The 116,473-nt window shown below is 38.8% G+C and overlaps 1 protein-coding gene across 1 annotated transcript; it reads left to right on the forward strand.

The window, feature by feature from the left end:
* Positions 1-22,598: 22,598 nt before the first annotated feature.
* Positions 22,599-111,162, forward strand: PPP1R21 (protein phosphatase 1 regulatory subunit 21). The gene is made up of 27 exons (XM_063077769.1): positions 22,599-22,622; positions 30,321-30,476; positions 30,836-31,009; positions 32,317-32,424; positions 36,953-37,085; positions 49,634-50,199; positions 61,359-61,427; positions 64,127-64,273; positions 66,437-66,535; positions 67,718-67,882; positions 68,051-68,109; positions 69,120-69,214; positions 72,960-73,012; positions 73,506-73,655; positions 76,967-77,068; positions 77,158-77,246; positions 79,371-79,507; positions 84,544-84,636; positions 88,413-88,540; positions 91,110-91,262; positions 93,646-93,738; positions 96,143-96,385; positions 103,588-103,620; positions 104,944-105,060; positions 107,236-107,334; positions 108,361-108,489; positions 110,827-111,162. The coding sequence occupies exons 1-27, from the start codon at positions 22,599-22,601 to the stop codon at positions 110,854-110,856; spliced, it is 3,444 nt and encodes a 1,147-aa protein (XP_062933839.1). The 3' UTR covers positions 110,857-111,162.
* Positions 111,163-116,473: the final 5,311 nt, after the last annotated feature.

Here is a 116,473-nt window from a genome sequence, read left to right on the forward strand (position 1 = left end):
AATAACCTACAGGTTCAATGCAATCCTGATCAAAATACCAATGACATTGATTACAGAAGTAGAAAATACAATCCTAACATTCATATGGAACAACAAAAGACCCTGAATAGCCAAAGCAATCCTGAGCACACACACACAAAAAAGCCAGATGCATAATACTACCTTACTTCAAACTATACTATAAAGCTATAGTAACCAAAACAGCATGGTGCTGGCATGAAAACAAACCAATGGAACAGAATAGAGAACCCAGAAATCAACTCACTTACAGCCAACTGATCTTTGACAAAGGCAACAAGAACATACACTGGGGAGAAGACTGCTTCTTCAATAAATGGTGCTGGAAAAACTGGAAATCCATATGTAGAAAAATGAAACGACCCATACCTCTCACCATATTCCAAAATCAATTCAAAATGGGCAAAGACTTAAATTAAGACCTGAAACTATAAATATCCTAAAAGAAAATACAGGGTAAACACTTCAGGATATAGGACTGGGCAAAGACTTTATGAATATGACTCAAAAAGCACAGGCAACAAAAGAGAAAATAAACAAATGGGATTATTTTAAACTAAAAAGCTGCACAGCAAAAGAAACAATTAACAGAATGAAAAGACAACCTACAGAATGGGAGAAAATATTTGCAAACTATGCATCTGACAAGGGATTAAACATCCAGAATATAAAAAGAACTCAACAGTAAGAAAATAAGTAACCCACTTAAAAAATAGGCAAAAGAGCTGAACAGACATTTCTTATGTGAAGATATACAAATGGCCAACAGACACATGAAAAAATGCTCAACATCACTCAGCATCGGGGAAATGAAAATCAAAACCACACTGAGATACCATCTGACCCCTGTTAAATGGGCTGTTATCAAAAAGACCATAACAAATGCTGGTGAGGATGTGGAGAAAGAGGAACCCTCCCACACTGTTGGTGGGACTGTAAATTAGTGGAGCCTTTATGGAAAACAGTATGGAGGTTCCTCAAACAACTACAGATAGAACTGCCATTGTATATACCCAAAGGAATGGAAATCATCATGTTGAAGGAATACCTGCCCTCCCATGTTTGTTGCAGCCCTATTTACAATAGCCAAGAGTTGGAATCACCCTAAATGCCGTTGACAGATGACTGGATAAGGAAAACATGGTATATATATATACTCGATGGAATAATACTGTGCCATAAAAAAGAATGAAATTCTGCCACTCACAGCAACATGGATGAACTTAGAGAAAATTATGTTAAGTGAAATAAGCCAGGCACAGAAAGAGAAGGAAGGAAGCAAGGTAGGAAGGAGAGAGAAACAATCACAATAATATATTAACTTAAAAAAAAAAAAAAAGAAACCAGAACTACAGTTATTAGAGATTAGATGTGGGATAGGGGGACAGTGAGGGGGGTTACTGAGAAAATGGTTAAGGGTCACAAAGATTGATTACGTTTTGTAAACATGAGTATACTAATTGTCCTGATTTGATCACATTTTGTACAGATGTATTGATATTCAATTTTGTACCCCACAAATATATAATCAATTATCTTTTGATAAAAAAGCTGTCCCCCCCCCAAAAAATAAATGTACAGCCAAGCTGACAGCTCAAACTGCTCCTCATCTGTAAAGTGCGGAAAAAACAACCTGCTTTAAAGTGTGATATGGGGCTGGCCCATGGCTCACTCGGAAGAGTGTAGTGCTGATAACACCAAGGCCATGGGTTCGGATCCCATATAGGGATGGCTAGTTTGCTCACTTGGGAGAGTGTGGTGCTGACAACACCAAGTCAAGGGTTAAGATCCCCTTACAGGTCATCTTTTTAAAAAATTTTAAAAATTAAAAAAAATGAGGTGTGATATGAAGACAAATTAAAATAATATAAAATATGACTAAATGAAATAATATGAATAAATAAAATAATAAACAAAAATAATTGGGGTATTCATTATAAAATGTAGTAATCTACAAGCAACGTTTTGATCTTAAGTTCCCAACCCCCTTGAAGTTCTTTTTCTTTTTTTTTTTTTTTTTTAATTTTATTATGTCGATATACATTGTGGCTGATTATTGTTGCCCATCACCAAAACCTCCCTCCCTCCTCCCTCCCCCCCCAACAATGTCCTTTCTGTTTGCTTGTCGTATCAACTTCAAGTAATTGTGGTTGTTATATCTTCTTCCCCCCCCTCTTTTTTTTGTGTGTGTGTGTGTGAATTATATATTAATTTTTAGCTCCCACAAATAAGCGAGAACATGTGGTATTTCTCTTTCTGTGCCTGACTTGTTTCACTTAATATAATTCTCTCAAGGTCCATCCATGTTGTTGCAAATGGCAGTATTTCATTCGTTTTTATAGCTGAGTAGTATTCCATTGTGTAGATGTACCACATTTTCTGTATCCACTCATCTGATGATGGACATTTGGGCTAGTTCCAACTCTTGGCTATTGTAAAGAGTGCTGCGATGAACATTGGGGAACAGGTATACCTTCGACTTGATGATTTCCATTCCTCTGGGTATATTCCCAACAGTGGGATAGCTGGGTCGTATGGTAGATCTATCTGCAATTGTTTGAGGAACCTCCATACCATTTTCCATAGAGGCTGCACCATTTTGCAGTCCCACCAACAATGTATGAGAGTTCCTTTTTCTCCGCAACCTCACCAGCATTTATCATTCAGGGTCTTTTGGATTTTAGCCATCCTAACTGGGGTTAGATGGTATCTTAGTGTGGTTTTGATTTGCATTTCCCGGATGCTGAGTGATGTTGAGCATTTTTTCATGTGTCTGTTGGCCATTTGTATGTCTTCCTTAGAGAAATGCCTACTTAGCTCTTTTGCCCATTTTTTAATTGGGTTGCTTGTTTTCTTCTTGTACAGTTTTTTGAGTTCCTTATGTATTCTGGATATTAATCCGTTGTCAGTTGTATATTTTGCAAATATTTTCTCCCACTCTGTTGGTTGTCTTTTAACTCTGTTAATTGTTTCTTTTGCTGTGCAGAAGCTTTTTAGTTTGATATAATCCCATTTGTTTATTTTTCCTTTGGTTGTCCGTGCTTTTGGGGTCGTATTCATGAAGTCTGTGTCCAGTCCTATTTCCTGAAGTGTTTCTCCTATATTTTCTTTAAGAAGTTTTATTGTTTCAGGGTGTATATTTAAATCCTTAATCCATTTTGAGTTGATTTTAGTGTACGGTGAGAGGTATGGATCTAGTTTCATTCTACTGCATATGGATATCCAGTTATCCCAGCACCATTTGCTGAAGAGGCAGTCCCTTCCCCAGTGAATAGGCTTGGTGCCTTTGTCAAAGATCAGATGGCAGTAAGTGTGTGGGTTGATTTCTGGATTCTCTATTCTATTCCATTGGTCAGTGTGTCTGTTTTTATGCCAGTACCATACTGTTTTGGTTATTATAGCTTTGTAGTATAGCTTAAAGTCAGGTAGTGTTATGCCTCCAGCTTTATTTTTTTTTGCTCAGCATTGCTTTGGCTATACATGGTCTTTTATTGTTCCATATAAATGTCTGGATAGTTTTTTCCAGTTCTGAGAAAAATGTCTTTGGAATTTTGATGGGGATTGCATTGAATTTGTATATCACTTTGGGTAGTATGGACATTTTCACTATGTTGATTCTTCCAATCCAAGAGCATGGGATATCTTTCCATCTTCTTGTATCCTCTCTAATTTCTCTCAGCAGTGGTTTGTAGTTCTCATTATAGAGATTTTTCACCTCCTTGGTTAACTCAATTCCTAAGTATTTTATTTTTTTGGTGGCTATTGTAAATGGGCAGGCTTTCCTGATTTCTCGTTCTGCATGTTCACTATTGGAGAAAAGAAATGCTACTGATTTTTGTGTGTTCATTTTGTATCCTGCTACTGTGCTGAAATCATTTATCAATTCCAAGAGTTTTTTTGTAGAGGTTTTAGGCTGTTCGATATATAGGATCATGTCATCTGCAAACAGGGACAGTTTGACTTCATCTTTTCCAATCTGGATGCCCTTTATTTCCTTCTCTTCTCTGATTGCTCTGGCTAGTACTTCCAACACTATGTTGAATAGGAGTGGTGAGAGTGGGCATCCTTGTCTAGTTCCTGTTCTTAAAGGAAAAGCTTTCAGCTTTTCCCCATTCAGGATGATACTGGCAGTGGGTTTGGCATATATGGCTTTAATTATGTTGAGATACTTTCCCTCTATACCTAACTTATAGAGGGTCTTTGTCATGAATGAGTGCTGAACTTTATCAAATGCTTTTTCAGCATCTATAGAGATGATCATATGGTCCTTGTGTTTGAGTTTATTAATATGGTGTATCACATTTATTGATTTGCGTATGTTGAACCAACCTTGCATCCCTGGGATGAATCCCACTTGATCGTGATGAATAATTTTTCGTATGTGTTGCTGTATTCTGTTTGCTAGTATTTTAGTGAGGATTTTTGCATCTATATTCATCAAGGATATCGGCCTGTAGTTTTCTTTTTTGGTTATATCTTTACCTGGTTTTGGTATCAGGATGATGTTTGCTTCATAGAATGAGTTTGGGAGATTTGCGTCTGCTTCAATCTTTTGGAATAGTTTGTAAAGAATCGGTGTCAATTCCTCTTTGAATGTTTGGTAAAATTCTGCTGTGAATCCATCTGGTCCTGGGCTTTTCTTTGTTGGGAGCCTTCTGATAACAGCTTCAATCTCCTTTATTGTTATTGGTCTGTTCAAATTTTCTACGTCTTCATGGTTCAGTTTTGGGAGCTTGTGTATGTCCAGAAATTTATCCATTTCCTCCAGATTTTCAGATTTGTTGGCGTATAGTTGTTTATAGTAGTCTCAAATGATTCCTTGTATTTCAGATGAATCAGTTGTAATATCGCCTTTTTCATTTCTAATTTTTGTTATTTGAGTCTTCTCTCTTCTTTTTTTTGTTAGCCATGCTAATGGTTTGTCAATTTTACTTATCTTTTCAAAAAACCAACTTTTTGATTCATTGATCTTTTGAATTGTTTTTTGGGTTTCAATTTTATTCAGTTCTGCTCTGATCTTCATGATTTCTTTCCGTCTGCTAACTTTAGGTTTGGATTGTTCTTGTTTTTCTAGTTCTTTAAGGTGGAGTGTTAGGTTGTTCACTTGCCATCTTTCCATTCTTCTGAGGTGAGCATTTAATGCAATAAATTTCCTCCTTAATACTGCTTTTGCAGTATCCCACAGGTTTTGGTATGATGTATCATTATTTTCATTAGTTTCAATACATTTTTTGATTTCCTGCTTGATTTCTTCATGGACCCATATGTCATTAAGTAGAGTGCTGTTTAATTTCCATGTGTTTGTATAGTTTCCAGAGTTTCGTTTGTTATTAATTTCTAGTTTTAATCCATTGTGGTCTGAGAAAATACATGGCATAATTCCAATTTTTTTGAATTTATTGAGACTTGATTTATGACCTAATATGTGATCTATCCTGGAGAATGATCCATGTGCTGATGAGAAGAATGAGTATTCTGAGGTTGTTGGATGGAATATTCTGTAGATATCTGCCAATTCCAATTGGTCTAGAGTATTGTTTAGATCTTGTGTTTCTCTGCTGATTCTTTGCCTAGATGATCTGTCCAATATTGACAGTGGGGTGTTCAGGTCCCCTGCTATTATGGTATTAGTGTCTATTTCCTTCTTTAGGTCTACTAGAGTTTTTTTTATAAATCTGGCTGCTCCAACATTGGGTGCGTACATATTTGTGATTGTTATGTCTTCTTGATGGATCAGTCCTTTTATTATTAAGTAGTGTCCCTCATTGTCTCTTTTTATGGTTTTTAGTTTAAAGTCTATTTTGTCAGATATAAGAATAGCTACTCCAGCTCGTTTTTCTTTTCTGTTTGCATGGTAAATCTTTTTCCATCCTTTCACTCTTAGTCTATGTGAATCTTTATGGGTGAGGTGGGTCTCTTGTAGGCAGCATATAGTTGGGTCCTCCTTTTTGATCCAGTCAGCCAGTCCGTGTCTTTTAATTGGGGAATTTAAGCCTTTTACATTAAGAGTTGTTATTGAAAGGTGTTGATTTATTCCTAGCATTTTATTGGTTGTTTGGTTGTCTTAGGTGTCTTTTGTTCCTTGCTTTCTGATTTACTGTTTGGTTTCTGTGTTTGTTGGTTCCTTAGGTTGTAGATAGTGTTTTTGTTTGATTGTTTTCTCTTCATGAATGCCATTTTTATTATACTAGTGGGTTTTGATTTTTCTTGGGTTTTTATGGCAATGGTAGTTATTTTTCAGGAACCAAACCCAGTACTCCCTTGAGGATTTCTTGTACGGGTGGTCGTGTGGTAGTGAACTCCCGCAGTTTTTGTTTGTCTGAGAAATATACTATTTGCCCTTGATTTCGGAAGGATAGCCTTGCAGGGTAAAGTATTCTTGGCTGGCAATCTTTGTCTTTTAGTCTTTTGAATATATCATCCCATTCCTTCCTAGCTTTTAGGGTTTGTGATGAAAAGTCTGATGTTAGCCTGATTGGGGCTCCCTTATAGGTTATTTGATGCTTCTCTCTTGCAGCTTTTAAGATTCTCACTTTGTCTCTGAGTTTTGCCAGTTTGACTATAACATGTCTTGGAGAAGGCTTTTTTGGGTTGAATACGTTTGGAGATTGTTGAGCTTCCTGGATCTGAAGATCTGTGATTTTTCCTATACCTGGAAAGTTTTCTGCCACTATTTTGTTGAATATGTTTTCAATGGAATCTCCATTTTCCTCCCCTTCTGGAATACCCATTAGTCGGATATCTGAGCGCTTAAGTTTGTCTGATATCTCTCTCAGAATTTCTTCAATGTCTTTGATTCTTTTTTCTTTCTTTTTTTCTGCTTGTGTTATTTCAAACAGCCCATCTTCAAGTTCAGAGGTTCTCTCTTCAACTTCGACAAGCCTGCTGGTTAAACTCTCCATTGTGTTTTTTATTTCGCTGAATAACTTCTTCAGTTCAGCAAGTTCTGCTACATTTTTTTTTCAGGACATTGATTTCCTTGTACATTTCCTCTTTCAGGTCCTGTATACTTTTCCTCATTTCATCATGATGTCTAGCTGACTTTTCTTGTATCTCATTCTATTTCCTTAGAATTATCACTCAAAATTCCTTGTCAGTCATTTCAAGGGCTTCTTGTTCTATAGGATCTAGAGTTTGAGATTTATTAACTTTTGGTGGTGTACTTTCTTGATTTTTTGTATTTCTGGTATCTTTTTTTTTATGTTTATTCATTGTGGCAGGGGGTTTCACAGTCCACAGGTTTGAGACTATTGACTAACTAAGATGTTGCTGTGGTTGCCAATTTGGTATGGCTACCTCCGTGACTGCTCAGTTGGCCTCTAGTGCCTTGTGTGTATGGTTGCCTCGGGTGTTGGGCCTCTCCGGGGAGCCACCTTTCTGGTCAGCTTGGACTCTGCTGGGCTGCTGGATCACGTACCACAGGGTGTGTGATCTCTGTTGAGCTTTCACTTCCCGTGCAGGACTTCTCCCTGTTCCGTGTGCTCTGGCCCGGGCTGTTGGATCGTGCAGTGGCGACCCCACAGGGTGTGTGGTTTCTGTCGGGTCTCCGCCTCCCTGGCCGCACGTCTCCCTGCTCTGTGTGCACTGGGCTGGGCTGGGACGTGTCTTCTGCAACCCTCGTCTATCAGCTGGGCCTTGGCGCTCTACCATGCCCTAGGTCATAGTTCTCATCTTGCAGTCAGGCTGGATCTTGAGCATGATCATGTTCCAGCTTGCAGGACATGGAAGGGAGGTAAGACCCCCCCTTGAAGTTCTGCACTGGTAATTTAAATAGTATTTTCTACATTGAGCTATTTATTTAAATGAGTCAAATGAAATAGCCGTATTAATTTCAAACTACCTCCACCTTTTCTGCCCTCTGCCTTCCAAGGCATCCCTTTGAAATACAGTATCTTTTTTTTTTTAAAGATGACCAGTAAGGGTATCTTAACCCTTGACTTGGTGTTGTCAGTACCACGCTCTCCCAAGTGAGCTAACCGGCCATCCCTATATAGGGATCCGAACCCGTGGCCTTGGTGTTATCAGCACCACACTCTCCCAAGTGAGCCACAGGCCGGCCCTGAAATACAGTATCATTTAAAAATCATAGCCATTTGGGGACCATGTGTTTGTTTCTTAAGAATTTTATTCTCCCTGTTCACCATTTTCTAGATCATACTAGTTCTGAGAGGAAAAAATATTTATATGTATTTTTAGATAAATAACTTTATTATAAAACCATGGGTTAAAAACACAGTTTAGTCTTTTCCTCAAGAATCTCATGACTTACTAATTTGATAGTTAATTTTTTTTTTCTTTGGTGGCTGGCCGGTATGGGGATCCAAACCCTTGACTTTGGTGTCACAAGGCTGCGCTCTAACCAGCTGAGCTAACTGGCCAGCCTGATAGTTAATTTTTTAAAACATGGAAATAAAGCTATTATGAAGTATACAAAAACTTAGATTTAAAATCGTTGAAAATCCTTAAGAATGAAAACAGTGTTTAATCTTAAAAATAGTATTATGTTCCATGAAATTTTAAACAGAGGAATGTTCAGCAACTGTCAATTGAAAATTAAAATAACTGTATGCTACACAGAGAATATAACTCATATTTAAGGACAGTTTGTGTACAGATCTGTTGAAAAAGGAGCATTTTTTAATGAACTTCAAGGAGAGCTACAAAAGCTTGTTTAGTTCCTAATGTAGTGGATAAGCAACAATCCCTTAACTGAAAGTGATTCTTCCACAAAATTTTTGTATAAGTAGATTTACTTTCATTGTAGACTTTCCTCAACCTTGATGATCTTTATTAATTAACTTATTTTTTGGTGGCTGACTGGTACGGGCTCCAAACCCGTGACCTGACCTTGGTGCTATAAGGCTGCGCTCTAACAAACGGAGCTGACCGGTCAACCCTCTCAATCTTGAAATGTTGGTTCAAGTACAGCCATGCTTCACTTGATGGGAATACATCCTGAGAAATGTGTCATTAGCTGATCTCACCATCGTGCGAAAGTGTAATATGAAAGGAAATAGCAATGAATTTTTCTATTATCTACACTGGCCACTTTGCATGGGTGTGGGCCTTCTAATAGTGTTGCTAAACCCCTCTGTGCCTCACTTTCCTCATCTGTTAAATGGGGATTAGAATAATACCACTTCCACAAATTATGAAAATTAACTTACAGGTAGGGATTGTCCTGGCACTCAGCAAGCATTTAGTAGTGAGTGTTAGCTGTTATTAGCAGTTATTTTGCTATGGGGATGGGTGAGAATCATTTAAAAATGCAAGAATTCTAAAGAGGACAACAGTCCTTTCAGTTGGGGTCAGACCTAATGTGTCAAAGGCTTGGCTTTCTACCTTAAAGGTCTGAATTACCTTTGTGAAGGTTGCCTCATTGGTAAGATAGGCACTCTTCCTTAACATATTTTGTAGTAGGTTTGTGTTTTAGTCCGTTTTGTGTTGCTATGACAGAAATACCTGAGGCTGGGTAATTTATAAGGAAAAGAAGTTTATTTGGCTTACGATTCTGGGACAGCTGAGCTAACTGGCCAGTCTGGCATGGGCCTCAGGCTGCTTCTACTCATGGCGGAAAGTGGCAGGCAGCTGGTGGGTACAGGCAGATCACATGGCGACAGGAAGCAAGAGAGGAAGCAAGAGAGAGAGAGAAGGTTCCAGGGTCTTTTTAAGTAATGAGCTCTCACGGAACTAATAGAGCAAGAACTCACTCATTAATCCCCCCTCCCCCAGGGAGAGCATTAATCCACTCATGAGGGATCCGCCCCCATGACTCAATCAGTTTCCAACACTGCCACATTGGGGATCAAATTTCCACATGAGTTTTGGAAGGGACAACACATCCAAACTCCATCAGTTTGTTTACACCAACATCACCAGAAACATGTGAGTACTGTTACACTACAATGTTACTATGACTATGATATCACTAGGCGATAGAAATTTTTCAACTCCATTATAGTCTTATGGGACCACCATTGTACATTCAGTACGTCTTTGACAAGAACACTGTTGTGCAGTGCAGGACTGTGAATATTTACAAGTCAATCTTGTTGGGAAAATTTAATAAAAGAGGAAGGAAATTTTGACACATGCTACAACATAGATGAAATTTAAGGACACTATGCTACGTGAAATAAGCCAGTCACAAAAAGACAAACACTGTATGATTCCATTTATATGAGGTACCTACAGTAGTCAGACGGATAGAGACCAAAAGTAGAAGAGTGGTTGCCAGGGGCTGGGGGGAGGGGGAAATGGGGAGTTGTTTAATGGGCATGGAGTTTGAGTTTTGCAGGATGAAAAGAGTTCTAGAGATTGCATGCACAGCAATGTGAATGTACTTAACAGTACTGAACTGTACACTTAAAAATGGTTAGGTGAGTAAATTTCGTGTGTATTTCACCACAATTTTAAAAAAAGAAATGAGCCATCAAGCAATGAAAAGACATGGAGGAGACTAAAATGCATGTTACTAAGTGAAAGAAGTCAATCTAAAAAGGCTACATACTGTGATTTCAACTATATGACATTCTGGAAAAAGCAAAACTATGGAGACAGTAAAAAGAGCAGTAGTTGCCAGGGGTTCAGTGTGGGGGATGGAGGGAGAGATGACTATGTTGGAGCATAGGGGATTTTCAGGGCAGTGAAACTACTCTGTATGATACTGTAATGGTGGATACATGTCATACATTTACCAAAACCCATAGAATGTACCACGCAAAGAGTGAACCCTAATGTAAACTATGGATTTTAGTTAATAATAATGCATTAATATTGGCTCATCAATTGTAACACTAACACAAGGGTGGGAGGCAGGAAGGGTGTATATGGGAACTGTTGTACTTTCCATTCAATTTTTCTTCAAATCTAAAACTGCTCTAAAAAATAGTCTACTAATTTAAAAACAAAATAAAACCAAAAAACCCTGCCAACGGCCAACTGAAAGAGCTCCCAATGGCCTAAGCTGGAACAACTTGAGCACCAAAATAAATAAATTAGTATTGAATTTTATCCCAGTGTATAAAATAAGTATTCATGAGTTCATGTAGATAAAAATACATGATCAAATAAATAAATGGGGGAGAAGAGACAAATCTCCCATGCAGAAAAATTCCAAATAAATCATGCAGCTATTTACCCTAAAGGAGGGGAGGCAAAGCTTCCCATTTCTTAAGTGGGAGCTGTGCATAAACTCCGAAGAGTTTATTATGGAAGGGAGGGGTGGGGGTGAGTACCTTTACAGTGAAGAAACCTGACGAACACTCTTCAGCCATCATAAATCATGCAACATCAACACCAGCCATCGTAAATCATGTTGATAGTATGTACCCTTGATATGATATAAAAATAGACTTTACCTCTGTGATCTTTCTCCCCAAACCCATAGTCTAATCTTGAAAAAAAAAAAAAGACAAATTCTAATAATTTGTCATCCTATATTATGCCTGATCAGTAGTCCTCAAAACTGTCAATGTCATCTAAAACAATGAAAGTCTGAGAGACTTTCACAGCCAAGGGGAGCCTAAAGAGACATGACAACTAAAGGTGGTGTGTCCTGAACGGGGTCCTGGAACAGAAAAAGGACATTAGGTAAAAAACTAAGAATATCTGAATACAGTATGAACTTTTGTTAATGATAATGTATTAATAGCAGTTCATTAATTGTAAGAAATGCACCATACTAATGTAAGAGGTTAGTAATAGGGAAACAGTGTTCAAGGCAGAGGGTATATGGGAAATATCTGCACCATTTGCTTAATTTTTCTGTAAATCTAAAATAGTTCTAAAAAAATAAGGTATATTTTTAAGAAACAAAAACAAACTTTATTTATTTATTTATTTTTAAAGATGACCAGTAAGGGGATCTTAACCTTTGACTTGGCATTGTCAGCACCACGCTCTCCCAAGTGAGCTAACTGGCCATCCCTATATAGGGATCTGAACCTGTGGCCTTGGGGTCATCAGCACCACACTCTCCCAAGTGAGCCACGGGCCGGCCCCTCAAAAACAAACTCCAAGCCCAGAAAGAAAAACTCCAAGCCTACATGGCTTCACTGGTGAATTATGTTAATTATCTAAGGAAGAAATATAACCATTCTTACCCAAACTCCTTAAAAAACAAAAAAGAGGACAAGGGGAAATTTTGCAACTCATTCTATGAGGCTAGCATTAACCCAAAACTAAACCCAGGTAAAGACATTACAAGAAAAAACAACAGAACAATACCTCTCATGAATACAGACACAAAAATTCTTAACGAGGGCCGGCCCGTGGCTCACTCGGGAGAGTGCGGTGCTGATAACACCAAGGCCACGCATTCGGATCTTACATAGGGATGGCCGGTTTGCTCACTGGGTGAGCTTGGTGTTGACAGCACCAAGTCAAGGGTTGAGATCCCCTTACTGGTCATCTTAAAAAGAAAAAAATTATTAACAAAATATAATCAAATCAAATTCAGTAATATACATCATGACCAATGAAGAATGCAACGTTGGTTCAACATTTGAAAATCAATCAATATATTTTCACCATCTCAACAGATGCAAGAAGAAAAAAACATATGACCACTTCGATAAATGCAGAAAAGCATTAACAAAGTTCAATACATTTCATGATAAAAATTTTAAGCAAACTAGGAATTAGGAAGGTTCTTTGATGGAAGACAATTCTCTAAGGATGTCTTACTCTTTTTTTTTTTTTGGCAATTTTTTCTATTGTGGTAAAATATACCTAACATGAAATTTACCATTTTTAAGCGTACAGTTCAGTGGCATTAGGTACATTCACAATGTCATGCAACCATCACCACCATCCATTTCCAGAACTTTTTTGTCATCCCAAACAGAAACTCTGTATTCATTAAGCTATAACTCCCCTTTCCCCCTTTCCTCAGCTCCTGGTAACCTCTATTCTACTGTCTATCTGCCTGAATTTGCCTATTCTGTGTACCTCATGTAAGTGAATCACACAGTAATCTTCCTTTTGTGTCTGGCTCGTTTTCATGTAGTAGCATCATGTTTTCAAGTTTCATTTACATTATGTTTTAGAATTTCATTCCTTTTTAAGGCTCAATAATATTCCATTGTATGTATATACCATATTTTGTTTATCCATTCATCTGTCGACGAACATTTGGGTTGTTTTCACCTTTTTGGGCTCATGTGAATAATGCTGTCGTGAACATTAGTGTACAAGTATCTGTCTGAGTCTCTGCTTTAAATTCTTTTGAAAGTATACCTAGATGTAGAATTGCTGAATCATATGATAATTCTATATTTAACTTTCTGAGGAACTGTCAAACTCTTTTCCACAGTGGCTGCACCCTTTATATTACCACCAGCAATGCATAAGTGTTCCACTTTTTCCATATCCTCTCCAATACTTACTTTCTGGGTTTTTTTTTTTTTCATAATAAACATCCTAATGGGTGTGAAGTAGGGTGTCTCACATTTTTGCATGTTTTGCAAGCACAGGCACTGACAGTCATATGTTCCAGACTATCTTTTTAAGAATGTTTGTACAGTAAACAGCCATGGAAGATAGAGATAGTGCCTACCTCCAGAGCAAATGGCAGATGTGTTTGCTGTCCAATATAATAAAGATAATGGCTCTCTCTGAGGCAAAGGTCAGACAGGTTTGCTTGCACCTTTTATAAAATATTTGGTTTTCCTAAGCAGCATCTACCTGGGCTGCTCTGCGTAGCTCCACGGCAGTAATGAAGGCCAAAGTGACCACGAAGCTCATATTGCTTGTGTGCTGCAAGTAATAAATGCCTTTGTCTTTGACCCAGGAGTCTCATGTCTTTTGTCAACATCCATGAAACTGTAGCAGGCTAGCTGTTTAGCTTGAAAGTAGTGTAAAAGCTCACCCCTCCTTCACAGTTCTTGACATTCTTCTGCCTGATAAAAGCTATCTATGAAAAATGTGCAACTAACATCATACTGAATGGTGAGAGACTGACTGCTTCTCCCTCTAATAATGAATAAGCCAAAGATGTCCACCTCACCACTTTTATTCAATATTGTGCTTGGAGTCCTAGCCAGTGCAATCAGGTGAAGAACTAAAAATGGAGGAGGAGGAGGAGGAGGAGGGGAAATAAAGGGCATACAGTTTGGAAAGAAAGAAATAAAACCAACTTTATTTACAGACAACATGACTGTGTATGTAAAAAATCCTAAGGAATCTACAGAAGGCTACTAGAACTAAACTAAAGCTAGCAATGTCACAGGATAGAAGGACAATATTTTAAAAATCAATTGTACTTCTATATATTAGCAAACTTCGGGAAAATTAAATTTTTAAAAAAATACTATTTATAGTAGTATACAAAAAATGAAATACAAAGAGACAAATTTAACAAAATATGTGCAAGACCCATACAATGAAAACCATAAAACATTGCTGAGAGAAATTAAGATCTAAATAAATAGACAGATACACTGTGTTCATGTAAAGACAAATATTAAGATGTTAATTCCTTACAAATTAATCTATAGATTCAATATAATCCCTATCAAAATCCTACCAGGCTTTTTTGAGGAAATTGACAAGCTGATTCTAAAATTTGTATGGAAATGGAAATGACTTAAATAACCAAAATAATTTTGAATAAGAAAAGAAAACCACGGGCCGAGCCCGTGGCACACTCGGGAAAGTGTGGCGCTGGGAGCGCAGCAATGCTCCCGCTGCGGGTTCGGATCCTATATAGGAATGGCCGCTGCACTCACTGGCTGAGTGCCGGTCACGAACAAGACAAAAAAGAAAAAAAAGAAAGAAAGAAAAGAAAACCACAAAATTGAATTACTTAACCTGACTTTAAAATTTACTATACAACGGCCGGCCCGTGGCTCACTTGGGAGAGTGTGGTGCTGATAACACCAAGGCTATGAGTTTGGATCCCTGTATAGGGATGGCCTGTTAGCTCACTTGGGAGAGCGTGGTGCTGACAACACAAAGTCAAGGGTTGAGATCCCCTTACTGGTCATCTATGAAAAAAAAAAAAAAAAATCTACTATACAGCTACAATAATTAAACAGTATGGTATTGGCATAAGCTTAAATATATAGATCAATGAAACAGAATAGTCCAGAAAGAAACTCACACATATTTGAGCAATTAATTTTTGGAAAATGCCAAGATAACTCAGAAGATTAAGGATAATTTTTTCAACAAATGGTTCTGGAACAGTTGGATATACATGTGGAAGATGAACCTTGACCACTATCTCTCACTATACACAAAAAATTTATTTAAAATTAATCATAGACCTAAATGTAAAAGCTAACAGTGTAAATCTTGCAGGAGAAATCATAGGAAAAAATCTTTCTGACCTTGGGCAGGCAAAGATTTCTTAGGACACAAAAAACACAAATCTTAAGAGGAAAAATTTATAAACTGATATTTATCAAAATTAAAAATGTTTTCTTTCCCAAAGATACCATTAAGAAGATGAAAAGGCAAACAACATACTGGAAGAAAACATTCATAGTACTTATATCTGACAAAGGATTGTATTCATAAATATATAGAGAACTCCTACAACTCACTATTAAGGAGACGTAAACCCAATAAAGAAACATGTAAAAGATTTGAACAAACTGTTAAACAAAGAAGATATATGAATAGCCAATAAGACCATGGAAAGTTGCTCAACATCATTAGTCATCTGGAAAATGCGTATTAAAACTGTGATGAGATAGCACTATGCACCCAATTAGAATGTCTACAATTAAAAAGATTGACAATATTGTTTTTTAAAATGTGGAGCAATTGAAAATCTCATATGTTGCTAATGGAAATGTAAAATGGCACAACCACTTTGGAAAACAGTTTAGCAGTTTCTTATGAAGTTAAGCATACACTTTTTATATGACCTAGTATATTGTTTGCTAGGGCTGCCATACAAAATACCACAGACGGGGTGGCTTAAACAACAGATTTATTTTCTCACAGTTCTAGAGGCTGCAAAGTCCAAGATCAGGTGTCATTGTGTTTTAGTTTCTTCTGAGGCCTCTCTATGTGACTTGCAGAGCCTTCTTGCTGTGTCCACACATGGTCTTTCCTCTGTATGCACACATCCCTGGTGCCTCTTTTTTGTGTCCAAATTCCCTCTTCTTATAATAACACCAGTTAGATTGGATTAGGGCCCACCTTAACGGCCTCATTTTAACTTAATCACCTCTACAAAGGTCCTATCTCCAAAAACAGTCACATTCTGAGGTACTGGGAGTTAGGGCTTCAACATATGAATTTGGGGTGGGAAGGACATGAGCAAGTCTGTAACATCCAGCAATTTTACTATCAGGTCTTTACCCAAAAGAAATGAAAGAGTGGTATATGAATGCTCATAGAAACAAATGTTTACAGCAGTCTTATTCATAACAGCCCCAAACTGGAAACAATCTAAGTGTCCATCAACAGGAGAATAAACACATGATGCTAAATTCCTTCCATTCTTACTTGGAAACAAAAAGAAACAAACCCCTTTTACTTCTAACAATGTACATGAAACCAACCTCAAAAGAATACACATATGTGATTCCATTCACATGGAATTTTTAAAAAGAAGAACCTAATCCTCTCCATGGGACAGGAAGCAGATCAGTGACTGCCTAGGGCCAGAGCTTGGGAAGGAGTCGGGAGAGTTAAGAACCATACACACACAGAGGGAGAAAAGCTTCTGGTATTCTAATTTATTTTTCACAAAACAAAAATAATTTGTCCTATTTGAATTGCAGAGTAAGGGACATAAAAATTTGTTGTGAGCAACAGATGAGAAATTGAAATAAATTGGACAGTTTCTGTTACTTTTAGAGCTGATAGTTGTATAAAAAAAACCTTCAGGTCACACTGATAGCTCCCATGTAGACTATGAGATAGATTTGAGAGAAAGAAATATTGAAAGGTCTTTGAGGAGGGTTGGGGGGTTTGGGGAACCCATTGCTAGAAGTTCAATGGCTTTCTTTCTTTCTTTCTTTCTTTCTTTCTTTCTTTCTTTCTTTCTTTCTTTCTTTCTTTCTTTCTTTCTTTCTTTCTTTCTTTCTTTCTTTCTTTCTTTCTTTCTTTCTTTCTTTCTTTCTTTCTTTCTTTCTTTCTTTCTTTCTTTCTTTCTTTCTTTCTTTCTTTCTTTCTTTCTCTTTCTTTTCCCTTCCCTTCCCTTCCTTTCTCTTCCTTTCCCTTCCCTTCCCTTCCTTCTTTCTTTCTTTCTTTTTTACTTAAATTAATAACTACCTGAATCTGATTTAGTAACCTGTGATGGGTATTATCTGGAATGTTATATCTACTACTTACTGAGTGTTTTCTTCTTGGCAGGCATGGCATGCACTAAGCAAAGCATTTATACGTTATCCGTTATTTCATTTAATCCTCACACCAACTCTATGAAGACAATGAGGTAAATGTTATAATTTATAGATGAAGAAACCCAGACTCAAGGAGCTTAAATTGGTCATGGTTACACTAGCCAGTAAATGATTAAAAAACCAAGTCTGATTCCTAAATTTGTGCCTTAATTAACAGGTTTTACTGCCTCTGGGCTGTAGGAATATCCAGGCACAAGAACATGCTTGGTCATTTCTTCATTTGAACAACAAATCTTCACTAAGCACTTATTAAATGCCTACCACTGTGTTGGGCCCTGGAAGTTTGGCCATGAACAAAAGAGATGAATGTCTCTGCCCTCATGGAGCTTATATTCTAGTGGAAGGAGATTGACAAAATAAAAATTGAAGTAAAATATCAGAAGTAATAAATGCTATGAAGGAAAATAAGGTGAGGCAGAGGAAGTGGAATAAAGGTGACAGGTGCTATTTTAGATAGGGTGGATAGAGAAACACTCAGCAAGGGTGGCCCTGAACAGGGATTGGAGTGATGTGCAGGAGTGATGTCTACGTGTATGTAGAAAAAGAGCCTTCTAGGCAGGTGTAGTGGATTGAATTATGTCCCCTCAAAACTCCCTGATGCTTGAATTGTGTCCTCCAAGTTTTATGTATTAGAATCTTAGCCCCCACTGTGACTGTTAGGCAGGTGGGAAATCCTGTTATGGTAATTGAAAGGTGGAGCCTTGAAGAGGTGACTGGATTGTAGCACCATGTAGTAGTGAATGGATTAAAAATGGTGATCAGGAGTGTGGTTCTGAGGGCTTTAAAATAAGAGGAGAGTCTGTCTGTCTCTCTCTCTGCTCTCTCTCCTTCCTCCATCTTGCGATGTGAGACCCCTGGGTCACTGTCACCACCACCAGATGACTTTGGACTTCCCAGCCCCAGAAACTGTAAATAATAAATGATATTTTTCTTTATAAATCACCCAGTTTCAGGTATTTTGTTATAAGTAACAAAAATGGACTAATAAAATTGGAACCAGAGAAGTGGGATGTTGCTTATAACAGATACTTGAAAATGTGGAAATGGCTTTGGAACTGGGTGTTGAGGAGATGTTGGAGGAGTTTGTAGGACTCAGAAGAAGATAAGAAAACCAGGGAAAGTTTGGATTGTTTTAGAGACTGGTTAAATTGTGGTGACCAGAGTGCTCATGGAAATACGTACTGTAAAGAGGTGTCCAATAGAAATAAGAAGGAATTCTTTGGAAACTGGGGCAAATATCACCTTTGCTATGAACTGGCAGGAACTTGGCTGCATTGTGTCTAAACCCTAGGACTTTGTGGAAGTTGGAACTTAGAAGTTGTGAACCAGAGTATTTAGCAGAAGAAATTTCTAAGCAGCAAAGCATTAAGGAAGCTGCGTGGCTACTTGTAACAGCATACTCTTAGTTACGGCGGCAAAGGCATGACATAAAGCCAGAATTTAAAAGGGAAACAGAGTGTAAAGATTTAGAAAATTTGCAGCCTGGCCATGTGGTAGAGAAGCAGAGAGCATGCAATGGTGCAGCCCAGAGACCATTAGCTAAGAAGATTAGTAGAAAGAAAGGGGATTATCAAGAGAAGGAGAAAAAGGCCCTGAAGGCATTGCAGAGGCCTCTGGGGTCAACTCTTCCATTTCTGGCCCAAAGACCTAGCGAAACAGAATAGTCTTGGGGAACAGGCTTGAGGAGCCCTCCGTAGGCTCACTGCCCAGGACCACCTTGGGAAGCTGCTTCCAGCACCAGCACCCCAGCTGCTCTGGCTGATCCACTGTGGCTAAATTGGCCCCAGGTGTGGCTGGACATGCAGCTTTGGAAAATACAAGCAGGAAGGCTTGGCTGCATCCACGTGGTGTTAGGTCTGCAGGCTTGCAGAATGCTAGAGCTGTGGAGGCTTGGGAGCCTCCACCCTGATTTCAGAAGATGTACGGAAAAGTCTGGGGGCCCAGGAAGAAATCTGTCGCAGGGGCGGAGTCACCGTAGACAACCTTGACTAGAGCAATGCCGAGCAGAAATGTGGGGTCAGAGTTGCAGTAGAGAAACCCCATCAGCACCATGTCTAGTGGTGCCGTGAGAGTGGGACCACCATGGAGACCCCAGACCTGTGGAGCTACCAGAGTGGAACACCAGCCTGGAAGAGCTGAAGCATCACCTAAGACCAGGAAAGCCATAGGAGAAGAGCTGCCAAAGGACTTGGGGACCCAACCCTCACACCAGTGTGCAGAGGACATTGAACATGGAGTCAAAGTACATGATTCACCAGCTTTGAGATTTAATGCCTGCCCTGCTGGGTTTTGGACTTGTTTGGGCCTGTTACCCCTTTCTTTTGGCCTATTTATCCCTTTGGAATGGGAATATGTACCCTATGTTTGTCCAACCATTGTGTCTTGGAAGTAGATAACTTGTATTGATTTCACAGATGGGACTTTGAACTTTGGACTCTTGAGTTGAAACAAGTTAAGACTTTGGGGATGAAATGAATGCATTTGCATGTGAAAGCGACATGAGTTTGGGGGGCTCAGGGGAGGAATGTAATGGATTGAGTTATGTTCCCCCCAAACTCCCTGAAGCTTGAATTGTGTTGCCCAAGTTTTCTGTATTAGAAAATTGGCCTGCACTGTGACTGTTAAGAGGGTGGGAAATCCCACTATGGTAATTGAAAGGTGGAGCCTTGGATTTCCCAGCCCCAGAAACTGTAAGCAATAAATGTTGTTTTTCTTTATAAATCACCCAGTTTCAGATATTTTGTTGTAAGCAACAAAAACTGACTAATACAGTAGGGAACAACGAGGTTAAGGCAGCAGCAAGACAGAGGTAGAGGCTGCAGACCTTTGATGTTTTTACAGGAAAAGAATAGCTACTGTGCCCAGAGCAGTGTGCGCAGAGGAAAGACTGGTAGGAGATGAGACCTGAGAAACATTCAGGGTCCAGGGTCCAGGGGTCATGTCATGTTATGCACAGCTCCGTGGACACCATGGTAAGAACTTATAACCCAAGGTTGGGGGATGACAGAACCAAATTTCCATTTTCAAAGAATCACTATCGCACCTTGAGGTTTGGAGATTGCTCATAGCAAATCTTAAATACAAATTCTTAACCAAATAACAAAACCATATATCCTGTATACTATAACCTGTTACAGTTACCCTTCAAGCCAAAATAACTCCTAAACCAAGAAATGTATAATCTAGCAAGTTAAGAAAGAAGGAGTTGTTTCTCTATACTTGTACACGTTATTACTATATCTTATTAACAAGTTGTTTTATAGGGTAAAGTCTTTTCTATTCTCATTTGTACAAAGGTCAACCTTTGTACAATAGTATATATTGAAAAGTCTATTAAAATGCATACTTACTACTTTTAAATGTAATTGGAACTAAGCCATCCAAATTTTTCAGGGCATTATGGGAATAGAGAATAATTTAATTTAATTTAATTTAATTTATTTATTTATTTATTTATTTTTTAAAAGATGACCGGTAAGGGGATCTTAACCCTTGACTTGGTGTTGTCAGCACCACGCTCTACCGAGTGAGCCACAGGCCGGCCAAGAATAATTTTATAATTAGCCTATCTGACAGATTTCATTATGTAATTCAAACATTCTCTTAATATCTTGCTTACAGTATTGAACCTCTTAAATAGAGTAAAATTTAAACAAACTGAATGTTGATCAAATTATAGTAATATCAATTCTCCAACACCATAATTTGGCTCACCCACTTACTGATCCTTCAAGTAACTGCCAATAAGCAAAAACCCACATGTTATCTTTCTAGTGAACCCACATGTTAGCTTTCCAGTGAAATAAGCAAGAACCACATCAGCAGGAGAGCTTTCCCCTCACATCATATTAAGGTTTCATTTAACAGAACTCCCACTTTCTGCCTTCACTTGCACACCAATCCAAATTCTTAAAGGAAATCATATTATATATAAAATTGGTTTTTCCTGAATTAGAGTATTTGGTGATAATTTTGAGAATGAGTGTTTCCTTTTAACTTGATTCTGTGTAAATACAAGAATTTACCTTTCCTTCTTTTAGATGAATTTTCCCCAGGAAACGTATGGTCAGCTTTAATTCACTTAAGAACAATGTTGATTATTCAGATGAGAAATTACTCACAGCCAGCTTTTGGAAGAGGCAGTACTGTACTTACACATTTCAGCTGACACACTATATGTTCTTTATCAGTGGAGGTAAAAGCAGGTCATATATAATTTACTAGTACTCTCTCTCTCTCTCTCATTGCTTTCCAGTAGAACTGCAGAAAGGAATTCTCTTTCGCTCTTCTGTTTCCCATGGGGTTTGTCTTTGTTACAGCTCAACTATTAGCTTTCTATGCAGTGCAGCTTTTGAAACAGAGAATTAATTGGAAGCAATTATCCAATTATACCAGCTGTGACTATGCTGTATACTGAATATTTACCAAGAAAAGAAAGTATTTAACAGATGATTAATATAGCAGCCTGGCATAATGAATCTGCAACTGACACTACAATCATATAGCTAACGTTTTCAGCGGCTGAAATATTCAAGAGTACATGGTGTAAGTCAAAAAATAAAGACTATCAGGTTTGATTTTCAAAGAAGTGCAAACATGTAGGATGTCAACTTCAAAGTAATCAGAGCTTATTTTTTTTATTATCTAAAATGTGTGAGATTTCTCCAAATGCATGATTTTAAAAGTAGATAGGCTCTCAAGTTTAGTCGATTTTTAAAAAAAACTCTTTTGATGCCTCATGTATGTACCCTGAAATGGAGATTGATGCTTTGGAACCACTTTAGGTACTTCTTAGATAAGCACCAAGAAGAACCTGCCTTGTGTGAAATTCCACTCTGCGACCAGTGGTGTGGTAATCAGCGGCAGAGTAGTCGTTTTCTGCCTGTAATCTATTCAGCTTCTCAAGTGCTGACCAAGTGTTTGGTGGGGAAAGGCTGGACTAGCATTGATTAAATGGACGTGAAGATCATCCCTATGCTGTCAAGGAATATTTTTATGGGCAAAAATCCATTACTAACACTTGCGATGTTGGCTCTGCAAGAAATGGAAAAAATGTTTCCTCAACTGTTAGCTCTATGTTAAAAAGACAAAATAAAGGAATCAAAACACTTTGCCACCAACTCTTGAGTCATCTTATTGGTGCTGTCTTGACAAAGAGATGCCATTTCTTTCTGTGCTATGATGTCACCTTTGTCCAATCATAACCTTCCTCACGAGATGGAGGATAACCCTGGAGACAAGGTGAGTGACAGCCCCGAGCTGGGCCGCAGTCACTAGGCAACAAGATCCAGGCTTCCGTGGAAGAGAATTTTAAAACATTTAACCCTCCCTGCTGTCTGGGCTTCTTGTTGCTGAAGTGGCAGTCATCTCTGGACAAAGGCCTGATGTGAATAATGCAACTTGTTTTTAAGGCAATACGAAGAAACTTCCCTCCAAGACTAAGAACATTACTCGGTTTGAAAAGGTTGGTGAAGTCAGAAATGTTTAATGCCTCTGTTTCACAAGGGTCACCATTTAAGCCACGTGCGTATCTCCTCACTATGTTTAGAACTGTTATCCAGTTGCCAGGCTGCTGCAGAGATGTGTAGTCTGTGCCCTGCGCAAAGTCACACTATAGAGCGGGTGGAGCTGGGATCAGCCTGTGCTCCCTCGCCAAGTCACACCCTTCTTAGGGCAGTCTGCAGAAAGGTGACTTTATCTCATCGGTTTCCCTGATGAGGCACTGCTTTGTAACTTTTCTGCCTGGGGGGGGGGGCGGTCCTTTTTCCTAATTTGCGCAAAGCTGCTGTGTGAGCTTTTGGGTGGGAGGCCCTGCAAGTACATCTTATTTCCCAGCTACTTAAAAGTTCTGAAAGACTGTCCGTCCTCTTTAACTTGCCTCTGCTATAGAATTTCTCACAGGACTGAACAGACCCAGGTGTGCACTGGTGGCGGTGTGTCCAAACTGGATTTCCAGAATCACTTTGTTCAGATTGTTTTGGTTTGTTTCCAGGAAAGAAAAAGTCTTTAAGACTTTCTCTCATGAAGCTAATTTACTGTTAATTTGAGAAAGCTAATAGTGTGACTTAATTTTCTGCTCCTAAATAGTTACACATGATTACCTTAAGAAGATAAATCTTTACTGTTTTTAGCCAGATCATAAGTTTATTAGCAGATACATTAAGTGAGCTCCTTGAGGACAGCGGGTAGCATGTTTTCTTTACCAGTGCCTGGCACAGAGTAAGTGCATGTATTTTTTTGCATGGATGAATTAATTGGTTAATTAATTAATTAATGTTATTCACTTGGAAGGATCCAACAGGAGAGTTATATGACTATAATACATTAGAACTGTCAGAAACTTTACAAGTTATCTAGTACTACACTCATTTTGCAATTGAGGAAACTGAGTCCCAAATAACTAACCAATTCATACATCTAGTTAAAAGAATAGTCAGGCTTCCCTGTAATCTGGCCAATGTGGAGACTAATTTTCATTGTACAGTAATCATGTGGAGAACAAAGATCATTTCCATTGACCTTGCTGTATGCCTTATCTAGTATCATTAAATCTGTCTGCAGTGTTGATGTTAACATATTTCGTGACCATAGTGAGGCTGAAAAAGTAAAACTCAGATCCAGTTCAGAAATAAACAGGCTGTGCTTAGCTCATCAGGGCTACTTTTCTTCTGGAAAATATATCTCATACTATAGTGATTTTTGCTTTGCAAAGTAAATTTTTTTCTGTCATTGAAGGTTTCTATAATCTAGTTGAGGAGACAGGACTAACATAAGATAAATTAGACAAATAACACAGCCAAAGGTTTACTAAGCCAGGCATTTTATGTGTTTTATTTAATCCTTACAAGGGGAAATCTCCACACAGGAATTTAAAATGGAATGGAAACACAGTGACAACATTGAATATGAACGTATTAAACTCCCTATTAAAGTCTTTAAATGATTTCTTTAAAGAGCAAAATTAGGTGTTGTTAATAAGACACACTTAAGCAAAAATAAAAACACTACAAATAAAGGGCTGAGCAAAGTAGCACACAAAACAAAACAAAACAAAACAAACCCCAAAAAACAAAAAGGTGAGATGGTAAAATTAATATCGGACAAGATAGAACCTGAGGTAAAAAGTTAGAATGAAGAGGAATATTTTATTTTGACAAAAGTACAGTCCACAGAGAAGATGTTATAATAGATGTGAGTATTTATGGGCAAAATAAGTAAAGCAAAAGTTATTAGAAATATGTGGAGAATTTGACAAAATCACAATTAGAATGGAATTGTAATAAATCTCCCTCTGAATTTACAGAATACACAGAATAACTAAGATAAAGAAAGCTTGAACTACGTATACTTAATAATCTTGAATTAATAAACGTGTAGTACTTTGTATCCAATAAAAATATATATTCTTGTCAAATAAAAATTTGAAAAGGTAAAAATTATGTCAAATTCTCAGGCCACAGTGAAATATAACAAGAAATAAGAAAAGGCAAATTTCCTCCTGACAAATTGAATTACTTAGAAATATTCATACAAACTTAAGTCAAAGAGGAAATCAAACGTGAAATTATAGATAATTTAGACACTAACAAATGAAAATACACAGTAAAAGATGCATTTAGGGGAAAATTTGTAAAGTTAAATGCTTTTATTAATAAACATGAGATGTTGAAATAAACAAAAAGGTAGAAAGAACAAAATAGTATGGAGGAGAAATCAAGAATTAATGGAAGGATTATAGCAGAATCTAATTTATTAGAAAAATGAAAATAGGCTTAATATACATAGCCTTGAGCCGTTAGTTTGAAAGACTGTGAAATAGAGAAACTTCTCAGAAATCTGGTTATAAAACCAAGAGAGAAACCACAAATACACAATGGGAGAAGTGGAAAAGGGGTGTAATGACAGGTACAACAATTTTCTAACAGGAATATATATTGTTGCATGCTGGTAAATCCGAACATTTCACTAAAATGAGTAATTTAATAGAAAAATTGAAAATCCAAATACACAATTACCATACATAAATGGAAAAATTTGTCAAACACCTACATACCCCATTCCCAACCAAAACACCAGTCCAATGGTTTAATGGGTGAATTCTACCAGTCTTTCCAGGAGCAGATATTTTCTCTCTCACTTCAACTGTTTCAAAGGATCGGGGGAGGAAGGAAAGAGAGTGTCTTAGTCTATTTTACAAGGTCATAAACCCCTGATACCCAAATCAACAAAACATCACAAAAGTGCTACAAATTAATCTCCAGAATAGTTCTTTTTTCATCTGTAATCTGGCAAATATTTACAAGGCTGATGTAACTTGATGTTGGCTCGGTGTTAGTGGGTATACACAGCGGTACAACCTTTTCGGAGGGCTGTCAATACAATTTTTTGAGTGTTCACATTTAACCTAGATATTCAATTTTAAGAAATTTATCCCAAGTAAATAATAGAATTACTGTCTGTCTGAAGGTGGATCAAAGGCAGATTGTCCACCTAACTGAAAAATTATCTCAAGGCTGGACAATGGAATAGGCCATTCCATGCAATAAAGCACAGAACTTTATTACAGAGAAACTCAGGCTGAGGGAGAACTGGAAGCTTCCAGCAGGAGGAGAGACAGCATCCTCGACTGAGGGTCTTGGGAACAACTCGCAAAAGCATCTGCCAGAGGAAGAGCCTGCAAAGGTGCATCTGCTGTCCCCACAGGAAGCAACCGTGGCTCAGCCCTGTGCCTGCCAGGGAAGACTGTGCCCTTGCCTCAGTCCCCAACCCCCGGGGACCCAATCTAGAGGGGTCAGAAACTGAAGGGAAGAGAAGGAGCTGTGACAAGAACGATGGCAACCTCTAACCCTAATCTCCCCTCTTCTTCAGTCTTGCAAGCTCAAAGCAGGTTGGCCTGGAGGCGGAGAATCCCTTTCAGTGGAAAGAAGCTCAGGTTGAGCTGGACATTCTAATTATTGAAATAAGATGGTCCAGTGGATTGAAAAGGACCAAAAAACTTTGAGATCTGCTTGAGATTTCACCCAAGGCCAGAAAAAGGGCAAATCCAGAGAGTGGATTTGAAGTAAATGTGGGAGAAAGAAAATGGTTGCTTTATTATTGCTCTTGTGCTCATCTTGTTCAATAAAATAGTAACAAATGTAAGAAATATTTTTAAACAAGTATTGGATCATACTGGGTTCTTATATAAATCAAATGACAGTACACGGAAAACACCTAGCATGATGTCTGGCACATAATAAATGCTCTGTATTACTGATTATTATTATTATTTTATTATTATTATTATATTATTATTATTATTATTATCATCATCATCATCACTACTACTGTTTTAAAACCTGCCTTTCTTCCATTAACAATATGTCCTAAATATATTTTCATGTCAATAAGTACAATTATGGCATAAAGCTAGAATATGAGTCCCACATTGTTTTATTTTTGCATTTTTATATATATATATCTTTAATTATTTTCTTGGTATAAGTTCTTGGAAGAGGAATTGCTGGGTCAAAGAGTAGGAATGTTTTATTAAAACTTTGAAAATTGTTGCCAAATTGCCCTCTGGAGGGATTTTGAGACTAAGGAAGAAATGGAAATTTCCTAGTACAGAGGTTATTTTTATTATCTTTGCATATCTTTGGATATTTCCCAGTTCCAAGAGTTTGGCATGGCTTCAGTCTGAAATGGATTTCTACAAGGCTGAAAATAAAAACATATTTCAAGAACTTTTTCTAGAGTGAAGTTGACTGAATGAAATGGAATGGAAAACAGAGCATTTGGCACTAGAAGCAGCTGTGAGTAACTCCTCAGCCCAAGAAAACTCAGCTCAGAAAAGGACGGATTCCTCTCCGAGCACTGCAGAGAAGAATCACAAGTCAAAACAAAACTATTCATTGAGTACCTTCTAGGTATGACACTGTGCTGGCACTCATGGGCAGAAAATGACCAGCACATCCCTTCCCACTGCACTGATCACTTCGGAGAGCAGTGGCCTTTCTCTGTCACCCCTCCCTCCCCTGCCCCCATTCCCAGACTGTAAGCTCTCCAGGGAAGGGACCTTGTTGGTTTCATCTTGCATTCCTGGCACACAGCACGAGAACAAGAAACGCAGTAGCTGCAATAGATGTTTGTGAAACTGAACAGAACTCCCCTAGAAGAGCTCCAGAGGGGCTGGCAAAAATTCTGGAAAACATACACGCTTATATACATTTGAAAGACTAATGTCAAATGTGAGAAGCTAGACCACTGTCGTCTTGATTTCTCATACTAGAGACTCAGGCAATTTTGGGGGGTTTTGAGCCCCTTACCCTGAGATGGGTCTGCTGTCCCCAGATTTGTTTAAAATTTGATCTAATAGGAATAGATCATTGTGATGAGGCTTGCTTCTGCTCTCTTGCATGAAATAGCAGCCAAAAAATTGAAGCCCACTTAAACTTGAGCCACTGAGCCAAGTGACCCAAAAGATTGCCTACCTCTCTTAGGACCTGTGTGTTGAATCTGCATTTGGGGACATTGCTGGTGGGTGAAACAATGTGGTAGAGATGGGTAGCTGCCTACCAGATATCCCTCCACCCCTGCTTCTTCACTGTGGAACCCATTATTATTATTATTATTAATTAATTTATTTTTTGGTGGCTGGTACTGGGATCCAGACCCGTGACAGACTAAAGGCTGAACTCTAACCAACTGAGCCAACCAGCCAGCCCAGAACCCAATATAATTAGAGATAGCAATGCAACTGTGATGGTTAATTCTAGGCGCCAACTCGATTAGATTAAGGAATATTGAGAAACCTGGCAAAGCTATCTTTTTAGGTGTGTCCAGGAGGGTGTTTCCAGAAGATATTAACATGTGGGCCTGAATGGACTGGGTGGAAAAGATCTGCCCTTAATACAACATTAAATATCCAATCTGCTAGGGCCCCAGAGAGAACAAAAATGGAGAAAAAAGGCCAATCACTCTCTCTGTCCACTGGAGCTGGGATACACTCTGCTCTCCTGTCCATGGACATCAGAACTCAAGACTCAGCTTTTGGGTTCCAGGACTTTTATCAACTGCACCATCAGCTTCCCTGGTTCTGAGGCCTTTGGACTTGGACTGAGCTATGCTACCAGCATCCAGTTTGCAGATGGTCTATTGTTGGACTCCTCAGCTTTCATAATTGATTGAGCCAATTCCCTAATAAATCCCTCTCATATAATTATATACATATCCTATTGGTTCTGCCTTTCCGGACAACCCTGACTAATACAGCACCTAACTAAAAAAGTACATTTCCAGGCCTGCTTTGAGGACAGGGATAGCCAACGAGATATAGAGTTGCTGGGTGGGACTCCCAGGGAACCTCCCTTAGGAGGCTTATTAATCTCCTGGGTGGCTTCACTCTTCTTGCCTTCCTCCTTTTTTTTTCTTCCTACTAGATCATGGACACAATGGCTGGAGCTGCAGCAACAACTCTGTGACTGTGAACTTGAGGTTGGAAATCAATGCTAGGGATGTTAGAGCAGAAAAGATAGGAGGTTTGGGTGAACCAGTCCAAGACTGCCTACTTCCAGATTTATTTTATATGTGACAAAAACAAATACCTGTCTTGTTTCAGCTATTGTTATTTGAGGACTCTGTTAGTAGTGGCCAAAAGTAATTGCTGATAAAATACCTTTCTGTGGGGTGAAGGGCATAGTATGAAGGATATTTTGGAAATTTTTTCTGGGGGGGAGGGGTCTTGCATTAGTTTGTTGTCACAATGAATGGAAATACTACTCGTATTTAGTAGATGGGAGCCTTGAATGTCCTGTCCCAGATGTTCACGTGGATTTAAAATGACAGCAAAATGTTTATAATCACCTATGCCTTGAACCTAACTATATTTTACATATAAACACAATGTATTTTTTGCATGGAGTTAGACATACCTAATTTTCCAGAAATTCAATTGCCATGTAAAATGAAGAAACCTTGCTTTTTGGAACTTTACTAGGATTTGTTCATCATTCACAAAGTTACATCATCGCTGACAACATTAGTTGTACCCGATATAACATACCTGTATTAATCTACAATTATAGTTGTCCCATTCATAATGAATGTGTGAATAAGTACAGAATTTTGCTTCATCATATCTCCTAGTATAGTTGGGCCCCGGCATTTCCATATTGAAATACTGTACATATTACTTTATTATAAATTACCTCCCCTTTATTTCTCCTATGCATCTCCCTAGGCAAGGTATTATGCTGATTCTATTTTTCTAAAGGTATGTGCAGGTAGGTTAAATTAGCTATAAATTTCATCTCAGGATCCTAATGTTTGCTCTATAAATTTGGGGGGGAACAGGGCATTGGTTTTGACAGTGCCTCTTGTCCTACTTGATACAGACTAATACACACTCAGCCCCTTGTTTGCCTTCTTTGCTTTAGTGCTAACAGGCAGAAAAGACTGACAATGCAGAGCTGTGTTTGGGGTCTGTACTTCAGAGCAAAACAGGCATGATTTTTACATTGATCTGTGATAAGTTTGGCTTTGGGCATAAATGAAGAAGATGCCCCATATGCAATGTCATTTGAGAGCTAATTCTCTCTGAGGGAGTTAAGTATTAATCCACAACCTACCACTAACAACTCTGTACACATTAGTTATTCTGAGGACACAGATTGGGACAAAACTCTCTGTCAATATGGGGCGGAGGCAGGGCCAAGACACAGCTCTGGAACTCTAGGGACTGAGAAAGGGAAGCTGGGGGAGGTGAAGAAACTGCATGGGCCATCTGGGGGTAGGCAAAGAGTGCCAGGGAAGACAGCATGCACGGGGCCCCTGAGAGGACCTGCAGCCAGCACTGCCAGCCTCCCCATTTGCTTGGTCAACCCAGTGGAGTGGCTGAATTAACCACATCTCACTCTCCTTAACTGGAGCAGATAATTGGCGAGTTGGCTTTGTGCACAGGAAATGTGTTCAGATAGATTTGGCGGAGTGGAACGGAAGAATGGGGACCACCTGATTTCATCTTGTGCCAAGGAGGGCAACACAAAGCAGCAGTGTCTCCTATGGAGCCTGGCCCAGGCGGGGCACGGGGACGGAGAACCCTGTGCAAACCCACAGGCGAGTGCTCCCGTCAGGAACCTCAGCCGGCTGCCCTGGGAAGACAGCTGGAGCCCTGAACCCTGGGCTGGGCTCTGTGGTTAAAGTGCTTTGTGACTTTGGGCATGCAAATTAACCTCCCTGTGTAAGATTCTTCATCTGTAAAACAACTGAGAAAAAAATAATGTTATGACCCCCCCTTTAAATCCTGTTATTCCATTCTATCCAATCCACAAATGTTGCCTGAATGTCTACTCTGTGGGTACAGCAGAGGCTATGCCTATATCCTGTTGAACCTTAAAGAGTACAGACTACAAAACAAACAAATATAAACAATACACAACCTCTGCAGGGCATTTCAATCTTCACCTTCTCCCCAGATCGTTCTCTATCGCTTCCACTTCACACTGGGAAATACAGTCAAAACTCCTGCCGCAGCCCTTTGCCCAACTTCTTTCAGAGGTGTCCTGGGACAGGGACCGTTTGGAGATGGCTGTTGCCAGGACAACAGAAACCAAATACCAGGCAGAAGTGTCACTGTTTCTGAGGATGTGGTGAGTGAAGTAAAGCCTGACGACCAACCCCATGACTGTCAGAGGTTCTTTTCTAGTTATTTTTTGGAATCTTCATTCTTAGAAAACCCTTTGTTGTGCAATGTGCTAAGGCCAGAAAGGAAGTGAGGGTCAGTGAGCAGCTCCCTGCCAGCGCGCACACACATGCAAGCAAGCGCGCATGCGCGCGCTCACAAACACGAGCTGTGGGATAGCATCTCGTTTTGAAAGATTCGTCATTCACTCCTGGCTCAGAGTCGGTTTATGACGGCTGTTTCCTGGGGATTTCCACCTGAACTGCACAGTGTCCTGGCCCCAGCTTGCACTCACATGAGGACAGAGACAGCTGTATTTCTTGTGTGACTTTGTGTGGCAAGAGATAGACAAAGGGAGCCAAGAGACCAAGCTTGCATGACCCCTGGACAAGTCTCTTTACTTCCCTAAGTATCAACATAGCAACGAAGGTATTTTGTAACTTGTGTTCTTAAGGGAAAGTTTAGGACAAATTACCAAAGCACACAGAATACACATTTGTAACTGACATTATAGTTTTTTTTTAATTTTTCTTTTAGCTCAAGATTTATTCTTCATGATCTAGCAGTAATTCAAATGAACATTTTATTTTGTAAAATCATTTGGCTTAGAGCTGACTATCTAGTAATATTACCATTCATTACAAGTGTTTAAATGCAGAAATGCATTTGTATTTTTCTGGGCTGGTCTGTGGCTCACTTGGGAGAGCATGGTGCTGACAACACCAAATCAAGGGTTAAGATCCTCTTACCGGTCATCTTTTGAAAAAAAGAAAGAAATACATTTGTATTTTTCTTATTAAGTTTGATCATCATGCATAGCTTAGTCTGAGTTACAAACACTGTAATCTCATAAAAGCTATAAGTGTATTAAATTTGTAAAATTTATTTTGTAAATAAATAAAAGCAATAAATATCATTAAATATCTCCAAAGATAAAGTGAATCAGGGAGTCACATGTCATTCTCATGACCAGCAAGTAACTGATGTATTAATCAGAGATTCCGTAATTACATTCCTCACTGGGCTGTTGTGAGGCTTCTATTAGAATATTAAGTTCTTGGTACTTAATAGGCATCTAACAAGTAAGAGTAGTTATTAATAAGTTTATACCTTCAAAACACACCTACAAAGACACACACCTATGCACTTGTGCACACACACACACACTCACACATGCTCTTCTAGTCCTTTACAGAGTCCAATTCTGGTGGAGATGGATGCACATTCTCTTCAGAGTCTAAGCATACAAGTTGGACATTTACTTATTGCTTTTAGGAGCGTGGGTCAACTGAGTACAATAAAGATCCCAGAAAGCCTCTGCGAGTCCAGCCCTGTCCAGGTCAGCCCCTGAACCCACATTTTCAGGCTGAGGAAGCAAAACTTGTAAGTATGAAAAACCACCCAAGACTGTATTTGAGTGAGTTAGCTATATTCTGTGGTATTCTGCGGTTTGGACTCCCTGATCCATCTAGAATAGTCTATGGGTCTATGACTGCAAGTGTTGTGCAGAAAGACTTTGTGGAAGAGATTATTTCTCCTCCTGGCCTTGGAAGACAAGAGAAGGCATTCACATTGCTTCCTACTCTGTGGAGTAGGAAGCAATGTGAAGGACAGGAAAAGTCAGCTTCTCCAGGATAGGACCAGGGGGCTGATGACAAGGGTTTTATGGTGCTATAAAAAATGGCGTTTGGGGTTTATCCTGCACAGCTTTGGTAAGAGACAACTTTGGGCTCCATGTGTCTTGTGTTGTCATGCCAGCCACCAAGTTCCAATACTTCTTTTCCCTCCCATCCTGCACACTGTAACTAAGGTGTTACTTAAATTGGAAGATTTGGATGTTGCCGGTAACCCCGGCAACAAGAATTTTCAATAGCAAACAAGTGGGTAGAGCTTATAGTCTGTCATGCTGTCTATGCCCCCTTTCCTCCCTCAACCCTAGTCCACTACTCCCGGTCTCTTATCCATCGTGGAAACGAGTGTTTGGTCTAAGGAAGGGCTCTGTCTTCTGTCATTTACATGGTAGAATGAATCATGGCCAGGCAATACTGTATACTGCCTTTCTAGGAGTTAAAACAGGTGACCAGTAGGGTACATGAATCTGACTTGTATGGCTTGAATCTTTACACATGTGCACCCACGCAACCACCCCCTAGACTGAGTGAGAACTCTTCCAGCTCCCTCACAGGGGAACATGCATTTAAATCATATTTCTATACAATAAATTTATTTGTCCTCCAGAAAAGATATAAGTGGGAGGTTGGGAGGAGGTCTGTAAGGATAAGACTTACGTCGAGGAGCTGATTTGTCAATTTATTTAACAAACTTGTATGGCGCGTCCACCGTGTTCCCTGCAAGGTCGGCCCTGGGACTGGTACCAAGACCTTTGGGCTCCCCTTTTTCTCTTCTCTTCTCTCCAGCCTCACCACCACTGTCCAGACAAGACTCTTGCTCTGTCTCCTGGTTGAAGCTGCAGCTTCCTAACTGGTCTCACTCCCTCCAGTTTCTCCAGTTATTTTTTAATATTATGAACATAATAGCATACTCTGCAAAATCCCCGTATTACGGCCTGAGTCCTGGCTCCTCTCTGTGGTGCTCCTGGACAGGACCCTCTTCTGCAGCTCTGTTTCACATAACTGGTTCACCAGCCACACCCCCTCGTTGCTTTTTCCAAAATATAATGTGTGCTTACATACATGGCTTTTCACATTCCGTTCCCTGTGCCCGGGATACCTGTTCTGTTATTCCCCTCAAAACTTCCAGTAAACCTGGACCCACCCTGAACTGCTCTCCTCTCATACCCCACATCCAGTCTGCCAAAAGATCCAGTGGATTTCTATATACCTCCTCTGGAATACACCCAGAATCTGCCCACATCTCACTGCCTCCACTATAGCTACTCTCAGACCATTGTCTCTCACCTGGATCACTGCAAGAGCTTCATAAATGACTCCTGCTTCTGTCCCAGTCCTCCACTTCCACCCCCCAGCATCTGCTCTCAACAGAGTAGCCAGAATGACCTTTTTGAAACAAAAGTCAGGCCTTATCATACCTCTGCTCAAAACCCTCCAAAGTAGTGGCAGCTGCTGTGGCCTTGAAACAGGCCATGGTGGGAGTATTTACACCACAGAAATTGGCAAATGCTACACAGTAGGGCTTTTTTTTTTTTTTTTTTTTTTTTTTTTGAGATCTAGTTTACCAGTGCACCACTGCTCCAATGGTGACCCGTTTCTCTCATAGTAAGAGCTGAAGACTTTATAACTGCCTGCAAGGTCCTCTGCAACCTGACCTCATCTTCTACTACCCTCTCCTCCAGCTGCACTGGCCTCTTTGCTGTTCCCCAAACATGCCAGCCACCCTCTCACCTCAGGGATTTTTGCCCTGGCTGGCTGCTCCCTGTGTCTGGAACACTTCCCCGAGATAACCACACCCAGGCTCTGCTTATTCATTCTCTTCCAGTAAGTCCTTGCTCAAATGTCACCTTGTCAATGACGCTTACCTGACCACCTCACCATAAATTCTAACACTGTCCCAACTCTCCTGACCTCCTTACACTGTTCTGTTTCCCCCGGCATTCTAATCCACTCTAGAATGTGCTTATTTATTGTATTTATTATTTATTCTCTGTGTCTCTCCACTAGAATGCTACCTCCACAAGGGCAGAGATTTTGGGCTGTTTTATTCACTGATGCATCCCAGTGCCTAGAACAGTGCCTGACACACAGACACTCAGTAAGCATTTCTTGATTGACTGGTGGCCTGAATCTTCAAACGCCCACTTCCTCTATAAACCTTCTTGTCTTAGTCCATTTTTTTTGTTGTTGTTGCTTGTAACAGAATACCTAAAACTAGGTAATTTATAAAGAAACAAAATGTATTTCTTACAGTCTGGAGGCTGGGATGTCCAAGAGCATGGTGCTGACATCTGGTCAGCTTCTAGTAAGGGCTTTGTTGCTGGTGAGGACTCTCTGCAGAGTCCCGAGGTGGCAGAGGGCACGAGGGGGCTGAGTGTGCTAGCTCAGGTCTCTCTTCCTCTTCTTATAAAGCCACCAGTCTACTCCCATGATAATCCATTAATCCATTAATTCATTTTCTATGAATGAATTAATCCATTAACTACCTCTTAAAGGCTCCACCTTAATCCCACATTGGGGATTAAGTTCAATATGAATTTTGGAGGGGCAAACATTCAAACCACAGCACCTCCCTAAACTTGCACTTTCCTCCTCTCCATCCACAAAAGGTCCAAGGTCCAGATTCTTGTTTCTCTATGTTAGCACATGGTCCTCTTTGTACATGCAGCTGCTAAAGTACTTCCGTGGTATCATAATGGTTTTCTTGCTGTCTGCCTTCCCCACCAGATGGCTTTTTGTAAGCTCTTCAATGGCATCTCCAACACCTATCCCAGTGCCTGGCACATATGACACCCCATTGATATGTGTTCAATGAACACATGAATGTATAAATGAATGGTAGCCAGAATTTAATTTTCACATTGATTCCTTTTCTCATCTGGAGGCTCCCTCTGGCAATGGCTCTGCTAGGGAGGCCTGAGGCAGGGAGGAATTGGGAGTTATCTCAGAGGAAGCAGCAGCATGGAGTGTGAGGAGCAAAAGGGGTCCTCTGCACTGAGGGCTCAGAGCAGGCTGGCTCTTATTTATTCCTATATGGTCCTCCCAGCCATCGCTCCTGCCTTTCATAAGCTCGGATCTCCCTCAATCCCAGCCTAGGGTCAGCTCTACACACAGAAAGAGAAGGGGCTTTGGGAAGGTTTCTTGTTCTCAAATTCTTTCTTTACCCTGGTGCCGTTTTCTTCGGGGTCTTCTCACAAAGCCTCAGATACCTGAGGTCATGATGGATGTTTTGAAATATTTTCAATTTTCTAAAATGTTTTATGGAAATTGTTTCTTTGTTGCTTAGAGTCTAGTCAGGGAGTCGGAAGCATGGGATTATGGCTTGTGGCAGAAGTTTTGAAGGAAAAGCTCAGGATTCAAGAATAAGAGGAGAGTGTTTCAGGCAGAGCCAACAGAATCTTGGTGAGCAGAGGGCAGTCCAGGAACTGAGGCCATGCTGACTGGATTGCAGGGAGCATGGAGGACAGTGGTCAGGATGAGACTGAGGACCCAGGAAGGGGCTGATTGTGCAGGCCTTGTGGCTAGGACAGGGATTCTGCTCCTTCCCCTAAAGGCCATCAGAAGGTTCCCCCTCTGAAGGTTTGCTTGAGCAGGGAGTAGTAGGATCAAATCTGCAGTTGAGAGAGAGTCCTCCGTTTCCCATCCGCTCTCTCCAGCCTCATGTCCTCTGAAGCCCGCGCTCATGGAGCAGGAATGTGGCCTGGAACCCAGCAGGTACTCAATACATGGCTAGAAGGAAACTGAGGGCCCAGGGATGTGCTGGAGGGCGGGCTCCAGGGTCTGCAGAGCACATGTCAGTTTGGAGCACTCTCTTACCACCTTGGAGTCTATCCCACCACAGAGGCTTCTGAAGGTCAGAGCCAGAGAGGCCCCTCATCTGTCCCCAATGAAGCCCCTGTCCACATAGGCCGGATCTGCTCTGCTCTGCCCGCCCAGCCTACGCAGGACAAAGAAGGGGCTGTGTCCTCCGGAGGGGGTGACTTGTCTCCTTTCCCAGCCATTAAATGAGGCAGAAGGGTCCACACCCTAACTCTAAGCCTCAAGGCGATGCAGGATGTCCCAACTCGTTCTCTAGAACGACTTAGTAATTTTCCTGTTACTAATTTACCTTACCTGTTCTGTTCAAACAGGCTGTTTCCTCAAAACGACTCAGGTTTAGTGGGATGAGGTCACCAGAGACGTGCCTAAACAACGACAGACAAACACTGGTCATGGGCGCGTCAAAAGGCTGGTAACCAGTTCCTGCTCAGACTGTGGGGCTGATCTTATCTTTCCCGAAGCAGCGCGGATCAAACTCGGTGAGGGCGCGCCCCCTGGTGGCAAAAAGAACCGTTGTGGGCAGCGACTCCTCTGGAGAGAATGGAACTGAGCGGAGGTGTGGTTTAGGGGCCTTCTCAGCGGTACATATTCGTGGTTAGTTTTCAACAAATATGTGTTGATTGAAATATGATATAGAAGTGGTTAGTGGAATCCACTTGTGATGATGGTCTTGGAATATGTAAATTTTAATAAAAAGTGAAGTCAGCCAAGGTAGAAAAAAAGCAGGGAGATTTGGACTTTGGTCTAATCAGAAAAGTGAACATAACTTTGAGAGCTTCCGTTATACTTTCTGTTTTGACATTGTGGGTTATATTCTCTTCTTGTTTACCTAAAGCAATTAATTTTTCAAACATACACAAAAACTGAACAAAAAGAACTATATCCTACATACCCACCACCCAGATTTTGGAGTACTAAGTTTTTGTCACTCTTGCTTTATATATCCCTTTTAATTATTTTAAATTTGGTTTTATTTTCCCTTAAGCATTGTAACCCAGACATCATGTCACTTTATCCCAAATGCTGCAATATGCATTTCTAAACACTGGGCATTTTCTTACATAGCCACATATGCCATTATTACATCTAAAAATTCATAATTCCTTGGAGTCATCCAAATGCACGTAGAGTATACATTTTGGTTTTCTTGAAGACTGTCTTTTCACAGTTTATGGATCCCAGAAGTCCACATATTTATTTTAATTGTTATGTCTCTTAAGTCAGTCTCTCTCTCTCTTTCTCTCCCTTCCTCTTTCTTCTTTCCTTCTCAATTGACTTATCCTTACATACAGTGACATGTACAGGTATTAAACGTACAGTTGGATGAGTTTTGACAAATGCATACAGCTGGTAATTCACACCTTTATGAAGCCATGGCTAAGTATTGCCTGTTCTAGAATTGCCTGTAAAATGGCAACTTACAGTGTGTACTGTTTCGGTGTATGGCTCTTTGTGCTCAGCATGATATTGTCGAGGTTCATCCACGTCGTTGCCTGTTCCTTTTTATTGCTGAGTTGAATTCCATCGTAGACACAGGCCACAATTTGCTTATGCATACTCCTGTTGCTGGACATATGGATTGTTTCCAATTTGGGTTATTATGAATAAAGCTGCTGTGAATATTTTTGCATAAATCTTTTTGTGGACATATGTTTTCATTTCCCTTGGGTAAACACTCCAGAGCAGAATAATTGGTCATAGCGTATGTGTATATTTAACCTTGCAAGAAAATTTTGTCTCTTCGTATCAAAAGCATTCCTTGCTCTTCCACTTTTTCAGTTCAACATTCTGCACATGTCCACCAGCTTTCTTGTGGTGTCACTGAACCTGCCCTTCCTATTCCTAGGTTTCTTATAAACTGGAAGTTAGATCTAAAATCTGGATGAAATTCAGGTTAAGTCCTCTGGCAAGAATGACTCAGAAGTGGTGCTATGCAGTTCATCCTGCATCTCATCAGAAAACACATAGGTGGCAAGGTCGCCCCACTCTCTATTAAGACACTAAGACTGACCCATAGATCCAGGGGGTGGCAGCCTGATTCTGCCAGTGTAAACTCCCCATCAACCCCTCATTCAATGTTTTCAGGTGATAGTTGCCTTGAATCAATTATTTTGTTAGAAATTGCAGTAAGATGGTTTTAAAAATTCTATCATCCCTCCACATTTAATACTTTACAGAAATACTTTAGAAGAACATTAAGGTATAAATGAACTTGGATTGATTGTGGGATAAATAGAAATAATTGTAATGATAACAATTACTAACATTTAGGAAATATTTCCTATTGACTTAAATTAACTAATAATTAAATTGGAATAACTTTTATGATAACTTTGCAGTTATAGAGAAAATAAAAGTGCTAGTCATTGTACACTCCAAAGGGCCTTAGTCAAGTTAGGTTTAACTTTCCCCCTTTAGGAAACCATGGATTTCTTTCTTTATTCACTTGAGATAGATTATTTACTGAGCACTTACTCTGCTGGGAAAACAAAGATAAATTAGACTCCGAGCCTTGTGAGGCCTCAGAGGGCCTAGCGTGTGAATTTTGTCTCAGTGGTTCCTGGGGCTTGCTTTGCACAAATGTTTATGGTCTTTGTTGTGGGGTATACTAAACATACACTGAAGTTGTCGGCAACATCCCAAGTTCAGATATCACCTGCCGTATATGCAGGTAGCAAATGCATAACCCGCTATGGGATGGGATGAGGAGAAGCCCTTGTTTATAGCATTTGCCTATTTCCAGGTGCAAGTACTTGCATTATGGCCCATTTCAAGCTACTAACATGATGTCACTGAGTTACAAAGATACACTGATGTCACTGCAGAGTTGCAAAGATATGCCTAGCACATCATTATGTAGTATTTCCACACAGATACAATAAATGTAAATAACTTCAAGAGCATAGATAATGATTAAATGTAGTAAGTAGAGTAAAATAAAGAAGTGATGAGTTTTGAGTATTTATTTTCTTTGTTATATAACTTATCTAATTGTAAGTTTATGTAATTTAATTTTAAATGATGGCTGTGTTTAACAAGTGGCTTGCACATTCCTGAAAATATAACAGTTGGATCTCGTGAGCCAGTATGATCCTGCTCCAGCACACCGCTGTTCACGCCCATTGCAATACTGCAGTGTTGCCATTGCAATACACAGCATGCAACTGGGGACTTGAAATAATGTGGCTGGCATGAAACTCTGAGCCAGGAATGGTCAATGGCCTTAGGACAGAGTAGAAGAGAGAAGCTGGGTGTAGTATTATGAGTTATTTCCTTACCTCACCTGGGGGGGGGGGTTACTTAGTTTCCTATTACTGGTGTGACTAATTACCCCAAACTCAGTGATTTAAAACAACACAAACTTATTAACAGTTCTGGAGATCAGAAGTCAGAAAGGTATGGGGCTAAAATGAATGTGTCAGCAGGGCTATGTTCTTTCTGCAGGCTCTAGAGGAGAATCCTTTTCCTTACATTTACCATCTTCTAGAGGCCACCCATATTCCTTGGTTTATAGTCTCCTTCCTCCATCTTCAAAGTTAGCATTGTTGGGCTGAGTCTTTTTCATGCTACCATCTCTTTGGTTCTCTCTTTGGAGAGCTGATTAGCAACCTTAATTCCATGTGTAACCTTAATTCCATGTGTAACCTTAATTCCCCTTTGCTATGTAACCTAACATATTGCTAGACTTCATGGACTAGAACATGGATAACTTTGGGAGGCCATTATTCTTCCTAACATGAGGGTGCTGACAGATATCTGCAGCTGGCTCTGCACAGACTGTGACTTGGGAGGCCTTCTGGAGAAAGTGCTTAGAGCCCTAGAATGTAAGATACAATGAGGAGCCCACGAAAGCTGCTGACTTGCCTCTGGTAATCAGCAGGTAGAAATTAGTGTTATGAAGAAAATAAACAATAGGGGAGAGAGAGGAAAGGAAGGGAGGTATTTTAGTAGATGGCCATGGAAGGTCTCTCTGAAGTAGTGATGTATGGGCTAATCCCTGAATGGTGAGAAGAAAACAGCCATGCCAAGATCTGGGCCAGGCCAGGCCAAGTATATTGAGCAGTAGCACCAAGGAAGAGCTGATTGGGATTGGGGTTTAACCCCTTAAACCATCCTAAATGAGTAAAAACAGTGTGTTCACTATGCAAACTCCACTTTAAGAGCAAATTCCTACCTAGTTTTCTCTTCCAACCAGATCTATCCTCCTAAATCCCTCCTATACAGAAACTGTGGAGTGCCACTGGGGAAAAACAAGAGCACAGTTTCTGCAGATTGGCATGTTTGAGGAACAGTAAGAAAAGCGGTGGAGGAGTGGTAGGTGGTTATCATAATGGACTCCAGAGAATCATGCTTCTCTATGTCTATGCCACTTTGCAATTGGTGTTGCTTTTTTCCATCAAGAGGTATTATCTATTTTCCACCCTCTTGAATCTGGGCTGGCCTTGTGACTTGCTTGATCAATAGAAAATGGCAGACATGATGTGGTACAAGCTCCAGAGCCTAGACCTTAAGAGCTTTGGGGCTTTGCTGTCATCACCCTCTTAGAACTCCATCACACTGTGAGGAAGCTCAGTCTAGCTTTCTTGAGGGGAAGTGGCCACAGGAAGAACTGAGAATCCCAGCCACTGCCAGCACCGACTGCCTGACACATAAGTGAGGCTATTTCAACCTTCCAGCCACAGAGGTAGCATCAGGAGACTGTAGCTATATGAATCTTAGGTGAGAACAGCAGAAAAACTTGTAGAATTGTGAGAAATAATGAAGCATTGCTGTTTTAAGTCACTGCGTTTTGGGGTAGTTTGTGATGCAGCAACAGATAACTGTTACACCAAGTGGGGAGCTGGTAGGGACCAGATCATGTAAAGGGTTATTGGCCATGGTAAGGAATTTGGATTTTATTCTAAGTGCTCTGAGGAATCATGAGGGTTTTAAGAAGAGTGCTATGCTTTCAAAAATCTCTCTGGGTGCTATGTGGAGAAGGGATTGTAGGTGGGCAAGAACGGAAGCAGGGACACCAGTTGGGAGGCTTTTTCAGGCATCCAAACCAGAGATGATGGCCGTGGAGATTGAGAATAGTGGACAGATTTAGGTCCTGCTAATGGATTGGCTTGGGAAGCAAATAGTGAATAACAACCTTCTTCCTTGAAATTCAGGGCTATATAAATACATGTACTATTTATATAGTACAAGTATATAGTATATAGTGGCAAGTCAGATTTTTTTTTTTTCTTTACCACGGTCTGTCCTTCTCTTGGTGGAGAGGTTGGTTCTTGACAAGTGAAAGCAAAGAGACAAAGACTTGGTAGCCCAACCAGCACTGGAGTTATGTTTTGAGATGCAGTCAACATTAACAAAAGTAAAAACTAAACTAATTTAAAAATCAGTTGCCTTGTAAGTGTTTTGCTCTGAAGGATCTGAGAGGTGAAAGATTCCACCAGCTTAAGGAAAGGATTGCTGCCTCCATGGGGGGGCCTCCAGGATGGAACCAAGGGCCTTGGGAGAAGGGAAGGAGTGGGAGGGGAAGGGGCAATGGAGGGAGGAGATGAGGGGAAGAGAGACCACAGGGAGAGGGCAGAACTGTAAGCCCACCCAAGATGACCTCTAAATGGGCAGAAATGTAGTGGGCAGAGCGACAGAACACTCAGTTTGTGGCAGTGTGATGTGACTGCTTTCTTTCTGATGATGAACTGCCCGGCATACCCCTCCAGATGCTGCAGACACAAGTGGGGGCTTGCCTGGAAGTACGTGTGTGCCCAGGCATCATTGAATACAAAGGGCTGAATAAGATGCAGTCCTCACGCTAAGGTTTTTGCAGTTTCATTGAGGGCACGGGACTCAACAGGGTGTAATAAGCAATTAACAGTTTAAGAGAATAAGTGTCAATACGGTCCAGATTTTAAAATGTTAAAGAACATCCGAGAAAGACAACTGGGAGAAAGGGGAGGAGGTAATGTTTGAGAAGGATTTGTGCAGGTGGTGGGGAGCAGGGAAGGCGTTTAGAGCAAGTGAGAGGATGTGCACAAAGACACGGGTGTTGGAGAAGCTGCCCAGAAATCAGAACGACTGAAGTGGAGTGTGGGAAAGTGGGGCGGGGCCCAGGAATTTGGGTATTTTTCTATGAGAATAGGAAGCTGTTTTTAATCCATGAAGCAACTAATCTGTGGCAAGAAGGAGGGAGGACCAGAGTCAGGGAGGTCAGTTAGTAGACCAGTAGCCTCAGGTGAGGCGTCATGACTGATACTATTGGAACAGCTATGGAGAAAGGTGGTAAGAGCCTGTCTTCAAAGGGCGACCGATAGAGTTAGAGAGACCTGTGCCCTTACTCTGCTTCTTCTTGATATTGGCAAGGAATAAGATAGTACAATTTGCAGTAGAGTAAAAAAATAAACAATGAGCAATGGCAAAGCATCTTTAAAAACTGACGATGCCAATAAGCACATGAAAAGATTTCAAAGATTTCAACATTACTCATCATTAGGGAAATACAAATCAGAACCACAATGAGATACCACTTTGCAGCCATTTGGACAGCTATTATTAAAAAAATAAGAAATAACAAGTGTTAGTGAGGATGTGGAGAAATTAGAGCCTTTGTACATTCTTAGTAGGACTGCAGCTCCTGTGGAAAACAGTATGACCGTTCCTCAAAAAAATTAAACATAAAGTTATCCTATGTTCCAGCAATTCCTCTTCTGGGTATATCCCCCAAAGAATTGAAAACTTGAACAGATATTTGTACATCCATGTTCATAGCAGCACTAGTCACAATAGCCAAAGGTAGCAACAACCCGAATGTTCATCAGTGGATGAATGGACAGACATTATGTGGTGCATACATATGATGGAATATTACTCAGCCTTAAAAAGTAATAAAATGTTGACATGCTACCACATGGATGAACCTTGAAGACGTGATGCTAAGTGAAATAAGCCAGATACAAAAGGACCAATGTTACTTGATACCGCTTATATGAGGTCCTAGAGTAGTCAAATTCATAGAGACAAGAAAGTAGAAGAGTGGTGGCCAGGGGCTAGGGTTGGGGGAATGGGAGTTAGTGTGTAAGGGGTATGGAGTTTCAGTTTGGGAAGATGAAAAGTTGTGGATGGTTGACACCTTGCCTCTGTGGTCTTCCTCCCCAAAACTCATAACCCCAGTCCAATCATGAGAAAATGTTACACAAATCCCTGTTGAGGCACACTGTGCAAAATACCTGACCAGTACTCCTCAGAACTGTCCAGGTCATCAAAAACAAAGAAAGTCTGAAAATCTCACAGCCAAGAAGAACAGAAAAAGGACATTAGGTAAAAACGAAGGGAATATGAATGAAGTATACGTTTTAGTTGAAATAATGTTAAAAAAAAAAAAACGAGTCCTTTCTCTTAGAGATATGTTCTGAAATGTGTAAGCATAAAATGATGTTATGTCTGGGATTAATTTCAAATTAATCAAGTGGGGTAGAAGCACATGGTTGGAGTTACAGCCCAGAGTTGAGAATTGTTGAAGCTGGGTGACGGGCACATGGGGTTCATTATACTATTATTTCCACTTTTTGTACATGTTTTTAAAACTGTCTGTAATAAAAAGTAATAAATTTTAAAAATCTAATGGATTATTTTATTTGGGTGCTATAAGTGGACATTTTCTGCCATTAAGACAGGGAGGCAGGGCTGGCTCGCTCAGTTGGTTAGAGGGCGGTGTTATAATGCCAGGGTCAAGGGTTCAGATCCCATACTGGCCAGCTGCCTGAAACAAAAAAAGACAGGGAGGCAGAAAAAGCCAGTTTAGGGAGAAAAGAAAAAGTAACAATGAAGCAAGGATATAGAGGGAAGCAGGGTTGAGAGATAAGGCATGAGCTGTGACATGCTTCCCACTGGCTCCTGAGACCCTGCCCTTGGATTATGTGACAACCCCTGTATACTTAGCCCTGCCCCTTTCCCCTCTAAACAACTCCAAAGATATCTATTTCATGAAGTATCAAACAAGTACTGGGAAGTATGAGGGTCCTTCAAAAAGTTCATGAAAAGATTTGTATTCTCTTTCAATTCTATTTTTCAAAGAACTTTTTGAAGGACCTGTGTATAATGCATGCTTTAGCACCCTCACCCCTAAGTGAGGACTCATTTACTTCTGACCTTTTAAGTTAAATAGTAAACGGTTTTCCACATGTGATACTAAACCTGACTTAGAGAAAGCAAAATCTGCAGTAGAGTTGGAGGTCCAGGTTCTTGTTTTGGCTCTGCCAGCATTTGCCACGTGACTTCACACAAGCTTCGTCCGGGCTCTGTGCTAGTTCCCTGTCTTCTATCTTGCTGTGACTGAGATAGGCAAAGCTTTAGGGCACAGCCAAAGGAAGGTGTTGCAAAACTTCAAAGTACAGAATTCCTATTTTTAGTAGGACTCCTCAAAGTTGCAAATCATCAGATTCTGTTCAGATTTTTGCCTCACTGAGCACTCCTTACTAAACCTCAACTTTGGAGCTAGCTGCTCAAGAAAGAATCATATAAAGGAAAGTTCTTTTCTTCCTGGCCCCCATCCCTCCCCCGCCTTTCATTTCATTGTAAAATGAGATGCATTCTGTCACTGGATTAAAAATAAAAGTAACAACAAAGACAGTCTGTTATAATAAAAGGCCCACCAGTTGCCTTCCTTAATTCTTCCCCTATATCCGCCCACATAAACACTCTTTGTTTTTATTTTTATTTATTTATTTACTTATTTTTGTCTTTTTCGTGACCGGTACTCAGCCAGTGAGTGCACCGGCCAGTCCTATATAGGATCTGAACCTGCGGTGGGAGCGTCGCTGCCCTCCCAGGGCCGCACTCTCCCGAGTGTGCCACGGGCTCGGCCCAACACTCTTTGTTGTCTATTAACACAGTAATCAAGTATGTTGACCAACCATGGGAATCATAAAACCAGGCCAGAAAAATCTTTGCTTAGTTATCTTAGACAGTGTGGGGAGTTGCTGGTGGGGTAGCTGGTCTTCCAATGTCACTATAGTAGCTGCTGCATACAGCAAGTTACTATGAAGTAGATTGTATGATTTAAAGGGCATGGAGAGAGCTTTGAAGCTTGAAAGCAGCTCTCGATCTTCAGATGTGTGTAAACGTGGGAAACATCCCACAGCCAAGACAGCAAACATGTGACTCTGCTATACCATGAAATTACGTTCACTCAGAGACTGATGGCATAATTGGTCATTGTCTGTAGGGCAAAGGGAAGCTCCGCACTGTTCTTGATCTATATAGTTGATTCTTACTACTTACAGTAGTTATGCTCTATAAATTGCCACAAACGCTGAATGAGCAAATAACATTACTCCTAGGGAAAATACAGGATTAAGTTTCTCCTGGCCTCTGGTCCCAACATTTCCATCAATTATCAGTACAAGACCTCATTTTATGTGTGTTTCTGTTTAAAGACCCCTTATTTAATATATGTTGTTAATTTGTTAACATTGAACTGGTGGTCAACAGCACTCATGCCTGAACAGAGCTTATCATACATCTGTATCTTCTCCATAAAGCAATCACAGTCTTCTTGCACTTAGTGTCTTGATGCTGTTTTCTGGCCCTCCCTGGCCTCTGTGGTGGTTGTCTCTTGTTTACCCTGGTGGCATCTGCCATAGAAGTCTTCTTTTGGGGAAAGAGTAATCTAGTCTCTCTTGGCTTGGTCAGAGCCTTGGAGTTCTCCCAGCTGCCCTACTTATCCTATGTAACTACGACCTCATGCCAGAGCTGACTGTCCCGGGGAGGGCACCTGACCCAAGTGGGGCCAGATATCTTCCTTGGGATTTTTCAAACTGGAACTAAGCAACCTACTTCCTCTCTGGATGCAGTGGAGGCAGAGCTGTGAGATGGTAGGCTCAGGACCTGTGGGCCACTATGCTTATATCTCAGAGAAGTAGAAGTAGACCTACAGGAAGAGGCAGACAGAGAGTGTGGGAGTTGCAGAAGCCTTCACATCCCTGGTCTGAGTTGTGCCAGAGGTCCTGCAGCTCCTCTTTTCTTCCTGTTATTCTGTGAACTATATACATGTCCTTCCAGTAAATTTCCCCTTTGGGTCCAAGCTAATTTGAGTTCAGTTTCTGATACTTGCAACTGAAGAAAAAAAAAAAAAAAACCAAAACCCAAACAGTATGCTCCTAAATACTTTAATGAGCATCACAGGACTTGCCTATTTACAATAATTCCAAATGATCTTCATTTACACCATTTCCCATAAGTATACTATGTTTATAGGTTGAGAACTATTGCTGGCAAATATTATAAAACAACTGAGATTTTTAATAATTTTGTTATTGTGAAATGTAACAGCCATACAAAGAAGTGCACAAAACAAAAATGTACCTTACAAGGAATTATCACAAAGTTAACACCTGTGTAAGTATCACACAGGTAAGAAATAGAACATTGCCAAAATGCCCAAGTCCATCTCATACCATATCTCTCCCAATAGTTACCATTCCCTCCTCTCCAAAAAGTAATCATGCTCCTGACTGTTCTGATCATCACTCTCTTACTTTTCTTTCTAGTTTTATTACCCAAAAGCATGCATCCCTCAACCTTTAGTTGAGTTCTGCCATTTTTTGAACATTACATAAATGAAATTATATGATGTATTAGTCTGTTTCTGTTGCTTATTTAGCAGAATACCTGAAACTGAGTAATTTATAAAGAAATAACATTTATTTCTTACAACTTTGGAGGCTGGTCCAAGCTTCAGGGAATACATCTGGTGAGGGCCTTCTTTTACAGTGACACAGAGTATCCCATGGCGAGAATGGGCTGAGCAAGAGACAGCTAATATTCTCACTTGCTCTCCTTTTAAAGCCATCCCCCTTACTCCATGAATGGATCAATCCATTCACAAGGGTACAGTCTTCACAATCTAATCACCTCTTAAAGGCCCCATCTTTCAAATACCATAATTGCATCTCCCAACCTCTTAATACTTACAGTGGAGGTCATTTCCAATACATGAACTTTTGGGGGACACATTTAACTCATAGCATACAATACATTTATCCAGTTCTGGCTTCTTTTGCTGTGGATTATTTTTTTGAGATTTATCCAAAAACTACTGTAGCTGTAGTTCACTCTTTTTCTTTGTTGTTTAGTATCCCATAATGTGAATATACAATCATTACCTATCCATTCTGTGGATAGACATTTTGAAGGTTTTTCTTGCTTTTGTTTTTGCTATTATGGATCATACTGCTATGAATATTCCTGGTGAATACATGCACACATTTTTACGGGCTATATAAACAGGAGTAGAATTGCTAGATCACGAGTATGTGTCTTTTCAAGCGAGTAGATAACACCAAATTTTTTCCTGAATGACTTCCAGTTTACGTTCCTACCATTTTATGCAAGTTTCTCTTGATCCATATCCTCACTGACACTTGTCAGTCTTTTAATTTAGCCATTTGTGTGGGTGTGCAGTGGTATCTCACTGTGGTTTTGATTTCACTTCCTCCTGATTACTAATGGAACTGAACACTCTTTTGCATGTTTACTGCCCGTTTGTATACCTTCCTTTGTGAAATGGCTGTTGAAATCTCTTGGCCATTTTTCTGTTTGGTTGCCTGTCTTTCCTCATTGATTTGTAAGAGCTCTTCATATACTTAGATAAGAGACCTTTGTTGAATATATATGTTGCAAATACCTTCTCCTTCCCTGTGGCTTGCCTTTTCAGTCACTTAAAAGTGTGTTTTGAAGAAGAGTCTTAATTTTAATATATTCAGATTTATTAATTGGGATTTTAAAACAATGCATCTGACAGAACCAGATTAAGCAGTGGAAAATAAATTTCTAAATTCAGTAAAATGAACTCACACAGTTTCTCTGGCTAAAGATGCACATTTTTTCTTTGGAATGTTATCACCGGGATGGCAATTTTATTTTATATAATCAAAAATTCCATTATTTTACAAACCTTAGAAATACACTTGAGATATTTAATTCTGCCACTTGGTGGTGCCATGGAAAACTAATAATAATAAATTTTAAAACTATTGTTCTGAGAATTTGCTGGACAGTAGGACTTGGCTATAAGCAAATTGAAAAATATAAACAACATTTAAAAAAGTTTGTAATCCTCTTACACATTACAATGGCTGAAAACGCATATAGGCTCCATTTTTCACTATACAATTTCTGGCTTATTCATAGCCAAACAAGAAACCAGGACAACACTAATAGTTTTTTTCATTATGGAAAATTTCAAGCATTCTGACATCCCTGTACCTATTACCTAGCTAATAAATGTTAACATCCTGTCACACTTTTAAAAAATTTAAAAAATAAGAATAAAATTTATGCTCCTTTGTTCTCTCCAGTTGCATTCCCTCTTACCCTTTTCTCACTAGCGGCAAACACTATCCAGAATTAGATATGTATCCTTCCAGTTCTTGTCTCTTTATTTTTAGTACATGTTCATATGTCCATGAACAATTCAAATGTTACTTCGTATTTTTAACATATATCTTTTCATACTACATTATACTGCAATTTACTTTTTACATTTAACATGGTGTTTTGCCATGATGTTAATATGTACAGACATTTACAGATCTAGGTCATTAGTTTTAACTGCCATATTGTAATTTATGGCAAACATATACCTTGTATTTATTATCCATTCCTCTATCAGTGAACATTTCAATGAACGCAAGTGCCTAGAACAATATCTTAAAAAATTTAAGTGAATGAATGGAGGCAGGCTTTTAATTCAAGCAAAAGTGGCATAAAATATTTCAGGCAGACTATTTCTTCCTTCAATTCTCCAGGTTCTTGCCGTTAAAAGTATATTTTATCTGCACGCGTGGCAGAAATCATTCCCTGAAATTTTCTGACGGCCTTTTATTCAACCTTCTGACAAAGGCTCTGATGTGGCGTGCACAAAGGGGAAGGGGTGGGCAGATGGAACGGGTAGAGAATAGACACAAAGAGATCTCAGTGTCAAAATACAAGACAATGGAGGTTTGACTGGCCTGGAGCCGGAGAGAGTCACAGCAGCAAGCATTATAAATTTGGGGGAAGTCTGAGAGTTTACAGTGCAAGGCATGTCCTGTGCTACCACATCCGGATAACTAGAGAGCTGAATACAGAAGTCTTTCTTTCCATGCTCGTTTCGAAAGATGTAACCATCAAACACCAGGCGGTTGCCATGGGAACCACGGAGGGAGGGGGTGGTCGGCCAGAATTCTTGATGCGCTTAGAATGTGTCTTTTTCCGGTCCTCTGCTCTTCGCAAGCACCGCTCCTGCCCTTGGTCCCCCGCCCATTCTGTAGTTGCTCATCATTCTCTTGTCCCCTCGATTCTCCCTTTCTCCACTCCAGGTCGCCATCTTGGACCAAGCATCAAGATGGCGCCCCCGGTCTGGCGAGGCTGCGCGCGCATGTACTCGGGCCCGAGAGGGTGGGGCGGTGTCTTCAAGACGTCGCCCCGCCCCCGGTCCCGCTCCGCCCCCGGTCTCGCTCCGCCTTCCTCCCTCCCCGCGAACCCGGAAGTGGAGGAGGAGGCGCGGCGGCAGTGGCTGAGTAGGCAGACGCTGGCTGATCCGTTCCCCGGAGCGTGTCTGGGGTTGGGGGCGGGGGGCGGGGCTGAGCGGCCTGGGCAGCCTGGCCTGGACGGGGCGGGGGAGGCCATGGCCTCGGCAGAGTTGCAAGGGAAGTACCAGAAGCTGGCTCAGGAGTACTCGAAGGTACCCATCGTGGGCGGGGAGAAGGGGGCCCCCGGCCCTACGGCCTCGGGTTGCCTTGGCAGCGACTTGTCAGAACGGAGGGTGATGGCGGAGGGGGCCAGCGAGCGCACCCCTTCTCGCCCCTCCGCCTCCTCTGGCCACCATTACCGTGCCTCCACCTGCAGCTCCCAGGAGATGGGGCCGGGCGGTGTCCGGGGCCCTGTGCGTTTCTGCGGGGAGGAGCTGGAGTTTGATTCTTCCTTCTCGCTGAAGTAGTGAGCTGGGGACTGGGATGTCAGAAATCCTGGCTTCTGCCTCTGCTGCTGGCTGGGAGGGAAAGGGAGAGGTGTGGACCACTTCTCACCTCGTTGCTTCCTCAGTTTTCCCAGTCCAGTGATGGGGAAGATCAACCTTTCTCCCTTCCCGCAGGGATGACTTGAAGATAAAGAGACTTACCTGCTCCCGAATCAATTCGAGAGGGTAAATAGAGTCATTCATGTAAATTGCTTCACTAGGGATTTGTGGTCACGAATGTATTCAGTGCTTTGGCAAGACGTTACCTGGAATGACTTTGAAAGCATGAGTGCTAGGGCTGTATCCTATTTTTCTCTCTCTTGTCCCTCGGTCGCCTGGAATGAGGCAGAGCATCCACCCAGCTCAGTACATGTTAAATTAAGCAAAATAGGGACCTACCCCTTTGTCATCTTTATGGCATCAGTCTTTTAAATGATGGAACCTTTTCCTTGGAAAAGGGCGGTGCGGTTTCCGGGTAGGGTGTTTCTGCCTTAAGAATATTCTAATGAACGGCGCGGTTCCTAGGTAGGGTGTTTCTGCCTTAAGAATATTCTAATGAAATTATTAAAGCAACATCTTACATCTTCGGGAATTGATTCAACAGTCATTAAGCTTAGTTTTCAATGATCGTGGCATTCATAGCGGCAATGGCAAGACTTAGTCCCCTTTTTACAATTTTTAGAAATTGACATTTTTTCTTATGATTTTATTCAAGAAATATTCAGCAAGATGAACTGAAATATTCTTTGAAAAATAAAACCTGTGCCTAAACGTACACACTTAAGTCTTTTCACCGTAAAACAGGAGTCTTTTGAGATACCACACTTATTCCAATAGCGATACCACTGGCAAAACTTTAAGAGCCTGTGGCACTGTGTCAGTGATGGCAAGTTTTCATCCTTTGAAGGAGTTCCTTGTCTGAAGGGGCCAGTCATTGTTTGGAACAAATCCACACGGTGAAGGGGAGTGGGTGGAGGATGGCGATGCTCAAATTTGGCTCTCTATTTTTGGTTCAAAACGTTTCATGAGTATGAAGTAAGGTGACTGATTTTTTTTTCCAGAGAGTAAACAAGCTCAGAAGGCAATTCCAAATGGCAAAAGAGGAGTTCCAAAACATTTTGAGCATTGCTGAAATAATTGTATACCCTTTAAAAGGTTTTATTCTTTTGGCTATGTCTTATGTGCCCCCTGTGAGCAGCCTACCAGGTTCTGTCGAGTGAGGCAGGATTCCAGCATGAAGATTCCACCTTTGATAGAATGTTCTAGCACAGTACATGGTTATGGTACTGTATGACAAGGGTTAGTTCAGTGGGAGCACAAAAGAGATGCCAGGTTAAGATAGACGTTACTTAGGTTGGGGAGTAGGGAAGAGGGAAGGAGGAGGTGGTAGCTAGCATTCCAGGCAAAGGGAACAGCCTATATTTGCTGACATAAAAGCTCATTAAGATATATGGCAGAGGCTGGCCCGTTAGCTCAGTTGGTTAGAGCATGGTGCCGATAACACAAAGATCGAGGGCTCAATCCCTGTACCAGCTAGCTGCCAAAAAAAAAAAAAAAGATATATAGTAGAGAGTGGTGAAATGAGGTTGGAGAGGTAATTTGGACTCAATCATGGAGGGTCGTGGATGTCAAAGCAGAAGTGTGAACTTTATCTTTTGACTAATGGAGAACTGTCAAAGGTTTTTTAGTAAGGGAGTGGCATTACTTTTAGGAAGGAAACTGGTAACGATATGGAGGATGGCTTGAAATAGGGAAGGACTGATGAAAAGAAGGCCAAACAGTAGGCTGTTGAATAGTTTTGGGGAGAGTAATGTAGGATTAAATAAAGTTATTGACTGTTGGGGATGGGGCAGGGGCTAGATTCAGTATAGTTAAAAAAACGACTTTTAAAAATCATACCTCTTTTTTGAGTGTCTGCTTTGTGCATAGCACTAAACTTATGAAAGATATAGAGAATGTATAAGGCACTCATCTTTGTGTCTCATTCATTCTTTGGGACTTGGTGAATGAGGGAAGACTCAGAGCTGACCCTGAAGTTCTGAGGTGAGAAAACATGACTACTGATGACAGAATGAAGGCTGGCAGGAAGAAGAGCCTGTTTGGAGCAAAGGGGTGGATTAAAGGTTTGATGCAGTCATAGAATTTTAGGATTGGAAAGTACATTAAAGTTATGTTATTCATATATTAGCTTGAGGTAATGTTGGGAGTAATCGCTGAAAATGTCTGATGGAGATGGACTGGCTAAAAGTCAGGACAAAGACTAGTGCTTTGGGAATAATTCCATAAAGATGAACTTTGAAAGTTCGTCAGGGTAGAAACTGGGGAGCACTTGTGATTAGGATGTGCCAGAAGGTGCTAAGGAGACCGTAGGATGTAGGAGGTCTGCCAGACTTGGGCTTATCTCCCCTGTTGGGCCAGACTGTTTTTTGCTCTTTTAATTGCAATGTGATAGAAATTTAAAAACACCTGAGAGCAGAGACTGGCCTGAAGATTTCATGTGCTTTTCATTCCTGGAAATTCTAGTGCCATGGAATTTCTAGAAAAGGTCTGTGCGCTCTCCAGCTCTGTGCCTTTGGGAGGGGTATTCTACCTTTTTATTATCTTCCCTTGTGCAAAAATTGTGGGCTGATATTGAAATCCAGTCAACATTGGTCTTCTGCCTTATAGGAAACAAAGGAAAAAGATTTCCTCTTAGTCTGTAGAAGGAAGCCTACTTTTAAAGAGAGCAGCAGGCATGATCCCTAAACCAAGGACATTTGTAGAATCTTCTCATTCTTCTTTGGTGTGGATCTCAGTCTCTGCCACAGGAAAGGGCCCATTCCTTGCTTAAGAACTGGTCTCGTAATCTTTCTTCCTGAGAAGGAAAAAAACAAAACCAAAAAGGACTGAAGAGCTCCCATAAAAGACACTGAGAGTCTAGACGAAAGACCAACTGTGGAGGCCAAAGCAGATGAGAATTGCTGAGGCCAACATTAAGACCCCAGTGGTTTGGACAATTAGGAGGTCATAAATTAGAGGCTCTTTAAATTTCAAGTTCAATAGAGTTTGGGGGAGAGGGAAAGTATGTAGAAGCTGATTTTCAGAGGTTTATGAAGTTAATAGGCAATAGACGCAAGCTCCCTCTTTGAGATGTGAAGGAAAGCTAATGAAGGCCTCAGTTCTACGTTACAGATCAAGAATGAAAGACTTTCTTACTTGGTGTTTCTTCCATGGCCCGCTCTGCTTCTGATGTTCTGGTACATCTCCTTATGGAGAAGAGAGGCTAAAAGTACTCAGTTATTGCTTATTTGGTTGCAGCCTGCTCTCTTTCTAGGAGCAATCTTTCCTGGCACCATGGTATTTGTGTAAGCAAGTTTCAAGTTCTTACCGTCTTCCCAATGTTTGTATTACCCTGGGTCAGTGATTTTCAAAGTGTGGGCCCTGGACCAGCATCATCAACATCATCTGAGAATGGGTTAGAGATGCAGACTCACAGGTCCACAATGGACCTGTTGAATCTGAAACTGGTGGTGGGATCCAGCAATCTGTGTTGTAACAAACCTCTTCAGTGATTTGGATGCAAACTAAAATTTGGGAATAATTGCTCAAGGAATGCTATCAGTATAGGGGCTTTTGCTCAGATAATCTTTTTAAAGCACTTTTTGAGGTAGTAAAAACCAGTGGGAAAGCCAAACGTCCATTATTTCTCTAAGTTTACTTTGCAATTGATACTTCTTTTGGTTATGAAGGAGATTGCTTTTGGGGACTTTTTAGACCTATAACCTTAGTACAGAGGTACACAGACTAGGAAAGGGTCAGTTTTGATACAGAGTCTTTGCTCTCCAGATAGTGGGGCTTGGTGGAACCTGATTAATTGGCCGTTCCTGTAAGAGAAATAGACTCACGGGCTGGATTGGATTAAAATCGAGTACCAGCTTTTTTTTTTACCTTGATGTGTTGGGTTCACTACTAAAGGTGGATTGGAAAGCATTTTTGTGTTCGGTGCTGTCTAGTGGAACTTTCCATGAGAATGAAAATGTTCTATATCTGTGCTGTCCAGCAGGGTAACCACTAGGCATGTCTGGCTGCTGAGCACTGGAAATATAGTTAGTATGACTGAGGAACTGAATTTTAGATCTTATTTAATTTTAAATAATCTAAATTTAAATAGCCACATGTGGCTATTGATTACTCTGTCGGACAATGCCAGCTTAAACCCTGAATCAGTGTATCACAAATATAAATGTTTTTGTGACTCACTTGAAGACCTTGTTAAGCTGCAGATTCTGGTTTAGTAGGTCTGGGGTGAGGCCCGAGATTCTGCTCCCAGGTGATACTGTTGCAGCTGTCCACACTTTGAATAGCAAGGCTCTAGAAAGGTACTGAGTGTCCTTCTTTTCCTCTTTAGTTCAACTGACTTACCCATTCAGTCACTGATGGGGCAGCTAAACTGCAAGGGTTGGGAGTGGGGGTTTTGTCCTAGAGAGTTTCCCTGCATGGGAGCAGGAACAGGAGAAAGGGTTCCATTTCAGGGCAGGTCTGAGAGGAGGTTTTTCCTGTCTCAGTGACAGAATAATTCCAGCCACTAGTACAAAGCATGTAGCCTGCACATACGTCATTCCCTTCCTGGGATAGGAACAAGTAAGTAGGCAGAGAGAAAGACTATGTGGTATCTCTGGCATTTTAGAATACTTAAATGTTGGAATGGAAAGAGTTTTAGGGATTATACAGGCCAGATTGTGAAGCTGGGGTCTGTAGATGACTTCAGTATTCTGAAGCTTTGATCAGGGTTTTGGTGAGGCTTATGGTTGTCTGTTGCACACGTTATTTTGTAATGAAGAAAAGCAGTATATTTAAAGGTTTGATTTATAGGGTTGTAAAACATGTATAAACATCAAAATGTCCATTGCATGAAAACAGTCGTGTAAGAATGGTTCTAATGCAGAAAGAAGATTGTTGAGGATTAGATGAGGAAGTGCATATGGGTGAATCCTCGCTCTTTCTCTATAAACTCTTCCAACAGTTTATGATTGAAGGAAGTAAATCCCTAATCTTGGCCAGTTATCCTATCACAGATGTCAGAGTGGCTTGAGAGAGATCATAGCTGGCTTACCACCACTCTCTCTGTCTGTTGAGGAGCAGGTTCGTGATAGGCCTGAATGAGGCTGGGCTATTCCAGAACCAGAGTTATATGGAGCAGGACTGGCACTGGTCATTAGAGGGTTAGGCTCAGGGCTTTTGAGGATTCTTGGTGTCCAGTAGGTTCAAATCATTTGGAGAAGGGTCTTAGAAAGGAACTGTGAAAATAATGACATCTTATAGTTATATAATGCATTACATTTAAATACCTTTTATATATAGTATTTAATTTGATTAAGAATTTATTGAGTGCCTTCTCTATCCATAGCATTGATCTTTCATTGTAGGCAGGAAATACAAGTATACTGTGGTCTTTACCACGAGAACAATTTAAGTTGGTAGATGGGCAATGAGTACAGAAATTGTATATAACTTAGTAAATATAAAATGTACTACTTTAAAAAGTAAAATTTAAACTGCAATGTTTAATAAGAGATGTTTTGTTGCTAGTAAGTGCCATAGGAACTGAGGGGCAAGCTCACGGTGGGCCACAGGGAGTTATTAGGAAAAAGTTAAGAAGGAGGACCAGAGGTAAGAAGTGGCCTCCTAGAATAGATGGGATTTGGTTGGCCAAACAGAAGAAGGGATGTGCTTTTAAAGTAAAGGTAAAGCAAGGTCAGCCTTAGCTCAGTAATTGCTTCCACATGACAGACTTTCTATATGTCTAATAGCTACACTGGGGTTTGAGACCTGCTGTTGCTTTCTGACCCTTTAAAAAAAACAATTGGGGTCCGACCCCCGTGGCTCACTTGGGAGAGTGCGGCGCTGGGAGCGCAGCAGTGCTCCCACCGCCAGTTCGGATCCTATATAAGGATGGCCGGTGCGCTCACTGGCTGAGCTCGGTGCGGCCGGTCACAAAAAGACAAAGAAAAAAAAAAAAACCCCAAAAACAATTGGGGGCCGACCCCCTGGCTCACTCGGGAGAGTGCGGCGCTGGGAGCGCAGTGGCGTTCCCGCTGCGGGTTCGGGTTCGGATCCTATACAGGGATGGCCTGTGCGCTCACTGGCTGAGCGCGCTGCAGACGACACCAAGCCAAGGGTTACGATCCCCTTACCGGTCGCATAGAAAACAAACAAACAAACAAACAAAAAACAATTGGCCAGTCCAGGGTTCGATTTCTGTACTGACCAGCTGCCCAAAATAAATAAATACATAAATACATAAGTAAGTAAATAAATAAATAAAAATAAAGGTAAAGCTAATCAGAAAATTACCAAACAACGAAAAATGAGGTTTAAAAGGACTAAGAGTTGGGATTCAGAGATGCTGTTCCTCCACTGAATGGAACAGAATAATAGCTTGTTGCACAGCTGCTGGAAGTAGGCTGTTATCCTCCTCAGGAGAGTTTTTCTGTCCTAATGGAGACTTCAGGGCACGTGTTTCTCAGTTGGGTCTGTATGCATTTGTGTCTCCACACTGTTTTCCTAGGGGCATTAGTGACTAGCTGGTGATCTTTTACCTGTGTCTAAAAGAGAAACACTGTGCATTTGCCTCCCCTCTGTGGTGAATGCTGGTGAGGAGAAAGATAGGTTCTAAAAGACCAGACTGATCACAGCAGTACCAGCATTTGACAAGCCGCTCGTTCAGTAATGCAGTAAGAATGGCAGTAGTGATGATGAAATACAGGCAAACGTCATATACACAAAGTGTACTTAAAATGGCAATAGAGTATGCCAAGCATCATCATCATTCTTTTCTACCTACTAAATAACAGAAAGGTATTTTAGATAAACATTTTTTTTTTTTTTTGGACCGGTAAGGGGATCTCAACCCTTGCCTTGGTGCTGCCCTCACCGCGCTCAGCCAGTGAGCACACCAGCCATCCCTATATAGGATCCGAACCTGCGGCCTCGGTGCTCCCAGCACCGCACTTTCCCGAGTGAGCGACGGGGCCGGCCCTAGATAAACATTTTTTAAAGAGCTGCATTTTCTGTTAAGCAGTTAATCAAAACCATGTTTAAGTTGTTATCAGTTTAGCAAACAATATTTTCCAGAGGAAAATTCAAATTAATTTTTTTTTTTTTTTTGCTATATCAGTTAAATTCCAAACAGCAGTAATTTGAAAGTTTTGCTTTGCCTTTTAAAAAAGCGGGCTGTTCAGTTTGTTTTAACTAGCTTTCAGTGTGCCTTAGAAATGAAAGGTGAGGTTCTTTTTTAAAAAAGAAATTGCTGTGGTTCTGGTCCTACAGGAAATTATCAGTTCAGTGGACTTTGAGCTTCATCCTTAGTCCTTGAAGTAGTCATTAGGAGCTTCTAAGTACCAGACAAAGACGACATGTAAGAGATAGTCCATCAATGTTAAGACAGGGTATAAAGTGAAACCTAAAGACTGAAGTAGTATTGCTATCTTTCGGTTATACTGTTGAAAGTATTTATTGAATTCTGCTATCTAAATAGCACATCATTCAAGAATATGTTGATATTGCTTAAAAAGTAGGACACTACATAATGAAAGTCAGCTTTAAAGTGGTATTTCTGTATTTTGAACGTCTAGAGCAGAGGTTGACAAACTTTTTCTGTAAAGAACCAAATAGGTTTGGGGCCATATAGTTTCTGTTGCAACTACTCGTCTCTTTTGTTGTAGCTCAAAAGCAACCATAGACAATACATAAATGAATGAGTGTGGCTGTATGAGTGTGTGTAAAACTTTAAAATAGGTAGCAAGCTAACTTGGCCCTCAGACCTTAGTTTGCCAATCCCTGTTCTAGAGAATTTAGTGTCTGTACTCCTTTTTTTTTTAAGGCAGGAAATACTAGTATTGCTAGTTATCCTTTAATATTTTATCTTCCCTTTTAAGTCATAATTTCTTTGAAAACAGGGACTACATCTTTTACTTCTTTCTCTCCCCCATGTTATTTAGTACAATGCCTTAAAAACAAACTATACCAGGCAGACTATAATAAATATACTCGTTGTCCCTCTGAGTCAGTTCTAATAATAAGAGCTCTGTTTCCACTTGTGGAGCACTTTATAGTTTAGAAAGTGCTTTGACATAGGTTTCTTATCTGGTTCTTACAATAGCCTCACAAGAAGGAAGACAGGGTAGATGTATTCACCCATTTTATAGACCATATCGCTAAAGCTCAGAAAGGTTAAGTGAATTTTCCAAGTTAATATTGTCTAGTAAATGGCAGAGCAAAGATTTGGATCTGCTATCTGTCGTGGTAGTGAACTGTGACCTTTAACTTTCTAAAAAACAGAAGCAGCTCACCTTTTTAGACTGTCTTGCTCAAATTGTTGAATATCCTGTAGTATTTCTGCTTTCCATCTTAGAATCTTATCTGAATTTTCTGTTGAGTTTTAAATACCACTCAGTTTGTTCCTACTCTTTGGCACAGAAAAGGGTAATTTCTGTTCTCTGTTCTCAGGAGACAGTTCTGAGCTATGCAGAATTAGAAATAGATTTTTTTTTTAAGCTCATAGATAAAATTATCCCATTCTTTCAGTTTCTCAGAGAAGAACCTGGTCTTTCATGGTCTCTGTACAGAGCTCTCAAAATATTAGTCCATAAACCTTTTGCTTCAGCAACTGTAGATTTATATACTTACGTGCTCTATGTTGTTAGCTGGGAATACCTTCCTCTTAGTACAGAAGTAGATTTTATCTTTTAGAGCCCTGCCAATGGTAGTTATATAGATGTATACATAAGTAAAAGTTCATCAAGCTGTATAATTTATGATTTGTATACTTTACAGTTATACCTCAGTTTTTAATAATTAACTATGAAAAAAAAAGCCCAAGTTTTACCTCTTCTTCAAAGGCTTCCCCCACTGTATTCATTCATTTCTGTGGCTTATAACAAAATACACAGATCTGGGTAATTTTTAAGAAAACAAAATTTATTGCTTACAGTTTCAGAGGATGGGAAGTCCAAAGTCCAGGGAACACATCTGGTGAGAGTCTTCTTGGTGGTGGCTTTACAGCAATGCAGGAGTCTCACAAGGCAGAAAATGGCAGAGTAGAGAGAAAGACTGTCATGTGCTCTCCTTTTAAAACACTCAGAACCACGCCCCTGATCACCATTATTAATCAGTCCAATTACCTCTTTGAGGCCCCACCTTTCAATTGTCACAATAGGATTTCCTACTCTCTCAACACTGTTACAGTGGACACCAAGTTTCCAATACCTGGAACTTTGGGGGATACAATTTAAGCTTCAGTGGGTTTGGGGGAGACATTCAATCCACAGCACCCACCTCTCCAGCCCATTGCTTTTCTCACTTCAATGTAGCTTTGTAAAATAGTAACCAATATTGTCTAATGGCATTATGACTTTATAGTCAAAACTACTAGGGTGTAAATCTCAGCGTTGACACCTAACTTCTCTGTGCCTCAGTTTCCTTATCTGTGAAATGGAGATAGTTAGAATACTTCATAAGATTGTAAGGATTAGATGAGGTAATAATAAGTGGAAAGCACTTAGGACAGTTCCTGGTATCTAATGAGCATTCAAATGTAAGCAAATACTATTAATTTTTATATTGAGCCTGCTTCTTAGTTGCTTTTGTACACTGCCTCAGCTGATGTCTGATAACACTTCTACCATTCTTGAGGCCATTGTCAGTGATGACGTTTGCCTGTCCAATATTAGGCACAATGTCCTGCTGGGTATGTTGATACCTCATATTTTGATTTTCTGTACAATTCTTATTTCATAATTATTCCAATTGTATGTATTTTACAAATGAATGGTATGCCAGAATTTCAAGGAAAATGGCATATTCAGTACTCTATTATTTATTGTATTAGTTTTTATTTAGGGATATGACTTGGTTTCATAGAAAGAATTATGGACAAGAAGTTGGGAGATGTGGATTTTAGTCCCAGTTTTGCCACTGATTAGTTTTATGCCACTGGGCAACTCAGCTCATGTGTTCTTATTTGTAAATGGCGAATTACGATATCCACTACCTTCTTCAGGGCTATTGTTTTTTTGTTCTCATATATTTTTATTTTTTATTATTTTTTCTGTTTATTTAAAAAAATATTTTTATATTTTATTTAATTTTTTTTGAAACATGATTGTACGTATCTGTGGGATACAGCGTTGAATATCGATACCTGTGTACATCATGTTATGCTCAAATCAGGACAATTAGTATATTCAGCATTACACATGTAATCATTTTTTGTGCCTCTACCAATTTCTCGCTAACTCCCCCCACCCCCAGCTTTCCCACCTGTGGTAGCCTCAGTTCTGTTCTCTCCTTTTGAGAGTTCAATGAATTATTGTGATTGTTGTATCTTTCTTTCATTCTTTTCTTATTTATTTTTTTATTATTTTAAATCCCACTTATGAGTGAAGACGTGGTATTTCTCTTTCTGTGCCTGGCTTATTTCACTCAACATAATTTTCTCTAAGTTCATCCGTGTTGCTGTGAATGGCAGAATTTCACTTTTTTTTTTTTTTTTTTATGGCAGAATAGTATTTCATTGTGAACATATACCACATTTTCCTTATCCAGTCACCCATCAATGGACATTTAGGCTGGTTCCAGCTCATGGCTTTGTAAATAGAGCTGCAATAAACAGGGGAGTGCAGGTATAACTTCGACTTGATGTATATACCCAGCAGTGGGATTGCTGGATTGTATGGCAGTTCTAACTGTAGTTTTTTGAGGACCCTCCATACTGTTTTCCATATATGTGAAAAGATTTTTCGTCACTAAGTGCAGAGATTTCTATAAAGTAATTAATTGTAAGTGATTTCCTTGCTATAAATGATTGCTTTATATTAAAAATTAATTATTGCTGTCTCTGTTTTCAGCTTCGGGCTCAGAATCAGGTACTGAAAAAAGGTGTTGTGGATGAACAGGCAAATTCTGCTGCTTTAAAGGTACGCAACGGGATACTTGTCTTTTGAGAGTTAGTGTTTGGTGATGCTCAAAGCAGGGAATTCAGCTGTTTTTCTGGTTTAAAGTCCCAACTCTGACACTGATTCACTGAGGATAGGGGATGGTAATATAACTTTTTGTGTTTAACTTTTCCACATTCTTAGGTATGAATGTGATTTCCTTAGCTAACAATAACAAAAAACGTTTTATTTGACTTTATGTAATGCAGTTCTCTTATATCTCAAGGCCTTTATTTAGCTAAATTCATCTGGATTAAGGGGGCTTCTTATCCATGGTCAGCATTAGGCAGCCCTCTGAGGAGGGCTGTGTCGTACTCATAGTCATATCCCCAGCACTCAGCAGATGGTAGGTCACTAATAAATGGGTTTGAATGTGTGACTCATTTAGTCCATTAATTTGCTTTTAGTTGAGCTATTTAAAAGTAATAATCTGTGTTAATCAGGACACTCTGTTTGATGCATTTTACCATCAGCGCCATTGTAAACTAAGAGGAGAAATATGATAGGAGACAAAGGAATTTGTTTCTATCTCATCCTAGTAGGCATCTAATAATTATTGCTTAGTGATATTTTAAAATAGATAAATGCATTCTAGGATATGGATTCTTTCTTGGTCAAGTTTCAGTTAACTATACTGGCTACTTCACTCTTTCCCTTTCCCCTTCATTGCTCCTTCTCCTCTATTTAGATAGATGGGATTAGGAGTCCTTTTACTCTCATCTCTTTCTGGAGTAGCCTTCAACCAGTGATATATCCTGACTCCACTAAGGTTACTGAGACCCAGAAATATGACCTTTTACTTAGCCAGTGTTGGACCCTACTCTAGAGAAATATGTCTCAGAGAGTGTCCCCTCCTCTGGTGCTCAGGGCTGAGATTGTTCAGAACACTTCATCTGTACTTGTAAAGCTCTCTGCACGCAAGCCAAGATTATTAAAAATAAGCTGTATAGTCAGGATTTGTTAGTTAAGTTATTATTTTACCAAAATTATTGAAGAAATGATCATTCTCTCTCCTAAAAGTGTTTAAAACCTATGAGGGGAAAGTATTTTCTAGCTTGTCATAGTAGCCAGCTCTGATGTTCGACACCCTCCTGATGCTAGTTGTGTTTAATTAACTCTGTGATGGTAGCAATGGTGGTGACAGTGGTGGCAGTGGTGATGGTGACAGCTGATTCTATCTATTGAGCACTCACTATGTGCTAGGCCAAGTACATTATATCTGTTATCTCATTTAGTGTTCACAATGACTCTAGAGGTTAGATAATATTATCATCCCAGTTGCAGAAACTGGAGTTTAGAGAGAGGTTGGGATAGATGTCTTTTGAAATTAATGATTGGTTAATGGAGTCAGAGCATTAGACAAGTAGTGCTGACTAATTATAAGGATGTAAAAAAATTACTTTTTGTTTTACTGTTTATTACGTTGGTCATCATAATTATAGTACAAGTGACAATCCGCCAGTTTGCTAGATAGGAATGTTAGGATGTCCTCTGTTAAAGTAGGCTTTTGATTTTGATGGGTTTACCTCTTCAATAAGTTATTGGGTATAGTAAATATTCATTGATTTGAATTTGTTTAATTTGAAATATATGTTAATTTGGACATGGGTGGGGCCTAAGTTAACCTTTGAAATTCAAGTAAAAATTAAGGACCTACTAACAAATAATAGAAAAGAAAAATGTTTTTCTACTAAGTGGGAGCATATTGTTCTATCCCTCTAACACTGCTCTCAACATGCAAATAATTTCAGTAGATTACAGGCACCAGCCTATGGTTTTTAGGTGGCTGTTTCAATATGGTTAAATCATTTCTTTGTTAAAACTTGACCTCTTCTTAGCTTTTGAATTGTTGGTTTCAGTGAAAGGAACAAAAGTACAGTTCTTTAAATATACAGTAGTATATGGCCATCTGTTTGATAATCAATGAACACAAAGTTGTCAGAACATCATTAGTGAAATCTAGGTAGAATAATATTTTTGAAAACAGAATGAAACTAAATATTTCTCTTTAGTTTTTTATTTTCTTACCCCATGTAGTAGAAACAATACAGAATGGTCAGCAGAAAGTATGCTGTTTAGAGTTTAGATTCTGTTTCGATTTTCACTTAGCTTTAAAGTGAATGTAGAACAGCATTTGAAAATATTATTGTGTTATGATAATACCGGCTTTTACCTTTGACAAGTCAGTATAGTTAAAGTAAAATTGTGTTCAAAAGACTTCATTTTGACTGACTTAAATTCAGGGCAGAGTTATAGAAAAAAAGGAATACATATATATTTTTTCCCATTCTTACTCACTAATGGGTATCATCAGTGAATCTGAGGTTCTCTTTGAAAATTCAAGTTTCTAAATTTGTAGCCTCAGGCTTTGTGTCAGTTTATTGACAAAGATTTAACAACATATAGTTGTGGATATTATACTTTAAGTTGATGATGATCCTTTACCTCAGAGTATTTGCTCTTTTTATTTTATTTTTGAATTTACTTGATTTGGCCAAAAGACGGTTTTGTCACAAAACAGAGCTAAAAACATAAGAATTGGACTGATAAACATACAAAACTTGAATTCCCTAAAGCAAATGGTTTTGATTATTTCTTGGTGAAACAAAGTAATTAAAAAAAATTATTTTAAACCTTAAGGCTTAAACTGTGAGGAATGTTCTGTTTTCGCTTTGATATAGGAACAGCTGAAAATGAAGGATCAGTCATTGAGAAAACTACAACAGGAAATGGACAGTTTGACATTTCGAAATCTGCAGCTTGCCAAGAGGGTAGAACTACTTCAAGATGAACTAGCTCTAAGTGAACCCCGAGGCAAGAAAAACAAGGTAGGTTCAAATAAAGGCAAGTTAGTGTGACCTTGTCATTAGATATGGACATCTACAGGCCATCCTGGTTTTAACAGAAGACTCCACCTCCAAATTCTCTAATGTTCTGTGATTACACGTGTATATTGTGTCAAGAAAGCAGACATTTACTATTAATATATTCTAAATATTAGGGGTATCTTCATCTGAAATTCAGTTTTGAAGAATTCATTAGGAGCAAACATGTACATCGCTGATTTAGTGGCTGAGAAAAGTCAATGGAATATCTCATATATTGGTCAGAATTGTTGATATTTTTAAATTATACCAAGTTACCATTATCCCAAGGTAGGGCAAATAAAATGAGAGATATTGTCAAAGTGTAACCACTCATGTGAAAGTAGCAGTTGAAAACACTCATACCTTAGGTTTGTAAGTTTATTGCTGATGTATTTTCTTAGTGTTTATCCTTATGAGGCTAATTTAGTGTTATTGTCCTGATATTAAAAATATTTTTCCCCTTATGGTTTTATATGGTGAGGCAAGATTCTTACTGCTCTAAGATGTATGGTCTGGTATTTTTGAACATTCTGTAATTAAGAAGTTACTTTTTTTTTTTTTTCTTTAAGGGTAGGGGTTGTTGATTGAGCCTTTAAGTCTCATAGGTATCAGAACAACACTTCACAGATGTGTAGACTGAGGCAGTAACAATAGAGTGGGTAGAAGAAAAGGCGGCGGCACACAGTGACTCTGAAGAAGCTCCGCTGTGTGGAGTGAAGAGCACAGGCTTCAGGGTTAAGTCCAAGCCTTGAATTTTCCACCTGCCATTTATAATTCTATGCCTTTAGACAAATTTTTTAACCCTGCAACCTCAGTTTCTCTATCAGCAAAGTGGAGATAAAACTTTTGGGTTTGTTGTGAGGATTAAATGGGATCATGTGAAAGTGCCTAAGACTGTATTTGCCACATAATGGGCAGTCACCATAATTACATATCAGTACCTTTCCTGTGTGCATTTCCCCTACATGGAAGGATTCTCTAGAGTGGTAGTGGTCAAATAAAAGGAGAAACAGAGAGGGAATAACAGGTATGCATTAGAATCACTTGGGAAACTTTGTCAAAATACACATGCCCTGGAAATTTTGGGGAGGGAATAGCCATGTAGACTTCAAACATGTTCCTTGGGTTATTAATATCCCCTCCTAGGACTGTTTAGCAGAGGTTGGGGTGTTACACTTGTGAATTCATTTTAATTAATTAAAGCTTTCCAAATTTGAAAGCACTAAGGACCCTGAATATGTCATTCAGCAATGTTTCTTATGCATCTCTTGTGTTCCTAACATGAAGAGTATTTAATTTTTTAAAACATAGCTGCTCCATTTTCAAAGACCTTTTTAATCAGTGATTCACAGTGGATCAGTAGGTGACTTCATTTTAAGTGATGAGTGAGGGTACAAAAAAGGGAGAGAAGGATGGTGACTGATGTCTGAACACAGTTTCATTGTTAGACTGTCCCTTGAATAGTCTCAGTTCTATGTATTAGATGATAACAAATGTTCATTATTAGATCTTTTCAATAGTACTGTTCTTCTATGTAGAAAAATTTAATATTAGTAAAAAAGCAAAAGGAAGTCATTTTTCGTAATCTTTGAGCTTTTTAAGTGTTTATAATACGTTTATTTTATATGGTTATTTTTTTTAATTTACAAATTTATGTGAACTTTTGTATTAACTTATCTTTGTGAATGCTATTGCATATTTTATTACAATTTCTGAAAGGAATTTAACAACTCAGACTGGTAGACTTGCTAAAACTCTCATTTCCCAAACCAAAAGATTAAATTGAAATGATACTTATTAGCATATTTATATTGCTAGCTTTCTGGGTCTGCTCTGTCCTCCAGCAGAACTACTCCTGAATTCGTCTGCAAAGAATAATGAACTTTATCTGTTCTTTTCTCTCTCGCTCGCTTTTTAAAGCTTCCCTGCCCATTGCAATATTTGCAGTTCCAACATGTGTCACATAGGAAAAGTTAAATGATGGACTGTGTACCTTTTGTAGGATTGTTTGAAAATTGTGAACGCATAGGAGACAAGCTACTAAGGTGATAGAGAATCTGTGTACCTTAGGATGTTTCCGTAAAGGATGAACATTTTGTGAACATAACTTATTCTTTCCATCAGAAAAGTGGAGAATCTTCTCAGTTGAGTCAGGAGCAGAAGAGTGTCTTTGATGAAGATCTGCAAAAGAAGATAGAAGAAAATGAACGGTTGCATATACAAGTGAGAAAATCTTTCTGTTTTTCCATATGATTTTAAAAATGGGTTGTATAATCTGGAATGTGGAAAAAGCAATGCAGATAGAGTGTTTTGGGGCTGCATGGGTGTTTTAATGTCTCCTATGCTCTTTATGTATATATGTCAATGGCATTTATTTATTTCTTAAATCTCACACATATCTTAATGTGGACATGTGCTTTGAAGTACAGTATGTGCGTTTGTTAATAGGAGAACAGAATAACTTTATAACTTACTAATACAGGAATATACTGGGTACTATTTATTTTGTACAGGAAGTGATAGGATAGCTCATTTAGGTGGGGGTTTATCAATAAGTAGTGTTTGCTTTTTAATTTATTGATGTTTAGTTTGTTTTTATGTGTACCCCCATTAGACTGTAAGGCCTGTGAGAGTGTGGACCATTAATGTTTTGTTTGCCCAGCCCCAGGATAGGGACTCACTCATGGCAGGCACTCAAATATTTATGGAATGCTAAAAAGTCAGTGTCTGCCCCCAAATCATTATGAGTCATAGTGTAGTGTATCCAACTATACCTCCTGTTTTTGTTTTTTTTTTGTCAAATGGTGGAAAATAAATATGCACTAATTCTCAGTCTTTGAAAATGTTAAAAAAACGAACTCTTTTCTTCACTGTATTTTGTGTGTAAGTATTGACAATTTTTAATTAGTATTAGACTAGACTCTCATTAAGAGAAGGAGCTTTACCTATTTTAGGAATAACACCTATTTTAATTTTGATTAAATCATTGTGATTATTTTGATTATTTCATTCAAGTTAGCCTAATAGGAAAGTTATACTCTGATCAGTTGAATTCTATCTGTGCCAGAAATTGTTTGACATAGGAATTCATGGTACTGAAAGGAAGTGGTACAGGCTTTGGAGTAGGTTTACAGCGTTCAAATCCAGTTTCTAGTATGTTTTAGCTGAGATATTAGACAAGTTATGTGATCCTTTCAAGTTTCAGTTTCCACATCTGTAATGGAGGGATAACAGCAGTACTACCTGTGATAAACTATGAGAATTAAATGAGATAATGCCTATGTGGGTTTAGCATAGTGAGCATACAGAAACATGTGGAAGTTGCTCAACTAATAGCCACTGCTGTTGTTTTGCTTATTTATATATACTAGGATGTTATGAGAAGAGAAAATATTTTCTTTTCAGTTTTTTGAAGCTGATGAGCAGCACAAGCACGTGGAAGCAGAGCTGAGGAGTCGGCTGGCCGCTCTGGAGACAGACGCGGCCCAGCACCAAGCTGTGGTTGATGGCTTGACCCGGAAGTACATGGAAACCATTGAGAAACTGCAGAATGACAAGGCTAAACTAGAAGTAAGGCCCACTGTTTATGAGAGCACGTTAAAATCTACTTAAGGCTTTTATACATCATCTGTGTGCTTTATAGAGTACATTCCAGGTGAGACTGTTGTCTACACCGTCTCCTAAGTGCTCCCAACTGTAGCCCGAGCCATCTGCGTTTCTTTTTCTTCTAAAATTCAGGTAAAATCTCAGACTCTGGACAAGGAGGCCAAGGAATGTCGACTTAGAACAGAAGAATGGTATGTGGAAATGTGAATTCCAAAGGGGCCCTGAAGTAAGAATCCAAGACCTGAGTTTTGGTTTCAGCAGCTCCTCTGTCTTAACTTCTCACATTTGAAATGAGCAGATGGGAGTAGGTAATCTCCAGGGTCCTTTTCAGTTCTGGGGTATCTTGGGCCTCAAGCTTTTTTGATAGAGTGGCTATGCATTAGTTTTCAGCTTTCAGGTGTTTTGGGCTATGGCAGAGAGAGTTCTGGGGCTCCTCTCCTGAGGACTGAATACTTTCTGTTTCAAACTACGCTAAAAAGAGGTGCCCTCTGATAGTCCCAGGCAGGAAAGTATAAACACTGTGAATATAAAAAGTAAAAATCACTGTGCCAACCTTTTTGTGGTGCATTTTGAATTAAATAGAGGTTATGTGATCTAATTTGTAGATATCTAAATCTTAAAATTAAAATATTACTTAGCAATGTATGGTAAAGATATACTTTAACATTTGGTACATAAGAATATTTTAGGTTTTAATAGGATCAATCAAGTTAATTTGTTCAGTTTAGTCACATTGGTAGAATTATATGCATGGTTTAGATGTGTACTTATGCTTACAATTGAATCAAAACGAGAATTATCATCTTTTTGAGCTCAAGGGACAAAATCTGATATAATACTCAAAAAAAACCACAACTTTACAGTGATTCTTGAATAAACACTTGTTGTAAAGAGAAAATTTATAATTTTAAAGTGACTCTAAGGTTACCTTGAGCTTGGGGAAAAAGACTTAAGGTTGTATAAGGTACTGGAACTGTGATAAAGTCTTCCAAACTTCCACATCATTCTACAGAAGTCTCAGGGAGTTTAGAATTGAGGCTTAGTGTTTTTCTTATTTTATCTTTTAAAACCTCTCCACCAAGAATATCCCAGATGTTAAGCACAATTCTTTGAATGCCTACTACCAGCTGTTGAAGTCACAAGCAAATGAGAGCTCACTGTCTGATTGGTGAAAATGTGGTTTTATGTTTTTTTCTTTCAGTCAATTACAGTTAAAGAATCTTCATGAAGATTTGTCAGGTAGATTAGAGGAATCCTTGTCAATCATCAATGAAAAAGTACCTTTTAATGATACAAGTAGGTATTATGTACAGTTTTCTGTTATTTGCAACTTTGAACCTCTCTGGTGGCCAATTAATTAAAATAATTTCTAATCTATTTGGCAAAAAACTTAATTGACCCAACAGAGGGTTTCTTTCTTTTCTGTTTTTTAAATTATCTTGGCCCTCATATTTCACCAGGAGATTTTAAATTGTCTTATAAATATTCCAAAGCCAGTCTTCTTGGGAAAAGCCCAAATCCACATTTTTTGATTGCATGTATTTAGCATATCATAAGGTAAAAACCAACCTGCCCATAAAGTAGTTGGATTTATACAAGAAAAATTGTTGTTTATGGGGGGCATTAGTGGTGGGAGGTAAATCTTCTCAGCCTGGTATGTCAGCTTGACATCTGCTGCCTCTTGGTCAACCCCTGGCAATAGTTAAGCAGCTGATTTGTGTAGTTAAGAAGCCGATTTGTGTAAGCCCTTCTTCCTATTTTTTCCCAGGAATGGTTCAAGAGCGATAAAAAATAACTTTTAAAAAAAATAGAATATCACCTTACATGTGTAATGGGTACCAAATTTGTAACCTTTGACAAGAATTTAGTCAAAACCTTGAAAACAAAGAAAATATTTAATCGTTTGGATTTTGAAATTTATATTCAAATTAATACACATTTTCTTTTTCGACAATCATGTGGTTGAAATTAATTTTTTACTTCCCCTGAATTTTTCTGAGGGAAGACCTAGAAAAAAAAAAGAGGAAATAAAAGAAACCAAAGAAAAATAGCAGCTTGGGCCGAGCCCTCAGCGCACTCGGGAGAGTGCGGCGCTGGGAGGGCAGTGACGCTCCCGCCGTGGGTTCGGATCCTATATAGGACTGGCCGGTGCACTCACTGGCTGAGTACCGGTCACGAAAAAAAAAAAAGGCAAAAAAAAAAAAAGAAAAATAGCAGCTTGATCTAACACTAAAATCAACATATGTCATTATATCAAAAACCTAAATTCCCCTTTGAAAACAATACCTGTTTCTAGCTTCTATGTTAGTGGAACGAGCACTAGCATGCTTTGATTCACTGGATTTGAAACCGTGGCATTTTATTTTCCCTTTAGTCCTTTATCAATTAGTCATCAGGCTCTAATAATTTCCTTCTGAATCTCTTTTGGATTTATCCTTCCTTTTCCAGTACTAGTTGTCACTCTTTTAGGTCCTTCTCACATCACATGTGGGTTACTACTTTTAGACCCTAAATATTTAGAAATCATTTGCTGAGTGCCTAAATGGGTATGTAGTATAGGGGATGCAAAAATTTATAAGACAAAAATCTCTACCCTCAAGGAATTTATAGTCTAGTAGGGTAGAGATAGATATAGAAATTACCTAAAATATAAACTAGACTGTTCCATAAAGAACCTCTTGGGGTTTTAGAGAAAGGAGACATTACTGCTGATAATGTTTTGGGGGAAGCCTTCCCAGAAGAAGTGGGCTTTGAGCTGTGCCTGCAGGTATGGGCGGGCTTTGTAAGGCACAGAGGAGGGAAAACAAGCCAGGGAGTTGCACGGAGTGTGGTATGTAGGACGAGAGGTGCCATTATGGCTTCAGGAACAGTAATTCATTAAGTATGACAAGAGGCTAGGGTGGGGGATGTGGAGGGCAATGATGGGTAAGTTCTGAAGGGGAGGGCAGGACTGGACCCTAGAGTTCTGGGCTAAAGACTTGGACTTAATTCACAGGGCCATGGGTTTGTTGGAGAGGTTTTTGAGCCAGGGAACATCATGATGAAATTCATGTGCTCACAGATTAATCTGGCAACAGAGTCTAGACTACTAGTGGAAGAGAGGAGTAGAAGAAAGGAGGCTGAGACTATTGTGATGGTGGTTCTGGTGTCCTGTCATGGAGGCTTGAGCCTGGGTTGTCAGGGAGGTGCCAAAGATCTTGTGAAAGGGAAAAGGACACCTTGGTCCTCTCAGGGAGGCAAGGAAGAGAGAGGTGGTAGTTAGAGGGGCAAGTGGTGATGCAGCTGATAGAAATAGAAAGGGTAGACAAGGAGCAGGTTTATGGGAAAGATGAGGTTAACTTTGTTGTTTAATGTTCTGATGGGTCTTGGGAAGGAAACCGATGTTGACCCTGTTGGGCTGGATGAGCCCGCATGTTGGGAGTGGTGGGAACGAGGGGTGCACAGCACAGTGAGCCTGTGTAGGGTCCTTGGCGAGTTCTCCATGTCAGTGATCAGGATGTGGGGAGGGGCTGGGGAAATGGGTTTAGTGACTTCGAGAGGACTAGGAGCCGTTGAGGGAAGCACTTCCCTGCAGGGTGGAAGTGGACACGCTAGCAGAGGGATTAAAGGTGAGTGGGTGCTGAGGAGACAGGCAGAGCAACTCTGCTTTTTGAGCAGCAGGAATGAAGGGAATTGGAAAGGATGTGAGCCAACAGACTAGCAAAGTGAAAGAAGAGGCTGTGTGCATGGGGTGAGGGCAGAGTTAAGTATGATACAAGTAAAGGGGAAGAAGTCACTGTGGCTGGAATTAAATGAGCTGTAACAATTTTTTTTTTTTTTGTAATGAGGTGATACTGAAGACGGACGGGAGGGAAGGGGGTGATTGGCTCCTGGAGTGGGTCAGAAGCAGCTGTTGCTAAGGGCCTAGGAGGAGGGTTAGCTGAGGAAAGGATTTGCCAGCGGTGGATGCTGAGACAGAGGATGGGAGTGTAAGAACCCTTTCTCTTTGGCTTTAGTCTTCTTGGCATAGTAGTGGGGAGTCCATCACATTTATGGGGCAGGGGAGAAGAGGAGAGATGGTCTTAGGGACCTAAAATGGCAAAGGTTCAGAGGAGAGAGATGTTGTAGGAAGTATGAGTAGAGTTGAAGTCCCCCTGAAATTAGGCAGAGTAATTGTAGTGGACCCTGCTCTCGTTTTGTGTTAGCAAAAACATTGTTGAAATGACAGACCAGGCTGGGAAGGAAAACAAGCAGGGCTCAAAGAGGGCTGATAGGAGAATAGAGAGGTGTTGATGGATGGGAGACCAAGCTGAGAATACAGAACCCACTCAGTAGCAATGGGGACACGAGAGAGAACTGGATGAGAGTGGCATGGGAACTTTCAGGATCAGGTTTTGGCACTGGGGACGTTCTGACTGAGGACACCGGCAGAGGAAGGCAGGTTTGAGTGGCTGAAGTGGTGAGCAGAGATGAGTAGAGACGAAGATTGTTAAAATGAGGAGCTGGAGGAAGGGTGAGGCCAGGTGTTAGGAAGCTATCAGAGGCTGATGACAGACTCCAGGGTGGAGAGGAGGACAGTGGAAAAGGTGTTGAGACCATCCCAGGAAAGTTAGGATCGAGCTGTTAGGATCAGCAGTAGCAGCGATAGATTTTCCAATATTGTAATGTTATGAAAACTGACATTTTTGGATTATTGGTGTGGCGGCCTTGTACAGGGCTATTTTAGAAGGGAGAAAGATTAAAGACAGCAAGAACGTCATAAGCCTTCCGAGGTAATCTTGTTAGGCCCCAAAGTATTTGAAATGATTTCTTAGAAGTAGAAACATAGGATTTGTTTTTTCTAAATCCTGGAGTTAAAAAAAATTAGAAGTATTACCTTATGTGAGAAACCACGGATTCTATGTAAATTCCTTTATTCTCCTGTATTGTGATGGTGGCGATGATCATTTTAGATTCTTATGTAAAGCTGATTTTGCTACAGAGCATTCATTATTTTGTAGTCAAGCTGCTTTTCTGGAAATGTAAAATGAGAGACTTAATGTACATTATTTTTGTTTTGTAGAATATAGCCAGTATAATGCTCTGAACGTTCCACTCCACAATAGGAGACATCAGGTAAAGGATGAAGTACATGTTTTTATCTTCAGCCATGTGTGTGTCAAACTTTCCAGAAACAAGAATTAGTTGTTTGGGTCTCTGTGTGGAACATTAAATCACTGCGTTAAACTTTTGCTTTACTTTCTGATACATTTCTTTAAATTGTGTGACTTTTTATTGAATTTTTAAGTAGTACAGATTTTTGCTTTCTCTCTTGTCTGATAACATTAGAGTTGAATTATGAGATGCACTAATTTTTGAGCTATACTTTTCTTTTAGGTTGGTGGACCTTGCACTTAAATGGTCTAGTTTAAGGGGAAGAGGTTGTTTGCCAAAACTGGTGGCTTCCTACTTAGGAAGGAATATTAAAATCGAAATGGGAGCAAATGAATTTAAATTAAGGAATAACCACCCTAGAATTCAAATGTTCTCTCAGGAAGCAGACTTAATAAAGTTTTTTTAGAATAATAATTTGATAATTGACTTTAATTGTATGCTTTTCATTTTAAAGCTGAAGATGCGGGATATTGCTGGGCAGGCCCTGGCTTTTGTTCAAGATCTTGTGACAGCTCTTCTGAACTTTCACACTTATACGGAACAGAGGATTCAGATTTTTCCTGTTGATTCTGCCATTGACACTATATCTCCATTGAATCAGAAGGTACATTTAACTCAGAATGCCTTTTGTTTGCCCTGAACAAATAGGGAGATGTTAATTATTTTCAGACCACTTCTGTACAGCAGCCAAGTACTATGGAGGATGTGGAAGAAAACCAAAAGTCATAGTCTTTACCCTCAAGACAGAATGTGGGGGATGGAGAGTCTTAAGAGAGAAATAGGGAGTTGTTAAAAAGCCTTAGTATGAGTGATATGGCGGGTAAGTGGTATGAGATGATCAGGGAGGGTAGTGTCTAGGGAAGATTCTTTGGGGTGAATCTTTGAATGGGCCTTGAAGAATGAGCAAAATTGGAATAGGAGGAGAGAAGTGGGATAGTTTTTTCCTCACAAGGTGGAAAGATATGAACAAAGTCATGGAGCTAGAAAGCATGGGGAGTATGTGTGTGGGTGGGGTGGGGGCAGCTGCAGGAATAGGGGTGGGGGGAGTAGTGAACAAGCTGTTTTGGCTGGAGCGTGAAGTCCCCAAAGGGGAGGAATGGGAATTAAGGTTGAAAAGAGAAAAAGCCTCTGGATTCTGAAAGGCCCCTGAAGGAAGGCCAGGGCATAGGTGTTCACTTTGTTCATAGGACTGAGGCCTTTGTAACTTTTTGACGAGGGAACGACATGGGGCGAAGTGCCATTTTATTGTTGGAAGGTTTATTTGCTGGCACTTCTCGCTCTTCCTGTTTGTACTAACTGTGTAGCTTTCATCACTGGGCATGTTTAAAAGCAAGACAACCTGTGTGATCTAGCTGACCTTTTTCCTTCCTGCTGGCATGTGGACTGGCAGTGAAACTGCTTTTCCAGTTGAGGTTTGAGGGCATTTTAGTGTTTGCGAGGTTTAAACAAGGAATAAGAGGTTTGAATGTAACTCCCTTCAGTGTGCTTTTTGTGGGCTTGATAGATTTTGCTTTTTTTACTTTTTCTCCTCAGCTAATTCTAAAAAAGGATTTAAGGTAGCTTGCAAAATTTTATATAATTGAAAAGGATAAAATAAATGTTAGTGAGTGTATTAGTTATGTATTGCTGTGTAGTTATGTATTGCTATGTAATAAATTACTCCAAAACTTAAGAGTTTAAAACAACAGACATTTACTATCTCACACAGTTTCTGTGGATCAGGAATTTAGAGCCGATTAGCTGGTGAGTTTCTGGCTCATGATATCTCAAAAAGGTTTCAGTCAAGATTTAAGTGGGGCTGCATTCATCTAAAGATTTGACTGGGGCTGGGGGGTTGCTTCCAAGGTGGCTCACTCACATACCTGGTGAGTTCGTGCTGGTTGTTGGCTGGCAGCCTCAGTTTTTCATTACATGCTCCTTTGCATAGGGCTGTTTGAGTGTCCTCATGACATGGCAGCCACCTTCCCCCAGAGTGAGTTATTCAAGAGGGAGCAAGGTGGAAGCACCGCAGTGACTTAGCCTGGGTGCACATACCACCACTTCTGCCGTATTGTGTTGGTCTCACAGACCAATCCTGAAACAAAGTGAGAGGCTAGTACACAGAGCCAAGACTACCAGCAGGTGGGGATCATTGGGGCCATCTTGGAGGCCGCTTCCACAGGGAGGATACTGAGGGATCTTGCTGTAGATGTGTCCTCTAGGTGCCCCATAACGTGGTGGTCTGAAATGAGTCATGTCACTCTTGCTACTTAACCTGATTCTTCTTCCCTGCCTGTTTTTATGCAGTGCGCAGTGTTTCAGGGTTTGAATAGTGTTTATGTCCATGGATTCCCTAAGTTGCCTGTTAGTGTAGCAGACTGGACTCTGGAGTCAGACTTCTTGGGTTCCCAGTCCAGTGCTGCCACTTTCTAGCTATGTCCGCTTGGGAAATGTATTTACTCTCTCTGCTTCAGTTTCCTCATCTTTAAAATGGGGGATAGAATACCTCCCTCACAGGTATGTGTGTTTGAGGATTAAATAAAACAACACATGTAAGGCACTAAGAACAGTGCCTGGCATGTAGTAAACACTCAGAAAAAGCTATCTCTTAACATCATCATCATCATTATGCCTTACACAGAGCAGCCTTCAGTAGGTGATTGGTTTTCATCGATTTTGGTCTGACTCCACAAATCTTTGGGCCTTTGAAGTGTTTTTTAATACCACTGGGAAAAAGCTTTCATAAGACCTGGATAGAGAAAATAGTACTGCAACATTTTAATGTAGTTATACTTTCTTTTATACTTATAATTTCAAAAAATATTTTCTACCTAATACTTGTTCTTTGTCCATTATTAGAATTTTATTTTAGCTTGTTGCCATATTATACCCATACAGTGAAAATAAAATACATTAATTTTAATTTCTCTGAAGCATTTTATTACTTTGAAGAATTCATGTGTTTCTAAATATTTTACCTTTGGTGCTATTGCCTATGAAAGGCCCTATGTGTGTGATTTTTCTAATAAGTCTACGATATTGAAGGAGATGCAGAAACCATTTGTTAAAAGATGACCAGAGTATTTAAACTTGCTCATAGAATCATAAAGCAGGCCATTAGACCTGTAAGCTTAGAGTTCATCTTATTTTACAGCTCTGAGATTGAAGCCCAGAGACTGAGTAGCCCAAGACCATGTATCTGTGTAGTCTTTAGGGTCAGTTGAATTACCTTTCTCCAAAATGAGACCTTACATTTGTATTGAGGAACTGAAATTTTAGCCATTATATAATACTTAGATAATTGAGATATTTCATAAATGAAAATTACCCTTTTGCTTCTAAATTGTCTAAATGCCTCTAGGATTTTTTTTTTTCTGAATCTGTTCATCTTACTGAATTAGTCCTTTCTAAGTGCTAAGGTATCAGTGAGTTATAAAAGTTTTTATATCCTCATTTTGATGATAATTACATTCCTGGAATTTGTTAGCCCTGAATATTGTATACAGTGAAAATAGAAAGCTGTCCTCAATGGGCTTTTTTTTTAAAAAATGAAGTATGTAACACACAAATGTGTCATACAATCTTGGTTTTCAAATAAATAAATCATTTATTTTTTGACTGGGACTCTTATGGAAGAGCAGGTGTTCAGGGAAGCTGGCCTTTTGGTGCTGGAATGTAATGTAGTATCCCTTCCCCATTTCCTCTGATGCCTGGTGTTAATTGTGTTACCCTATACTAGTTCCTTGATTGAGAATGAGGTGGGGATTTGTGGATATTGTCTGGGACTATTAGAAGGAAGCATCTGTGTAAAAGCCAGATTTCCCAGAAAATTTCCTGAAAGAATTTAGGTTGATAACTCATTGTGTCCATTTACAAATGTATTGATGTTTGTTATTTTCCAGTGATTTAATTCACAATTCCTCTCTTCCTATTTAGTTCTCACAATACCTTCATGAAAATGCATCCTACGTCCGCCCTCTTGAGGAAGGAATGCTTCATTTATTTGAAAGTATTACTGAGGATACTGTGACTGTCCTGGTAATTTTCTTCCTTGCTTTACTTCTGGAAGTTGGAGATCCCTTTTGTTCAATAGCAGTTTTAACTTCGATGTTATTTTTCTTTTCTAGGAGACAACTGTGAAATTGAAAACTTTTTCAGAGCATTTAACCTCCTACATATGTTTTCTTAGGAAGATTCTTCCTTATCAGTTAAAAAGGTACTTACCCGGGGAGGCCAGGGAGCTTGGGTGATTGTGGGTGTAATCTGACCTGCTCTGCAGTTAATAAAATAGTAATATGTGAGCCTTGTGATCTTCTTGACCTTTCTGCACCACAGCCAATTTGGACTTCTGTGAAAAAAGAAGAGCATGGTTAAGTAGCATAAACTCATATTTAAGAAAATGGAATTGTAGTTTGTCAGCTATGGTTATTTCAGTAGTTCTGTACTGCAGTTACTTAAAACCGTATAATGCTATGAACCAGTATTTTCAATAATTCTGAATGACACATTTATTGAAAGAAATATTTCAGTTTTGGGTTACTAGTATCCCTTTGCTATAAACATCTAGATGGGAGTTACAATAGTTAACTTCTACATTTGGGTCTTTAATCCTCAGGTTTTCTTTGAATGCTGTATTTTTGTTTTTATTATTTGTGATTTATTTGCCTTATAAACTAAAAACTTTATCTGCTCTAGCCCTTATATTCCACATTGAATATTTCTGGAAAGGTAGAAAAAATAATATATGTAAGTTTTGATACTTTTGATCTGAAACTACAAAGACTCTTATTTTATCTAAATCTTTTCATTCTAGGATTTAGCCTTTTTATTAAAAAGAAATCAAAGAATAATACAACTGAAACATAAGAGAAATAAGAATATATTTATTATAGTATGTGGCAAAATAAGGTTTAGTAAATATATAGATTTATCAGTTACAGATACTGAAAATATGTGATTATAGTTCATAAGTCCTTGTAAAATGTAGTAGTAAATTTTAGCCTTTCAAAAATACATTTTATTTTGAAAAAATTAGTGTGTGTTAGGAGACATCTTATTTTCTAATTCTAACCTCATAAGCATTGCAGTAACCATATTCTATGATTTGTGCATAAGATAAGATTTTAAGAATCAAGGAATTATGATTTAAACTAATAATTATAAATTATAGTCATTCAGATCCTTATATGTTATAGTTCAGTATAAAGTTTTTTTGAAAATTGACTCTAGAAGTTTAACATTAAAATTGAATATACCTTCTTGATTTGGCTTGTGTTTAAGAAGAATCTAAGAACTGTTACGAAAGTATTTACTGTTAGGAACAATTAGGCATTTTTATTTATTATCTTTATTTTTTCACAATCATGTTTTTAAAAAACACTGAGTAAGCCCTTTCTTGAGCTAAGATTTAAATTCTTGAAATGTTGTGTCCCATATACTTTCAACTGTACCATATGAGGTATTCATGTGTTTAGGCAATTTGGGGGGCATTGGTTTAAATACTACTTTAATTGACAAGATGATCTGTTTGTTGGTAAATGGGCTTAGAATTGAATGAAGCTGTGTGCTGGAAATAAAGCAGAAGAAAAGTGGAAAAGAGGGAATGGACATGATTCTGATTCCTGTGTTAAATTTTTCTAGTTTTGTGTAAAAAGCTTTTTTTACTTGATTACCTACACATTTTTTATTTTTCATTTTTTTGGCACCTGGCTAGTACCGGGATCCAAACCTACACATTTTTTAGTAAAGACTGTTAAAACTCTTCATTGTTTTTTAACCTTATAATTAAGTTTTTCCAAGTAGCTTTTTAAAATTGAAAATGGTAAAGTGTATTTTATGAATGTTAAGCATTTATAAACTTTTAAATTTGAATGTCTAGATTGTTTTTTCCAATGTGTTTGGCTTAGGAAACTGCATACACTGAAAAAGGTTTCTTAGTGACTCGATCTGCTAATGTCAGAGGCAATAATACTGGTTCCTATTTAATTAAATCTCTTTAGGAATTCAGCCTATGAAATATTTTTCTCCTGTAAATATTTTGATGATTTTTAATATTTAAAATATTAAAAAAATATTTTAATGTTTTTGTGCTGCTCTCGGCATGGAAAGATAGTGGGCATGTGCCTTTATCTTTTCTTCCATTTAGTTCTCTGTTACTCCTTTGGATTTGCAGCAACTAGTATGTGTATCATGATGTAAAAAATAGAACCATATAAATGAGATCAAATTCATTTTAGTACAGTCTCTCTTTGGATATAGTCATTGGGAATTTAGATGATTTCCAATAGATAATTGAAAATTATTTAGAATGCTCACTTTTAAAAAATCTGTCCATTCCTAGTTTAGAAGAAGAATGTGAATCTTCTCTTTGCACATCTGCATTAAGAGCCAGGAATCTAGAGCTATCCCAGGACATGAAAAAGATGACAACTGTGTTTGAGAAGCTGCAGACTTATATTGCTCTTCTCGCCTTGCCAAGTAAGTGTGTTTGTTCCTTATGGTTCGACTTGGAGGGCCAAAGAGTACAAGAAACTGGAAAAGGGAAGTTGTTTGGCTTGGCAGAGTGAGAGGAACATAGGATCTAGAGTCAGAGAAATTTAAGTTCAAATCATGCAGTCCCTTATATGTTTCTGACCTTGGGCCAAACACTTTACCTCTCTGCGATTCCATTATAAAATGGACTTAAATGTTGTGATAATTAAGTTAAATTAAGAATGTAAAATATCAGGCATTGGACGTGTATTAAATATTCCCTTTCTCTCCTTCCCCTTTTTTAAATGGAGAGGGTTAAATCATAACAATTTATAGCAGCTTTCCAACAGGTAGCATAGTAGAGCTTTAGTAGTAAAAATGCCATTTATTTCCCCTGGACCTAATTTGAAAAAACTATTTTCAGGTAACTGAATGGACCTCAGTTTAAATGAGGTTTTTAAGAATGCCACTATTTTCCTGGTACTGTGATTTTTTAAAAATTTTTTAAAAATAGCTTTATTGTGATATTCTTCACATACTATACAATTTATCACCTCAAGAAGAAACCCTGTATACTTTAGCTATCGCCCGCCTATTCCCCTATTCCTCCCATCCCTATCCCTAAGCGACTACTAATCTACTTTCTGTCTCTATATTTGCGTATTCTGGACATTTCATATACACAGAATCATGTAATATGTGGTCTTTTGTGACTTAGCATAATGTTTTTAAGATTCAGCCAAGTTGTAGTAGCATGTATTAGTACTTCATCTTTTTTATTGTAGAAGAATATTCCATTGTATGGATGAACTGTATTTTATTTATCTTTTCATCAGGTAATGGACATTTGGGTTGTTTCTGCCTTTTGGCTATTATGAGTAATGATGTTATAGACATTCGTGTCCAAGTTTTTGTGTGGACATGTTTTTCATTTCTTTGGAATCGAATTGCTGGGTCATATGGTAACTCTATGCTTAACTGTTTGAGAAACTCCCAGACTGTTTTCCAAAGTGCTATACCATTTTACATTCCTGTCAGCAGTGTATGAGGGTATCAGTTTCCCCATATCCTCACTAGCATTACTATTATCTGGCTTTTTGATTTTAGCCGTTCGTAGTGGGTATGAAGTGGTATCTAATTGTGGTTTTGATTTGCATTTTCCTGGTGGCTAATGATGTTGAGTATCTTTTCATGTGCTTATTGGCCATTTTGTATATTTTCTTTGGAGAAATGTCTATTCAGATCCTTTCTCCATCTTTCAGTTGGGTCATCTTTTTATTATTGAGTTGTAAGAATTCTTTATATATTCTAGAAATAAGTCCCTTATCAGATTTATGATTTGCAACATTTTCTCTCATTTGTGGGTTGTCTTTTCACTTTCTTTATAGTGTCCTTTGAAGCACAAAAGTTTTTAATTTGATGAAGTCCAATTTTCAATTTTTTTTTCATTGTGCATGCTTTTGGTGTCGTATCTAAGAATCCAGTGTCAAATCCAAGGTTATGAAAACTTACCCGTATGTTTTCTTCTAAGAGTTTTATATTTTAGCTCTTGCATTTAGGTCTTTGGTCCATTTTGAGTTAATTTTTGTATATGGTACAAGGTAAGAGTTCAACTTCATCTTCTGCATGTGGCTCTTCAGTTGTCCTAGCACCATTGGTTGTGACAAGACTATTTTTTCCAGGTTGAATGGTCTTGGCACCCTTGTTCAGAATCAGTTGACCATAGATGTATGGATTCAGTTCTGATTCATTGATCTATATGTCCGTCCTATGCCAGTGCCAAATGTCTTGGTGACTCTTGCTTTGTAGCAAGTTTTGAGCTCAGGGAATGTAAGTCCTCCTACTTTGTTGTTCTTTTTCAAGATTGTTTTGGTTGTTCCAGGTCCCTTGCAATTCCATGTGAATTTTAGAATTTGGCTTATCAGTTTCTACAAAAATGTCAGCTGGGATTCTGATAGGGATTGCATTGAATCTGTAGATCAGTTTGGGGAATATTGTGGGTTGAATTGTAGCCCCCAAAAAGATATGTCCCCCCGTACCTGTGTGTGTGACCTTATTTGGAAATGGGGTCTCTATTAGTAGTTTTCTGTTGCTTATAACAGAATACCTGACACTGGGTAATTTATAAAAAAAAAAAAATTTTTGCTTTTTACAGTTTTGGGTGTTGGGAAGTCCAAGATCCAGAGGACACATGTGGTGAGGGCCCTCTTGGTGAGAACTCTGTGCAGAGTCCCAACGCAGCTCAGGGCATCACATGACAAGAGGGCTAAGCATGAGTGTGTTAACGTGCTCACTTGCTTTCCTTATAAAGCCACCAGTGCTCATCCCCTAATAACCTATTCATTCATTAACCCATTAATCCATTAGTCCATGAATGGATTAGTCCTTTCATGAGGGACTAGTTCTAATGATCCAAACCTCCCAAAACCTCCACCTCTCAACACTGCCACTCTGGGGATCAAACTTCCACATGAGCTTTGGGAGGGGACACACATTTGGGCCATAGTAGGGTCTCTGCAGATGTAATCAAGTTAAGATGAGGTCATGCTGTTTTACAGAGAGCCCTAAATCCAATGACTGGACTCCTTATAAGGAGAAAGAGGTTTGGAGACAGACAGAGACACAGGGGAGAAGGCCATCTGAAGGCAGTGGCAGGGATTAGAGTTATGCTGCCACAAGCCAAGGAACACTGGGGCCAATAGAAGCTAGAAGAGGCAAGGAAGAATTTTCCCCTAGAACCTTTGGAGGGAGCATGGCCTTGTCCACACCTTAATTTTGGACTTCTGGCCTCCAGAACAGTGTGAGAATAAATATGTGTTGTTTTAAGACACCCTGGTTATGGTACTTTGTTACAGCAGCCCTAGGAAACTATAAAAAGAACATCACCATTTTAACAACGTTAAACACTATTTTCTAGTTTTCAGAGCATAAGTTTTGCACCCTGATGTTGCTTCTCAAAGGTTCAGCCTTGGGCATGCACACAGTCACCCTGGGATGACAATGGTTTTGGCAGGGCTCTCCTTCCCTAATCACACTCAGGTTTAAGCTCCCGCTGGCTGGTTGCTCTCTTGTTTTCAAAATTCCTTGGGGCACAAATTGTTCACAGACTGAATCAATTACATTTGGGCTACTTTACAGGTACAGTTATATACCTAACAAGTATAGTTTTTGAGATCAGTGTTCGAGATTTGTTCTGACCCCAAGAGGGCTTTTCTTAGCTATTTCTTTCTCTGGTTCTCTCTGGTAAAACAGCCAGCCTACAGTTTAGCTTATATTTCTAATGAATCTACCAATTTCTTCTTAATTGCTTTCACTACAAGCTCCACTTTTTTAAGGCATCCTTGGGCTTAAACTCGTACACACTCTGTTGCAAATAAAGTCAGTTCCTTTGAGAAGAGATTCAGAGCTCTTGTTTTAAGGCTTGCTTCTCCCCTGGGCCAAATCTCTCAGCCATGATTCTGGTTCGGGGTGCTGAGAGTGGGGACAATGGCCCCACTTCACTCTGAGTAACACTCCTTGTTAGGAGCTGAGGGCTTGGTGGAGGGCATAGGGCAGCAGCCCCACGTCACCTTGGCCTGCCTCTCAGTGTGGAACTCCTGTTGATGGGTGGCAGGTGTGGCAAGGGTGGTCAGGGCGCCAGTATTCTCAGCAGCACCATGCCTGAGGTAGAGCCTCCTTCCCATGAGTGGGGGCTAGGGGAAAGAAGGGAACCCTCACCATCTCATGGACACACTTGCCCAGAATTAAGCCTCAGCAGTAGGTAGCTGGGAGCAAGATGAAAAATGCAGACCTCCAGCTGGGAGGTGGGAGAGAGGGAGATCCTGCATTCTTGGCTGTACCTGTTGGGCATGAGGTTTCTGTCTCCCTGAGTTGGTGGAGAGAGCAAGGAAATGAGTCTTGGCTCAGATACCACAGACTCGCTGTTCTTGCTGGGTTGTTACAGATTTATTTTCTTGAGTAAATTATTTGTCATTTGCTGCATGCCTTTAAGTGGTTGTGGGTTTTTTGTAATTTTCACCAGTTTCACTGGGGAGCAGGTCTGCAGAGCTCCTCATGCTGTCATGCCAGAAGTGGAACTCTTATGTTTGACTAATAGTGTTTTGGTGATGTCCAACAAATAATAATGTGCAGGGAGTAAAAAAGATGAGAAATGTGTTACATAGTAACAAGATTCAGAAAGACTTTCATTTCAAAAAGAATCACGAAGGACTTTGCAAAGCTACAGGACTACGGCCAATTGTGGAGTAAGGCAAATCATAACTAAAGCCAAAATGTTTCATTATTTTAGTTATACTAAGTTTCTATTTGTATTGTCAGGGCTAAGGCTCAGATCTTTCAAATCCATTGTACAGACTGGGTCACCAGACCCCTCACACGCAGGTCCACGCTAGGTAATTGGGAAAGATCCCGGGAGCCATTGGTAGACGACACAAGCTCAGTACTCAGCAACGGCAACAGCAGCTTACGGGTCCACCAGCTTACAGGTCTGGTGGTGGCGGCGGCTTTTGGGAGGGTCCTGGGGGCCCTGACAGCAACAGCCTCCAGCATCAGTAGTGACCTCCCCATGGCCCTCCCCCGGGGGGGGGCATCCCGGGGGGTGGGGTCCCTGTGATCAGAGCCACTTGTCCTTTATACTTAAGTCCATTACCCAGGACACCTGGGTGCACATGCGCAAGTACATTAGACAATAACCAAGTAACAGCTGGGCACACGCGCGTATTTACATCAAATGCTCGGCAAGATTCTGATCATCTGAGGGGCTCTGACCATTTTCCTATATTTTCCCTACAGACTTAATTTTGCTTAGTAATTTAATTTTGATTCTTAACCATTAAAAATATTGGTGACATGGGAGATGCAAGTCAGTTAGATGTATCTATGTTTATCACAATATGTCTGAATGTATCTGCAAGTATTTTAAGAGCCACTGTTTCTGATGTATTACAAGCAACCTTCATTCTCTAACTTCCCCAAAGTAGAGAGAGATGGTAGGGGGTCAACTTCGCAGGAAAATATTTACGTTTATGATTTTGGTTTCCTAGGTACAGAGCCAGATGGACTCCTTCAGACAAACTACAGTTCTGTCTTAACAAATGTTGGTGCTGCTCTGCGTGGATTTCATGATGTCATGAAAGGTGAGTCTTGAAAAAGAACATAAGCTTAAAACCTTCATCCCACTTTCTCAGAAATGCCGGAATGAGATTTAAATAAGTACTACCAAGGGTAATAGACCTGAGATAAAGGCTTAGAAGTGTTTGGCTTACATTGAAGTGCACAGCTCACTGCCTTCTGCTTTTTCCATCTGCTTCATTTCTGAAGGTAAACAAAGTGCTGAAGAGAAATCCTTGTGCGCAGTACTTTAGCCAAAAATACATTACACTGACGTAAGGCAGGTGTGTGAATTTTACCAAATCAGACATGCTGTTCAGAGGCATTTAGCAAAATACTTTGCACTTCTTAGAGCTCAAGCATGAAAGAATTGAGGAAACCAACGTTTAAAATTCTCAAAAAGAATATGCCAATTTTCCACGCTCCTGTGCATTTTTGTTTAAAATGCCTGTTTTAACTCCTGTCTTTTTCTTTATACCTTAAGAAATGAAGATCTGTTTTTAAACCTTGGTAAGTTTTCAGTTGCCTCTGTGCTCCTAAGAATATAGTCTGCTGAAGGGCAGAGGGGAATCTTTTAAAGCAATCTTAGCTTGTGATTGAGTCCTGCCTAATCTACAGCCTTGTATTGCTTCTCGGTTTTTCCCCCCTTTCTTTTTCTTTTTAGGGACCATTGGGGTAGCAAAAGGAAGAGAGGGCAGGAGCAATTGTTAAGGGCTAATGGAAATAGCCCAGGTGCCTAGATGATTCATTGTGGTGGTATTAACAATTAAGGAACAATCACTAATTTCACAGAAAATAATTTTTAAAAATTTAAAACTGTGTTGTATAATATGTGTAAGAGGGGTGTATTTGGGGTCCCCTTATAGATTATGGTGTGTAGATGATAATGCATGAATCCCTGTCGCACTGGGATTCATTCTTAGTCTCAGCAGTATTGCTAAGCACCACTTTACCATTCAGTCTGGAGAACTGGCCTTGCCGTGGCCTGTCTTCAGTTATAAGGAACTTTAAAAGTCACTGTACTTCTGGAGCTAGCAGTGGTTTCAGAAATCACGTCTTGGATAGGTAGTCTGGGTGGTAGTTGACAATATGCATCTCCAACACTGCAGAACTTAGTTTGGTCTGTAAAAAAACCCAAGGGATGGTGCTTTTTTCTTCTGCAGCTTTTGGTTTGAAGAGCTAAGAGTTAGCTGTAGTCCTCCATTCCAGAACCTTACTTAACCTAAAACCATGCCATTGAAACCCCAAGTACCTATGTGGCTATGGGTTTTTTTGTTTTTTGTTTTTTAAATTTTCCTATGCTGATATTATGGTTTATTCCTGCTAGTGGTTTCTCCAGAATTTCTAAATAGTAAGTGCTAGAGCAGTGGAAGGTAGCTGTCCATTGGAAGAGGTCTTAAAGCTTTATTTACATAAAAATCTCTTGATTTATTTATATTGCTGTTTTAATTCATCTATAATATACAAAATTCTCTAAGGATGCTTTTGTTCATACATTATATAAGATCGAGAAGATGTCAAGTGGTTCAAATCAAAGAATGTTACTATTGTTATTTGGAATGAGATGATGGAGCTTATGGGAGGGTCAGAGGCCTTGTACTTGTTTCTGTCCTTAAATTAACATAAAAATGAAAGAACAATAGGAAACATGAAGGATGTTTGGCAAGCAGATTATGGGGTCCTATTGCTAGGTTTATAGTTCAAGTCTGTCTTCTTACCTAGCTTGGAAGACTGTTGCGTATTTCTCATGAAAACTCTAAGTGAGCATTAACTGGCATTAAAAGAAGAAGCTTTGTTTTTAAGAGAACTCTTTTTTTTTTTCAAATGTCTTTCCCTCCTGCTTTGCCATGACTAATTGCTTGATCTAATTTGGAAGGAAGGAGGGAGGCAAGGAAAAGTTAGTAGGCTGGCTGGTAGCTTGGTCTCAGTATAAAAAGAGAGACAGGGTATTATAAAAATATGTATCCTACATGGAATTAAAATGGGAGTGAATTAATCTTTAACAAGTGGCATTCTAAATGAGAATTGTTTGATCTTTAGTCTCCGAGAGGTCTACAGCAGGTAGACTTATGGGAAACATAAAAGGAAAAATAAATCTGTGGTTTAGATCACATGATTTCTTTGTACTTTTTGGAGTTAAAATTTATGTCAAGTAACACCTTAAATAATTAAGATATTTGGACTAAATAAAGAGTAAACAATTGGTTCGGGAGAATGATTATAATCAAATTACAACAGCATTGTTCTTAGTATTATACTTTCGTAAGTACCTCAGTTACCTACCAATCAACCGAGATTGCCTACCAACCAAGTTGTAATATTATATTTTATACTTACACTAAAATATTGAATAAAACTGTCTGTGGTGTGTGGAAAGAAAATGTCTGCTTTAGGGACTAGCAAGTTCAGTATCCAAAAAGTATTCAGCATTCTAACTGAATTTTTATACACTTGGATATCTTATGAATATATTGAAGATAATTATTTATTTTTAAAAATATACTGAACATAACAGTAATACACCAATTGGTTGGTTACTTTGCTGTGACAGCTGTACTGTAGTAATGTAAGATGTTAACAAATAGGGAAAACTGGCGTAGTGGTATATAGAAACTCTAATTTTTCTGTAAATCTAAAACTATCCTAAATTAAAGGTGTATACAGGTGCATAAAAGTATATAAATATATATAAATTAATTAAACAATTCCCTAGTTTTAAAATTTTAGTGAAAATAATTTCATTCTTAGAACATAGTGATTCTGTGTTAAAATGTCATGATCATATCCAGTTAAATCTCAAATACCATTTCTTTCCAAATAGTCTTATTTTCCCTTTTAATTATCTATAGTGTAACATCAACTAAGTTTTTAAATTCTGAATAAATGAAATTCTCTGCATACATACTTGCTGTCAAAGTTCATTTTCATGTTTTGTGATTTGGTTTTAGCTTTGTTGGTAATGATAATTAGTGCTCTTTAACTGAAATATTCTAAAAAACTTGAAGCTGTACTGTAAACACTTTATTACTTAAAAATATAATTACCCTTCCTTGTAAATCAACATTGTCTTAAAATTCTCCCATTTTCCCTTATTTCCAGGACAAAATCATTATAACTGAGAGACCCAGAAAACTCCAAAGTTTACCTGGTTGAGCTCTCTCACCTACAGCAGTTTCTCTTAATCCTTTTAAATTTAAGCCACTCTTCTATGTTTTTCTAAACATAGGCCTTTATTGTAATATTCTTGGCCTGAAGGGAATAACACATGAAGTCAGACACCGGAGTATCCAAACCTTTTTAGGCTATGCAGGCATTTCTCATTGCTAGTTAGGATGTGCACCAGCAAACTAGCTAAGGTCCAACTAGCTAAGGATTGCGGGGCATCACGCCTACGTTGGCTATTCTGTTCCAGCCTCATGGGTTGCTTATATAAGTACAAGATAATTTCTCATTAGTGCCTGCTAAACTATCAAAACAATGGTTTTTAACTGGTAAGTACTGGTCAGAGTTATTTACCCGATGCTAGAAAAAGGACTGATATTCAAATGAGGAAGACTCAAACCCACAAGCTGGTGGCTGTAGTAAAGACAGCTAAGATGGTATTGAGACCTTCACTTCTTTCTGTTCTTTCAACATGGATTTGTGACCTAATTGATATTCAGCACAATTCTGATACTTGGGACCATTCTTTGCTGAATTTACTTTATAAATTTGTAAGAGTAGATATGAGAAGTGAACGGGCTAGTTATCTGTATGTGACTTGTGTATAGGTAGTAATGAGTTTTCGTTTGATTGTTTTTAGATATTTCTAAACATTATAGTCAAAAAGCTACTATAGAGCATGAACTTCCAACAGCAACACAGAAACTGATAACAACTAATGACTGTATCCTGTCATCAGTAGTGGCATTAACGAATGGAGCAGGAAAGGTAATTTTCCTCTGGCTTATACTAATGTTCAATTCTTAAATATGCTTTTTTAAAAAAAATGACATAAGAAAATTGATTTGTGCAAGGATTTTGGAATATAGGGTTTTTTTTGTAAAATAAAGTTGTCCGCCCTTTCTTTCTTCCTACCCAATATTTAAAACAATATGGTAGTGACTGTTCAGTATTTGCAATGAGTGAGTAGATCACTCACTGTTTATATTTTAATGCAATATTCGGTGATTTGAAGATTCTAGATGGCTTCAATGTAGATGCTTGTGTATATAAAGGGTCTGATATATAGAACATTAGGAACATACAGAAAAATAAAAATAAAAAACAAATCCCATGACAACTTCCATTAATATTTTGAGTTTTTTCCCCTCCTATTTTTTGGTTTGTTTGTTTTTTGGTAACACTTATGGATAATGTTGCTTTTGTGGTTTTCTATCTTAAAATGACTTCAACATGTGTCTTTTCATTGAACTCTTAATATTAGATAATGATCATTTGGATCATTAAGCATTTAATTATTATTATAAACTGACCAAAGTGCAATTTCTTTAAAAGTCCTTTGACTGTGGATACTCTGGTTGAGACAGAAGTCACATTCTCAGGGTATGTGTTCATGCAGCCGTCATCAACACCTTTAATGATTAAGATTTCTCTGATAACTCTGCATGTGTAAAAACAAGAGGACTGTATTTAGAACTATCTTAGCCCATTTTTTTCATTGGACTCAACATAATTTCTCAAAGACATGCTAAGCTCTGTATCTGTATTTATATACCATTCTTTTTCTGACAGGTTGACCATAATAGGTACAAATTTTCTTTAAGTGGTATAAAGTTAATCAGAAATGATCACAGATCATGTTAGACATTCAATGTCATCTTTGTCAAACTTGGACCAGTCTTTGTGACCATTGACTATAGTGTGGGGCCAAGATTAAAATGTGTTGTCTTTACCTCCTTCATCCAAGCCATTCCAGAAAATTCTGAGGATAATCCTAACTTTGATTCAGTTAAGAAAAATACTGGAAAAAGAATCTTGTCATTTTGCAGGAGTCTGCTTCTGCTGCCTTATATAAGAACTCTGAAATAGTAAATATGTATATATTTCACAGTTTATTTTAGCTTTGCTTTGCCTGAAACTTTAAAATGTTGTCTTATGGAAAGGTATCTGATCCTTACTCTGGGATTTTTGTAGACTTTTAAAAATTTAATTGAAATGTATTGATTTGACATATCTATAGGATACAGAGTTATATTTCAGTACATGTATAAAATATATAATGATCAAATCACGGTAGTTACCAAATTCATCATCACAAAAATTAATCATATCTTTGTGATGAGAACATTTAAGCTCCTCTCTTTTAGCTATTTGAGAGCATACAACAAATTACTGTTAATTACAGATGTCTAGCTCTACTGTATACCAGAACAACTTATTTTTCCTATATCGATGGTTTTTAACTAAAATAGGTATTTGAACTGTTAGTTGGTGACAGATAATGTGATTTGATTAAACTGAACTTGCAGTTTGTAATTAAAAAATAAACAGTAGGAAAATGTAGCATATGCATATTCGAGAAAGTTTGGAAATTGTAGATACATTAGAAAGAGGAAGAAAATAAACCTGACCATATACTACCATGACCTAAATACAAACAAACATTATTCACAAGGAATATGTAGCTCAAGATTTTTGGAATTCTCATTTCATGCAATACTACCTAAGGCAGAATTTCATTTGATATAGGAAAACATAAAGGAAAAATATAACTTTTCAGACCACTAGTGATTAATTGCTTAATTTTTGAGCAATTTTTGCGAAGACAGAATACTGTTTCACAAATCACTTTTTCTTATCAAAAAAGAATGCTCTTTTATGTATCCAAGACGTTAATATTTCTGGCTAGGACATTTAGCTGGACATTTTTGTTTATATCACCATTTTGTAGAGCACTGTAGATTCAAAATTATGGCCCAGCAATATTACATTCATGGATTTTTGTGGCTGCTTATATAGATTTAACAGATGTTAAATCTTTAAATGACAAGAGTCTACTGGATTTTCAGTCTTTTCTCTATTATATTTATAATTTAGAAATAGAGATTTTCAGAATTAAATTTAGGGTGGAGATTACATATTCAATATGCTTATATCATGTGTTCTGTTGGAATATGAAATATTCAAAGTTAAAATACAAGTAGAATGTATAAATCCAAACGGATATTTCGAGAGCAGTGGCAGAAATTAATGAGGTAAACATCTCATGAAAGTCAACTACAGAATGAATCAGAATCTGTCTTGGTTTACAGAAAGGATAGAAATTATCTAGAGTAGGACATGTCAGAAGTTTGTTCTTGATATTTATATGGTATCCTCTTTTTATTATAAATCATTTCCTAGGTATTCCTCTCAAATAAATGTGGGCTTTTGTGCAAGTGCTGAAATATCATTTTCAGTCTCAGCATCTTTAAACTTTGCTCTGAAAGCTGTTAGATATGTATTTTAGATATATTATTGGAGAACAAAATCTATCTTCTTGTCACACTGCATTTAGATAGCATCTTTCTTCAGCAACAATGTGGACTACTTCATTGCTTCACTGAGCTATGGGCCTAAGGCAGCGAGTGGATTCATTAGTCCTGTATCAGCCGAATGCATGCTACAGTACAAGAAAAAAGCTGCTGCTTATATGAAGGCCTTGAGAAAGGTTTGTGAGCTGCTGTTAACATTTAAATCAGAGGAAAAATCAGGAATCATTCTAGAGAATGGCAAGAGTTTTTCCACTGTTTATGTTGTTTATATTTTACACAATTTGGGGGTGCAGGTGGTTGGTGATTGTTGCCACAGGGAGGTTTGGGGAAAGAGGTGGTTATAGAGACCCAAACCTTACCTGATAAGTGGCTTTGCCTGTAAGAGTGCCTGGGGTTATGTAGCCAGGCAGTCAATAAATATCAAACTTCAGAAAATCTTAAATTTGTAGAAACAGAAAAAAAAAAAAAAATTGAAATGTCTATAATTTTTTCTGAATGAAATAAGAATATGTGGTCATTGCAAAAATAAATAAATAATTAAATCATAAGATACAGCAGTACATTAAAAAGAAAATTATGATCACCTCAATCCCACCACCCACATGTAGCTAGTCTTAACTTTGTTAGAGTATATCTATATCCAAAAAAATTTTATTGTGTGAGTACACACACATACACTGTATAACAAGCAAAATGTATCTAGTTGCATATACTATTTTAGAATCTTTTTTTCTCTTAATATATTTTGGATATGTTTGTATATATTAAAAATATATATGTATAATATCAATTACTGTAATCATTTTAATACCCTTACAGTATCCCATTCTGTATGTGTGTAATTTAACCAACCAGTCCATTCCTGGTGGATATTTAGGTTATTGCCTGTTTTTCACTATTACATGCAATGCTGCAGTGTGTGTTCTTGCATATGCAACTTTGTGCATTTTACTTTTTTCTCTTCATTTCTTTTGAATTTTTAATTACACAGTGCATAAACACGTCTCACATTAAATTAGAACATTACAGGTAAATTATAATCCCCAGTTCCAGTTTCTCTTCAGAGTTAACCATATTAATCAGTTTGCTGTGTAACCTTTCAGGCTTTTTCAGCATTTGTAAGCATCTGTATAAACCTGGAAACAATATATAGAATATTCTTTCTTTCTTTTTTCTTTTTTTTAACCTAAATGCATGGCTCATTGTGCAATTTGTTTTTTCATTTAAAATCTGTTTTAGAGATCTGTCTATATCAGTACATGTGGTGCCTACTATATTCCTTTTAAATACAGCATGGAATTCTATAATATGGATATTCCATGGTTTGTTTAGGTTTCCCTTAATTGGTGGGCATTTGGGTTGATTTTGTTCTTTTACTGTGATAATAATACTGCAATGTCTTGTAAAGGTTTTCTTGGGCACGTGTGGAATACTGAGAGGTAGAATGTTCTGGGCCACATGGTTTATACATTTAAAATTTTAATAGTTACTGCCAAATTGCCCTTCAGAGTAGGGACTCTGAAGGGCACTCCTAGCAATGTATAAGGCTACCTATCTTCTTATATTTGTCTGATTGTTTTAATTGTATCTTTAAAATTAATTACCCAAAATTGAATTGCTGGTTCAAAGTCTATGAATGTTTCAAATTTGGCACATTTGTCCAGACTATACTTCAGAAAGGCTACAATTGGTATATAAATTTGAACCATAAATTTAATATTTATCAATCTCAGAGAGGAGAGGTTTCTTGTGTTATTTTAATTTGCATGTCTTTGCTTATTAATGATGTGTAACATCCTTTCATAGTTATCATTTGTATTTATTCTGTCAATTCTGTGTTCAGGTCTTTTACCTATTTTTAAATAAATGTTTCTAATTAGGGTTGAAAGAGCTCCTTATATATTAAGGATTTTAATCATGTGTTTATGTGGGGAGAATTTTTCCCCCAGTTTGCAGTAGTCTTTTTTTTTAAATAGAAGTTTTGATTTTTATATCATAAACAGGTCTTTTTCTTTATTGTTGTTATTCTTAGTCAGAGATACTTTCCAAGGTTACAGAGATATTCACCTATATTTTCTTCCAGTATTTTTTCAGTCTAAAATTTTAGATTTAAATCTTTAATAGATGTAGAATTTATTCTGATAGAAGATGTGAAAGAAGCATCTAAATAGTTCTTTTTCTAAATAATTACCTGGTTGTCCTTGCACCATTTATACAGTCCATTGTTTCTCCATTGAATTAGAAATGCAATATTTGTCACACAATAAATTTTTGTGTTTGCTTTTGTCTATTTCTGGATTTTCTATTCTGTCCTTTGTCTATTTTGGTGCAATTCCATGTGGTTTTAGTTAGTGTAGCTTATAATTGGTATGATAAGTTCTCCTTCATTATTTTTCTTTAAAAAATTTTTTTTTCTTTTCACATGTATTGAAGGAAATAATCTATGTTGGCATTCATCTGAATTTATTATCATACTGTATTTAGCATTCTTATTTGTGTAAGTAGGATTGGGGGGGTGATACAATTTTTTCTTTGATTCTCATGATGCTTTTTCCGTAGCCCCTCTTGGAGTCTGTGCCCTATGAAGAAGCACTGGCAAACCGCCGGGTTCTTCTCAGCTCTACTGAAAGTCGAGAAGGCCTTGCCCAACAGGTATGGTACTTGGAAAATCATGGAAACTGTTGAAACCAGAGATGTGAAATCCCCTGGAGGAGGTTTTTAAAATATATAGAGTGATTCAATAGACTACATAAGTAAACATGTAAAATTTTAATTGTTGGCCGACCCCGTGGCACACTCGGGAGAGTGCGGCGCTGGGAGCGCAGCAGCGCTCCCGCCGCGGGTTCGGACCCTATATAGGGATGACCGGTGCACTCACTGGCTGAGCGCGGTGCGGCCGGTCACAAAAAAAAAAAAAAAAAAAAATTTTAATTGTTTAATACGTACTAAAAAGCACCATATGCATAATTCCTTGAAAAACATGTGTTGATACTGTAAGTCATCTTGATTCAATTGGTGTTAAATTGGACCAAAGTAATAACACACTTTGGCCATGATGATTCATTCTTTCTTTAGGCACTAAATTTAAGTGTTAGAAATATTAAGGCAAAAAAGGGGAGGGGGACTAGAGACTCAGTGAGTTATTTTCATTAAATGAGCAGGAATGAAAATTTTCCAGTATTTAGTTGATCAGTTGAATTTGGGAGTAGGTGAGAGGGGGAGGTGTACTGTCTTTTACAGAAATTGGTATAAACACCAATTTAGGTTTTGTCAGAGATTTATTTATTTTAGTATCTGGCTTGCTTTTAGTTTTGGAAATATTTGTATTAAAGGGGACACAAATAAATTCACCTGAGACAATGTTTTTTCAATGCTGACCTTATTTTCATTAGAAACATATCACTTATCTTTTCAACTAATGCACTAGGGTGTTGGAACTAAAAATTTACTCCACAAAATGATTCCTTGAAAAACAAAATGTAGACTATCTTAAAAATTAATTTTGGATTTTCTTCTTTTTTTATGTGAGAAAACCAAGACTCAAAGAAATTAATAATCTTTATCCAAAGTAGCTATTAAGTGGTCAAACTGTCTGACTTCAAAGCTAATGCTTTGGGCTGGCCTGTGGCTCACTCGGGAGAGTGTGGTGCTGATAACACCAAGTCAAGGGTTAAGATCCCCTTACCGGTCATCTTTTAAAAAAAAAAAAAAAAAAAGACAAAGCTAATGCTTTTCCTACTCTGCCATTGACCAGCTTGCAGGCTAGTCTAATAAGCACTCTGGGTCTCACTTTCTGCCTCTCTAAAATGAGGATAATATCTACCTTTCAGGGTCTTGTAAGGATTAGTTGAGCCAATGGGAGGCAGTGTGATACAGCAAAAAGAATCAGTCTTGTGAGCCAGACAGATGGGTCCCAAATCCTGGCTCTGCCATTTGCAAGCTTAGCAGATGGTTGAGTTGCTGGGAGCCTTAGATTTCTCCTTTGGGAGATAAGAATTGTAGGACTATTAAGAAGTTTCAGTAGGATAATGGGAGGAACAGTGCCTGGAACATGGTAATTGCTCAATCATGATAATTGATAAAACAGTTAGAATTCACTATAAGATTGCTATTATTTTTATAATTCTCAAGCTTTTATTTGCCCTGAGCATTAGTTTTTCTTCAACTTCTTATTTAAGTATAACATACTTATAGAAAAATATACAGATCATTAATGTACATTCCAATGAACTATCACAGGTGAACACATATAACCAGCACCTATATTAAAAAAAAATAAAAAGGAGACATTTCTCCATGTAAGGTATACCTTAAGAAAAATACTAGGACCCCAGAGCCTTCCTGATGCCCTTTTCCAGTTACTATTCTCCTCCCCCTCAAAGATAACCATCATCCTGCATTCTAACCCTACAGATTAGTTTTGTTGCCTAATACTGACCTTTTTATTAAATGCAGTTATTCTATGTATACTCTTTCAGAATTGGCTTCTGTTATTCAATGCTATGTGATAGTTCCAATTGCTCCACAAACATGCCCACCTTTGTATTTTCTGTCTTTTTAATTTTAATTGAAAGGGTGGCTTAAATTGCTTTTCCTTGGTAATTAGTGAAAAGTGAGCACTCTCTTCTTATATATTTATAGTCTTGTTCAAGTACCATTCAAGTCTTTTGCTGTTGATGTTGTTTTTTGCCTGTTTCTCTGTTAGGTTGACTAGCTTTTTCTTATCGATTTGCAAGAATTCTTTATATGTTCTGGATATTAGATCTCTGTTGGATACATGCTATATTGATTCTTCCACTTTCTGGTTTTCCTTTTCACTCTCTTAATGATGTCTTTGGATGAGTAGCGATTTTTTCTTTTACTCCAGTTCAATTTCTCAATTTATGGTTGTGCTTTTTGAAATCTGTTTAATAGATCTCTCCCTATTTCAGGGTCAAGCTTTATTGTTTTTATCTCTATGAGGTAGTTTGGGTTTACACTCTGTAAACTATTTCTTTGGCCACTAAATTTTGTGTGCATTATTCTCTAAGATGCAAAACTCTTGTTACTTTTCAAGGTTCAGCAGAGTTTGGAAAAGATTTCTAAACTGGAGCAGGAAAAAGAACATTGGATGTTGGAAGCACAACTAGCCAAAATCAAGCTAGAGAAAGAAAACCAGCGAATTGCAGATAAGCTGAAGAGTACAAGTAGTGGGCAGTTGGTTGGGCTGGCCCAGGAAAACACTGCCGTATTGAATGCTACTGGCCAGGATGAAGCTGCAGCCATGGCTGTGCTGGAGGCTGTTCAGAGTACCAGTCTGGTAAGTGTCTTCTTTGTTGCCCTCAGTTTTCTTTTTTTAACACTAATTGGTAAGAATCTAACCTAGTGTTCAATGTTATCCATTGTGTTAGTCCTTTCGGACTGCTATAACAAAATACTATAATTGAGTGGCTTATAAACAACAGAAATTTATTTCTCACAATTCTGGATTCTGGGAAGTCCAAGATCAAGGAACTTGCAAATTCACTATCTGGTGAGGGTCTATTTCCTCTTTCATAGATAGCAGCCTTTTTACAGCGTTCTCACATGGCAGAAGGGGTGAATGAGCTCTCTGGGGTCTCTTTTGTAGGGGGCAGTAATCCCATTAGATTTCCTCCCAAAGGCCCTGCCTCCTAATACCACCACCTTGGGGGTTAGGATTTCAACATATGAATTACTGGGGGACACAAACATTTAGACCATAGCAACCATCTAATTGCATGTCAGTTTATAACAGGAATGATTCATGTGCTCTAGAAATAAGCTGTTAGTAAACAGAGTATCTCCTTTAAAAAGTGATTTTACATGAGACTTCCCCATGGTGAGGGCTGTGTTCCTGGAAGATATAGTGAGTCAAATTTAAGCTAATTGTTTTTCTATAAAAGCATGTAGTTTCTAACCAAGAATCAAATGCCCAACTTTTTATAAAAATGGCCACAAATACTATTTTTAACCAAATATATGATGTATTTCTAGAGAGGATAAAGCTTTATAACATACGTATAATACAGAAAGCCATGAGGTTAATTTTTTTTTTTTATTTATTAGGCAGTATGTTGGCAAATTATCTTGCAACTTTATAGTTCTTGCCGTATTTTTAACTGCAGTGATTTAGGAGGTGAAGAAACATCTCTATTGGCATTAGAGAATTCAAAATTACTTAAAAAAAAGTTTTCTAAGTATAATAATCTGCCCATTGTAAAAAAAAAATTAGGAAAATCTAAGAAAGGAGATATCAGGAAGGAAGAAAAAAATCCTTATAATCAAAAGAGTCTCTTTAAGTGAATTTTTACAAGCATGTCTCTCTTGCTCTTTTTTTTTTTTTTGGTGGCTGACCAGTATGGGGATATGAATCACTGACCTTGGTGTTATGAGCACCACGGTTTCCCAACTGAGCTAACTAGCCAGTCCTTTATAAGCATTTCTTGAGGAACTTGAGGAGAGCCATGGTGCTTCTGGAAGATCCTGTACTAAGGTGTGCACTTTCTGCTGACTTTACCCCTGTAGTTCACTGATGCTGTTGAAGAGCAAGTCATGGTCCTTGTCAGATTTACCTTCTACCTGATTTAAAATATACAAACCAGCTTTTATTTGCAAGATGTAAATAGACCTCATTGCATTTCAACAGTGTCAGAACCTCAGATGATTTTTAATTTTCCTAGGCATGGATGGTAGTAGTAGTAGTAGTATTTAGGAGAATATCTTCGTTAAAGTACTTTGGGTCAGATATCATAATATCTGCAACTTACTTTCAGATTATTCAGAAAAAAATATATATACACAGATCAATACAGTAAGGTAGTGTGTTAACAATTATTGAATCTAGATAGTAGATACACACGTTAACTGTACTTTCCCCCCACCCCCACTTTTCTATATGTTTGAAATTTTTCATAATAAAATGTTGGAGAGAAAAAAGGAATTATAATTTTTAGAAAAGCAAAAAATAAAAACCAAACTTCCTGGAGTTTTGACTTGAATAGCCACCAGACTCACAGGATGATCTTGTAGTGTCCTCATGGCAGGTCTTGTGGCACGCAGCCACAAGTCCTGCATGCTGCCTTTGATAGGGCAAGATGACTGCATTCACTCCTGTGCCAGTGGTTTAACATTTAGCTACAGTGTGTACATGAAGTAATGAGGACATCGAGCAAACAGTAACATTTTGACCTCTGGCAAATGGCATTTGAGACAGTGCAGCACTGCCCCCATTCTCTCATCTTTGGACTTTCCTTCCGAGTCTGTCTCATTGATAGGGTTAGATTGTTTTCCATTATGTCTTTCTTCTTTCTCCCTTCTCTTTCTGATCACCTGTATCCATTCCTTTCCTCTTCTTTCACTTGTGTTAGCAGTAGAGTTCATGGTGGCCAGGGAGCAACTGTGGAACCAGACTAGACCAGGGAGGACACTGCTGATGACGGTGGTGATGGCAGTAGTCGTGTGCCAGGCATGGATCTAAGGACTTTTCAATGTGCTAACTCAGTCAGTCCTCACATAGGATTGTAGGCACTGTGAGATTGTAGATATGTCATATCCCCATTTCACACTTGAGACAACTGAGCAACAAAGAAATAACTCACACTTGATAAGTGATGGGATGTCTGGGTCCACCGCCTGCCCTCTTAACCAACATGGCCCTGTTGTGCTCTGACTGGTGTCAGAAAACAGACTGGCTGATATAAACACATTTGTTTACCACTTGCCTTTCTGAGGTGCTGAAAGTTGGTAACCCTGGTATATTTGAGTCATTGATGTCAGTTGCTGAAAATTGAAGACTATCTTTTTATTTGAACATTTTCAATGGAAAGCACTGTTCTTATATATGTAAGTGAGAAAAGTTTCCAGGGACATGAAAAACCTTTAGTACTGAACACCATGGGGCTGTTAGTGATGATGACTTTGTTTGCTTTTGGAAGTTACTATTATTTTAAATCATCTGTCTAGTGTGGGGGTGGAAGAGGTATGGTTCCTTTCCTCTCCATCATAAGGGTCACGCTGAAACTACTATTACAAAAGACAGGTTAACAAGAGAAAAGCATAAAAAATTTATTTAATCTAAAGTTTTATGTGATATGGGAGCTCTCAGAAATGAAGACCCAAAGACCCAGGGAATACTGTCTATTTTTCTGTTTTGTTTCAATGAAGAATGGACAGCTGTGTAGAAATGTGATTGGACAAAAAGAGAATGATCTAATAGTAATAGACTGAGTGGGAAAACCCAGCAAGGCCTGTCTATTTGGATTCTTCTTGGCTTCTCTGTTGTAACATCTCTTCCTCCCAGGTATGGCGTAGGTCCCCTCTGAAATGAGGGTCTTACAACCTAATGTTGGACAAAGGTAGGCCAGAAAATTTCTCTATGGCTAGCTCCTAAACAAAAAAGGTCGGGGAAGTTTACAGTAATATTTCTAGGTTTTATGGCTGGCTTTGGGGGAGACGGGTTCTAATTCCTATGACCTGCTTTAGGGAAGAGGGATTCTAGTTGCTATGGCCTGCATTGGGGGAGGAAGGAAAGCAGGAGAAAGAAGGGTAGGAGAAGGTAAAAAAAGACTTTACTTCTGAGTCCCTTCCAGGGTGCTTCAGTTCAAAGCAGTCAGCATGCCAAAACACCGTTTTGGGATATTGTTTTTTGAGCCCCAACAGTAGCCTGTATGTATCCACAGCCTTGATTTCTTCTATTCTCTTACTATCTGCATCTCTTAAGGGTCTCTTTGTTCCCACACACCTTATACAACGCTATCAGAGTAATTTTCCTAGAGTATACAAATTTCAGAGTTTTGGATTAGGGATGCTCAAGCAGTATGTATGCTGTAAATATTCCAAAACCTGAAAAAATCTGAAACACTTCTGGTCCCAAGCATTTCATTATTAAGGGATACTCAATCTGTATTAGTGGTTACGCACTTTCTTGCTTCTAGACTTTTAGTATCTCCCTGTTATCCATAGAATATACTACACTCATTTGTTTGGCACTCAAGGTCCTTGGATACCTAGTTCCAAACTACCTTTCTAGCCCTATCTTCTTCATTTCCTTCTACAAACCCAAAATGAATGCTCATCTCTGATAACGTTCTTTGCACTTTTGCCTCCCTTTCTGTGTTCAAGCTGTTTCTTTTGCCTGAATATCTGTTTATAACTCTTAGCACCTATGTACTCACATACTTTCACCTTCCAGCTCCTCTGTCCTTCTTGACTTTCTTGAATTCAAAACTACCCAGCATTTAAGGTACAGTTGAGATGCCACATTTTCTGTGAACCACTGTTTCAGGCATTGTCTTTGATGGTCAGGGTTAGAGAACCAAGACATGGTCTGTCTCCTCTTGTTTTTCACAGTCTAGTCTATATAACTGAATATATTACTCCCTTAGTCGCTTTCAGTCTAATGGAATAAGAGCTTGGCTAGACATATATACAGAGTACTGGGGAATCACAAAGAAGGTCCCTGGAGGGGTTGAGGAGGATGTCACAGAAGAGATGACATGAGTGGGTTTTAAAAATGATCAGGAGTCCAAGAAGGAGAAGAATATTTCAATCTGAGAGAAAGGTTTAACCATGTAATTCTCCTTCCTTTCTGCACATCGTACATTCCTGCCAAAAATGACCTGGAATCTTAGAATTTTCTGCCTTCCTTGATGTTTCTACTTTTCAGCCTTTCTTTTTGCCCCTCGTGCCCCTTAATTGAGCTTATGTGAAATAAGTATGTAACTCTGTGTATGTGTATGTGTGTGTGTCCATTACCGTATGTCCATACCTTTTGTCTTTTTCCTCTTGGGTATTAGGTGCAAGTCTGTAACTATTTCAGAGTTAATTGATTAACAAAGGAAATTCATCTTACAAGCCACCAGGAGGTTACTTTTGTTCAGACACCTTGAGGCTGAAAAAGTAACATCAGATGGAAATTTATTATTTCTAACCCTATATAGCATTTCAAAAATTAAATGCTTATTATTTTCAATAAAATTCCTAGTACTGTAATTCAAACATTCGGTCAGCTGTTATTTATTGTCAAAAAAGATAGCAATAATCTCAAGAAAGAAAAAGTACAAAAGCAACACAAACTTTTGTTTTCTGCTGGAAGTAAAAAGCATTGCTTAAATTAATAGAATTTTTAAATATATATTTTAAGTATAAAAATAATACATGTACATTGTAACTAAAAAATACTAGAGTAAAAGAAGAGAAAAAAAGAGATCCTAAATAGCCAAACCACCCTTAACATTTTTTTCTTCAAAATTTCATGTTGAGATTGTACTATATAAAATTTCAAATCTTTTAGCATAATGTTAGCACACATTTATGCTGTAATTAAAAACTATGTAAACTTAGTTATTGATTCTATAGTACTCCATATCTGATATACCTTAGTCAACCTATGGTTGAGCATTGATTAGAATTTTTACTATTTGTATTAGTCAGGGTTCTCCAGACAGACAGAATCAATAGGATGAGTTATAAGTATATGAGAGGGGATTTATTAGGGGAATTAACTCATGTGATTGTAAAGAGAAGTCCCATGAATGGCCATCTGCAAACTGGATGCCTGTAGTGTGACTCAGTGCAAGTCCGAAGGCCTCAAAACCAGGAAAACTGATGGTGTCCTGGAACCCAAAAGCTGAAAAGTCTCGAGCTCTGATGTCCACGGACAAGAGAGAAAAGTGTATCCCAGCTCCAGTGGATAGAGCGATTTGTCATTTTTACTCTGTTTTTGTTGTTGTTGTTGTTTTCTTGGGGCCCCCAGCTGACTGGATGTTTCCTGCCCATAGTGAGGGTGGATCTTTCCCACCCATTCCACTGAGGCTCTCATGCTAATCTCTTTTGGAAACACCCTCATAGACACACCTAAAAGAGATAGGTTTACCAGTTTTCTCGGCTAAAAGAGATAGGTTTACCAGTTTTCTCGGCATTCCTTAATCTAATCAAGTTGACACCTAGAATTAACCTTCACATTATTTTAAATATTTCATTTTTTATGTGTAAGATTCTTTCTGCATGTTAGATGATTTGTTTGAGGTATATTCTCAGCATTGGAATTACTCGGTCAAAAGGCATGAATGTTTTTAAGTTCTTTAATCTTTATTGCCAAATTATTATTTATTATTATTATTATTATTTTTATTTTTAAACTGGTAAGGAGATTGCAACGCTTGGCTCGGTGTCACCTGCACCATGCTCAGCCAGTGAGCGCACCGGCCATCCTTATATAGGATCCGAACCTGTGGCTGCGGCGCTACCAGCGCTGCACTCTCCTGAGTGAGCCAAGGGGCTAGTCCTGCCAAATTATTCTCTTAAAGAGCTATCTCAGTTTATACTCTTTTTAGTAGCATATCAGAAAATGTTGCAATGATATATGTTAAAACCTATGCTTCCGTTTATGTAATACCATTTTCTTGAAGGTATATTCCTTTGTGCTGTACCACATTTTCAAACTGTAACCCAGGAGTAAGGGGGTGAGGTTGGGGAGGTGGAATAAATGCATCCACGCAGTTTATTTCATCAAGCGCAGTCATATCTGAATATATAAAATTAAATGATTGTCATGTTATCGTAACCAGTTTTTAACTAAAAGAGAAAGAGTAATTGCTACTCCTGCTTCATTGAGTAGAAAATTATGGGTCTTCTATTTTAAAAAAGTCTTGTAGAAGATTCTTTCACAGATAGGTGGGCAAAACATTCATTAGTATACATTCAATTGAGATACTGCTCACTATTCAGAATAATACTCTTGAGGATATTATTAGAATATGTTAAAATGTTTATTGGGTGTTATCTCAGATTAAGAGAATCTGTTGAAACCGAGTTTCTAGTAGTTTCCTTAAGTCATTGTTCCCAAGCACATATTCTCCCAGAATCTGAATTCAATAATTATGACTATCAGTTTCTGAAATTTTAATCCATAAAAGCAAGCTTTAAAAAAACCTAGCAGCAGTTAAATCTGTTTAAAATTGTATTTTCTCTTTCATTAATTTAAATCTGAAATTAATACTTATTAATGTCATAATAATATTATATAAAAATATATTTATTCCTTCTTTCTCCTTTTGAGCTTTCTGCCAGAGTGTTTTTTATTTGTTTTCTATTCAGAATGTTTAAATATTGTGGTCACCATAAAACTGTCTTTACTTCTTCTTAGCTACTGCTTTGGAAATAGGTGTAGAAATAACAAAATAGGGCCAAAAGCTGATCTTCCTGTCTTTCTTCCCAGATGACTTGTTGGGTTTCAGTGAAAGTGGCTAATCAGCATTTTGATAGAGGATTTAGTGATGATCGTTATCGATTACTGCTTCATGGCAGAAATAGCAAATGCAGTTACCTATCTGCAGGTCCAGCATCTTGTAGTAAAAGACAGTCCGAGGGTAATCTAGTACTGTACTCCCAGGGCTCTGTAAAAAAGTATGAACTGAGAAGAGAAAATATTATAAATGTTTAATCTGTTGCGTTTGAAGTGTAAACAATCTGTTCTAAAGATTTTTTTCCCTTATGTTCTAGATTGGGATTTTAACCAGAACATCGGACAGTGAGGTAATATATGCTTGGCATCATGTTGTTTGTTAGTAAATATCTGGCAGCATGTTTATTAACAAAGGCCTGCAGAAGCCATCTTTGTCCAATTGTTTTTGCTAACAATTCTAGCATGTGGAGCCAGTGTTTTCCCTCTTCATTGGTGGATCCGTGTTGCTTTTCTCTCTGGTTATATTTTAACTGTCACCAACAAAGTTTAGCCTGTTATTGTAATTGCCTTGTGGAATGACTTGCCTTGGCAGTTTGACAGAGTGCGGCTCCTGCTCGGACATCTGCTTGCAGGCATGCTGCAAGGGTCTGACAGCACGTTAGCCTTCCCACTGGGCAGCCAGGAAAGCAGGGCTTTTTAGGGTCTTGGCATGCTCCGTAGCTCTTTCCAGCCCTTGGAGTGGGTGAACTCAGGTCAGATTTGGCCTATCAGATAGGTTTGCATATTTTTTTTTTTTTTTTTAAGATGACCGGTAAGGGGATCTTAACCCTTGACATGGTGTTGTCAGCACCACGCTCACCCAGTGAGCTAACCGGCCATCCCTATATGGGATCTGAACCTGTGGCCTTGGTGTTATCAGCACCACACTCTCCCGAGTGAGCCACGGGCCGGCCCAGGTTTGCATATTTGAATTTTGAAATATTCCGAGATGTAATTTTATAAATAACAATTAAATGAACACTGAAGTCATTCAGCTTATTGCTCAGTATGGCAAACTGGTAAATATAGTTCGAGTAGGTTGGTAAATTCTTTGATTTCCTTATTTATCTTATAGGTACCCTTGATCCTCTGTGTGTATGTTTAAACCAAACTCAATAGTATGTCATTGTTAGAGTAACTGGTAGAAATATCAGTCTGGGACAAAGGCTATAAACTAAACTGTTCAGTATAGAAATAATTTATGAGTATGTTTATGAACATTAAGTTTTCTTAAGATAATTTTGGGGGAAAAAAAGAATGTTCAGATTTTAGGGATTCCTTTTTGTCTGCCCTCTTCTGATTAGAGGCGGACACAGTAGTCAGACAGATGGAGATTTTGTAAGTCAGGTTTGTAACTAATAAAAGCTGGATGGAAGGACAGTGCCTCAGTGGGCTTCCCAGTACTTCACTTCAGCTCTGTTCTCTTGAAGCCACAACTTCATTCTGAGGTAGGCAGGATGCTGAATAAAAGAAATTTGGGATACACATTTGCCTGCCACGTCTGAAGTTTCTTTGAGGGTAGGAAAACTATGATTTCCCATCAAAGTTCAAGTGGTAATGTACAAAATGTCTTTTCTTCCCCTAGAATTACTTCATCTCACTGGCATTTATTTATTTATGTGTGCTCTATTTAGGTTCCAGATGTGGAATCTCGTGAAGACTTAATTAAAAATCACTACATGGCAAGGATAGTGGAACTTACATCTCAGCTGCAGCTGGCTGACAGTAAGTCAGTGCATTTTTATGCTGAGGTGAGTGGAGAGTTAATTAGGTTGGTAGGTTTTTTCCTAGCCTCCAAAGGAATTAGGTAATTATCCTGTTCTCCTGTTGTTCACTAGAAGAGAAAAGTCAGTGTCTATGTGTTCTCTGTTATATGTGTCTGTGAATTTGGTTGGAGTTCATATTGATTAGTCTGTATACCAACCAAAAATCTTCATTTCAATAAATATAAGGGTGATTTGTCATTTCCAAATTACTGCAAGATAGCTGGGAGACTTGTAGTTAGTCTTTCCTATGGCCACATAACATATGTTTTGGAGCATTATTATTACAGATTACTTGTTTTAGAATTATAGACAGGTAGACATTCACAAATCAAGGAATTTTCATATAGACAAGTTAAAAAGCAAAATATGCCTTTAAAAAAATATTTTCCAATTTCTAAATGACAAGTTTGTAGAAAAGAATTTCTATAAATGAAGAAATGAAAACTGTAGCCCTTTTCAACCTTTAAAAGATATAAAATCTTACTTTTCGTTACATTGTCTTCTTCCTTTACCAAGTAATACATTTTCTTAAGAGAATTAGAAAAGTACTATGCAATATAATCAATAAAATGATACACAATTCATAGAATAGAAGGCAGGAAAATGAAGGAAGAAGGTAGAGATATCAAAGTGTGCGTAAGAAACAAATGACAAGATAGATTGGGTGCTGCTCAGCATAAGAATACCTTTAAGGTCTCTGATTTTAACCTTTACATTAAAAGTCAATTATAGATGGCAGATGGGGAATTATAATGCTTAAAATTGTTTAAAAAGCTGTAAAAGAAAAGACAGCACCCTTTATTGGGACTTGACTTAATCTGTGGTTTTTCTCCTGTACTGCAGAGATGGAGACATTGATAGGAGACCAGTTGCTAGAAGTGGAGGGAAGCTTTGTGTCTTCTTTCTGCTAAAGTAAATAGTGTTCCTAGCTCAGTTTTGTTCACTAGCAACCATTGCACGCATGTTTGATGAGTTGATCAATAGTGATGCTTGTTAGAATGCAGAAAGCAGGGAGGATGACAAGCTGGATGACTTGCAATGGAACTGCCCCAGTACTTACCTGAACGATGCAGTGCAGCAGATAATCGTACCCTCATTATTTGGTTCCCTAACTGCTTTTGGAGTTAGTGTCCCAGACTCAATTGTCATCTTCTTGAGGACTCATGCCTTACATGTCTCTCTCCCTTTTTGTCAGGTTCATTGATGAGCACAGAGTAGATAAATAGGGGGGTCATTGTTTTGGTTGGCTGAACTGTCCTGAAGTTTTCTTTTGGGAAATGAAATGAATAACTAGGGAATTATTGAAGCTGTTTTATTTCCAAGAGATGTGCTTATTTTAATGAACGTCTTCAGCACAATTGTGATACAAGAATTTTTAGATTGTCCTGTTTTTTTCTCATCTGTAAACAGGAAGTGGTGACCCCTGTACGACTTTACTGGAATAGTCTGAGCGCCTGATGTCAACACAGCATTCAGATGTGTCTCAACAGATCCTACTTGTCAGTCTCAGTGGCCTTATCAGAAACTTTAGTGATCCTTTTAGTCTCACACCCTCTTTAACAGTAGTGTGAAATAGAATTTTTCTTTTTGATCATCTCTGTCTCTGGATAGTCTAGGTTTGTAGAACCCCCCAAAAAAGCATCTGGGATCTTTACAGTCCTGTGCTCATTTTTTTCCCATGTAGATAGAACATAGTTTATAGGGTAGGACAGCTTTTATTGCTCCTGTAACTTGGTCTCTGGTGAAGGACTTAAAACACAGGAAAAGTATCTTAGGAACCATATTGCATGGTCAGAGCCATTGATAACTTTTGAAATAATCACCTTCCTTTTCAAACAATATAAATGAATCCTGGGTAAATGTAGGAAGTTCTTATGTTTTTTATAACCACCGGTCATCAGACTAGAGATAGGAAAAAAACATCAGTGAGCTTGAGTTGGTAGATTTTTTTTTCCCTTACTAAAATGATGAGGATGGAGGCCACTTCTTTCTCACAAGTACTCCAGTGTGTGGTACAATGTCTGTAGGTATTCAGTGGAGATTTGTGGAATGAATGAATGGCTTTTGGCTTTGGGAACTGTTTTCTAGTAATCTTTTCTGAAGCAAGTTTGGTTTTGGACTATGCTCCCTCTAGTAATGGGATGTTTTCTGATTTTACAGTGCCGAGCACTCTCTAAAAGACTGGCCTTGGCTGAAAAGTCTAAGGAGGCTTTGACAGAAGAGATGAAACTTGCTAGTCAGAACATCAGCAGACTTCAGGTGAGTCCACAGTGTTACCTAAGCAGTTTTCATATTTTTTCATTGAAAGTTCCTGGACAGTAAAATCAGCAGTTTCTTTCCAAAGTAGGGGCATTTCACCTCTAGATATGCTTTTTTCTAACCACTTTATTTCTAATTCATTTTAAAGTAACATCTTACTTATGTAAAGTAAAAAGTGGTTATATTGTCTGTTTCTCTGGCTTGATTTTAATTTTAAGTGGTTTTATAGTCAGCATTTTCTTTAATAATATTTTCCCATAATCCTTTCTCTCTTTCCTCTTCCTTGTAAATACCTGTTGTGGTGGGTTGTAGGCTTGTTCTACACACATTACTCTGTTTCTTTTCTTTCCTGTTTCATAGAACTACCTAAACGGAAAGGTAGGGCTGTGAAATATTTCTACTTCCTCACTTCCTTGTTTTAAACTCTTATTTTCAGAAAGCCCCCGTTAATGAAAACATGATGCCAAGCAAAGAAAAAACACATCAGCACAGTAACACCCACTTCCTTCTTGTTTGAGATTAGTTTTATCAGATTCCTTAGGAGCACAAGATTAGATTTCAGGGGGCTGAAGAGAGCATGAGAGGTGGGAAGGTAGATGAAGGGTGCTTCTTTCAGGCAGGGTGCTTCTGGGAGGGCTGGGAGGCATCGAGGTGCAGGATGGTGGAAATGTGTCGGAATCCTCACCTAGGCTTAGGAAAACCTGAGAGGATTTGGAAAGAGCATTTAGCCCTCTGGCTTTTCTGATAATTTTATACCTGGCATAGAAGGAAATTCTTAAATATTTGCAAAGAAATTAAGCACATATTTTGAAGGCTGAAAAAAAACTTTTTTCTATCTCTTTTAACTTTGTTCTTGTTAGGCCTGTGCCTTAACCTTCTTGTTAATTGATCAGATAGACCACTTTGATAGGTTGCTTTGCCAATTTTTTTTTTTTTTTAATGAATTAAAAAAGCTTTCAAGTGGTGTGACTAGCGGGGTTTTGATTTTTCTTTTCTCCTCTTTCACTCTTTCTCTTTGCTATTTAGGATGAGCTGACAACTACCAAGAGGAGTTATGAGGATCAGTTAAGTATGATGAGTGACCACCTGTGCAGCATGAATGAGACATTATCTAAACAGAGAGAGGAGATTGACACATTAAAGATGTCCAGTAAGGTATGTGAGGTGAGGTAGTCTCTCTGCAATATAATGTGTAATATTTAATAGTAGGCATTTCATTGTTATGCATTTCAGGAGCAAAAGGTTATAGGATTTAAAGTGTTTGTAAATTATTTTCCTTAGTGGAATTTGTCCTCTTTTCCAAAAGTAAAATTAAGTGTCTCTGCCTGGGTCATAAGCTGAGAAGGTTTTAATATGAAGACTTCAGTACTGCATTTGCTGCTTTGGGGATTTTTGGCATTTCTGGTATAAGAATTAGGGGGACTCACAAAGGGCTTTGGGAGGATTGCTCTTTATTTATATATGATTCTAAAATGGTGCTGTTGAAGAACAACCTTTAGAAAATTTATTCTCATATATATCCATATAACCAATCAATGTCTTACCCTTTTAACTCCAGAGATTTTCTTCAATTTCAATTCCCCACAAGCCCTCTGCTTGTCTGGGTTGGGGTCAGTAGATATTGGGTAAAATGTTTAGGTTGAAATGCATATCCACATACCATGTCTCTATTATTGTAACATCATATATAGACTCTTTTGCCCTGAAAGGCAAACTTTGGGAGGCCAGGAGCTCTAGGGTGTGTGCATCATGTCATGCTTAGCACATTTTAGTAACTCAGACAATATTATACCACCAGCAGCTGGAATTTACTGTCTCTAGACTGCATTCTTTGAAATCTACTGCTGCCACTTATTGATTCAACAGTCATTTATTGAGTTCCTGCTATGTACATTGAGAAAGAAATAGAGATGAATAAACCATAGCTTTCTTTTAGCATCTGCTAGTGGTAGTGTAGAGCAGTATTCGCTCACTTAGGGTCTCCTTGGAAAATAAATCATGTTAATGGATGAGAATCTGCAGTATATAATTTCACTTGTCAGTGTAGTTTCATGATATTCATTGACTTCTCACTACTTTGGAGGGTGTCTCTGCTTCTCTGGGCCATCTGTGTGTGATGATTATAACCAGTCAATATGGTTCTGATTATGATTCTCCAGTTACTTGTGGTTCAGGAAACTTGAGTTAGGAGGCAGGGGGTTGGTCCTCTTTAAGAATGCCTCCCTTAACCCTTTTGGTCTCTTGATATTCCAGCAGGGCTAATCTAACTCACAGTTTATATTCCTAGTAATGGTAGAAAGCACACACACATTGAAGAAGTCATGTTTTGGTTTTCTTTTTCATGGTATGTATAATTTGTTTTAATGGTAGTATAAGAAAGCCTGTTTTAGCACCTAACATTTGAAAAGAAGTAGCAAAGGTTCTAGGAAAACTTTTCAGACTTCTGAGCTGCAGAAGTATTTGGTTTTGAATTGAGAGGGGTAAATGCTTCGTACAGCAAAGCTCATTTTTCCAAAGGACTTGGATTGGAGCTACTTCAGAAGTTAGGGAATTTTCAAATTCTCTCACATCTTTTAAATCTATGCCTTAAAATACCTGTCGTTAATAAAACCCTGAGTAAGAGACCCTTCTTCAATTTGGAGTTTACATTGACTATTCTTTAATCATTTTGTAATCCCTGTATTTTGCTTTTTTTTTTTTTTCTTTCCCGCTCATTAATAATTTAGATTGCTATAGCATCATCTTATGGCTGAGTTGAAATTTCTCCATGGGATACCAAGTAAATTCTCAGCCATTTGTTTGCTGTTATCTTGCTTAAAGTTTTTGTATTCTACAAGCATTTCCCACTTACATGAAGAAAATATATTTATACCTAAGAGCTACAAATAGGAATTTGATTAAAATGTATGCCTAAGAAGTGAACCTCTCCAGAAAGAAGAAAAGTTATGCAAAACTGGAAAGTCCAAATCTCCATATTTGAGGGAACTGGGAATAAGTTAAACCATCTTCCCTCTAACTTATTCTCAGCCGGTATCTAAGCTTACTTTTGACAAATAATCAGTGCTATTTGGGTGTGAGTTGGCACATATTCAAAGTTCTTTCCTATTAAGACCTTTAAAAGATGTTTATTTAAACAACAAAGAAACATATTTAAGCTAAGATTTTCATTCAGCTTCATGAATTTTACACTCCCTTGTCTTTGGAACCAAATGAATGAAGTTTTGATAAATCCAAGATAGTAGCTTTCTTTTCTTTATCCCCTACCCTCAGCCTCCAGAGGGATATGGTCTGCAGAAGTAGAGAGTGGGGAGAGTTAAAAGTAACAAACTGCTTTGTGATTACTGGATAAAAATTAGCCATGCAAAGTTATCAGCTACTCTCCCTCTTGGAAGCTAGTGTTCCAAAGTGAATCCAGACAGCTTGGTTTGTAAACTATGTGAATTATTTTTTTGGAAGTTTGTGTTCTTATTGTTGATATTTTTCTTTGCACAGGGAAATTCAAAAAAGAACAAGAGTCGATAGTTTTCAAATAGCTGGTTGGTGACTGTTCTTTCCAGAGCTGCTACTGCTGCACAGAGCTGCAGGGCCAAGACTCCACGTCCAGTACTGGCGGACTCCAGGAAGCTGAAGTGTTGTTGGACCTAGTAAACTAGTCAGTGTTGTAAATGGCCTTGAAACATTTAAAATATATTTGTAATCAGTGAGGCAAATACAGAATTTGATGTTGACAGTAAAATGGAAAACAATACACATACTATGGATATTGTAGGTTTCCTTATGCTGTTTTTACTGTGCACTTTTTAAAATTAGGTTTTAATTTCAGTATGTAAGAACAACAAATATTTTGTATATTTTCAAACTCAATTATATGATAATCGATTTGGTATCTATGGAATAGATATATGTTTCTGTATAAAATGCTTAAATTGTCGAACTGTCATTACTTCTTACTATAATTGATGCAGTCTCCGGATTCTTTTTTAAAGATTTACTCATATTCTCTTTGTCTGTTTCTCTCTCTCCCCCCATCCTTCTCTCTGACGGGGAGGGAGTGAACCTTGCAAACTTCAGATCTTGTGGGTTTATTATAGTTGTGTTTAGCTCTTCAGTAACCCTCTGTGTTAGAATAATAGCTAAAGGAAATTCATGTCAATAAATTCATACTTATATCAAACTTTCAGACTCTCTATGAAAATTTGATAAAGTAAACCAAAACCTATTAAAGTAGGCTTTACAAAATTTATCAAATCCCAATTGACTTATGTGTAATCTTTCTAATTCCCCAAATTGGAGTAATTGTACAGTTAATCCTTTAGTAAGGCTCTTGAGTTTTGCCTTGAGAGCTGCTTACAATCACATTTCAAGCAAGGACCCTGAGCCTTTCAAGTTACTTTGGTTTATCTCATAAACTCTGTGTCATTTCAGTGTATAGCACAGAGATGTCTCTCCCAGCAGCTCCCCCACGACAGGCTCTAAGTATATTGCTCCTTTCTGAGTTGTTTGTGCAGTCCATTTTGCCCCTGTGTCAAATTCCCCAGATTAGCTAAAGGGTTCCTGAAACCCCTTCCATTCTACCTCCCTGCCTGGTAGCTCCACCTCCCTTGAGGCTATTCTCTCGGCAGTTGCCAGTCACCCTCCAAAATGTTATATTCTGGTTCACCTAAGAGCCCATCACTAGCTTCCCTCTGTGCTCAGCACAAAGGCCAACTCCTTGGCCTCAGCCCTGAGTCCTCAGCTGCCTGCCATAGAGAGAGACTTTGGTTGTGCCAGTCCTCATGGCAGTGGAAGTGTTTGGATCCTGACATGGGGGGTCCCTGTGTTAGTTCAGTCCCATTCTTCCTAGCCCTTCAAGTCCCTAGGCCCCTTGCCATTTCTCTTTTCTGTCCCCACCTATTGCATTCTCTATCAACCGTACTAGCTGTTTTCACTGCAACTGCACCTAGGCCCCCACACACTGTAAGTGAAACATCAGAAAACCATGTTGACTAGACCAGTCATGAACTTAGGGTTTCTAGCCTCCACCAGGCTTTCATCATTGTGACAGTCCTTTGACATTTCTAGTCCATTTCTATTCTAAGTTTCACAAATGGCTACACCAATTCTCTCCTTAAGCCTTGCCCCTGTCATTCGCAGGCTCTGCACCATCAGATCACAGCCTGTCAGCAGTGAGTATGTCTCACCACACACTGATACACATTTGCCCATCCTTACTGCTCTCCCCTGCTTCAGAGGCACAGGTGTCCCTGCTGTCCTTAAAGCTAAACTGCTTCTGATACTCTATTGCCATTTCTTTTCTAGGGCTTGACTTTTCACTTTTAGATCTTTACTTTCTCATTCTGCTGACTCCTCTGCCCTACCTTCCAAACAGACTGCACTTACCCCATCCATTAAAAAGTATAGAGTTTGGTCTTTGAAACCGAACTTCCTGGGTTTGAATCCTTATACCAACAAATGAGTGAGTTAGCATTTTTGTGCTTCAGTTTCCTTATCTTTAAAATGGGGATATTAATAATACTGGGATTTTCAGGAGGAACAGATGAATTAATACTGTAAATTGCCTAGAAGAATACCTGGTATGATAAGGTTGTGTATTAGTAATAAATGTTTTTGATAATGTTATTGCTACTGCTGTTATTTCTCTTTCTGCTTCTCCCTTTGTCCATATTCTTTCCCTTCTACTAGCAGCCTTTGTGGAAGAGTAGTCTATATCTCTTGTCTTCTCATCTTCACCATGATCCATCTGCTCTTTAACCTGGGGTAGTCAAGTTCCTTTGCTCACTGTTCTAATGAAACTGTTGTAGTGAGCACTAACAGTGGCCATGCCATTGCCAAGTCCAGTCGCTCCTTTTCATCCATGTTCTTGCTTGAGTTTTATATGGAATACTCTAACACCCTTAATCCTTCCCCTCCCCCCACCTTACTCTTTTGAGACCTTTCCTTCCCTTGGCTTTTCCAACACTTCTTTCTCTTATATACTTGTTCTCCCTCCCTGAGAAAATTTCTTCTTAATTTCTTTTCTGGCTCCGCTTCATCTGCCTTTTAAAAAAATGTTAGTGTTCCCTAAGGTTCTGTCCTAACTACTCTCAGCTAGTCTGTACTGATAGGTGTCAAATCTTTCTGTTGGCCAACCTTTTTGGTGGCTGGCCGGTGTGCAGATCCAAACCTCCGAACTTGGTGTTACCACACCACACTCTAACCAACTGAACTAACTGGCCAGCCCTCTTTCTAACTTTAACCTCTTCTAAGCTATAACCTAATTCCCTCTGCCTTATGAATTTTGTATGAGGATGTCCCACAGGCAGCTCACAATTCAAGAGGTTCATCTAATATTAAATTCACTCGCCCAATTTCTCCCTCCTCTCCAGTGTTCTTTTTATCTCACCAGACTTCTCACCTTATCTTCATTTATTCAACAAATAATTATTGAGTACCTATTATGTACTAGAAACTATCTTAAGTGCTGGGGTACAAAAAACAGAAAAAATACCTGCCTTTATTCAGCTATCTTAGTGTGGGGGGAAAAACATGAGAAGTAAAATATGTAATTTGGTATAAGGTTATAAATTTTATAAGGTTACAAAAGCCAGGAAGGGAGATAAGAACTTTTGGGAGATAGGAACATTGCTTTTTAGATAGGAGACCAGGAAAGGACTGACAGAGATGGGGCATTTGAGTAAAGATCTGAAGATGAGGGCATGAGCCACGTGGATATCTGGGAGAGAGCATTTCAGCCAGCAAGACTAGCAAATGCTGAGGTGCTGGGGTGGGAGTGCACCTCAAGTCTAGCAGCAGTGAGGAGGCCAGAGCAGCCAGAGTGGCGTGAGCAAGGGGGACAGTGCTAGGAGATGAGATGGAAGGTGACAGTGGGCCTGATAACTGTGTCCTGTAGGTTGTGGTAGACTTTGGCCTTGACTCTTTCAGTGTTAATGGAAAGATTTTGGAGGGTTAAGGGCAAAGGAGTGATATTATCTGACTCATGTTTTAATAGAATTGTGGTCTGCTTTGTTGAGAATAGATTATAGGGGAGCAGGGTGGAAACAGGTCAGTCAGGAGGCTACTGCAATAGTAGGAGGCCATGGAGAGATGATGGTGGCTTGGACTGTGGTGGTGGCTGTGGAAGTTCTGTGAGGTCTCTTTCTGGATTTATTGTGAAGATAGAATTGATACAGTTTGCTGATGGATTTATCTAAAATCAGAACTCTTTCCTCCATACTTCTATTACTCTTCTCTGCTTTGTTTCACTCCTTTATACTTATCATAATCTACCATACAGTATATTTTGCATATTTATCTTCTTCGTTGCCTGCTTCCACCTCTAGAAGACACAGCTCCGTGGAGGCAGGTGTTTTTGTCTGGTTTTGAGCACTGCCGCATTGCCTCTACCTAGGACACTGCCTGGCTAATTGAATGTTTGTGGGCTGTGAGAGAAAGACAGGAATCAAAGACGAAGCCAAGGATTTTGACCTGAATGAACTTAACCAAGCGGAAGGACTGAGAGGGGCAACTAGCTTCCACCTAGTCGTAACTTAAGATGAAGACCTGGGAGTCGTCTCTGATTTCTCCTCGCCCAGCACGTCCCGTTGGTTTCTAGTTTTACTGAACCTTCTTACCTTTGTTTAACTTCTCTCATGTTTAACTTTTCTTTACTCAATACCTTAAATTGAGCCTGGGCCACCTATTGTCTGGATTTCTCATCTTCCTGTATTCCAGTGTTCCCACCCCTTCTGCCAGTTCATTTGTCTAGAACATATCTCTGCATAGCCATTTTCCTGATACAAGGCCTTCAGAATGGCTCCTCCTTGTGTGAGGGGCAAGAGCTAGTAGTGTGTACACATGAGGCTTGTTTGGCCGACCTCAGCTCACTCATTATTTTCTGTGCCCTGTACTCTCCGTCTATGTTCAGGAAAACTCTCAGGCCTCTGGGTCAGGAAAAATTTCACTTTTCTTGAGCAATGGGCCTGTTTTTCTCTCAGAGACAATGTGAATTTTGGGATTATTTCCCCTCTTTGCTTTGGAGTTAGATCCCTGGCAGAATTGTGCCTTTTTGACTTACCTGCTAAGGTCTTTGTTCTCTTGGCAGGTCACTTCATAAGGCATATAGTAATCACTGTTTATTAACCATTTGCCATAAGTCAGGCATAGGTAAGGCTTGACATGTATTATTTCATTTAAACCTTCTGACAACTGTATCTCATACATACTATTACTATCCCCATTTTACAGATAGAAAACTAAGGCTTACAGGGGCTAAGCAACTTGTCCACAGTCACACAGCTAGTATGTGTTGGAGCCAGGATTCAAATCCAGGCTAGTCTGACTCCTGAGCCTGGATTCACTTCTGTAGTATTAACCTTTTAAAGTAGGAGCTTTTAACTTCAGGTTCTGTAGATTTGGAGGATAAAATGTTAAGTTTCTCTGTAACTCTAGTACTTTATTAAGCTTCCCCTTTCCACATTTTCATTCCATACCCTCACTTACCACTTCTTTGGCTAATTTAAAGGCTCTGGCATAATATTTGCCTTTGACATGATTTTTTTCCTCCTCTGACCCTTTATTTTTATTGTATATTCTCTGTTACACAAACCTTGCTAACCACCAAATTCTGAATTTAATGTATGCCACAATGCTGACCCTTCCTTCTAGTCTACTTTCTGTGCAAACTTTGTTGTTGTTACTATTGGATTCTGAGCGTTTTCTAACATACATGTATAGTCTGTTTTCTGTTGCTTATAACAGAATACCTGAAACTGGGTAATTTATAAAGAAATAAAATTTATTTCAGTTTCAGAGGTTGGGAAATCCATGGTCCAGGGAACACATCTGTGAGAGCCTTTTATGGTGGTGACTATAGCAATGCAAGTGTCACGTGGTGAGAATAGGATGAGCAAGAGAGAGTTAACTTGCTGTCTTTATAAAGCCACCAGAACCACACCCATTACACCATAATTAGGTCAATCCATTCACAAGGGCACAGTCCTCATAATCTAATCACCTCTTAAAGGCCCCACCTTTAAACCACCATAATAGGATTTCCCACCCTCTTAACACTGTTATGGTGGGGGTCAAGTTTCTAATACGTGAGTTTTGGGGGAACATATTTGACCCCATAGCACTACACAAAAGTAGAGAGATTAGTACA

The sequence above is a fragment of the Cynocephalus volans genome, chromosome 14, assembly GCF_027409185.1.
Source record: "Cynocephalus volans isolate mCynVol1 chromosome 14, mCynVol1.pri, whole genome shotgun sequence".
NCBI lineage: Eukaryota > Metazoa > Chordata > Mammalia > Dermoptera > Cynocephalidae > Cynocephalus > Cynocephalus volans.

Coding starts and splice junctions, on each gene's coding strand:
- PPP1R21 (XM_063077769.1), top strand. CDS start 22,599: ATGGAGGATAACCCTGGAGACAAG. Junction 31,010..32,316: donor TCACTGTTTCTGAGGATGTG/GTGAGTGAAGTA, acceptor TATTGCTTTTAG/GAGCGTGGGTCAACTGAGTA. Junction 64,274..66,436: donor CCCGAGGCAAGAAAAACAAG/GTAGGTTCAAAT, acceptor TCTTTCCATCAG/AAAAGTGGAGAATCTTCTCA.